This window comes from Ascaphus truei, chromosome 8, assembly GCF_040206685.1.
Source record: "Ascaphus truei isolate aAscTru1 chromosome 8, aAscTru1.hap1, whole genome shotgun sequence".
Classification (NCBI taxonomy): Eukaryota; Metazoa; Chordata; class Amphibia; order Anura; family Ascaphidae; genus Ascaphus; species Ascaphus truei.
The window spans coordinates 39,686,198-39,826,227 of record NC_134490.1 but is presented as its reverse complement, the minus strand read 5'-3'; the positions used below and the strand labels follow the sequence as shown (position 1 = coordinate 39,826,227).

The 140,030-nt window shown below is 45.1% G+C and overlaps 4 protein-coding genes across 7 annotated transcripts; 3 read left to right on the top strand and 1 right to left on the bottom strand.

Annotated features, from left to right (window-relative positions):
* Nucleotides 1-1,362: 1,362 nt before the first annotated feature.
* Nucleotides 1,363-5,752, top strand: LOC142502159 (uncharacterized). Its single transcript, XM_075613034.1, has 7 exons — nt 1,363-1,395; nt 1,531-1,611; nt 1,739-1,967; nt 2,228-2,373; nt 3,070-3,231; nt 4,588-4,815; nt 5,615-5,752. The coding sequence occupies exons 1-7, from the start codon at nt 1,363-1,365 to the stop codon at nt 5,750-5,752; spliced, it is 1,017 nt and encodes a 338-aa protein (XP_075469149.1).
* A 13,683-nt stretch (nt 5,753-19,435) lies between these two features.
* On the top strand, nt 19,436-48,969 carry LINGO3 (leucine rich repeat and Ig domain containing 3). 3 transcript variants are annotated; one of them, XM_075611582.1, is made up of 2 exons: nt 19,436-19,778; nt 44,729-48,969. In XM_075611582.1, the coding sequence occupies exon 2, from the start codon at nt 44,761-44,763 to the stop codon at nt 46,576-46,578; it is 1,818 nt and encodes a 605-aa protein (XP_075467697.1). In that variant the 5' UTR covers nt 19,436-19,778; nt 44,729-44,760; the 3' UTR covers nt 46,579-48,969. The 3 variants fall into 3 exon arrangements, with proteins under 3 accessions (XP_075467697.1, XP_075467696.1, XP_075467698.1); XM_075611581.1 differs by having other exon boundaries at nt 19,437-19,770; XM_075611583.1 differs by lacking the exon at nt 19,436-19,778 and adding an exon at nt 19,799-20,299.
* Nucleotides 48,970-73,897: 24,928 nt separating this feature from the next.
* On the bottom strand, nt 73,898-82,167 carry OAZ1 (ornithine decarboxylase antizyme 1). The gene is given in 6 exon segments (XM_075611580.1): nt 73,898-74,346; nt 74,767-74,852; nt 75,439-75,611; nt 76,872-76,958; nt 76,960-77,017; nt 81,979-82,167. Coding segments are annotated over 6 exon segments (651 nt in total). The 5' UTR covers nt 82,095-82,167; the 3' UTR covers nt 73,898-74,215.
* A 134-nt stretch (nt 82,168-82,301) lies between these two features.
* Nucleotides 82,302-133,710, top strand: JSRP1 (junctional sarcoplasmic reticulum protein 1). 2 transcript variants are annotated; one of them, XM_075611577.1, is made up of 8 exons: nt 82,302-82,501; nt 108,411-108,592; nt 114,392-114,530; nt 124,436-124,482; nt 129,357-129,504; nt 129,955-130,122; nt 131,080-131,174; nt 132,808-133,710. In XM_075611577.1, exons 3-8 carry the CDS (start codon nt 114,413-114,415, stop codon nt 133,531-133,533), a joined length of 1,302 nt encoding a protein of 433 aa, XP_075467692.1. In that variant the 5' UTR covers nt 82,302-82,501; nt 108,411-108,592; nt 114,392-114,412; the 3' UTR covers nt 133,534-133,710. The 2 variants fall into 2 exon arrangements, with proteins under 2 accessions (XP_075467692.1, XP_075467693.1); XM_075611578.1 differs by lacking the exons at nt 82,302-82,501; nt 108,411-108,592; nt 114,392-114,530 and adding an exon at nt 122,653-122,943.
* The last annotated feature ends 6,320 nt before the right edge of the window (nt 133,711-140,030 follow it).

Below are 140,030 nucleotides of genomic sequence, written 5' to 3'. Positions count from 1 at the left end.
TGCTTGTAAAGTAGTGTATACACAAAGGTATTTTCTGAATCTTCCTCATACAATCTGTATATAGTAGTTGCCCCCCCCCCCCCACCCCCCATGTAAGCATAAAATGTTCTTGAATGCTATGGGATCACCTTGTCATAATCCTACACTTCAATTCCCCCATAGATTAATAGGATCATAATTTGGCATCATCCTCTTAAACACAGTTACCCCCATGGCCTTTTAATTGGGTTGCGGTATTGCACACAGCTGCTCCCATAGACTACACTGGACCCCTTTAAATCCAGAACACCCTCTTAACTCGTATGCCTATAATGGGATAAACCTCTTCCATTACAAGCAGGATAGGATTTTTTTCCAGTAAAGGCAGTTTACTATGAATGCAAAGTAATAGCGGATACAAAAGACCTTGAGAAAAGGTTGGACCTCCTTCTTTTAGAAAGGTATACAGGGATATACTTAATAAGCTAAACCTGGGATGGGTGTTGATCCAGGGAGAAGTCTGACTGCCATCACTGGAGTCAGGAAGGAATTTGTTTTCCCTTATACATCATTGACTAAAGCCACTTGTTGTTTTTTGTTTGCCTTCTTCTGCATCCATACAAATCTGGGATTCGTCCTAGTGGACTACATTTTTAAACTGGCTATACCTCCTCAGGTGTGGGGAATGGGTTTGAAGCAGGGAGTCTCCTGGATTGCACAGCATTGAGTTCAGTGCTGGGGACCCCCCTGCTTCCTGAGATACTTGCATCAGAGGGGCTGGGCACAGCAAATGTCTGTTTAAAGGTCTTGCATGCTGGCCAATAGGAAGCTCTGAAGGGTGGATGCCGTGGCTTCCTACGGTGCCGAGGGACCTTCTAAACAGTTCTGAGACACCGGCAGTCCCTTCCCATGGAAGTATCTCAGGGAGCAGTCCAGCTCTGTAGCCTCCCGGCTTCAAACCTAGGGGTAATGTTTATTTTTAGGGCAAGATTCCTTTAACATAGGTTGAACTCGATAGAGCTCTGTGTTTTTTTTTTTTGTTTTGTTTTTTTGGGGAAAAAACAAAATCTCCTTTTTAGAGTGTTCTTATGGCATCACACTCTTCTACAGACTGTTTCCATGTAATGCCCTCTGAGTGACCTGCATTTAAGCGCAGGACCATATTTGCTAAGTGGTGTGGTGCCTTAGCACAGGAGTGCGCAAACTGGGGGGGGGCATGAGATTCTCTGCGGGGGCACAGGGGTTACAGAACCCCTGCGCTCTTCCCAAAGGCATTTAAATTAAATGCCGGGGAAGCGACGAAGGCCTCTGTAAGTCTCTCTGACCTTGGCTCAGACGGCTTCTGATGACGTGTCTCCATGGCAACGCGACATCGGTCGTATGATGTTGCCCTGGCGTCATGACGCCAGAGCCAAGGTGAGTGGGGGGACAGCCGGCAGGGAGCCGAAGGGAAAAAAAAGTGTGCACCTCTGCCTTGGCATTTAATAAAATGCCCCTCCCACCCAGATCAATAAGCAGACAACTGCACTGATCTTTCTGTGTCTCTATCAGAACAAGCATCCTGTGAAGAGTCCAGGATACATCAAGTCCCTTCTCTTACGAGTCACTCGCATCTGGCCTCTGAAATACATGGTGAGTGGGAAGGGGGGGGACAGTATGCAACAGTGTGTGGCAGGTGTATGTATATTCTCTAATACAGGTTGTGTGTGGTCATGCCCCTCCTGGCCCACTAGGGTTGGCACTAACATCATCTGAGCAGTTTCAGGTGCTACAGAAGATTGCGGCCCTGGCTGGTCTCTCAGGAGGTGTGGAGAACATAGGTAGTGCTGAGCAGAGCTCCCCATCTGCCCTGGGCAGGCGCTATCTGTGCGGCAGGAAGAGGATTGGCCGCCTGGCACGGCTTATTCTTTCTATCGTCCCATACAAGCTACAGTATGCCTTGGGGTACCACTCTGCGGAGAGTCTAGGACAGGCTACGGGATCAGATGGTAAGGAGGAAGTAGAACTGGCAGTGGTTGGGGCAAAAGTGCAAGGTAACCCCCCAATGAGGTTGCAGGACTTTTTTTTTTTAGGCTTGGTACCAACCCTGAGGGAGGACAAATATTCTTACACCAGGGCTCCCATTTTAACTAGTTAACTAGCCTGGCCTCTCTGGGGCTGGGTGCAAAGGCTAGCAGCTCTAGGGCTGGACACCTGCATGAATACATAGCCAGTCGCTTCCTAGGTGTCCAGCTTTCTCTCCTCTCAGATGTCAGGAAGTCCCCTCTGAAGCCATGTGGGAAGGGCAGTAAGAGGAAGCAGGATGATGTCGATCTGGAGGAGCAACACAGCTGGGTCGCGTTCCTGAGTGAGGATTTGCCAGATGAGGATCAGGAAGATGACCCCACGTATGAAGTGAGCAGCATCCATTCCTCCCTGTGTGTCATGGAGACGTCAATGGCAATTAAGTTGAAACCTCTTGTATAACACCTATGCGGATCAATATTCTATATTGTATCCTGATCGCTCCTTGATCTGTGTATAGTGTTCCCAAATTCTCCTGAATCAATTCTCTGCCTATAGTCTTGTCCTAATTGAGATTGCTTCCTATGGAATTACTTTGCCTGTTTTATACTGATCAGTTGAATCCCTCCTTGGATCAATATTCTGCACAAATTGTATCCAAATCAATCAGATCATTGCCTAATCAGTACTTTATCTCTGTATCCTGGGTTATCAGAACTCTTCCTGGATCAATGGTGTATTCCCCTTCCCTGTAGAGCCTAGCCTACAGCATAACATATTTTTGTGTTGGACTTTATCCAATCTCAAACATACATTCTGTATCTGCCATTGTCTGCACAGAGGGTATATTTCAGTTAAAAATATATAATTGTCCTAACTGTTCACCTCAATTGGTCAATAGGATGAAGAACCCCCCCCCTCCCCCATTTTTTTTTCCAAATATCCCCTAGATAGTTGTCATCCTATTCCAGCACTGACCCACACACAGTTGTCACTGCACACCAGGTGTCCCCTATGCCTGTATCTCCCTCTGTTATGGACAACTCTGCTGCCGCTGTCCTTGTGATCATGGTTTCCTGTCCCCAGCCCAGTAAATCGGAGACAGACAGTGAAGAAATCCGTTCCAGGAATGAGACGGAGAGTGACATAGAGGTGGAGGAGAAAGATGGAAACCTGATGATCAAGGAATATCCAGTGAACACAGAGGGGGAGTCCCTGTCACTGCAGGGTGACAGTGACACTCAGAAGGTACCTATGACCGGGGTGTCCATAACTGACTAAAGGAGGAAACTTATGGTTGTTTCTCCCATGGGAACTGTATGATCAGTTTTCCTTAATTATTACTAAATGGATATCACACAATTATAAGGCGGTGGTGGTAAGCTCGTAGCACACTTTATTAAGCCATCATAAATACATCCAATCATTGCATAATTATCCCAGCCAGAGAACTACTTAATAAATAAATAACTGGTTCTGCCCTCCCCATAACAAATCAACCATTCCTGAACCGCCAGGTTTTAGGGTTTTTAAATAAACCACATAAAACATATGTGAGCTTAACATGCCTCATACTTCTATTTATGCCCCAAATTCCTGCCTAAACACTACTCCTTCAATCCCACTCCCTCAAGCCAATGATTTTGATTCTGCTCTTTCACCTTGCAACACCTTCAGCCAATACCTAAACACCTTGCCTAACTCTACCTATTCGCTCCCCAAACCTTTTTCCTGCCATAAATCCCTAGCGCTAAACTCTGACCAATCACCACATCCCATCGTACCAAGGGGAACAGTCCCATGTTGCTAATTGCCATTGGGGCTTTCAGGAAAGTGACAAAGACCTAGGAGTCTCATCTTCCCATTTACTAAAGGGAAGGTTGATTTTGTTGGGTGGGGGGGAGAGGAGTTACCTCTAGTAAGGTGGTGACTTATAACCCATTGAATCACTATTCCTAGCACTGTGACAAAGGATCTATGGTAAGTCTTGTCATTCCCAACACTGTGTGACAGTCACTGACAAGGTGTCCGTGTTCATTGAATTGCTCATCCAGGACAGTGCTAGAAGGGACATTGAACTTCTGGGTTAAAGACCAAAGGGGACCTATAGCAAACGTTGCCAAGAGTTCCTAATCTGATTTTAAAAAGTTTTGACATGTAACACCTCAAACAATGAGGCATTTACTGTTTCGCCAGTATTGTGCATGTTAGTTTGTGATTTTCTATTCAGGAATTCTCCCCCTTCAACGTCTTATAAGAGGGAATTCCATAGGGTACATGGCAATTCTTAATAGAGGCTCACTTCATGGCTGAAAACATTGCCCAGTGTCCTTATTCCCAAATGGAAGTTGGGTTAATTGGGAAGCTTTCACGGCAAGTTTAAAACAAGGACAAAAAGAAATGCCTTTGCAAAGTCTCCCCAATGCTATTGAAGTGTAACAGTACATCACGGCATTCCTCATGGTGACAACAATGTTGTGACATCAGTTTTTTGTTTTTGCTATTGACTAGGATTTAGCCTCTTATACCCTGGACTTGTCCCTATGTCCTATAGGATCAATTGCCTGTAAATACATATTTGAGTTTGTCTACATTCTCTTGCAGGAGAGTCCGGCCAATGAGGAACCTGAGCATGAAGATAACCAGCCAATCGGTGATGAGCAGAAACCAGCCTCTGAGCAGCTGCCCATCAACACTGCAGGTGAGAAGGGGGTGGGAATCCAACTTTTGGGTGCAAGGATACAGGGGCTGGCATCTCTAAGGCAGGATAGATCAAGGTCTGAGTGTGGGGATTGTCTAGAACTAAGCAGTCAGGAGCTGGATGCGGAGACTGTACTGCTAAAAGATGGGGGGGAAAGAATTATTATTATTTTTTTATGAACTGTTGCCCATTTGCTGCCAGCAATATATTGCAAAATGTATATGCAGTGATGTGCCACTGGTCTCCATCACTGAAGGGGTTAAATATTGGCATCTTAAACTGGGACTGCACTTTTTTTTTTTTTTTTTCTTCTTTTTTTATATATTTTGCTCCCTGTAGAATGAAACTCGGGGGGGCCTGGAAACTCGATCAAGCTAATGAAGTGTTGGCTCTGTGGTCCAGAATGCTCTCCGCCATGTTTACAAGGCTGACCTGCTCCCTGAGCAGCGACTGCTGTATCCATCCTACAAAAGCCTATCCATTAACATTTTTCTATCAATAAAATATAATTTTCCATTGAACACCTACTCTCATTAAAGTGTCTTGTGTTGAAGTAGTAGTGATACTCTACCAAGTTAACTAAAACATTCCAGCGCCTTGTCTTATGAATCCAAATTTTTTTTTAATTTATTTTTTTTTAATTGCCCCTATAAAAAGCGGTAGGATCTCTTTAGTCAACTGCCATAGATTATTTGTTTGTCCATAATGCTTGAATTCACTACTTGGCAGTGAAGGGGTTGGAGAGGTGAGATCCTGCCTATGGCTTGAGCCTATGGGTAACATTAAGCAAATCTGCTTCTGCGTCTACACACAGGCTTTCCCCATAACTATGCCCTGACTTAGATTGTAAGCTCTTCAGGGCAAATTAAATAAAAGGGGTTCTTCTCTTTCATTTATTTTATCGTGCATTCTTTGCTCTTCACTTGTTAGACATCAAGGAATCGTATCCAGGAAGATCAGGTTAAGCCTGCTTCACCGACAAGTCTCTTTGTCTCCAAGTACAACAGCTCGGTGCTGCCTGCTGACGTGGAGAAAGTGAGAATGCACAGCAGGCTTTGGGCCTTTTGAATTAAATATTAAAATAAAATCCAGCTAAGCAAAAAACGTAATCTGCTTTGAAAGGTGTCACATGGAACTCGCTTCATATGAGCAATTTTTGCAGGGGGAAACTGTGCCCTTTTTGCAACACAATATGCTGTATACAGTATATTCTATCTAGAGCAGTGTCTTTCAACTGGGGTTCTGCAGCATCCCTAAAGGGTTCCTTGCAATTTTCAGGTCATTTGAAAGAATATAACAATATAACTGATCTCAAACTCTATTAGAGAGGGTTGGAGTTCCTTACAATGTATCTGATCTTAGCCATTTGAGAGAATCAGGGTTCTGCAGAATTTCAGTGTAGGTGTAGGGTTCCTTAACCAAAAAGGTTGACAATCCCTGATCTAGATCTTCATTGAAGATGGGATGTGTATGGTACACTGAAGATGGGATGTGTATGGTACACTGCTATTGTCTTGTGTACAAAATACAGTATGATACATTTAGTATGTACAATGACAGATGGAAATGTTTAAATGTACCATCTCTCCCGTCACCTGTATTATCTGCATAAATCTCTCAGCATCACTTTCTTCACCTCTGATCAAAATTCATTCTGCCTCTGTTCTTCCTCTCCTGTCTCTCACTCAGTCTTTCCTCCCTCCCTGTAAATGAGGTTTCCCTGGTATCCTAATGAATGGGAAGCACAGCGGGTCTCTCATGCATATCTGCACAATCTGTCAGTGCGGTTATTGGATGTTCTGAGCGGAAGCAAGTTATTACCTGCGCACGTCCTCATTTGCTGCTCTGATCGCCAGCGTCAAGTGTAGCAGATTTGTAGCTTTTAAATATCGGGAAGAGTTATTCAGAGGCGATATGGAGCAATAGGAGTTGTCTAGATAATCTGCGTCAAAATGGAAGGCACTCAGTTTACCAGCAGACCTCAGGAATGTGAGGGGTTAAATATCTCAGAGATGGGCGCCTCTTCTAATTTAGTTAACTTCTAATTTATCTGCTTCATCTTGGGCGCGTTGCAGAATGACCTGGATTTTAAAAATAAAAACCACTGGGATGGCAGTTTAAGGTGTCAGATCAGAGCATTCCTTAAAACATGGAGAGCGTAATTAGAAGGGAAATGGGGACGAAGAATGAGTAAGCGCACAGCTATCGCCTTACTCTCCCTTCTCTTCCCCCCCCCCCCCCCCCCTCTTTTTCCTCTCTTCAGGCACATGATCATCTCCCTTCTTTCTCCTCCAGGCACATACCTATTCTTTTGCCATCCCCCTTACCCCCCCTCACCGGCATGCAACTCTCTCTGCCCCCGTCTCATTGCACACAGCTATGTTTTTTTCCACCTTCATTCATTTCCCATGCCAGAATATTGCAAATCGGTCATTACATTAGGGAGGCAGGAAACAATGGACCATTTAATTAGCAAAGCGATTACCTCCTAGTCTGCAGCACAGATCCATTCATAAGGACAGAACAGTCATACAGCCTAGCACCTCCCAGGACAAGAGCCTGGCACTACAGGGACGAAAAGACAATCACACAGCCTGGCATCTTTAGCTCAGAAGAGATTAATATCTGGGCACCTTTAAGACAGAATGATCACACTGTCTGCCACCTCTAGGGTAGAAAAGCCACACAACCTGGCACTTTTAGAACAGAAGGGACACACAGCCTGGCTCCTAAGTCTGTAGGGATAGGGTCCTGGAACATCTAGGATAGTTCAGTCACACAGCCTGGCACTTGTAGAGGGAAAGGTGCCTGGCACATTCACACCTGGAATGTCACACAACTTGGCTAGAAGGAAATGACATAGTGTAAATGTCAAGTTTGGCAGAGTATGTGAGGGGGAGGATGACACTCCTGCTTCCCGCTGTGTATACATATAAGGCCTCGGACATGGTGACATTCACAACGCTGGGCAGCGCTGACGCTCATGCTCTCCTGCTCAAGCAGGAGTTTTTTTGTGTCCCTGCATGAGCGTCAGCGAGCGCGCTTGTGAGCCGGGCGGGAGACGGGGCTAGCACACCTCATCACGGCGCCGACGTCACGGACTGCCATTGGCTTTTGGCGGTCACGTGACCGGCCCTGCACTTCCCTCAGCGGGAAAAATTAAATTGTGCGGTCGGCTGCAATTCCACACGCCTCCGCACGCATGCGGAAGCGCCATCTAAAGCTGTGCTCAATAGGGATGATGTTTCCCCTCAGCGCGGGTCTTTTTGACCATGGCCCTGGCCTAATGGTGAAGCTATGTGTGCAAGGGGGTGGCTGGCACTGCTGCTGCCCAAGCTATACCTGTGCGGTCACTGTTTATACATGTCATGGTGTAACAGCAGTGGGGAACAGGTGGCTGGCACTGCCGCTGCCTGATTTTGTACTGTATATAAGTGGCAAGAAAAAGTTTCTGTACCCCAATGATAATTACGGAAATTCCACAGAACTTCCATGATGACCTTTTTTTTTATATATATCCAATAGGATTTATATTAACCAATTCATGTCTTTTAAAACAAAATTATGTATGAATTAGACAAACAATGAGTAATTAAGAGTCAGGGTATGTGCAAAAGTAAAAGCCTGGTTATCAGCTAAATTAAAGGGGATAATTAGAATCAGGTGTTTAAATAATTAGGCAGATATTCAGGGGTGAGTTTGAGAGGCCCCACCCTATATAAAGATCAGAAACTATGAGTTCGGTCTTCGCCATACAGGTGTGTGGAAACACGTCATGTCACGATTAAAACAAATCTCTGAGAACCTCAAAAAAGCCGTTATTGATGTTCAGCGGTCTAAAAAGGGTTACAAAACCATTTCTAAGGATTTGGGGCTCCACCAATCCACTGTCAGACAGTCTACAAATGGAGAAAGTTCAAGACTACAGTCATTCTATGCAGGAGCGGTCGTTCTACCAAAATCTCTAAAAGAGCAAACCGGCAAATCACCCAGGAAGTCACAAAGAACCCCAGAGGAACATCACAGGATCTGCAGGCCACTCTCACCTTGGCTAATGTAAGTGTTCATGACAACTTTCAGAAATAGACTGAACAAGAATAGTGTTCATGGAAGGATAGCCAAGAAGAAACCACTGCTCTCTAAAAACAACATTGCTGCCTGTCTGAAGTTCACCAAAGAGCACATAGATGATCCACAAGATTTCTGGAACAATGTTCTTTTGACAGATGAGTCAAAAGTAGAACTTTTTGGCCTCCATGAGAAACATTATGTAACTATGTAACCTCATCCCAACTGTCAAACATGGTGGTGGGAGTGATTGTTGGGGGCTGTTTTGCTGCCTCAGGACCTGGACGACTTACTATCATTGACACAACCATGAATTCTGCATTGTATCAGAAGATTCTAGAGGAGAATATCAGGCCATCCGTCCGTGAGCTGAAGCTGAAGTGAAAGTGGATCATGCAGCAAGACAATGATCCTAAACATACAAGTATAACTACATAAGAATGACTGCAGAAGAAGAAATTCCGCGTTTTAGATTGACCTAATCAAAGTCCGGACCTAAACCCCATCAAAATGTTGTGGCAGAAATCCTTAATCCCTTAAATGTCACAGTCGGAGAATCCAATTCATGAGATTCCTGCAAAGAAAAAAATTAATGGAATAGACCAGATGTATTTGATGACCAGATAGGCACTACCCCAAACTGATCCCCCCCCCCCCGCCCTCCCCACTTGTATTTTCTGTAATCCTGCCACCACTTCACCACCTGCCCCTACTCATGTTTGTAAAAACAGTCTTGTAACTGTGAAAAGTGGTAAAATCTTTAATTAAAAAAATGAGTATTTAAAAGGAAAAAAATGCTGCGGCAGGACCTGAAGAGAGCTGTCCATGCAAGGAAGCCCTCAAATGGCACTGAGCTGAAGCAGTTCTGTAAGGAGGAATGGGCCAAATTGCCTCAAAACTGATGTGAGAGACTGACCAGCAGTTATAGGAAACGCTTAGTTGAAGCCATTGCTGCTCAAGAGGTACTGACTCTAAAGGTTCACATACTTTTCCACACATGGATATTGAAAGTTGGATCATTTGTGGATACATAAATGTTGAAAAAGTATCATGTTTTTGTGTCATTTGTTTGATCAGGTTATCTTCATCTATTATTAGGCCTTAGATTAAGGTCTATTATAGGCTAAAGCTGTTAAATTCCGGGCATTACTGAAATCCCTGCCGTCTGATTGGATAATGCCCAGAATTTTAACCAATCAGTAATGGACCGGAATTTTTATCACCCTGCCAAGTTTTTCAGCCAATCCGCTTTCAGTTCTCATTCACAAAGAGTGAGATTTGCTCATAGTCAGGGGAGGTGATTGGACAGGAGGCAGCTGCAAGGCACTGACTCCTCCCCCACCCTGCCTGCAGAGAGCACCGCACAGGAGAGTGAGGGGCAAGGTGTGTGTGTGTCTGCTGTGTGTGTTTTGTGGGTGTATAGGGGGCCAGCAGAGTGTTTTATTGGTGTATGTGTCTTCTGTTGGTGGTGTTTTGTGGGTGTAGAGGGGGCAGCAGAGTCTGTTTTGTTGATGTGTGTCTGCTGTGTGTGTTTGTGGTTGTAGAGGGGGGCTGCAGTGTGTGTGTCTTCAGTGTGTGTTTTGTGGGTGGAGGAGGTGTGCAGAGTGTTTTGTGTGTGTGTCTGCAGTGCGTGGGTTTACAGGGGGCTGCAGTGGGTGTAGAGGGGGCTGCTGGTGTGTGTTGAGGATATAGAGGGGCAGCAGTCTGTGTTGTTGGTGTTTGTGTCTGCAGTGTGTGTTGTGGGTGTAGAGGGGGGCTGCAATGTGTGTGTGTGTGTGTGTGTGTGTGTGTGTGTGTGTGTGTGTGTGTGTGTGTGTGTGTGTGTGTGTGTGTGTGTGTGTGTGTGTGTGTGTGTGTGTGTGTGTGTGTGTGATGTGTGTGTGTGTGTGTGTGTGTGTCAGTTGGTGTAGAGGGTGGAGGAGGGCTGCAAAGTGTGTTTTGGTGTGTGTTTGTGGGTGTAGAGGTGGTGATGCTGTGTGTGTTTTGTGAGGGTGGAGAAGGGGGGGGCTGCAGTGTTTTTTGTGTGTAGAGGAGGGAGGGCTGCAGTGTGTAGGGGGACTGCAGAGTGTGTTTGTGTATATAGAGGGGGGGTGCAGCGTGTGGTTGTGTGGGTATATATGTGTGTATATATGGAGGGGGCTGTGTGTACTGTATGTACAATTTCCTTTTAATAAACTTGCAGTAAAAGCATAAGAATGTAGACAATCATGCTGAAAGAAATCAATTACTACAAAAGTGTATCTTTTTTATGAAAAATTAAAAATAAAAAAATGCCCTGGCTGGGTTAAAGTTCCTCGGCTTCGCCTCGGGCCTTCAACTCGCCCTGTTCTTCGGGGATTACTGCTTAAATAACATTTTAGATTTAAAATATGTGAAAATCCTAAGTGGTTCACAAACTTTTCCGCAACACTGTACGTCATGATGTAGCAGTGTAGTGGAAGGCAAGGTCCCCGCTGACTACTGCAGCGCCCGCTGTGGCGGACGCTGCAGGGACAAGAGCCGCCCCATCAATGGGGCCGAGCCCGCTGCGAGGGGGGGGCCGCAGCGCGCCGAGTTTTTCAGGAACACCTGAAAATGGAGATGGCCACTGGCGGCGGAGTGCTAGGCCAAGCCCCCCGGCGGTTCTGCCAATGAGGGCGAACCTGCCGGGTGACGTCATGGCTGCGCCCCCGTCATGCCCCCCCCCCTTGTCTTTCCCCCTGCAGCTCCCTGCAGACCAGGGAATTCAGCTGCACGCTCCACCAGCTTCGCGGGCACGCGTGCAGCGGAGGCACTGGGGCCGCAGCCGAAGCTGCACCTACGCTCTTTATAAATACAGTACACAATGTCACTGATACAATGCAGATGAAGCCCAGGATAAAAGCAATTCATATGTTAATTTCCTGTGAGAGAGCTAAGGTTCTGTACCACAGAGAGGGAGAGGTGAGGTGTGTCTAAATCTCCCTCCCTCTCTCTCTCCATCATTAAGCAAAATAGGTGGCTGCATACAACTGAGGGGGCCCTGGGCAGACTCCCCTACTTTTGGCTGTGTCTGAGTGCTGCAAGAACACCGGGGACACACAGCACACCCCCAGGGCACAGCAAAAGCACCCCTGACGACCATGTGCCTCTCAGCATTTTCCTGCCTTTGTTGTCTGATGTTCTGACTTTATTGCAGTCATGGGTGGAAACTAGAGCACACTCATTCCTACATTAAACATACAGTAAGTCCTCGTTTTACGACGCTTCGCTTTACGACGAATGGCTTATCCGACGCTGTCCAATGCATCCCTTTGGCCGGATTTACGACGCCAAAATGGCTTATCCGACGCTCTTACGACGCTTTGCAAAGTTGCAACATTATGTCAATCAGAAGGCTGCAGTCAGGGAAATCATCCAGATCAGTCTGTGTGAAGGTTTTGTGGTATATTTATGCCTTTAAACATGTCTAACAGTTTTATTATACAGTTCTGGATTCAATCAATAGAATCTTTACATCATAATGTATGTGTGTGCAGCATAATCTTATTGTTTGAGTAAAATATTTTGTGTATTTTTGCATTAAAAATGCCTTCAGGAACGGAACGTTTCATTTAAACAGTGTTCCTATGGGAAAACGGGTTTCGCTTTACAACGTTTCGCTATCCGACGCCATGTTGAGTAACGCATTGCGTCGGATAACCGAGGACTGCCTGTATTGCTACAAAAGGTGTGTGTCTTTGTCTCCCTATGTCTGTGTCTCACTGTCTCACTGTCTCACTGTCTCACTCTCACTGTGTGACTCTCACTGTGTGTCTGACTCTCACGCTTACTGTGTGTGTATGTGTCTCGCTGTGTGTGTATGTGTCACTGTCACTGTCTCACTCTCACTGTGTGTCTCACTGTGTGTGCATCTCCCTGTCACTGTCTGACTCTCACAGTGTGTCTCACTGTCTCACTCTCACTGTGTGTCTCACTGTCTCACTCTCACTGTGTATCAGTGTTTCACTCACTATGTGTGTGTCACTGTCTGACTCTCACTGTGTGTGTGTCACTGTCTCACTCTTAGTGTGTGTGTGTGTGTGTGTGTGTGTGTGTGTGTGTGTGTGTGTGTGTGTGTGTGTGTGTGTGTGTGTGTGTGTGTGTGTGTGTGTGTGTATATCTCACTCTGACTGAGTATGTGTCTGACTGTGTGGGTATGTGTCTCACTGTGTGTATCTGTCTTACTGTCTGACTGTGTGTGTGTGTGTGTGTGTGTGTGTGTGTGTGTGTGTGTGTGTGTGTGTGTCTCACTGCCTGACTGTGTGTGTATGTGTCTCACTGCCTGACTGTGTATGTGTGTGTCTGACTGTGTATCTGTCTTACTGTCTGACTGTGTATGTGTCTTACTGTCTGACTCTGTGAGTATGTGTCTGTGTGTGTATGTGTCTCACTGGCTGTATGTGTATGTTTCTCACTGTCTGACTGTGTGTGTCCGACTGTCTGACTGTGTGTGTATGTGTCTGACTGTGTGTGTATGTGTCTGACTGGGTGTGTGTGTGTGTGTGTGTGTGTGTGTGTGTGTGTGTGTGTGTGTGTGTCTCACTGTCTCACTGTCTCACTGTGTGTGTATGTGTCTCACTGTCTGATTGCCTGACTGTGTGTGTATGTGTCTCACTGTCTGACTCTGTATGTGTGTGTCTGACTGTATGTGTCTGACTGTGTATCTGTCTTACTGTCTGACTGTGTATGTGTCTCACTGTCTGACTCTGTGGGTATGTGTCTGTGTGTGTGTGTGTCTCACTGGCTGTATGTGTATGTTTCTCACTGTCTGACTATGTGTGTACAGTAGAGGCAACGTTTATTCTAACATTTGCCGTAAACTAGCCGGGTTACATTCTGGGTATGTGCTGGGTATGTGCTGGGTATGTCCTGGGCTAGTTTGAGGCACGTTTAAGGCATTTCTGCATTGACTAACGACCCATAGGATTAACACAGCAGGGATCCCTGGCATTCCAATTCAGTTTGAATGGGACTGCCAGGGACCCCCGCTGTTAATCTGATAGGCCATTAATCAATGCAGAAATGCTGGGGCTAGTTTAAGGAAAGTTTAAGGCATGTATTCAGAATGTACCTGGGTGTTTCCTGGGTTTTTTGGGGAATTGCCACTGGTTTTTGTTCGAATAAGAGTTGCCTCTACTGTATGTGTCTGACTGTGTGTATGTGTCTGACTGTCTGGCTGTGTGTGTGTCTGTCTGTCTGTATGTGTGTGTGTGTGTGTATGTGTCTCACTGTCTGACTGTCTGACTATCTGTGTGTGTATGTGTCTCACTGACTGTGTGTATATGTTTCTGACTGTGTGTGTATGTGTCTCACTGTCTGATTGCCTGACTGTGTGTATGTGTCTCACTGTCTGACTGTCTGTGTATGTATGTGTCTCACTGTCTGACTGTCTGGCTGTGTGTATATGTGTCTCACTGTCTGACTGTCTGGCTGTGTGTGTATGTGTCTCGCTGTCTGGCTGTGTGTGTATGTGTCTCACTGTCTGACTGTCTGGCTGTGTGTGTATGTGTCTCACTGTCTGACTGTCTGGCTGTGTGTGTATGTGTCTCACTGTCTGACTATCTGGCTGTGTGTGTATGTGTCTCACTGTCTGACTGTCCGGCTGTGTGTGTATGTGTCTCACTGTCTGACTGTCTGGCTGTGTGTGTATGTGTCTCGCTGTCTGGCTGTGTGTGTATGTGTCTCACTGTCTGACTGTCTGGCTGTGTGTGTATGTGTCTCACTGTCTGACTATCTGGCTGTGTGTGTATGTGTCTCACTGTCTGACTATCTGGCTGTGTGTGTATGTGTCTCACTGTCTGACTGTCCGGCTGTGTGTGTATGTGTCTCACTGTCTGACTGTCCGGCTGTGTGTGTATGTGTCTCACTGTCTGAGGCTGAGTCCATAGACATTTCTCCCGTGCAGAGGCACCCGGAGGCTGAGGGAACGCGGGTGCTTTCCCTGGCCTTACTATGCGCGCCGTCCGAGGGTGTGTCTATGGGCGGGCCAGTGACGTCACAGAGCTGGTTCACCCTCATTGGGTGAACCGCTCACGTGACCGGCCCTCCGCTCCCCTCAGCTCTGAAACGGAAAAAAATTGTCTTCTACGCCTCCGCACACCTGCGGAAGCGTGCGCGAGCCCCTGCTAAAGCCGCTCTCATTGCGGCTGCAGGGGCTCACTGACAAGCGTGAGTGCGACTCAGTGGCTAAGCGCTGACCATGCCCACGGCCTAACTGTGTGTGTATTTTTCTGACTGTGTGACTGTGTGTGTATATGTCTCACTGTCTGACTGTCTGACTGTGTGTGTGTGTGTGTGTGTGTGTCACTGTCTCACTGTGTGTGTGTCTCACTGTCTGTCACTGAGGCTTATTCAATCAGCTGCCATAGCGCCGCACAGAAAGCCCCTTTGACTTCAATAAATGATTATTCATTGAATAATCTCCTCTGTCCTACTCTGTATGTATCTCTCACACTCTCCTCCTCTAATACCATTTATCTGATGCAGAAATCAAAGTAGCCACCTCCGCTATATATCCCTACCCTTCAGTGTATTGCCCTGTAACCTCCCCTGCTCCCCTCTCACCTCTGCCTTCCTTTTCTGTGCTCCCTATTTCAATTGCTCTTCCTACCCTTTATCTCTCTACCTGTGCCTCTGCTTCCTTCGGTTAATCTCTTTCTCTCCTCTTTTCCCCACCCTCCTCCTTTCTCTTATACCTCCTTTTATCTTTCACTCCATCTCTGCCTCTTTTTCTTCTTCCTTTCTACAGAGAAGACATACTGTACATACACACGTACATATCAGCTCACAAACAAACACGCATACAGTACGTGCCTGCGCACATCAGCTCACCGCAAACATATACACACGTTCATAGCTTACATACACATACAGTCACACACACATACATATCAAGTCCTACATACATACAACAGTACAATATAATATATATATACACACACACACACACACACACACACACACACCCTACCCCTCTCCCCCTCTTTGTTCCGCTTTCCCTCTCCCTCAAACCCCTCTCCTCTCCCACTCTCTGCCTCTCCCTCCTCTGTCCCTCCCTACCCCACACTATCACGCCAACATTATATGAAAAAAACAGCTATTTATTTGCTGCGTGTTAATTGCCCTGCTCTCTGTGTTTTCCTGGGATATTCTTCACAACTCCACTTCTCAGCCGGAAAAGAGTGAAGTGGGGGGCACACATATTAACCCCTTCACCGCTGGGATAACATAATGTGTCTTTTATCCTGCCCTCTGACTGTCTTGTTTGATCACATACCGAGTGAGTAGCAACAATGCCAGCCTCATTGGTACCCATGCACACAGATCCTAAGCCTCACACAGCTGGTGGAGCATCCTTAATAAGTATCTGTTATGAGGGTCAGACAGCGATGGGAGGCGTGTGAAGAGAATATGCTCTTGATTATACTGTGTCATGCATTCAATTACAGGCTTAAAACATTAAACAGCATGTTCATTGTAAGTATATAGAGATACTCTGGATCATTATAGAGTACAGCACGTTCATAATCAGTGCATAGAGATACTCATCATCATACAGTGCAGCATGTTCATTATCAGTGTGTAGAGGTACTCAGCATCATTATAAAGTGTAACATGTTCTTTATCAGTATATAGAAATACTCAACATTATAGAATGCAGCATGTCCATTATCAAAGTATAGAGATACTAAACACCATTACACTGTGCAGCATGTTCATTATTAGTGTATATACACTCTGCATCATTTTGTAGAGCGGCATGTTCATTATCAGTGTATAGAGATACTCAATACCATTATACAGTGCATCATGTTCATTATCAGGAGAGATTTTTAATAGCATGAAATGTGGTTTTAAACCCCCTTGTCTGCTCAGGACGCCTGCAGCACCTAGCAGGACTGTGCTCTATCTACGATACTCTACAAGCCCCTCCGGGTTGTCTCTGCAGCTCTCTGCCCAGCCAGAAGGTTAACCAATGTCGCCCAATCTGGCGTGAAGAGAGAGCGGCAGAATCCCTTAACGCTGTCATAACAATGCAGTCACTTGTCTGCAAGAACTCAAACTCCTACCCCCTCGGATAGAGGGTACAGGAGGAAGGGGTTCTGAATCATATTAACCTCTTCACTGCCAAGAAAGCCGCAAAATATTTATTGTCATATTTAAAAATAAAAAGTATCTTTCTAGTCCTGGAGAAGTGTAGATTTGTCATAGGTGGTTAATAGGTCAACGGTGTCTGCAGATGAAGAAGAAACCTGTGAGGCTCTACATACATGGAGAAGAGACCTGTGAGGTTTGGAAAGCTCTGTGCATGCAAAAAAAGAGACCTGTGAGGTTTGGAAAGCTCTGTGCATGCAAAAAGAGACCTGTGAGGTTTGGAAAGCTCTGTGCATGCAAAAAAGAGACCTGTGAGGTTTGGAAAAGTCTGTGAAGAAGAGACCTGTAATGTTGTGAAAGCTCTGTACATAGGAAGTGGAGACCTATGATGTTTGGGAAGCTCTGAACGCATGAAGTAGAAACTTGTGAGGTTTGGAAAGCTCTTTTCACATGAAGAAGGGATCTGTGAGGTTTGGAAATCTATGTATACAGGATGTTAAGAAGAGACGGGGGAAGTTTAGAAAGCTCTGTGAACAAGAACTCGGGGGAATATACTGTAGGTGCCAGTGCCATCCTGCAATGGGAGGGACAGACTCATTGGGAAATGGGTCCATTTGTCCCAATGTCATTCAGGCTATAGTGTGAGGGACAGATCCAGCAAAGACAATTGTATATACTATAACTATCATTGCAGGATCTCCCATCTCTCTAATGATGGGAGTCCCTATAGAGCATGCTGTTCCAGGAGGGGATAATGAGATTGTAACTGATGGTTTATGGAGAGCAATAGATTATCATAAGGAAATGACAATGAAGCTGAGCGGAGAAGACTGAGCCATGAACTTGATGTACAGTTTAATTACCAGGGGAAATGATTCATGAAGGACCTAGAGAGGAGAGGGAATGGTGCAGTGAGCACCCTACAAAGAATACCCCACCTGCTGCGTTTCTCACTACTCTTGGTCCCATTGTTTCAATGGGATCCCACTATAGAAAAAATGATTTGTCCCCATAAACTTTCATGGGATCCATCTCTACAAGAAATTATTAATCCCCATATACATATTATTGGGATCCCCTCTATAAACAATTATATGTCTCCATAGACTTTCATGGGGTCTCATTTACAGGAAATGTTTTGTCCTCATAGACATTTACAGGATCCTCCTCCACATCAAAGTTAAAATCATGCTCGCACATAAAAGTTTTGAATGAGGTAGTTAATGACCCCAGGTATAAAATAGCCCTGCTCTTTTTACCATCTGTTCCTCTAATGACGCCCAGGACTCTGCAGTCAGCCCTTAATTACTAGCCCATGCTCATTAGAAGAGGGCTCATTTCACTGATGCTGAAAGCATACATACAGTACAGTTTAGAAGGTTGCAGAGGTCTTATTATCAACCCAGAATCTCCCCAATATATTACTTTGTGTTCCCACCGCCTTTCCTCTCTTCCCTAGCTCCCAGAATTACACAAATTAATCAGATGCTGTACAATGTGGGGTTACTGAAATGGTGCATGGTCTACATCATAAAAGATTATTAACATGTACAGTACAGTACATCTTCAATGTGAATGATAAAAAGAAGAGGTAGATATGATAGAAACGTTAAAATATATCAAGTGTGTCAAGATTGTGGTGTACGGAAGCATATTTCAGGGAGAAACAAGAGGTCATGTTCTCCAAGTGAAGAGTGGCTGGCTAGATGGTACCACTAAAAAGCTAATGGGTGCATTGACCAGCCTCCCAGCACAGGTGGTAGAGGTTAATACCATAAGGGAATTACAAAATGCTTGATATACACACAGTGGATTATAAATATGAAACAAAGCCAAGGATCTGATATGGTCTGAGGTTTCACAACAGTTTGTGGTCCCCTCAAATGAGCTATGTGCTTAGGAGCTGTCACTGTCTTTTCTTTTCTCTCTGTCTCAGTCTTCCTTTCTCTCTTGCTCCTTCTGCTTCCCTGTATGTTTCTCTCTCCTTTATCCCTCACTCACTAGTTGCTTCTCCCTCTCTGTGGATGTTATTCATTAAACTCTGATAGTGCCAATGGGAGGTCCATGCCAAGGTAGCAAAAACAGCATGATTGACATTTAATGAATATGCACTCACTGTACACATTACACGGCTTGCAAATGTCCAAATGAACTGGCCTTGGTGCTGAAATGTTCAGTGAATGTCTTTACTGCATGTAGATATCCTATTATTGGTGTTTATCTGCAACTGTGAGTGTGACTTCTGTCAGTGTATACTGTGTGTGTGGGATAAGGAGGGAAAGAAAGAGAGGAGAAGAAATAGATTGGGGGAGTAAGAAAGATACATAAGGAAAGTGAGTGGAAGAGAGGGATGTAGAGAAAGTGAGAGTGAGAGAGTGAGTGAGAGAGAATGTCTAAGTGAGGGAAGGAAAGAGGGAGATATGAATGGAAAGAAAGGGATAGAGAGAGAGAGTAGGAAATAGGGGTTAACAGAGACAAGAAGAGAATCAGAGGGCAGATAAAGACAAGGAGAGGGGGAAAGAGAGGATGGGGGGATTAGGATAGATAGAGAAGGAGGGAGAAGACTAGAAAGATAGGGATAGAGAAAAAGAGAGGGGAAGAGGGGTCGAGAAAGACAAGAGGAAGAAGGGAGTGAGGGAAAGGAGGGAAGAGAGACCAGCATAGAGAGTGAGAAAAAAAAGAGAGAAAGGGAATGAGGGAGAGGGAGGGCTAGAGAGGGAGTCACTGACTGAGACGCATGCTGCAGCCCAGTGTTGTGTATCAGCAGTCAGGAAACACAGCAGAGTGACTAGGAGGACAGGAGAGAGTGGAGATACTGGAGAGACTGGGCACAGAGCGGAGAGACTGGGGCACAGACTGAGCCTTCCCTAGACCCCACACATGATGCTGAGGAAGGACAGGAGCAGACCTGAAAAGCACCAACAGTGAGTGTGTGAGTGGAGTGCTGAAATAGTAGTAGTGAGTGCTGGATAGGTTGGAGGTGCAGTGACAGAGCTTGTGTGTGAGGGTTCAGCACTGGAATAGTAGGGGGTGTTGTAGCCACAGAACTGTGTGTGTGAGAGGTGCAAGGACTGGAATAGCAGAGTGTGCCACATGGCAGGATGGAGGTGCAGTGACAGAGCTGTGGATGAGGGGTTATTACTGGAATAGAAGTGTGTGCCACAGGGCAGAATAGAGGTGCAGTGACAGAGCTGTGGATGAGGGGTTATTACTGGAATAGAAGTGTGTGCCACAGGGCAGTATGGTGGTGCAGTGACAGAGCTGTGGGCGAGGGGGTTATTACTGGAATACAAGTGTGTGCCGCAGGGCAGGATTAAGGAACATTGAGATTGTGTTTTTGTTTATGGATGGCGGGTTCGGTACTGGAATAGCAGAGAAACTGAGGTGCAGTGACAGAGCTGTGTGACAGTGACATAGTATACAGCAGCCTATATATTCATAAGAGTGTAGATGGTGAGTACAATTGCTTAATTTGGATGGCATGTTAGTTACCCTAAGCCCCCTCAATACAGCATTCTAACTCTACCCTACAGCAGATACTCTGGAATAGCAGAAGGAGACTTATTTCACTGTTGGCCCCCATGGCAGCAAATATGTTAATACAAGTGTGTCTTGCACTGCATCTATAACTGTGTCAGTATATACTATTTAACTGTCTGTGAAGGTATGTATGTGTGGTATGTGCTGTGTATACATACACATAGATGTACAGGTATGATCATTGTCATGTGTGTGTGCTGTACTCAGAGATGTGTGTGTGTGCTTGTGCATGTGTATGTATGTTATGTATGTGTAATCACTCCTGTGTAAAGTTGTGCACTTGTATATGTGCATGTGTGAAATACCTGTGATTGATTTTATTTGTACTTGTCCAGGGATGTGGTTCTGTGCATGTGTATAATGGTGTACAGGAGGGCCCCACTAATACGTCGGGTTCCGTTCTGAGGACCCGCCGTAAAGTGAAAATCTCCGGAAAGTGGAACCGGCGATTTTCATTAGGTGCGCATGTGCAGACCGGCAATGCGCCGTTCTGCGCATGCGCGACAGAATGAAACCCCTCCATTTCGCACATGCACGACCCCTGGCCGGCCCTATCTGCGCATGTGCGACCCCTGGAGGGCCCGTTCTGGACATGGCGGCGATGGCGATGACATGGCGACCCCCTTCTCGGCACCGCCATATCGGCGGATCACCGAAAAGCGGAGCGCCGAGAAGCGGGGCCCTGCTGTATATACAATACATGTGCAATGTGCATACACAAATACACATGTGTGTTTTTCTTGGTATGTGTATGTTACTATATGTGTGTAATTATTTCTGTGCGCACGTGGTTGAATATATATATGTATATATATATTTACATGTTTGCTAAGGAAATGTTATTAGTATGTTTGTGTGTGTGTTGTTACACTGTTATTAGCAGGCAATGGGTGCGTGTGTATATACAGTGTTATTATCAGGCAATGGGTGTGTGCGTGTGTATACACTGGTATTCGCATTATAAGCATGCAGTGGGTGTGTGTCTGTGTGATGGATACACTGTTATTCGCAGACAGTGTGTGTGTGTTTATGATGCATACAGTGTTATTAACAGATGTTGTGTGTGCCTTGTGTACAATGTTATTAGCAGACACTGTGTGTTTGTCTGTGTGTGTGTACACCATATATACAGTGTTATTAGACGATAGTGTGTGTATCTGTGTGATGGATACACTATTAGTGTGTGTGTGTGTGCACACCATGGATACAATGGTATTAAGTGTGTGTGCGTGTACCATGCCTACCGTGTTATTAGCAGGCAGCATTTGTGTGTGTGCAATGTATACACTGTTATTAACAAATATATACCACCATATACACCATATACACAATTTTATTAGCAGACAGAGTGTGTACATGTGTGTGCGCATGCAGGCCATGAATACAACGATATTAGTAGGCTGTTTGTGTGCCATTGATACAATGTTATTAGCAGGCAGTGTGTGCCCACCAGCCCGCCATTTATACAATGTTCTTAGCACGTGTGTGTGTGTGTTTGTTTGTGCTCCATGGATACAATGTTATTGGCAGGCAGTGTGTGTGTTTGTGTGTGCGTGACATGGACACACTGTTATTAGCAGGCATCTTGATTATGCCTGCCATCAATGCAAGGTTATTAGTACGCAGTGTTTGTGTGGTGTGTGTGTGTATGCGCCATAGATATAATGTTATTAGCAGGCAGTGTGTGTGCATGCCATGGAAACAATGTATCCATGGCATGTACTCTCACAAACCTTCCTGCTAATAATATTGTATCAATGGAGCGCACACACACACACACACACACAGTCTGCTAATAACATTGTATCCATGGTGCACACACACACTACCTGTTAATAACAATGCTTTTGGCAGACAGTGAGTTGTGTGAGTGTGTATGTGTGTGCGAGCACGTGTGCCATAATTACAAAAAATATTTAGCATGCAATGTGTGTGTGTGAGTCCCATGGATACACTGTTAATAGCAGGCAACATTTGTGCCATGAATACACTGTTATTAGAAGTGTGTGCATGTGGGGGAGCCATGGATAGTGTAATTAGTTGGCAGTGTGAGTGTTTATGTGTGCATGCCTGTTTGCTAGGTATAGTGTTATTAGCAGGAAGTGTGTGTATGTGTGTGTGTGTATGTGCATGCTCCACATGGATACAATCTTATTAGCAGGCAGTGTGTGTATGTGCACACAATTCATCAACAGAATGTGTGTATCTGCACCACAGATACAATCTTATTAGCAGGCAGTGTGTGGGTGTACAAGTGTGTGCAAACACCGTGCGCTCAATATAATGTTATTAGCAGTCAGTGTGTTTGTATGTAGGCTGGTCTGCCATGGATAGTGTTATTAGCAGGTAGTGCGTGTGTGTGTGCACACCACATCAATACGATGTTATTAGCAGGCAATGTCCCTGTGTTTGTGCGTGTGTGTGCATGCGTCACATGGATACAATGTTATTAGCAGGCTGTGTGTGTATGCGCCATGGATGTAATGTTATTAGCAGGCAGTGTGAGTGTGTATGTGCATGGGCACAATTCATTGATAGGATGTTGTTAACAGACAGTGTGTGTGTACGCCATCAATACAATGTGTTTAGCAGGCTGTATGTGTATGTGCTTGTATGTCTGTGTGTGTGTGTGCACGCCATAGAAACAATGTATCTATGTCCCACACACACTCATTCAATATAATTAGCAGGGTGTGTGTGCGAGTGTGTGCCATCGATACAATATTATCAGCAGGCAATGTGTGTCTGTGTGTGTGTGTGCGCACCATCAATACAATGTTATTAGCACTTTTAGCAGGCAGTGTGTATGTGTGCATGCGCTCGCATGCCACATGGCTAGAGTGGTATTAGCAGTGCCCGGGGTGCACTGCGGGGGCAGCTCCAGGCAGATATAAGGTTACAGATCTATTCATGTATTACATTGTCTCTGGTTACAGGCTGGCTGCTCACGTAAGGGGACCGACTCTACATGCTTGTCGGAGATGAATACATTTCATTCACGCTTCCATATCCCTCACCAAGGCCTTTGTGAGACAGTCAGGAGTTGGGTAACCATACAGTACCAGATGGCCATAAGCCTCTCAGGTGATGATATAGGTTGATGATAACCCAACTCCTGAGTGTAGCAGAGTATAGAGGTGACAAGTCATTAACCAGAAGTGCAGCCTCTCTCTCCTTCCTTTTTTCTCTCACTCTTTTCATTCTCATATGTTCTTCATCTGTCGATCACACTCTCTTTTTCTCTCCCCCTCTCTCTCCCTCCCTGTCCCTATCTCACCATCTCCATAGCTGCCCTCAAAAGAACCTCAATACATTCTAAATTGTGCACCATCCTCTTCACACGACATTCAATACGAGATTGTATATTTTTGTTCTCTTTTCTTTCATTGTTCATTTGCCTTCTCACTATCCCTCCTGTAGCAGGAGCGCATTACTCAATAATCAAGGGGTTTGACACACAGGGCCTTTTTTTTGTTTTTAATGCTGCCTCGTTCTACAACCAACAAAGCAGCTTCTGCCATAGAGGGATAAAAGCCACAGGCATTAAATAGTAAATCTCACTTGAAAAAAAAAAATAAGAAGTGTTGTGTCGAGAGTTTGCAGCACAAGTACAGTAACCATATCACTATATAGCAAAGCCGGTGAAAAAAAATACATTGCTTTGGATACAGCAGAGTCTGAAGGAGCATCTCAGTGGTAGTGTCCCTGCCTTTGAAATGGGTGGACTTGGTTTAAATTGCAGTTCCTTGTGAGCTTGGGCAAATCATTTTGGGTCCTCCCTACTAAGCGTCGCAAATGGCTTTTTGGCGCATATAAATCTAATGTAAAATTGCGCTTGTGTGCACCTAATATGTCCTAACCTGAATCTACTCTGTCTGCGCCATCAGCGTAAAAAAAATGGTATTTTATTTATTGTTTTGGTGCACAAAAACAAACCGTGCTAAGTGAACAGATATTAAAGGTATGTACTATAAAAAATCATGTCTGTGCCGCAAAATAAACAGGTAGAAAGTGCATCAAAATTGTCTGTTCGTAGTGTTAGCAATGAATTGAGCTGCCATGTACCAATAACATTTAATTCACACAGCAGGCATGTTTCCTTATAATCATTACCAAACTGTATTTTTACAGTTACAGGCTATTATTAATAATAATAATAATAATAATACACTAATAATTGACATTTACTAACACTTGTTATAAACAAACTATACACATAATTTGGTCTTTATTTCAATTGTATCAATCAGGAATTCATCATGACTCGCTGCATCAAAAATAATTTAAAACAATAAATGATGCTTCATATGTATGAAGTCTTCATACATAGGACACGCATTTTATGCAAGTTTGTATTACTTTTTAGCACTGACATTTTTACACACAAAAATATTTTACATATCATTTGGCCCCATTTTTGCACCAGGTTGACTTTAGTGAACGAACCCCTCAGTTTTTATAGGGAGGCAGGAGTGTAGTGTAAATTCCCTTACTCAATATGTTCTCTCTCTCTACCCAGAGTCTCTACCTCCATCGTTGTTAGGTCTCTGTTATACGAGCCCTTGTCTCGGTATTCATTACATGCAAAGATTTCAGGTAAACACATGTAGCCAGATCTCGTTTCTTAGAAAGACTGTTACCATTTAACCCTGTCTGGTGCACTGGCGCCTACGAACACATACCGGGGCTGCCGTAAATAGAATGCGGTCAGCCATGTCGCACCTTCTCTATTAATGATCGGTGGCTTTTCAAAATCCTTTCCCTGAAATAGATCCACCCTATTTGATGCCAGAGCGCCTCTGGCACTGAAGGGGTTAACTGAACAACCTATGTGATAACACTGTCACTGTCCCCTCGCCTTCTTCCCGCTGCCACTCCCCGCTTTTCTCCGTCACAGAAGCTGGGCAGTTAATAATGTTTTTGTTTTGTTTAAGAGATCTCCTTTATCCCTTTGCAAAGTGTTTTTTATCTTTAAGATGTGATGCTTCGTGACGGAGATTTCCGAGTTGTGGGGAGCGCAGGTATATAAGAAAAAATAGGAAGGCCCACAATAGTGCAAATATATCTGTGTAATTGGAGAAATGAGGGCAAACCGCTCACGTGACGTCACCGTCACGCCTCCGCCACGCCTCCCTGTCGCCTCCCGCCTGCAGTGCGTGTTTCGCGCGTGACGTCACGCGGTCGGTCACGCGAGCACGCAGTACAATAGCGGCCTTAGGACATGCCTAACAGAATGGGGAATATGTGAGTAAATCGCCTGCAGGTTTCTCCAACCGAGTCCTCCAATTGTCACAGATATATTTGCACTACAGTATTGTGTGTTTTTCTATTTTTTCTTATATTCCTACGCTCCCCACAACTCGGAAATACTGCAAAAAGAGGTGAGGAAAAAAACCCACAAAGGGTCTGAGCTGCAGTCAACGGTTATCGTTTATTTACTTATTTTTCACCACTAAATGAATTCTGCATATATGGCACTTGTATCTCACCTTTATTTCACTGGAATATCACTATCTCAGTTAAGATTTTACTTATCTGATATAAGAGTCTTTTTAAGATAACACTTTTGTTTGCCATTTGTTGAGGAGATACAAGTGTTTGAAATATTAAAGTGTCCAGGAGGTTAAAATAAAGTTCTCTCCAGAGCTCATTGCAATCTAAAGGTTACCACCGAAGTTTGAGATCAGAAAAATAATGCTTTTTTTTAAAAAACTGTACAAACATTTTTTTTAAAGCAACAATCCTGCTTTCCTCTTTTTTTGTTTTTTTTTGTAGAGTTATAGGTTTGAATTAGGGGGTCTGCGGAGCTAAACCACGTTCATTTCGGCGTTGGGGGTGCCGGTAGCTGCGCTAGCTGGATTAGACCGCACTTATAGTCCCGGCGACGTGACGTCAAAACAAGTGTATTGAATCCATCGCTTGCACCTATAGTAGGAGCGACGCGATAGCGCGACAGAGCGACGGCTTGGTCGCGATCGCTGGAAGTCAATGAAAATTGATTTTTCAGCAACAGCAGCATGACGTCAGCGGGCTCGTGAGCGATTCAGCCAATGAGGGCGAAACGCTCACAGCCACGCCCCCAGGTCGCCATCTCTTGTCTCTAACACTATAAGCAAGCATCGCTGCGGCGATGGATGACGTCACGCCGCCGCCATCGCCGTAGCCAGGACTATAAGCGCTGCCTTATGTAGAGCTATAGAAATGGTGGCCTAAATATCCCACGTCACATGGGCCAATAGGAAGCAGTGATGTCATCCTTTGCAGCTTCCTATTGGCCCGTGTTACCTGGACATTTAAAACTGCGGAGCTGCTACCGGCACCGCCAATGAGGTAAGTATCTCGGGAAGCAGGGGGTACCCAGAGCTGAAATTAACGCGGTTTATCTCCGGAGACCCCCTGCTTCAACCCCAGCTTCATCCTTATTTGTACTGCTGCTTTAAAAAAAGGAGAGTAGGACATGCTCAGGGGCAAGATACTAGCATTATATGAGTTGAAGGCATATAGACACCCAGGGGGATTGCTGATTTTAATAAAGTTACAGTTGTTGTCCAGTCAGGCTTCGGTGCTGTCACTAGGCCTTACAGTCGCTCCTGCCTGTTGCCTAGCAACTGCAATGGCAGTACGGCCTTCAGGGGCTGTCAAGTTTAGTTGGTCCCCCACGACTGTTACTTTATTTACCCTGACAGGCCAGAGAGACCTGCGGCGCTCTGCACAGCCACCACGACATTACTGCGTGTCACACATTGTCTGCGGCCTGACACGTGTCATGCCAGACCCTATGACATTCAACACAGGAATATAGCTACACATTAGGATCAGGAGGGGGCTGCTGAACAAATAAATCATTGTCCCCAAATAACAACACTACATTAGTGAACACTAACTAATTTGTCAGTGGCCCCGTGTTAAAGCAGGAAGCACAGAGGGGAAATCCCTTCCTCTGCAGGTGGGCGGGGCCTGAGTCAGGGGGCGGGGCCCTGAGATACAGCAGGAAGAACAGAAGGGAAATCCCTTCCTCTGCAGGTGGGCGGGGCCTGAGTCAGGGGGCGGGGCCCTGAGATACAGCAGGAAGAACAGAAGGGAAATCCCTGCCTCTGCAGGTGGGCGGGGCCTGAGTCAGGGGGCGGGGCCCTGAGATACAGCAGGAAGAACAGAAGGGAAATCCCTGCCTCTGCAGGTGGGCGGGGCCTGAGTCAGGGGGCGGGGCCCTGAGATAAAGCAGAAAGCACAGAGGGGAAATCCCTTCCTCTGCAGGTGGGCGGGGCCTGAGTCAGGGGGCGGGGCCCTGAGATAAAGCAGGAAGCACAGAGGGAAATCCCTGCCTCTGCAGGTGGGCGGGGCCTGAGTCAGGGGGCGGGGCCCTGAGATACAGCAGGAAGAACAGAAGGGAAATCCCTGCCTCTGCAGGTGGGCGGGGCCTGAGTCAGGGGGCGGGGCCCTGAGATACAGCAGGAAGAACAGAAGGGAAATCCCTTCCTCTGCAGGTGGGCGGGGCCTGAGTCAGGGGGCGGGGCCCTGAGATACAGCAGGAAGAACAGAAGGGAAATCCCTTCCTCTGCAGGTGGGCGGGGCCTGAGTCAGGGGGCGGGGCCCTGAGATACAGCAGGAAGAACAGAAGGGAAATCCCTTCCTCTGCACAGCCTTTATAGGTGGGCGGGCCTAGGTCAGGGGGCGGGTCCTCAAGTAGAGCAGCATGGGGCTGCAACAGGAGCTGCAGCCTGAGGCCGCGCGTATAGTGCCCGCGACGGGTGATGTCATCCGTCGCCACCCGCAAAAGTTATAATTTAACTTTCGGCGACGTTGCTGGCGATAGGGTGATTGATTGGTTCAGAGACAGTCATGTGGCGACAGTCTGAAAAATCAAATTTAACCCGCTACCAAATTTTTTCCGCTCCGTCGCTTCGTCGCCCTTAGTATAAGCGCTGGCGACGGAGTCAATTGTTTTGTTTTCGAGCGACGTCGCATCGCCGTCGCAGGCAGTATAAGCGCAGCCTTAAAGACAGGCTGGGAAAGGTGAGAGGGAGGAAAGGGTTCAATCATGGGGATAAAAACAGACATGAAAGGGAAGACAGAAAAGAAGAGACACAAAGAGAAAATGAAGTACAAGAGAGAAATACATAATAGGGAAAAGAAAGACATGAGGGGGAGAAAAGAGAGAGAGATGTGAGGGGGCAAAGAGAGAGAGACATGAGGGGAAAAAAGAGAGAGAGAGACATGAGGGAAAGAAAAAGAGGGACAGAGACATAAGGGGGAGAAAAGAGACAGAGACATGAGGGAAAGAAAAGAGAGGGATAGAGACATGAGGGGGAGAAAAGAGAGAAAGACATGAGGGGGAGAAAAGAGAGAGAGAGACATGAGGGGGAGAAAAGAGAGAAAGACATGAGGGGAAAAGAGACATTCATGAGGGGGAGAAAAGAGAGAGACCTGAGGGGAGAAAAGAGAGAGACATGACGGGGAGAAAAGAGAGATGACGGAGAGAAAAGAGAGAGACATGAGGGATAAGATATGAGAGCAGGAAAGAGAAAGACATGAGGGGGAAAGAGAGACAGACATGAGGGGGGAAAGAGAGACAGACATAAGGGGGAGAAAAGAGAGAGACAGACATGAGTGGGAGAAAAGAGAGAGAGAGAGACATGAAGGTGAGAAAAGAGAAAGACATGAGGGGCGAAAGAGAGACATGACGGGGAGAAAAGAGAGTAAGAGACATGTGGGGAGAAAAGAGAGAGAGGCATGAGTCAATACATATAAAAAATACCCACCCCTCAATACATATAAAATATACACCCCCACCCCCCCAGTACTTATAAAAAAATACACCCACCCCCAATACATATACAAAAATACATCCCACCCCCCCAATACATGTAAAAAAAAATACACCCCCACACCCCAATACATATAAAAATATACCCACACCTCCCCAATACATATTAAATTCACACTTACCTTGGGGGTGGTCTCAGGTCGGGCCTGGTGGCTGCGGTAGGTGGCAGCAAGGGGGGCCGGTCAGAGCAGTTGTCGCCAGGCACGGCTCTCCCCCAGCAGGATTGTCCCTCACTGTCTTAACCTTAAAATCTCCTGGCAGAGAGCACCGGAACCTGTCACTGCAGCAGTCTCTGGCGCCGGCACCACCGGGGTGTGGGTTCTGCCCCGCCGTCCTCTAACTGCAGTCATCCTCTCCACTCAGCACTCGAGTACCCATCTCTTCACTGCTCCCGGCCACCAAACGCGGCCCGCCCCACTCAGCACTCGCGCTTTCCGCCACCGCCGCCGCCGCACTCACGGTCTAGAGAGAGGTAATACCGGACACATACGTGTCCGGTATTACCTCAATTTTTTTCCCAGGCACAATACAAAATTATCGGCCTGTCCGGTTCAAAACTGGACACCTGGCAACCCTATATTATGTGTGATGCTTAGCAGCAGTGCTACCAACAGAAATCTTGGGCCCATGCCAAATAAAGGGAGCAGGGCTCTGGGTTATGTTCCTGTTGGGGTATTAGTTATGTGCCTGGGGGGGGGGTTTGGGGGATAGTTATGTGCCTGGGGGTGGGGCAGGTATGGCCCTCGAGGTCAGAGGGGGGGCCAAAACAGGGGGACGGGCTGACTGTGCTTACCTGCAGCCTTGGAGGATGGAGGGGGGTCTGCTAGAGGCCTGCTGGAGGGTGCCTTTCGGAGGGGCCTCCCTTCCACCAACCTACTCTGACAGGCACACCTGCAGATCTTCTCCAACGAAGGGGAGCGTGGGATACCGAAAAGAAAAGAAGAAAAAGACCAATGGCCCAATGTTGTGGGATCAGCTCGTGAGATCTAGACTGACAGATGATACAAAATGTCTACTCACAATTGGTAGGATAAAAAAGGCAAAATCCCCAACAGTGTCAAATCCAAACAGAGATACGTCTCCAGGGTGCCGGCATCCTCGAGGAGAAAGATCCGCAGCTACTGCAGATGGTTTAAGCAAAAATGCTTTATTCAGTACGTCCTTTAAAGAGTATAAAAGGCAAAAATTGCCAGTGATTGTGTTCTCCCAGAGTGTGTACGCCCGCCGCATTTGTAAAACCATGGTGACTTAGAAGCATCTCACTTGGATGTCCACACCTCCGGTTGTGCTTTCTATAGCTTGTTTATCACATAAAGCGATTATGCTGATACCATTTGCACTATCTGCGGATCTCTTGTCCTCGAGGATACCAGCACCCTGGAGACGTACCGTGTTTCCTCGATTGTAAGACGCACCATCGATTTGGCACTTACAATCGAGGAACATTACTGTTTCACTGACCATGTTTCAGGAGAGGTTCCATGTCAGCGGAGGATGAAGCGGGCGGCGGCAGGAGAGGTCCCACGTCTGCAGATGGTTTAAGATGGACAGCGGGTGGGTGTGCGGCAGCAGGACAGGTCCAAAGTCTGCAGGTGAATGAAGATAAGAAGACAGCGGGCGTGCGGGCGTGCTGAGCAGGGCGGCATAGGGGAACGGCTTGGGAGGTGCACACTGTAACCGGAAGTCAGACACCGGTCAACTTCCGGTGTTACAGTGTTCACCTCCCAAGCCGTTCCCCTATGCCGCTCTGCTCCTGCTATTATGATCTATTAGCCGCCTCCGCCACCGCACGCCCGCAGTCTTATCTTCATTCACCTGCAGACTTAGGACCTGTCCTGCCACTACCACCACACTCCCGCCCGCTGTCCATCTTCAACCATCTGCAATATATCAATTCTAAGACTCACCCCGATTTCAGACATGTGAAAATCGAAAAAAAGGTGCGTCTTAGAATTGAGGAAATAGGGTATATCTATCCCAATTGGGAGTAGACATTTCGTAGGATTTGTCCTCACTAACTGCTCCCACGATATTGCCCTTGGTCGTTTTTTGTATTTCTTTTCGGCATCCTACGCTCCCCTTCTTTGGAGAAGTTTGCACATGAAAGGGAACCTAGGAGACGGTCCCTGTTTTTGTTGGGTTTCAGTGAAGGATTACTTGTTCCTTAATTTACCCTATTAGTTCTTTTTTATTATATTCACCATTGCATAACGTGCAACTATATTTGTTCACTGTTTTATTTTCACTGATCACATCACTTTTTGATATGTCTTTATCAAGTATGAAATTCATTTTCACAGGTGTAACTGCTTGCACACTTAAAGCACTTTACATAAGCATTCACTGGGTTACCTGGGGAGGGCCTACTAAAACACACTTTAGACCCGTGCAGATCGGTCACATGTTAGGTTCACCAGCAGGGTGCCCGGGGTCCCCTGGCTCACCGGGCCCGGGACAGTAGGCTGCCCCCCCTTGTCGGTGGCCCTGCTTAGCAGAACCCGCCAGCAAGAAAGGGGTTAATTCTGCTTGATGCTCTGCAGGTCCCTCGTGTAATATTAAGCATTATCTCTGATGCATATTTGAAGTCAGTGATTGAAAAGTCTGTTCCCTTAATTAGCTGCCTGTTGGTACACTAGGCAATTAGTTAAATATTACAGATCTAAACAGAACGGAACAAATCAAAGCTCGCTGCTCATTTGCCTCGATGCTCATTAAAACCAGGACAAACATATCCATCCCCCCCCCCCCCTATTGCCCCCAGAGACTTTGTTATAACAAATTCATTATATAAGAAGAATTTGTGTACAAATATCCTGCACTATGGGGTCTGAATTTACCCCTATGACCCCAAATCAGCGACATGCTTGGCAATGCATCATGAAGGGATCAATTTCTTTTGATCACTATTATTATTTATTATTATTTTCCATTCAGTTTTTTATAGTCAATTTGGAAGCGGAGGAAAGGGAGGCGGGTTAGTTTATTTGAGCTCCTCCCTCTCGTGTGATGTCACTGTGTTTATGTGCTGTTCGGGTTTTTTTTTAACCAGGGGCTCTCTGGAGCTAAACCACGTTGGTTTCAACTCTGGGGAGCCCCTGCTTCCCAGTATACATAAATCTGAAGGGTTCACAATATGGCGGTTCACAGTTCACGCCTTTGACGGGCCAATAGGAAGCTGTGACCTCATCCCTTCCGGCTTCCTATAGGCCCGCGTGATGCAGGACCTTTAAACTGAGGAGAGATACCGGCGCCTCCTCCGATGAGTACCTTGGGAATCAGGGGGTCCTTGGAGCTGAGATCATCGTGGTATAGCTCCGGAGAACCCCTGTTTTGACCGTTTGGGTGCCCCAGGACGTAGTCACTATGTCATGGGGTCTGGCACTCTGGAGGACCCATTACGTAGTCACTGTGCCGTGCCAACTGAGGGGTTTTCTGTTGCTTAGATCGCATCCTGCGTTCCCATGGAGCACAGGGCACGATCTGCCCAGTGAGGAAATGGAGGACCTTTCCTGCAAAATGGCCCCCATGGTTATATGTCCACTATTGAAAGCCGTCACATGACCGCACTGTGCTAGAGGGGCCATGGCACTCAGGAACCACGACCACTAGAACTCAAAGGGTTAAACCTAGAGGGTGGGGGGACATTCATTTATATTTTATACCAATGGTGCTTTAAGCAGTACATAGCACAAGCAAAGTGCCAAGTCCTTCTTATTGACAGGGACAGGCGTAAGGCCAGACCTCCTTCTTCAATTGAGAGACCCCACTAAAATGTAACGACAATAGTCAGAAATTACATCAAGAAAGGACTAAATATGAATATAATAATCAAGGTAATTCTCCCCAAGTAATGACCTTCATAGTTTCCCTCTGTGTGCTGCCATGTTCAGTATTCTGCATCTCTCTGCTGTCCAATTGTCACCTCCTGTGATGTCCTTTATAGCTCTGCCTGTGACAGGGACCATTTGGTGACAGCAGGAGGGGGGTTATGAAAGGAGCGGGATTTCAATATAAAGTTCTCATTTCAGAGTACGTTTCTTTAGCAGCGATGTGTCCCCAGTGTTAGGCGACGGCCCCAGTCCTCACTGCTGCACGTGCACAGACTACAGCCACGATCAGCGGTCTGTAGGGGAGCGATGGGATGCATGGGGGGGTGCAGCCATGACAGGGGGAGCAGCCATAGCGGGGCATATCTGCCCTTCCATTGGCTTGCTTGGCGAGCACGTGATCACATCGCGGCATGGGAAGACAAAATTCTTGTCTTCCTTGCCTGCATACACATCACAGCACTTTGCGCACCCACGCACACACGGCCACTGGGGCCTACCCCATAGAGGGCTGTGGTGTGTAGCGCGCGCCGCAGCGGCCACTGAGAACCTGCCCTCAGAAGTATCTCTGCTGCTGGCTCATTTAGTTACATTGTATCTTTCTGTTATATGGGAGAGACCTAAAAGCTCTGGGAAATTACACTGATGTCTGTTATACCTGGAACTTCCTGTAACATATGTGACATAATCAAAGTGGCAACATGCAACTTCTTGTTGTTTTTTTTTTGTCTGTTTTTAACCATCCATAACTCCATAAAAAATATTAATAAAAAGATATATAAACTACACAGGCACTAAATATTTTAGGGTGCAGGTGACCGACCTTTAAGGAAGACTGTTCATTTTTACTGAGCTATGTGGGATTGCTCCTTTAACCTTTTTCCCTGCCAGCAGGCTCCTCTGGCAACGGAGGAGTTCGCCTGTATAGTTTTCATATATATGTATGTATATCTTTATTTATATAGCGCCATTAATGTACATAGCGCTTCACAGCATATGACAATCATATCAATCACAAATAATACAAATAACGCATAATGGGAAGAAGTGCTTCAGACATAAAAGTGACACTTAGGAACGGAGTCCCTGCCCTGAATATGACTCCAGTAACCTTCTCTAGACAATAATATGCAGCGTTGCATCATAATATTATTCACACTAATGCCAGGGAGATAAAGCTCTGAGGCTGTGATGCTCTGTGGGAATTAGATGTGCAGGGAAGGCGCTTAGGGGCTGGGCGGGGATCAAATAAACCGTCACATTATAATCCTCTCCCGAGAAAAGATAGGAGTGATTGGAATGTACAGCACTGCAGAGGGGGGGGGGGGGGGCTCAGTTACTATGGCGGTTGTAATTAATAGTGCAGAGATAAGAGTCACATGCAATATAATAAAGCTGATGGGGCTATGTGTAGTGTGTAGAGTGCTGCACATCATTTATTTAACCTCTTGGCTGCCAGTAAAGCATTGTGTCAAATAATTCCTCTGTTAACTTTTCCTATTATATAAATACACTCAAAATAACTGTTTTCTAATTCCTCCAATTTCTCCATATAACCGCTCCCTATAACTCCTCCAAATTCTCCATATAACCGCTCCCTATAACTCCTCCAATTTCTCCATATAACTGCTCCCTATAACTCCTCCTATTGCCCCATATAACCGCTCCTAATAACTCCTCCTATTGTCCCATATAACCTCTCCCTATAACTGCCTCTATTGCCCCATATAACCACTCCCTATAACGCCTCCTTTTGCCCCATATAACCGCTCCCTATAAGTCCTCCTATTGCCCCATATAACCTCTCCCTATAACTCCTCCTATTGCCCCATATAACCGCTCCCTATAACTCCTCCTATTGCCCCATATAACCTCTCCCTATAACTCCTCCTATTACTCTGCTGGTCTAAGGCAATGAGAGGGTCGAGCAGATTAAGACAGCAGGGACACAAATCTCCAGCATCAGAGAGAGACTCCGACATCAGCCTGATGAAGTTGCTCCTGCAGATTATATCTCTCGGCTTTATATCCCCCATAATATTGCAGCTTTTTGGACATTAGACAGGATTAGGGGGAGCAGCAGATGTCATTTTCTGCAGCTGCAATTTTACTGCATTTTTAGCCTTTCCAAACCACTTAACCTCTTAATCACCTCAGCAAAGAGACATAACCAAGAAAGCTTCAGACACTGGTCACACAAACAGGACATGTTGCTCCTAAGGTTAGGGGGAGCAGATTTTCAAACGTACAAACACATGAAAAAAATATTTATAGCACAAATTACATCACATAAAAATAAATATTGTAATGGTATTTGTCTAATAGTGGCCCCATGTATGCCGTATTATTAATTTATTTCAGTTTCCTAACATATCACAAACTCTCTCCCCCCCCTTTTCCACCCCCCCCCCTTCTTTCACTTCCTCCCTCCATTTTCGCTCCCCCATCCCTCTATTTTCTCTCCCCCTCCCTCTTTATGTCTATTCCAAGCATGTCTGAATTCCCTTACTGTATTAGCCCCTAGCACCTCTGTTGGGAGGCAGTTCCTTTAGCCTATCACCCTCCATATCCCGGAACCAGGGTCACGAATGGTGTATGAATGATTCCAGTAAGCTTAACTCGTGTCTCACCTCTTCCAAAGCACAAACAAGTCCTTTTCTCTTTCTTAATTTTATTGAGGGAAAATCACAGGGAGATAGGTGCTTGTAGATGTAATGTTGGTAGAGAGTGCTTCTCTGTCTGATGTGCAGTGTATCAATGATGAGACAGTGTAAACCAAAAAGGCCTTGCTGGGGTAAATAGCAGGCAGTTACTCACTCAGAGTCCAGGGTGAAAAGGAAGTGAGGAGCAAAGGTCACACTAGATGGGAAGTGAGACTATACTAACTGTCAGCAAGGAAAGGGGGGGAAATGGGAAAAGCCATTACCTAGGAGGACTGGAGAGGCTGCAGTAGCAGTTCACTGATTACATGCCCAGAGGCAAGAAATGCAACATTGTTGCATATGACACAGGCACAGTGTGTGTGCAAACTCCATGCAGCTGAAAATGAGAACTGACAGGCAGAAGCTGCAAAGGAGAGAGGGGGGTGAATCAGAAATGCAGTTCTTGTTCCATGACACTCCCCGTCTGGTATCTGGAGATACCACTATATAATTTGAACATGTGGAACATATGTGCAATGCATAACAAAAATAACATCACATTCTCAAACAATGCAAGTGTCCATGTCCACATAGCGATGTGACACCGGCCGGTATCACTGGTATCAAGGTCCCTTGGCCAAGGTTCTTGGGCAAAGGATGCAGGGTGGATGCACAGCTCCAGGTTTGCTGGTTGCACCACAATGTCTTTGTGTAAAAGTCACTGGCACTGTTTCCTTTTAGCCTTGTGAGAGAACAGTCTTTTTGTCTCTGTAGTTTTACCCACAGAGTGCATCCCCTTGTAGGTATGCCAGTCGTGGTAGCCTGTCGCTCTATCACCTGGCGTTTGGCAGAAGGAGATGGCTTTTGGCTCCTTGCGGAAGCGGAACAACACTCCTGGAAGACTGGTTGTCGTGTCTAGTCCAGTAAAGAGGGCGTCATTCAGGGAGACTCCTGGAGCTGAGCGCTGGGGCTGAACACTATCCGGATTTGATCGGGTTCCTGAGGGTGGTAGGCCCCAGATGATTGGAGGTACCGGCATTCTTCACCTTCCTTCATTAGAGGTGCTGGCTTTGCAAGGCCGGTAAGGAATATCTTCTGAATGAAGGCCACAAAGTTGTTTTTGGTCTCTGGTTCCCTTTGTAGGTCGCAGAGGTGCGAAGTGAACCTAGAGATGGTATGTTCTCCATTGTTTGGGAAGCGCCTTCTTGGTGAACGGAATGGTAGCAGGTTCGCCCAACTGCCAGGTCCGTTTCTGACGAGCTCCTTACCGTTGACATCAGGAATTCTCCATCTCCCATCAATGGTGTTTGCTTGTCGTCGTCCTTTGTGGTCTGGAACGCTGTGCACCCTAAGTCATTGGTGCATTCCTCTTGCAAGAGAACGTTTCCACGTATTTTGGTGATACGCCTTTGTATCTCTTTGTTGACTGCCCTCAAGAGGTTGTTCTCTCCTTGGACATGACGAAAAACAGTCTCTTTTGCCCTAGTAAATCCCTTAATGAGATTTCTCTGAGATTGTCTTTTTTTAGACGTGTGAGAGGACAGTCTTTTTGACACTGTGTCTTCACCTGTAGGGCGCAATCTTTTGCGGTTATGCCAGCCGTGACAGCTGGCTGCTTTATCGCTGGATACTCTGTGGAGAGGAACGACTGTACGTCCTAGCTGTGCCATTGCTCGCGAGAGGATCGTCCGATTGTTTATTGTTTTTTGGATGACCCCTTTGTCGGTCACCTTTGGGAGGTTACTTTCTTCCTTCAGTGGAGTCGACTCGTCATCCTTGGTTATCTGAACCGCTAAGCATCCTAGGCCATTATCACATCCCCCCCGATGCAAGGATGTTTTTATTGACCTCAGGGCTATGACTTTGTCTTTTCTCTTAACTTGGCCCTTCGGTCACTTGGAGATGGTCAAGACATGGTTCAGAGAGAGATGTGTGTCCACATTCTGTTACTACCGTTCTGCGGGCGTCAACATAGTCTTGCCCGTGCTCTTTGTCGGTGCACGCGTTGCCCACTATCACCCATCCTAGGTCAAGTCTTTGGGCGTATGGCGCGTTGTGGGGTCCGTTATGCTGTTTACGGACTTTATGTACCCTCATGATGTCCCTGCCGAGCAGCAGCAAAATCTTGGCGCCTTGTTCTATCGGCAGGATGTAGTTGGCTATTCCCTTGAGGTGCGGGTAATGGCGTGCCATGTCTGGTGTGGGAATCTCGTCCCTGTTTGTGGCCATGTGGCTGCACTTGATGAGTGTGGGAAGGGGCATGTTCGCTTTGCCGTCTATTGAGCATATGGTGTAGCCATTCACTCTTCTCCCTGTGGTCTCTATTTGCCCTGCGCACGTTCTGAGAGTGTAAGGAGAAGCACCGTCTTGTATGTTAAACATGTCGAAGAACTCTGACCTGACCAGCGATCGGTTGCTCTGGTCGTCGAGGATTGCGTACATCCGAATAGCCTACCCAGGTTGTCCCTGGGGGTGCACTGCGACAAGGCATATTTTGGAGCAGGACATTTTGTCACCTTCTTTTCCGCAAACCTCAGTGCGCTGAGATGTGACGGATGTTGACTCTCCTTCTTCTTTCTCCCCGCCATGCTCCACTACGGAGGATGGGTTGTTGAGTTGGTGGAGTGTCAGCGCCTCTGGGTGTAACGATGTCACGTGCTTGTCACTTTCGCACACTGTGCATTTGATCTCTTCTTTACAGTCCCTGGCTAGGTGAGTCGTGGAACCGCAGCACCTGAAGCAAACTCTGAATTCTCCAAGCAACCTCTTGCGTTCCTCTAGGGACTTCATCCTGAACCCAAAGCACTTGTTGAGTGGGTGTGGCTTCTTGTGTATGGGACATTCCCTGTTTGGGTCCCTTGGTTCCTCGCCTCCGGCGACCGACTGATCGGGAGTAGTTTGGGTCATGGAAGGCACGTCCGTCCTGTGGACCGAGATGGGTGTTTGGGTGTTACCATATCTCGTCACTGGTCTCTCGTTCCTCAGGCTGCTTGCACTGTATGTGGTTTGCGCACCCAAGATGAAACTGGGATCATTCCTTGTCCTTGCCACTTCGCGGATGAAGCTCAAGAAGAATGAGAATGGGGGGGAAGGCGACTTGATTCTCCCTTTTGTATCTGGAGCCTTGTGAGATCCATCTTTCTTGGAGGTTGTAGGGTAGCTTCTCCAAGATGGATCTCACTCCACGAGCTGAGTCCAAGACGTTGAGACCTGTTAAGGAGTGGTCTTTCCTTGCAACCTCCAGCTCTTGCAGCAGGTCCCCGAGCTCTCGTAACTTCGAGTAGTCTTTAGTTGTGATCTTGGGAAAGCTGTCGACTCTTTTGAAGAGTGAATCCTCGACTGCTTCGGGGCTACCGTAGCACTCTTCTAGCCTTTCCCACACTAAGTCAAGACCTACTTGGGGTTGGCTCGCTTTTGCCGCCCGAAGTCTCTTCGCGTGCTCCCTGGATTCGTTCCCCAGGAGCTTGAATAGCAGGTTGAGCTCTTCCCTTGCTGAGGAGTCCAAGCTGTGGATTGCATCTTTGAACGTGAACTTCCACGTCCGGTAGTTGTCAGGGCGGTCGTCGAAGCTGATGAGCCCTGCTTGCACCAGGTCACGCCGGATCATGTACTTGGCTATGTCTGTCAGGCCTGAAGCATCGGCGTGTTTGTCCCGTTCTGAGGTAGTTGCTGGGAGGGTCCGTGCGGTCGCCTCCTCCTTGGCATGGACGCGTGGTGACTGCTGGTCAGTGTGAGGGGCTGTGTTCTCCCGTGTGGGTGTACCTGGATTGCGAGCCTGTTGTGGTGCATCCGTGTGCGCGCTGGCGTGTGGATCACTGTTGCGGCTGTAGCTGTCCCAGGCAGCATGTACCATTGAAGGTACAGCGTCTTCTCCTCGTGGACCTAGCAAGTCTTCAGTGTCTGTGGAGTCACTCCCTCCGTGTTGAGATGGTGCGCTGGTGTTTACACTGAAGAGGCTCCTTACGTAGTCTTCAGTGCGTTGGGCTGGATCCTCTGAGGCTATCCGTCTGTACGGTTGCTCCCCGCCGCAGCTGCTTCTAGGACTTCAGCTTGGGCTATGGCGGCGGCGGCTTCCTTCTCTTGATTTAGGGCCTCTAGGTTGACGTCCACCTCTGCCCTTTTCCGTGCAGCGGTGGCAGTGGCTGCAGCGGTAGTGGCTGTCTGCTCCTCCTCTTCTAAGCGGGCCCTTTCTAGTTTCATGACTGCCTCTTTCTGAGCGTATGCGGCCCTGGCGCGTGCGGCCTCTGCGGTGGCTCGCGCCTTGGTGGCGTTTGCACTTGCGCTTGACGCGTGAGATTGCGCTGATCTTGCTGACCTTGATGAGTGTCTGGATGTGCTTGAGCGCTGCTATGCGGTCTCCAGGAGGAGCTCTTTTCTATCGCTTTGGGCGTCTGCGATGGCGGTCTGCACAATGCCATCGCGTCCAGGTCAATCGCCTTTTGCAGGTCGCGTTCCCGCGTGCTGTCTTCTGTGTTAGTTCTTGTCAGATAGGTGAAATATGCTTGTGACAGCGTTACGTAACGTCTATGGCTTGACTTAATCTGAGTAATAGCTTGTTTGATCTGGGTTTCTTGATTGCTAGCACTTGCGACATTACTTATTTCACGATCAGTGTCCTCCCAGGCCTTCTCTAATTTTTCGCGGTGTACGTCAATGTCAGCCTCATATTTTTCGCAGCCCTTTTGTGTCAGTGTGCCTGTCCGTTTGGGCCTTGCGTACGCCTGCGCCTGTTGCGGTTGTGCGGCGGTCTCTGTGTCTGTGTGGTCACTCTCCTGCGTGATATCTGGTGAGGCTCTGAATGGCTCTGCCATGCTGTAGGTGTGTGTAGGCCTTTAGCCAGTGCGTGTGGCGTGCGGTCTTTTACCTGTGTCAGCGATGGGCGACGGTCTCAGATGAAGCCGAGCGGTGTCCTGCAGCGTTCAGCGTAGGGGTAGCTGTACTCACAGGTGTCCGGTGGCTCTGCCGGTGTCCTGGCAGGTGTCCGGTGGCGTGGCCCTTGGTGGCGCTGGCCGTGGGGACGTGCAGGGGGTGGACTCAAAAAGACAGAGAAGGCAATCAAGGCTCTGTGTGTAAGGTGCACTGTCTGTCTGCAAAGCTGCTGCCTTAGGTGCAGGGTAGGTGCTGGCTGTGTCCAGTGTAAATCTGTTTGCTTATCTGTAAGGTGCAGGCTGTGTGCAGTTTGCTGTATAAAGCTTGCTGCCCTTTCTGCCAGAGTAAAGCTGCTGCTTGTCCTGGGGTGCAGAGACTATTCTGTATAGCATAAAGTCTATGAGTAGTAGCTCCTGTGTGATTCCCTAACACACGGTCTTTGTTTTACTATCCCGGAACCAGGGTCACGAATGGTGTATGAATGATTCCAGTTAGCTTAACTCGTGTCTCACCTCTTCCAAAGCACAAACAAGTCCTTTTCTCTTTCTTAATTTTAATGAGGGAAAATCACAGGGAGAAAGGTGCTTGTAGATGTAATGTTGGTAGAGAATGCTTCTCTGTCTGAAGTGCAGTGTATTGATGAGACAGTGTAAAACAAAAAGGCCTTGCTGGGGTAAATAGCAGGCAGTTACTCACTCAGAGTCCAGGGTGAAAATGAAGTGAGGAGCAAGGGTCACACTAGATGGGAAGTGAGACTATACTAACTGTCAGCAAGGACAGGGGGGAAATGGGAACACCCATTACCTAGGAGGACTGGAGAGGCTGCAGTAGCAGCTCACTGATTACATGCCCAGAGGCAAGAAATGCAACATTGTTGCATATGACACAGGCACAGTATGTGTGTGCAGACTCCATGCAGCTGAAAATGAGAACTGGCAGGCAGAAGCTGCAAAGGAGAGAGGGGGGTGAATCAGAAATGCAGTTCTTGTTCCATGACACTCCAGCTCCAGAGAATGACATCTTGTTCTAGCACTTTTCTCTTTGGAATATGTTTCCCTCCTGTACCTTGTCGGATCCCTTTATGTGTTTCAAAGTTTTGATCATATCCCTCCTCCCCCTTCTATCCCCCAAGCTGAACATATAAAGGTCCTGTAGTCTTTTCTGATAGAATTGATGCTGTAGACCAGGGGGGCGCAAACTTTTTTCCCTGCGCCCCCCTACCGGCGGTCCCCTCTCTTCCGCGCCCCCCCTAACCACCAATGACCCGCCCTCCGGCGTCATGACATCACGTTGCCATAGCAACGTGACGTCGCCGCGTTGCCATGGCGACGCAAGAAGGAAGCTGCCGGAGTCACGGGTAAGTATGGTTTACAGAGGCCCTGCAGCTCCCCTGGCACTTAATTTAAGTGCCTTCGGGAAGTGCGCGGGGCCTCTGTAAACCCCGCGCCCCCCACCGGCAGTCTCGCGCCCCCCCTGGGGGTCGCTCCCCACAGTTTGCGCACCGCTGCTGTAGACCACCGGTGCGCAAAAATGGGGGATGCGGGCGCTTGCAGAGGCAGCGCGCTCTTCCCCGAGGCATTAAAATTAAATGCCGGGGGATCGCGTGAGGCCTCTACAAAAAACTTACCGGGGATCAGACGCGTTGGTGTGACGCGTCGCCATGGCAACGTGGCGTCATGCGGAGTGAAGTCACGCAGCCGTCTCCATGGTAACTGGGTCACATCACGTGACTTTGACGCCGCAGAGCGAGGTGAGGGGTGCGCGAAAGTGAGGGGGAGCAGGCAAGGGGGTGCAGCTCCAAAATTTTGCGCTCCCCTGCTGTAGACAGTGGCAGATTTTCAAATCCGCCGCCCCTAAGCACTTAGCTGTTGCGGCCGCCTCCTTGTTGCCGGCCCCCTTCTCTTTCTGAACCACAGCGTCAAATGACGCCGCCGACATTTGCCAACGCAACATTGCACGGCGTAGCGTTGCCATGGTAACGTGACGGCATGACGTAAGTTTATGCTGTGATGTCACGTTGCCATGGCAACGAGACCCCATGTGTCGTCATGTTGGTGATGTCCCCGGCCTCATTTGACACTGCGGATCATTGGGAGGAGGGTGGCAGGTAAGGAGGCAGCCGCAGCTGCTAAGTGACTTCCTAACAGGCCCGATAGGCCCGAGAGCGCAGCAAAGGTATATGGGGGCGGACATTGTTGCCGCCCCAAAATGTTGCCACCCCAGGCCAAATGGGCAATCCACCACTGGCTGTAGATCATGCTCTTAATAGCCCTTTTTTGAGCAATCGTCAATTTATTCATGTGCCTCCGGAGATATTGTCTCCAGAACTGAACACCGTACTCCAGGTCTCACCAATGCTCTATAAACTTACATCAAACCCCCCCCTCCCCCCCCTATCTCTTTCTGCTGCTAACACCAGTCCCTATACATCCTAACACCCAGTGCTGGCTTTCCGCATAGCTTTGTTACATTACTCGCCTGCTGAAATAATGACTCCCAGGTCTCTCTCCTCTGCAGTAGTTGACATTATAGTGCTAGTAATCCTGTTTTCTGCCTTCGGATTATTGTGACCCAAGTGCATTGTTTCTACTTTTTGGCATTAAAATGCAGTTTCTGCACTACTGCCCATTCCTCCAATCTACCTACATCATTAGTCGCTGTGTTTACCCCCCATGGAGTGTCAACCCTGATGCAGATCTGTCACCTGCAAAAAGGCCAACCCTCCCTTCCAAAGCATCTGTAATGTCGCTAATACAGATATTAAAGAGCACCAGTCCCAGGACAGATCGCTGAGCTTCTATCTTGGGTACCTTCCCCTCGTCTGAATGAGCTTTCTTTACCACATCTCTCTGTCTATCCTTTAACCAATGTCATCCATTCTACCACCTTAGGCCGCGCTTATAGTGCTGGCAACGCGACCGATGATGTCAGCCACTAGCGAAAGTTAAACTTTAGTTTTAAACGACGTCGCTGGCGACAAAGTCAGTGATGTCACGAGGGGGGCAGGCAGTGCTCTGATTGGTTTAGAGACAGTCATATGTGGCGACTGTCTCTAAAAATCAAATTTACCCGTCTTCAAAATTTTTGGTTGCTCCGTCGTCATCGCGCTTACTATAAGCGCTTGCGACGGAGTCAATGGATTTGTTTTGGAGAGACGTCGCATCGCCGTCGCCAGGCACTATAAGCGCGGCCTTAGAGTCCAATCCCAAGCATTGCAACTTGTTTATCAGTCTTCTATGTTTATTTATTTATTTATAAAATATTTTACCAGGAAGTAATACATTGAGAGTTACCTCTCGTTTTTCAAGTATGTGGGCAGTTAGGAACAAATTATAAAGAGTGCTTAAAAATAATAGAGAGCTAGGAGCAATAGCACCAAGTCAGCCCAGTTTCTCTTTATTATACAAAATAATTAGCTTCAGTAGATCTAAAGTAATTATTCCTTACTTCCTACCTCCCTATCTTCTGTGTATCTCCACTATTCTCAAACACTCTGACTGTATTTTCTCTACCATCTTTGCTGGGAGTCTGTTCCATGCATCAACTACAGTTTCAGCATGCACCCTCCAAGTCTCCCTCCCTACCAGCTTCAAAACCTGAACCCCCTCCACCCCCCCCCCCTCTCTCCCCCCAACCCCCCCATAATCATAGATTTTCTTTCATTCTGAAAGGTGGCCCTCTCCTGCACCTAACTGACGGGATTCATAACACAAGTCTGTGTTTACGAGTCCATGAGCTCTAGCCTCTATTACTGGCTACAAGCCACTTGCTTATAGAAGACTGCTATATTCTCCAGTGGGAGGTATTGATTCTGGACACTGCGTATTAAGTCAGCTGCTAGCTACAGGAATTAAATTCTAGGATAATTGGTATGGAGACTCTGTCTCACTGTTACTGGGGGGACAGCAATACAATGCAGGCATCTATGGTAAGGAAAAACCCACGATATACAATATTATAGACCTGATTGAAGGTAATCATTGGGAGAAACTCTGAGCTTGCAATAGAATGTGTAATGTGCATAGGTAATAGGTAATAAGTTCAGTGGAGATATCACCAGAGAGGGGTTAACCTGAGTGAGAAACGTGTGTTGATTAGTGTGTTTTATTATAATGAATTTAATTTGGATCAGCGTTCGTTGTATGAAGTTAATGATGGTGTCTCTGCTTCTCACTGCTAGGTGCCTGGGAAGATGGTAGCGCTTCTGTTAGAATGATGCCCAGTATAATGGCATCATGCTGGCCCTACATCTTGGTTCTCCACCTTATACTGCTATATCCAGACCGAACAGCATTGGGATGCCCTGCCCGCTGTGACTGCGTCCCCCAGCTCCGGTCGGTTGTCTGCCACCGCAAACGTCTCTCCTCCATCCCAGAGGGCATCCCCTCCGAGACCAGGCTCCTGGACCTCAGCAAGAACCGCATCCGGTGCCTGAACCCTGGTGACCTATCTCCATACCCGCAGCTGGAGGAGGTGGACCTCAGCGAAAACATAATCTCCATCATTGAGCCAGGGGCTTTCGCCAACCTCTTCTACCTGCAGACCCTTAAGCTGAAGGGGAACCAGTTGAAGCTTCTGCCCACTGGGGCCTTCACCAAACTCAGCAACCTGACTCTCCTGGACATCAGCGAAAACAAGATTGTTATCCTACTGGACTTCATGTTCCAGGACTTGCGGAATTTAAAGAGTCTGGAGGTTGGTGACAATGACCTGCTGTACATTTCACAGAAGGCCTTTTCTGGCCTGGTGGGGCTGGAACAGCTGACAATCGAAAAGTGCAACCTGACCTCAATCTCTGCCGAGTCGCTGTCTTACCTGCATGGCCTGGAGGTCTTGAGGCTCCGTCACTTGGGTATCACCTCCCTGGAGGAGCAGAACTTTCAAAGGCTCTATAACCTCAGGGAGCTGGAGCTGGAAAGCTGGCCGTTCCTGGAAGATGTCTGCCCTACAGCCTTTCAGGGTCTGAACCTCACTTCCCTTTCAGTCACATACACCAATCTCACCTTGGTACCCACGGCAGCCCTCAGGAGCCTGGTGTATCTGGAGTACCTGAATCTTTCCTACAACCCCATCCGTGTCATCCAGCGAGGCTGCTTCAGGGACCTTGTCAGGCTCCGGGAGCTCCACATGGTGGGGGCATCTCTGACATTGATTGATTCCCAGGCATTTTACGGGCTGCGGCAGATCCGCCTCCTCAATGTCTCCAACAATCTCCTGTCCACTCTGGAGGAGGGTGCCTTCCAGTCAGTAAACACTCTGGAGACACTGAGGGTGGACGCGAACCCTCTAGCATGTGACTGCCGTCTACTGTGGATCCTGCAACGCAGGAAGACCCTCAACTTTGATGACCACCAGCCCGTTTGCGCCTCCCCAGTTGAGATACAGGGAAACGCCCTGCGTGACTTCCCGGACTCCATACTCTTTGAGTACTTCACCTGCCAAAAGCCCAAAATAAGGGACAGAAAGCTTCAGCACATCACGGCCCATGAGGGGCAGCCAGTGTCGTTCCACTGCCGGGCTGATGGGGAGCCTGCTCCCATCATTGCCTGGGTCTCCCCTCAGCGAAGGATGATCACCAGCAGAAGCATGGGGAGATCTACGGTCCTACCAGAGGGGACCTTGGAAATCCGATATGCCCAGGTGCAAGACAGCGGCACTTACATCTGCATTGCCAGCAATGCCGGAGGCAATGACACCTACTTTGCTACCTTAACTGTCAAGGGGGATGGTTCCCCTTACTCCAACCGGACTCTGTACCTTGCAGAATACAATGACACCATCCACAATGACACACACGTTTTCCTGAAGTTCACCCTGGACCTCAAGACCATCTTGGTGTCAACAGCCATGGGCTGCATCACTTTCCTGGGGGTTGTTCTTTTCTGCTTCCTCCTCCTCTTCGTCTGGAGCAGAGGGAGGGGGCAGCACAAGAACAACTTCTCAGTGGAGTACTCTTTCCGTAAGGTCGACGGCCCTGCCTCTGCCGCTGGCCAGGGTGGGGCCAGGAAGTTCAACATGAAGATGATATGATAGTGGGTAAAGGGATGAAGTTACAGTGGCTTAAAGACTGTGGTTCCTCACTAAATGTAGTGGGTTGGAGGGAATGCCTCATGTATGGACTATCAAAGCATTCTCAAGACCAGAAACCCTGACATCATTATTCTTCCATTCCTATCAACCACAAGGGCTATGGATGGGCTCTTGTAGAGTGGGTTCCCCTGACCAGCTCTCATCTTAATCCCACCACTTTGACAGGGCCATGTTAGGTAGCTACGGAAAATTCACCATACCAGAAGCCCAGTGCCCCATCCCTACCAGAAGGTGGTCTAAGAAGCTATTAGACAAGGACTAGGTGCTTCAAACTATTTAAATTATTTTTCGTTGGGCATGGTCAAATGAAACACAGACTTTAGCCTTTAGACACGTAATTATTGAAGGTTCCTGGAAGGTGGAGCAGTTTTTCTAGGCACTTTGAGCGATGAAGCTCTAAAGTGATGTCAATAAAAAGAACATTAAGGTGAAAGAGTGTTATAAACATCAGTCACAAAAGCTTGACACAGGGTGCTAAATGTATCTAGGAAATTCTAATATACTAAAGTAATAGTAGTCCATAAGGAAAACACTCAGGGTATATATAGGGACCATCTCTAGCAACAGCTCCTGTTTTATGAAGGGGGATCTTTTCAGTGTCAGCATGGGATATCATGGGAAACAGATTGTAGGATCCCACTATAGGACATAACAGACAAAAACACGTATAATGGGGCTCAAATACATACATACACAGGATCATACATGCACATGTACATACATGTACTTCAGTATATATACATACATACACTGATTGAGACAGTCTGCTATTGTCTGATACACACATACATGCACTGATATTTACACAGTGCAGATGGCCTCAGATACACACATACATATACTGATACACACAAAGCAGACTGCCTCAGAAACATCCACATTCATACACCCATACATACACAGCAGACTTATTGAGATACACACATGCATACACTGATACACACAGAGCAAACTTAGTGAGATACACACAAGGGTCGGCCTTAGGGCAAGGTGAGCAAGGCGTTTGTCTTGAGCCCAAGCCTTCGAGGGTCCCGCGCTCCCTCCTCCTGTCGACATTGAGACCCAACTTCCACCCGAATGGAGGAGGAAGCTGGAGGAAAGAGCTGGGGATTCCCCGGACAGGCGCAGGACCACACCCCACCCAAGGTAAGAGTGTCACGTGTATGGTGTGTGAGGGGGTCTTACCTTCTCCGGAGTGGCTCTCCAGTTCCAGCATTACGTCAAATGGTGAAGCGTTTCCATGACAACGGGATGTCACATGGTGCTGTGGTGTCATGACGCCATAATGCTGCAGGGGGAGGGCCGCTCTTCAGTGTAAGTACCCCCACTACTTCCCCCGGAGGGGCCCCACTGCCAGCGTGCCGCCATGGACCCCGCAAAAACTAAGGCCGACCCTGAGCAGGCGGTCTCTCCCTGCAGCCGCACTCACACACACAGTGCCACTAGAAATTCAGCCAATCTCCCAAGATTACAGTACCTAAGGTTTTCAGGAGTCTCTGGGTCATTCCTGGGAGACTTGGCCAGTCCCAACCTGGACCTGTTCTAAACAGTGATGATTAGAAGTCTAGTTTGTAGCTTGGTGGTAGACAACGAGCAGCAAAAATCTGAAAATACATTCTTGTAGGAATCTCCTAACATATAAGGTACTAACGAAGTATCTCCAGAAAGCACTTTCTATTAAAATACACAGCTTTAGAAAATACTCATTGTATGCAAAGTATAAAAGCACATTACTCCTGAGCCTGAGCATAGGGACCACTTAGTGTAAAAGGTACTCATGGAACCTTGGATAACGTTAGAAAGGGACTATCAACTTTGAGTTGATCGTACTGCATTGTACACTGCCTACAAAAATAATTAAGATACATTTCAAATTCCATTGGGGATTGTGGCCATTTGCCGTGCAATCCGGAGCTTTTAAAGCAATAAGGCACTTGTGAGTTGAGTTATCACCAGGGTGATATACATACAAAAAAAAATCTAATTTTTCCTTCTGCCATGATGCCAACACATCTTAAAAAATGGATCAAGGAGTTGAGATGGATCCACGCAGAAGACATGGGGGGGGGGGCCTCTTTGTGTAAACTTTGGTTTAACTCTGTCACTGCCAGTACTGTTGAGATTAAAACTAGTTAGGGTGAGCTTTTTGTTTGTGACTATGCATTGAAAAATGCAGAGGCATTTTTAACCCTATTACTGCCAGTGGGGTATGCAATGCAACTGCAATGTATACTGCATGCAGAAACAGGATGCATCGCTAGCTTCTCCGGCAGACAATCGGGCAGAGGGCATCATTCCGGTTGTGTGCGTCTTGTCCCAAAATCGTTTGTCTTGGGGGGGGGAGTTTTTGGGGGGGAAGGGGAGTTTTTCATAACGGGTTTTACTTCTTGTCTTCCTGAAATAAAGAGATGTACTTAGTAAATCATTCTGTGAAGTCCATAACTCACCCACACGTGCTGAACATTTCAACTTAAGCAACATATTTAAGAGGGAGCCTCATAAAAGTCTATAAGAACAAATAATTTCTTGTAGAGGGGGACCCCATGAAAGTCTATGGGGACAAATAATTTCTTGCACAGGAGATCCCATGAAAGTCTAGGGGAACAAATCATTTATTGTAGAGGGATTGTATGAACGTTTATGTAAACAAATACATTCATGTAGAGGGAAATCCCATAAAAGTCTATGGTGAACAATGACACTTAGGCCCAGATCCACAATTGGGGTGGTACTCAGCTTCATATGAATAGAAGTAAAAGTGTTCTAAAGTTTAGCACCCTTTTGTGAACCTGGTCCTTAATTGGAACTAAGGAATGTGGCAGATCATTTCCTAATTCTCTCTGTACCACTGGAAGACTGTAACAACTTCCCGAATTCTCTCTGTGCTGGGACAATTATATGTCACTCTATCTGTAAAACTCATGGGTGGGATTCACAGAGCTCCAACAGCAGGTATCAGAGCTTGAGCAGCGCTAACTTCCATTCAAGTCAATAGCAGTTTACGCAGATCGAGCTTCGATAGCCTGCTGTTGAAACTTTGTGAACCCCCCCCCCCGCAACATGGACTTCATTGAAGTATTAACATACAAAACATATTATACTTTGCTGTGTGTGAGCTTCTGAAGACGCGCATGTTTAATACATATTAACACAGCTTTTTTACAAGGACGCCAATGCTAATTATGTACATATCAACAACTGGATCATCTGATTTTTACTGTATGCAAACGTTTGAGATGCAGTCCCTCCTAGGACCAAACTGACATTAACATACAGGTGAATTGTTGATCCACACATACTACTTACCAGGTAAAGTCTAAATTATGCTGACCCCAAAGATAATAGAAACATACTTTTCTTTAAGGGGGATTTCTAAGAAAGCTGATCTTTTTTCCCGGTGTGGGACTGCCGCTTTAAAAACACCGTTTTAATAACAGACACTGTAAAACTGAAATGATTAAATTCCCTATGCATCTCAGAAACAGGATTTCTAGGTCACAAATGTTCTGTGCGCTGGTTAAAACATATTTTGTTTAACACCTAAAAGAGGGGTGGTAAAATCCCGGGCTCCTAAAATTAGCCCCTGGCACCTGTGCTCAGCGGCGCAACCAACAACGGTGCTCTCCAGCTTCCATGCCCGAGGATGGTTTGTGGGCACACTGACCGGAAGCAGCGATGACTGACAGATAAATCATACGCCACGATGCGTAGTGTTCCAGAACAGAGTGGACGGCAGAGGTGCGTGAGGGCGGGAGTGATCCAAGAATCTGCCAGCCCCTGCTCTCATATCACATTGTGGCAGAGGGAGGTAGGTGTGTGTGTGTGTGTGTTTGTGTGTCACTGTTACATACTGATACACACTGACACACACTCCGATGGGTGGGAGCTGGAATGCAACGCCCACCCCATCCCTGCCACTTACGCAGGCTCCTAAAAATTCTGTCTGGCTCCTAAATCATTTATATTTGTGTCCACCCCTGCAATAATATGCTGCATAGCTATGTCCCTTCAATAGCAATAGGGTCAATGTCATTGTTTCAGACATTTCATCTCATGTCCACCCTTCCCTTGTGTCCTGGAACATGATTGTATATTTCATTGTATTTTTTCTACTCTCAGGCTGCCAGCTCTCCCCAGTGAAAGTTGCATGTTTCCCTGTTCTGAAGCAGTCAGTGCTGCTGTGTAGTTGCAACATTGTTGCTATAATACAGCCTTTCCACAAGCCACAAGCCAGTTGCCTTGGCAACCTCTCTGCTCATAGCTTGAGTTGGTTTAGCCCTCTCCCCCTGCCTTTTTCTTTTTATTAGTATGCCCCTTTGGCTAGTTCCTGTCTGGAAAGGAAAGTGTGCTTTATTCTCATCATCAGCAGACACAGTGAGTAGATGCATCTTCCACTGCTCCCTTAGAAAGGGATTCCTTTTTATCATCCCCTCACAAGAGCCACTTCCTACCACAAAAACTGCATGCAAGTGCTTTTATATTTCTGTAGCCCCTTTACCCCCACCCTAAGTGAGATCTGGTCTGCTACTAGTGTCTTTCGTGCGAGATGGTGCATACCTGTGACATAACAGGAGGGCTGAGTTCCTCGATTATCAGAAAAGGTTTACAGGGTAGCTTGTTGGTTGGCAGCGCCTCCAGTCAGCGAGGATCCTGTGGTAGTAGGATGGTCCATGCTGGCACCTTTTCATATCCCAAGACAGTGAATCACACTTGCACATGGTTCCATAGTGTTTATTGCAGTAGTAGTTGTTACAACAGGCACACCCTTTCTTGCTTCCCCTAGAAGGTTACTTTAAAGCTTGAGACCCATAAAAGTTTCCTTCTGTATGGTGCTCCTCCTGCATCCCCTTGTGGGATACAGGGAAGTTGTTGCTCACTCCACAGGGGGAGAAAAGAGACACACCCACTTTTGGGAGAGAGCCAGTATATATACTCTGGGGTTGGGCTTGTAACCCTGCCCCATAACAGAGCAGGTCTGATACTGACAGGTGTCATATCTACACATATGACCCAGTGAGTACCTCCCCCAGGCTGACACTCTGACTGTTGCTAGGCCCGCCCTTAGATACAGTAAGTGTATCCAAGGCTGCAATAGCACACTAGGCCTTCTGGAGGAATTAACCCATCCACTGCCTGTACCTAAAAGGACTTACACCTGTAGGGTCCAGGGAAATAAGTAGCGGAAGGAGGCTAGGCTACATTTCTGTTGACACCATCCAATAAAGTTGAGGAAAATAGAAGGACTTTGTGTGCTTTTAAAGGGGATGAGTTTAAACTACATGGACCTAATCACAGGCTACAGTGGGCTTGGTCCAGAATACCTTGTCTCTGTTGTAACTAAAGACTTTTCTGAAGCATGTGGTATATAAAGAATTATCTCTCTATATAAATATGCGGTTTGTCGACTGAATTATTTTTGTGACAGATGAAACAATGGATTTAATGGGAGGACATACAGTATAACAACGGGGCTGGGTGTAGAGGTCACCTTCAAACACTGGACGAGTTTAATGAAAGGGGCAGGGCACATTTGGGATCAGCACATAGTGCTATACTTACATAAAAGAGCCTAGTAAAAGCAGTATATGTATTGTATAGAAAAATGATTCAAATATATCACTGCCGACATGAGAAACTAAAAATATACAGTACGTTTTAAAAACGTATTAATGTAGCACTAAATTCTAGGCACTTATTCTATAAGGTCAGACCCTCCTAAGACCAAACTGAACTAATGGCAGTGGCAGGTTTAATGAGTTGCATTTAGCTGACTGACACTGTTTTAAACACACCAGACAAGTATAATTATTTTGAAATTACATTTTAAACTTTTAATGTCTCCATAGTAATCAGATGCTTAGAAAAGTTTTTACAATCTTTACCTACTATGTTTCGTGATAAGACTGTTTGGATGCTGTTATATGTACAGGTGAATTTTTCCCTTATGATGTTTTGTTTGCTGCAGTGTAATTACATTTACAGAGATAATGAGGAAGAACAGCGATTTCCAGATAACACCGAATAAGGCGGACAGAGAAACCTACACATTTTACACAATACTGTATACACATAAGTAATAGTTACTTTAGAGAGGATTTCATATTTCCAAGGAAGCTTATTACACGGAGAAGTTGTTAATTATTAATTAAGTATTAATGTGTATATTTATTTTTGCTATGCAACACTGAGCCTTTAACCCTTAACCACAGTTGTAAAAAAATTATGCAATTGCAATAAAAAGCTTCTCTACCAAAACGCCCATAAAAAAATCATTTTAAATCATTACAAAAAACTTGTATTATCATTTAGCACAAATGTACTATTAGGATTAAAGCATGTCATAGTTATTTCTATCAGCACACATTTCATAGGTAATGCACAGTATTTTTATATTCATTTGGAATTATTTATTGTGTAATTTCCATCCTCAGATCAGGAAAATAATGCTATCTAACCACTATATTGTATACAGATGTAGCCATGTTCTACAGTACTTCTGGTGGCATAGTTCTGTGCAATATATTTCCTTTCCCAAGTGATAAATCTGCGCCCTCTTTGCATAACTTCCATCCAGGAACAGGGAGCTACTTGCGTAGTCACGCAGAAGTCTAGAGCACGTATTCACAAATACTGCAGGCTGTAACCAACCTCACACTGAGAGACCCAAAAGCTCGAAACAGCTGTCTTTGAGCAGGTTTACTGGCTATGCACTTCTTTAACCCAGACTGGATATATATATATATATATATATATATATATATATATATATATATAATATATATACAATATATATACAGTGTTCGACAAACCTATACATTTGCTCGCCCCGGGCGAGTGGATTTAACCCCCGGGCGAGTAAATATTGGCCCAAGCAGCACACGTTTGGTACTAGGTGGTGAGTAGATTTTTTTGTGTGGCGAGTAGATTTTTTTGGTGATTTGTCAACCACTGTGTGTGTATATATATATATATATATATATATATATATATATATATATATATATATATATATATATAACAGACACAAAAATGAATACCGCATCAACAGCCAATAGATAAATGCATTGTCTAAACCTATCTTTATCAGAAAAATAACTGAAAAGAAATGACAGAAAAATTAACTGCTAGGCGGTGCTAGAGGAATAAAGTAAATATAGAAACACAGAAAAGGAAACCTCTAAAAAGCACTCAGACAAATTATGCAAAATAATAATAATAATTTATTAAATCAAAATATGATGAAAAACAAAAAACAACTGACTGAAACCCTGCCTGACTGACTAAAATAAATTGAAATAGGACAACCCCAAGGAAAACTAGACTACCATATAAAAATAAACCATAATGTGATCAATACCTCAAATAAGGTGACCACCATGGGGACAAAGTACCCATAGTGATCTACCACCGGCCGGCGTATTGAAGAGATTCTGAGCAAGGAATCAATAAAGGAAAATAAATAATAAACCTTTAAAGAAAATAAATAAACAAAATATGGTAGAAAATAACAGGCAACAACAGTGTGCGGGGCACTTAATAAAGAGGACCTATAGACATGAAACTATACATATAGTACATGATATCAAAACCATTTGTTGGAAGGTACTTCAGTGACCCAAACACAGATGTCAAAAGAGAACATATAAAGGAGAGAGACCCATAAAGTTGAAGGCAGTATAAAACCTGCAGATAGACATTAATATAGGAAGATACTCAGCTCCTGTGAGATGGTAGTGACACGAAAGTCTCAGGTAAGTCTCAGGTAAGCATAGCCACGATCAAGAGGTTGCATCCGTGGGTATGCACAACAAGTATAAAGTATGGACCACCCTAGAAGAAGCCTTAGCGGGCGAAACGCGTTGGTGGGGCTTTCATGCTGCTGGCCCTGTCTGCTGGCACTTTATTTGGACTTTATACTTGGACTTTATGCTTACCTGAGGACAAATCCACCTCTTTTTTAGAGCAGAGAGAAAAGGAGAAAAAATACCCACTTTGGGAGAAACAGTCTCAACAGCAACCCCGAAAAAAACGAGATTCAGGGGAGTCAGAGGAGGAGCAAAGAAGCAAAGACAGAAGAAGATTAAAATGATGGAGGATACACCACAAAACTATGGTATCTATAACCTCTCATCACATACACTCACTTCACATCACTTATCTCTATTAGCAAAAGGATTATCTTATGCACCTACCAGTTTGCCAAATAGATTTAACCTGTTCGTGGACTTGAACAGATACATTCGGAAACTAACACTCATGCGGCATTACTCTCTTAAAGGGGAGCAAGTAACCAATCTGGACCTCAATACACAGGAGATAGAATGTATCAATGCCCTTACCTCCTTTTTGGTCGAATCAGATAATGTTGGAAATACATTTGATAGCTCATTTAAGTCCCATACAACATCGACCTTGATGGATCCTCTATTAAAAAGGACAGCAGTTGAAAACTATACATTTAATGAAAATTCTTTGCTAGACCTAACACTACATGAAGAAGAGGTTGATATATTGACAGATAATAATTCAGGTTCAACTACAACTGATCCTGAAAATGTATTAAAATATAGATCATCCCCATTTGTCCGAAAATCGGTTTACTTTCCGTATCAATCAAAAGGTAATTTCATTGATACGTTCTATACAGTAGTTCTCAGGGACCTTGAGCAGTTGTGTCTTAAAAATGTGGAACTAAAACAGAAAAACTTGACTAAAGAAGAAAATCTAGCATTGATAAATATTAAAAACAATAATGAGTTAATTGTTCGTCAGGCAGATAAAGGTGGGGCAATTGTCCTACAGGACCGTGCAGATTATTTAACTGAGGCATACCGTCTTCTGCACGACTCCATTTCTTATGAGACTCTTAATGGGGACCCATCTGAGAGTTATCAGTTGGAGTTTCGGAATCTCCTCCAGGATGCATTCACCAAAGGAATTATTTCTAAATTAGAACACAAGTTTTTATATATAAAACACCCTAGAACACCTATATTTTATCACATTCCTAAATTGCACAAAGACACCTTTAATCCACCAGGGAGGCCTATAATATCGGGGTGGGGTCGATGACGTCGAACGTGTCCCAATATGTTGACTACTACTTACAACCATATGTCAATAAATTACGCTCACACATACGGGACACGTTGCACGTTATCGATTCCACCTCTGATATTATATGGAAGGATACCTTTCACTGGGTAACGTGTGATGTTTCTTCACTTTACACATGTATAGATCACTTAAAAGGTATCCAGGCAATTAATCACTATTTAGAGTTAGATAAAGAATTGCACTCTTCACAAAGGATTTTTCTTTTAGCATGCATTAAATTTATTTTAAATCACAATTACTTTCTATTTGAAGACACTTTTTATTTACAAATCTGTGGGACGGCTATGGGGACCAGATTTGCCCCCAGTTATGCCAATCTCTACATGGGATTGTGGGAGAATACCCATGTGTGGGAGAACGCCCGACTGGGGGGTGGTCTGGTCTTCTATGGTCGTTTCATAGATGACATTCTTATGATTTGGGATGGTGAGAGGGAAATCCTGGAGGAGATTCTCACATCCTTCAACGATAACCAGATGGGTCTGAAGTTCACTTATCATATACATCCAGACACCATTATCTTTTTGGATTTAGAGCTATTTATAGGGATTGAATAACAAATCCAGACAAAAACTCACTTTAAATCTGTCTCAATGAACAGTTACTTACAATATGGTAGCAACCACTATAAAAAATGGTTAGACAATGTACCTAAAAGTCAGTTTCACAGGATTAGGCGCAACTGCTCATTGGACACTGATTTCTCAATACAGGGCAAAGATCTGTCAGAAAATTTTCACGAGAAAGGTTATGATATGACTATAGTGAACCAAGCATTTGTAGATGCCAGTCTTTTAGATCGAGACAAATTATTAGAAAGTTCTAAAGTGAAATCAAATAAAATGTATAAACCAAGAAATGGAGAAAAAAAGGGGGCATCTACACCAAAGTTCATTACACAATATAACCAATCTGCACATCAAATCAGAAATGTTCTGAATAGTCATTAGAACATTTTGTGTAATGATCCTGTAATTGGTCATTCATTGCCAAAATATGCTCCTGTGATTTTTAGGAAAGCAAGAAGTGTAAAGACACTGATAGCTCCAAGTAAATTAAAAACCAAAACAAATAGGATATCTGATTCGATCAAAGAGGTTGGGAATTTTGGGTGCGGAAGAGGCAGGTGTCTCACTTGTAGACACTTGATAAAAACAAATAAATTTACATCATATTCAAATGGCACCACATATCAAGTAACAGACTATATTAACTGTCTAACTGAATACGTTGTATATCTTATTTCATGTGAGTGCGGCCTGCAATATATTGGCCGCACATCGAGGGCTCTGAGTACACGATTCTTGGAGCATTGAAGAAACGTTATTCATGGGTGCCAAACACACAGCCTCTCCCGCCATTTTTGTAATAAACATCTAAAAAATCCAAAATCCCTATCAGTTATGGGCATTGAGTACATTCCCTCCACGTATAGGGGGGGGGAGATCGCTTCCAAAGACTCTGTATGAGGGAGACGTATTGGATGTATGTTTTGGATACCACTTGCCCAAAGGGACACAATGACCATATTGACATTAGTACCATAGTGTGATCTCTCTTTAGGGAGATCCTTCGAAGGTCTGGTTTGAATGCTTAGGCATTCCCTTCGAACTTTGGTCATATGTCAGGTCCTTAAAAATATACTTAGAACTAATGTACTTTCACGTACATCCAGTAGTGAATTCAATACATGAGTGATTGGATCGATCTTGATAATTTGCCATTTACATCTCATTGCGTGTATATCATGGATTCTGTCCATTAAGAGGTCCATTTGGCATTTATATGTAAGGAAACACATATATTCATTTTATACAATTTTATTTTTTTATATTCATTTTATATACAATTTTATATATACTTTTTTCTTTTTCTTTTTTATTCTTTTTATTATTTCATTTTTTACATCACAACATTAATCTTCATTGCATTCACACATACGTATAATACACTATTTCAGAATTTACCACATAACATTAATAGATATGTCACTACGACGTATATATATACCACATTGTTTCTGCCTGTCTTTGCTTCAATTCAATCTGTTGCTGCTCCTCTGACTCCACATGGAATCTACAAGCTCAACATCCACATTATATGTGACATTGGGTAGGTTTGATATAATCACCTTATGATCTCATAGATCTGAACCAATTAGGTAAATAATTGATATGGGGTTAAATAAATTATAACTAAGATATATTTGATTCACAAGTTATAAGATCAATATAATATATTTATTCCAGTCTCCTGAAGTATTGGGTAATATGGACAACAACAATCTAAGTTGTTTATGTTATAATTTTGTTATAATTTTTGCTACTATATTGATTTCTCATAGTTAATTAATTTATAATCGTTTTACACTATCATGTATAATCCTTCATTTTATCCAATTTATCCAATTGTACCTTGTCTGAATATGATTACACTATTTATTTCTCTTAAAGTTAGTTTGATGACAGTGGGTTAAATAACTTGTGTACAATCAATCATTATCACCAATTCCTGAGCCCTAATGGGCTATATATATATTTTTGTGTCCTGATTTTTATGACATACTTTCAGATGTTGCAATGGGGTCCTTATAAACTATCACTCTGTTTGTATTGAAATGCATGTATGTTGCTAATTTTAGCTAATTGATCAATCAGTGTATGCAAATTGCCTTCCTATAAATATTGCAAGTGGGCACCCAATGGGTATCCCCTGATTAAGTCATCATCGATGACGAAACGCGTAGGGCGTGGTTTGTGAGAAGCCATCACGTGCCCATGTCCATCTGTTGCTGCTGGTGCTAGAATTTTGGTTCCTGGTCCCCCGTGTTGGATTACTAGCACAGAGAACTTGGTGTGGCTATTGCTGGTTCCCGGAGGGACTTCCTGTGCAGAAGCGCCGAATTGGAGAGTCGTCACTTCCGGTATCTGACTGCATGGATGAGACGCAAGCGGACGCCATTACCCTGATCGGACGGCACTTCTGGCACATGAGAGCCAATCTCATATCTGCTATTTTAAACAGTACTTTTGTGAGTGGGCATTTGTTGATTTTAATGTTCTATAAACACTTGTTATTACGTTAATGCACTAGGTGTGCGCCTGTTTTCTTCTTTTTCTTTTCATGTGTGTATGTAAATATACATTTATAAGGGGTCTACAGTGTATTCAGTGCTTTACAAAAGGTGTGTGTGGAGTGGGAGTGTATACCAATGGTGTGGGTAGGTGTAGAAATGTAAGAGGGTGTTGCATTACTACCGTATTAATGTTTAACAATTAATATTAACTATATATATATTCTTCTGAAACCAGGATCACATGTGGGATGTGAGTGAGTCCAGTGGTTTAACTCATCCCCTTTTGAGAGCACACAGAGTCCTTTTATTTTCTTCAACTTTAATGGGGGAGTCAAAAACAAATATAAAGGGTACTTGCAGATGGTAATGTGTGGTGAGAGAGTGCTTATCTATGTGAAGATGCTCTGTTATGGGGGGACGGTAAAAAAGGATGGCCTTGCAGGGGTGAAATGGAGGAAGCATGTACTCACTAAGCCAGCTAGTTAGTTAGATCTAAAGCACATATGTTCCTGTGACAAGCAGGAAGGGTCGAAGGCAGTGATTACCAACCAGGGTTCAGTGGAACCCTGGGGCTCCTTGAAGCAGTCTCAGGGGTTCCTCCTATGGACCACAGACACCCCCCTCCTCCCCCCAGGGGTGTTTTTTTTTTGGTATGTATCTTGTAGGATGGATTGAGAGAGAGTGGGGTAATTGACGGAAGGTAGGGGCGAGTGAGAGGAGAGAGGGGGGGAGGGAGTGAGTGAGGAAAAGAGGGAGTAAGAGTGAGACGCAAGGGATAAATACATGCGAGGCGGGAGGGGGGAGAGTTAGTGAGATGGATGGGAGAGAAATACATGGGTAGAGGGTGGGAAATAGAGGTGGCTCGTGAGGTGGGAAATGTTGTGACTGACCCCTGTCGAACCTAATATGTGTCAGCCAGATAGGGGTTTCCACCGAAATTTTTCAAAATACTTCAAGGGTTCCTCCAAACAAAAAAGGTTGGAAATCACTGGTCTAAGGACCAAAGTATCTGCTATAAAGGCAGGGGAGTAGGATTGAACCAATCTGCTATCTATGAGGATTGGAAGGTTGTCAGGGCAACCAAATAGAACTGTGTGAAGGGCAAATGTAGCAATAATGTTGCTTTACACATGCAGCTAGCTGCTCGAACAGGCAGAATTACAGGCAGCTGAAAACGGAAGACAGGAATAGTCAAAACTGCAAAGGGAGACAGCAAATGTGTAATCCTGTTCCAGGATATATATATACAGTGTATATATATATATATATATATATATATATATATATATATATATATATATATATATTATATATATATAATATATATATATAATATATATATATACAGTGTTCGACAAACCTATACATTTGCTCGCCCCGGGCGAGTGGATTTAACCCCCGGGCGAGTAAATATTGGCCCAAGCAGCACACGTTTGGTACTAGGTGGCGAGTAGATTTTTTTGTGTGGCGAGTAGATTTTTTGGTGATTTGTCAACCACTGTATATATATATATATATATATATATATATATATATATATATATATATATATATATATATATATATAATTTTTTATTTTTTATTTATTTATTTTTAGACGACAGGCATATGCTTGTAGAATGAATAAGAAGTAATAGGTGACTCATTCTGTGCGCTCATTTGCATGTCAGATCCCAGAATCCGTGGCTGCAGTGGAAACACTGTATGCCAAGAGATAATGGGGAAAGGCGGAGTTGCGGACTTGTCTGAGACATGTGAATGTGCTCACAAGTGGTATTTGTATTTGCTGTATGCTATACGGGGTGAGGTTTATGCCACTTTTTTACTCACAATAACTTATTTTGAGTCTGGGTGTATGTTGTATGGAATATATGTAGCAGCATTTCTTTATGCTACACACACACGTTGTGCATTCTGAATAGGGGCTCTGCGCAGCATAGCAACCTACACAAATTACCTATCGAGTTCCTATTCCCTGACTGACTTAACTAAATTGTGCAACATTCGTGGCAAGTTTAATACAAAGACAAAATGCTTTTTCAAAGTTGCACCAATGCTGACGATGCAGCAATGCGTTTCCACTCAGCGCGGCCCAGGCAGTGTGTTTTGTAACATTTGGTGCCTCGCTGTTTTCGGTTAGCCCAGGGCATTTAGAATAGGTATAAAACATACCATGAATCGGGAGACAGGTGCTGAAAGCGGCAGAGCAAATGTGATCTAGGACGACTTGCCGCAGCCCCTCCTCATCCACAGCCAATTTGCAGTCGCCACCAACCATCTCATTGCGAAGGTAACCCCCTAACCTTACCCCTTACGCCAAAAGCCCCTCACGTTATGTCCTTACCCTAACCCATTAGCCCGTTACACTAAAACCCTAACGATTATCTTCACCCTAAAAACCTTAACCCTTACCCAAACACCCCTAGCCTTAACCCCTTACCCTAACACCCCTAGCCTTAACCCCTTACCCTAACACCCCTAGCCTTAACCCCTTACCCTAACACCCCTAGCCTTAACCCCTTACCCTAACACCCCTAGCCTTAACCCCTTACCCTAACACCCCTAGCCTTAACCCTTCCCTTAAAACTGCTAACTCTAAAACTCATCATTGGAGCAATTCCTTTAAAATACCTAACCTTACCCTAAAAAAAGCTTAACCCCTTACCCTAAAACCCCTAAAGTTAACCCCTTAAAAATGTACCTTAGCCGTGAGACGGCCGGTTGCGAGCTGCCTTCTGAGGCTGATCGGAGGCAGCGAGACGGCCGACGTCAAGTTGTCCCATTCTGGGGCAGCTGTTACATGGCTGAGTGTTTGTACTGCAATGTGTGTCGCCCTGGGGCTGCGATCTTACTGTGACCTACAGGCTGTCACATCTTCCAGTATTAATACACTCCTGTGCTGCAGGGACAATGGCTGCGTTCCAGGGTGTGCGAGACAGTGTGGCAGCGCCTCAGTCTGTGCGTGTACAGAACAGCAGGTCAAACGCAACATCTGGTTAAGTTTTTTTCAAAATATTGGTTTGTTTTGCAAACTAACAGGAATTGCAATTTACAATAGAGCCCGGGGATAATCCGCTATGGTGGCAAATGGAAATGTGAATGAACCCTTTGAGGTCAAAAGAGCCGGCCACACATTTGCTGGCCCCCTTGGCAGCGAAACCAACCTCACACTGATGAGGTTGGAACAGCTGTCTGTGAGTAGGTTTACTGGCTATGCACTTCTCTAACCCAGACTGTGCTGAAAAACTGTAATGCCGCAGGCATAAGTTTATGGGGATCCATGTCAAAATGGATTTGAAGCAAAAGATGACTGTGCTCATTTGCATGTCTTTTCCCAGAATCCCTTGCTGCAGTGGAAGCACTGGATGCTAGGAGATAATAGGGAAAAGCAGAGTTGCAGATCTGTCAGAGACACGCGAATGTGCTAACGAGAGATATTTTTACATCTTTTTAACAATTGCCCTGCCAGAGGGGCCAGCAAATGCGTTGCTTGCTCCTCTGGCATCAAAGGGTTAATTCACATTCCCATTTGCCACCATAACAAATTATCTCCTGTAAATTGTAATTCCTGTTAGTTTGCAAAACAAATCAATATTTTGAAAACAACTCCATGTCATTCTCTAAATGTAACTAGACTTAAAGCAAAGATGGGTCTGTTCTGGTTTCTTTAGAAATGAAGATTATTTTTTTCCATCAAGGCCAAGTTTGGGAGGGGGGTGTTAATCAAGTGTTTACTGGGTCTCTAGCCCACTCTGACCCTGTTAGAAGCAATAAAGATAAGGAGGGAGGAGAGGGGGGGGTTGCCTGTGCAAACTCCTGTTTTGCACAAAGTGATATCACACAAAGTGGTTGTTTTCCTTGGCACAGATATAGCAATGCAGGGAAAATAAGTCTTCGTTCAGATCACACCTGTATATTTCTCCGTCCTAATGCATAGAACTAATCAACATTATTATGCAGCACAGCGGGACGCACATGCACAAGGAATTGCTGATCTGGAGAAATTCCCTTCTTTTTGAAGATATGGGACATGTTTAGGGCCCCACATGGCTGGCACTGGGTGATGTCTTACTTAGCCCGTGCTTTGGCTACACTTCATCATGCTGCGGAAAATCACAGTAACATTAGTGTTGCAGTCTTCATAAGCATTGTATAGCATGCTGGGAAATGGTAAGTAAGGGAGACGGCAGAATAAAAATGTTTCTTTTATTAATTTCTAAGCTTTTTTTAATAGTGTCTTTTTAATGCGGGGAAAACAGAAGCACTAGGAGATTAAATACATTTTGTCATAGAGTAAGAATGTCTGGTACTGAACCCGCATCCTGTTTTGTATTTAAATGTTCAGTCCATCCAAGGATGTGTACTAATGGCAGTGATGTGTTTAAGGGGTTACATTTTGGTGGTTGATACCTTTTCTACCCAAATTACCTAGAAGTATTTTAAAGCTGCAGTTCAAGCTGCTGTTTTTAAAAATATATACATATATTTCCCATTCAATATGTGCATCAGTACAATCTGCACACTGACACGTGATTGGCTAAGCTGCAGATCGATCCTTTCTCCTGTAATTGACTGTAATAGATTGCTTGCTCAGGGTTATTTAATTCAGTTCTTGCACAGCATTGTGGGCAATGTAGTCCTGGAATATGATTGACTGGGCAGTTACTAGACACAATTGGTTCACTGCTAGAGAGAGGGCAGGGCTCAAGAGCCAGAGCAGATCAGCAGTGGCAGCAACAAGAGCAGGTAAACCCTAACCGGTGTAAATTGAAATCAAGGTTTATTGCACCTTTCAAAAATTCTAGTGTGAGTGTATTCATGAATCTTATAAAACATGATGTGAAACAACATTTTAAGAAACATCATTACACAAACTATAATTTGACAATTGCACAAAAGGAGGCTTTAAAAACACTCAGGGAGAATAGCAACATCATTTTTAAAAAAGCGGATAAGGGAGGAGCACTTGTAGTGCAGGACTATAGTGTGTACAAAACAGAAGTTTTAAGACAATTGGAGAATCAAGAGTGTTACATTAAATTGGATATGGATCCGACTGTAAGGTATCAAACAGAAATTAGGGGGATACTACAACTTGGATTAAATAATTTATGGATTAGTGAGGAGATAGTTAACTTTCTTACTATGAAAAATCCAAGACGCCCGGTTATTTATCTACTTCCAAAAATCCACAAAAGTTTACAGAATCCCCCCGGCAGACCCATAATTTCTGCTACATGTTCCATCAATCAACCGTTAGCGGTATTTATTGATACCTTTCTTCAACCTTTGGTAATTAAGAACAAATCTTACATACGTGACACATTTGATTTTCTTACAAAAATACGCACAGTGCCATTAACTGGAAAAAATCTTATCATGGTTACTATGGATGTTACTAATTTGTACACCATAATTCCTCATGATGGTGGCTTAGATGTCATTCGAAGGAATCTTACTAGTTCTCACAAATCAAATCCACCTGTGGATTTTATCATGCTCCTCCTACATTTTGTTTTGTACAAAAATTACTTTAAGTTCGAGCAGACCTTTTATTTACAAACTGCAGGGACAGCTATGGGCAGCAATGTGGCCCCGTCCTATGCTAATTTATACATGACTGATTTTGAGGAGCAATTTATCTATCCTACAGAACACTATAAGAGAATGTTGTTTTACTGTAGATATATCGATGATCTGCTGTTTCTGTGGGAGGGTACAGAGGAAGAACTTATCCACTTTTTTGACTATCTGGATGGTCTAAACACCACTGTTAGGTTTACAAAAAACTGGAGCACAAAGCAGATTTCGTATCTAGATGTGCTCCTTACCTATGAAAATGGAGTACTTCATAGTGATCTATACAGAAAACCAACAGATAAGAATAGCACGTTACATGCAACCAGCTTCCACCCAGAACCATTAAAACATATGCTACCATTTTCACAAAAGGTTAGGGCTACACGCATAGTAGACAGGCCGACTAACTTGAAGGAAACTTTAAAGGAGATTGAGGACAGATTTGTTGAGAGGGGACACAACAGATCTGAGATTGTAAAGGCTTTTGATACAACACCCCAATCAAAGATTAAAAGTGACCGTCTGACATTTGTTAGCAAATTTACAACGGCCAGTGGTTTCATTAAAAACACTTTAAAAAAACACTGGAAAGTTTTACAGACAGACGAAACACTCAAAGATGTTTGTAAGGATTTCCCACGTTTTGCTTATAAGCGTGGAGAGAATCTTAAAGACATCCTAATAAAGGCGGATAATGAAAAACATTACATAACACCACACTTCTTGAGTTTGCCTAAAGTAGGCTGTTATAAATGCTATGGCTGTAGCGTGTGTAACAGTCTGAATACAGGGGATAAGTTCTACCACCCCAGAAGTGGCAGACTGTATAAAATAAAGGAGCGTATCACATGCATCACTACGAACATCATTTATATGATTAAATGCCCATGTGGACTATGTTATATTGGCAAGAGCAGTCGCATGCTCAAAACCAGATTTATAGAACACAAAAGCAAAATTAATAATCATGCAGAGGAAACAGCTCTTATCAAACATTGCTCTGACTTCAGTCACCCAATATCCTCATTAAAGTTAATGGGTATTGAGCATATTAAAAAAGCTAGGGCTGGTCTGGATAAGGATACGCTATTATTACAGCGGGAATCCTTTTGGATCCACACATTAAATACTGTATACCCAAATGGACTAAATGACTTTTTGTCATTAGGTTGTTTCATTGAGGAGAGATGATTTTTTTTCCTTAGGTTGCTGCCATTGCCTGCTGCAAGTATACTCGTTCGTTTATACTGTACCTCTGGGGTTAGGCATTTGAATTCATTGACAAAGACAAACCTTTTTTTAGATTTTTATTATCAACACTTAATCACGGTGATATAATATGTCACACAGCCTGTTCTATATGTGGAATGCTGATCTGTTCCTCCCCTTTCTCCTCCACTTATGCATTATGGATCATTGGTGATGAAGACATTCTACAACACTGTCTGACAGATGAAGATGACGCACTAGGATCAAAACACCTGACCGATTTGAAACTGGAGATCAGTTGTTTCCCCCCCCCCCCCCCGAGCCTGCAGGACCGCAGGATGATTGACAATCGCAGGCGCAATGATTCTGCAATGATCTGCGCTTTCTGCGATCGGAAGGGGTATAGGGATGAAGAGGATCGACCGGATTGACACCGCGCATGCGCGGACTTGAAACGCACGATCGGAGATGACGTGCAATGGCAGAATGGGACCAGGATGCGTTCCAAACGCCAGAAACGAGGAGTGATGACGTCATCAAGATGGATGCCGGATTACACAGGAGCAAGGAGGATGTGAACACCAGAATCTAATGTGGAGCACCAACAGCTGGTGTAAAGGAGCACAGATTGGAGATTGGCTAAAGGGACTGTCTCAGCATATGAACTTCATCTACACTAATTGGACAGGCTGCATTGTGGGGATTTGGGGCACTATTTATATGTTACTATTGTGGAATGTATTTATGCCATTGTCACTTGAAAAAGACCACTTAGGTCGAAACGTCGTGTTGGCTCAATAAATGAGTTTATTTTGTTCAAATCCGCAGTGCCCTTTGTTCCTTCATTCACATGTTTAGGGCCCCACATGGCTGGCACTGGGTGATGTCTTACTTAGCCCGTGCTTTGGCTACACTTCATCATGCTGCGGAAAATCACAGTAACATTAGTGTTGCAGTCTTCATAAGCATTGTATAGCATGCTGGGAAATGGTAAGTAAGGGAGACGGCAGAATAAAAATGTTTCTTTTATTAATTTCTAAGCTTTATTTTATAGTGTCTTTTTAATGCGGGGAAAACAGAAGCACTAGGAGATTAAATACATTTTGTCATAGAGTAAGAATGTCTGGTACTGAACCCGCATCCTGTTTTGTATTTAAATGTTCAGTCCATCCAAGGATGTGTACTAATGGCAGTGATGTGTTTAAGGGGTTACATTTTGGTGGTTGATACCTTTTCTACCCAAATTACCTAGAAGTATTTTAAAGCTGCAGTTCAAGCTGCTGTTTTTAAAAATATATACATATATTTCCCATTCAATATGTGCATCAGTACAATCTGCACACTGACACGTGATTGGCTAAGCTGCAGATCGATCCTTTCTCCTGTAATTGACTGTAATAGATTGCTTGCTCAGGGTTATTTAATTCAGTTCTTGCACAGCATTGTGGGCAATGTAGTCCTGGAATATGATTGACTGGGCAGTTACTAGACACAATTGGTTCACTGCTAGAGAGAGGGCAGGGCTCAAGAGCCAGAGCCTATAAAAAAGGGGAAGGGGCTGTCACTTTGGAAATGCTTCCTACATTAGAAACATCAAAAATGTCTTTAAAACATTTTTTCTCATAGTACAGAACTGATTTTTTTTTAACATACGTGTAGGATAGTGCATGAACTGTTGCATTAACCTCATTGTTTAAAGCGTGTTTGTAAACAGGGTTTCCTCTGGCTGCTCCCTTTTGTCTATCACTGTGTTCAACAGTTTGCACTTCTGTCCCCATTCCATTATCTTTATTGGGTCTCTAACAAAGATAGGATAAGGGTAAAGAAAACACATAGACCTTTTGTAAAGAAAAGCATCCTTTTGGTTGCACTCTGTAAATTATCTTCCTTAGCATAAAAAAAATTACTTTTAATATATATTAATAAACCATGAAATTAAAAACTGGCTAAATACACTAAAAAGGGAATTATAATAATAATATAATAATACAATAAGCGCAGCAAAGTCAGACAGGAAAGGAAATCCCCGCCCCGGAGAGTTTACAATCTAAGGGCTGGGACCCGCTGCGCCCGGTGGCGCGGGGGGCCACACGAGAGTTCCCCACCAGCAGGGGAATCCTCCTGAGCCGGTCCCGGTCCCCACTGGCTGCACAGCTCACTACACGCTGTGACGTGTCAGCCGCTAGGGGATTCAAGAGAATTGTAATCCCTAGCGTCGACGCGTCACGTGGTGTGGCTGTGAGCCAATGAGGGGAGGCTTCGGGAGGAGAGGCTTCGGGGAGCGGGGAGGAGTGTGGAGGGAAAGCAGCGTGAGTGTCTGTCTGTGTGTGTGCCTGAGTGCCTGCGTGTGTGCGTGCATGCGTATGAGTGCCTGCGTGTGTGTGTGTTGCTTTTGATTACCTTCCATCAGCAGCTCCAGCCCGAGCCTGTGGAGGGAGGGGGGGGGGGGAGAGTAGCGGGTCCCTCCGCTCAAGCCACGCCCCCCCTCCCGCTCAAGCCTCCCACTCCCGCCCACCTCCCGCTCCCTACAGACCGCATATCGCGGTCTGTGTCTGTCAGCGCCCCGCCTGTCTGCAGTGCGGGCGCGCTGACTGAGGGAGCGGGGCCTTAGCCTAAGGCCTCGGCTAGGGTGATGCTGAGCGAGCGCTCACGCTGGCCGCGATGAAACACATTGCTGCAATGTGTGTGGCCAGCGTGAGCGTCTGTGCAAATTTGAATATGCCGCTCGCTGGTGCGTCACATGTGCAGTTTGCCCAATGAGGGCGAACCAGCTCCGTGACATCATGGCCACGCCCCCGACACGCCCCTCGCACGTGGAACTAGCTGGCCATAAATCACCCAGCCCAGCAGAACATGTGTTGTCACACCGCACAAGCGCCAGCGCGCTCGCTCCCTGTCTGGTCTCAGCCTAACTGTTATGTTGGGAAAATTAAGCAGGTGACAGAATAAGTGCAGTAGATGGCAGTGATGGCCACAATAGTTGGTAGGAACGAGTGTGAGTGTGGAACAGTAACCATGAGTGCAGGCTATTGGGATGCTTTTTTTGCAATGTGAGTTTTAAGGTTGATCTGTATTAAATTAGATGGGTTAACACCATTAGCAGGGAAAGAGGTGGCAGGGAGGTGTGGGTGAGAGCAGGTGTGTATATAGCTAGGTCCAGAATTAGGAGAGATCCCCAACAGCAAGGAGTGGAAATGAAGAGGATTTGTGGGGGTGCTTTTTATTGAGGGGTGTCCAAGTTGTTGGGAAAGAGGTGTGTAGTGCAGCGGTGCGCAAACTGGGGGGCACGCCCCCCGGGGGCCAGGAGATTTGTCTGAGGGGGGGCACGGGCGGTTGCAGAGGCCCCACTCTCTTCCCCCAGGCATTTAATGCCAGGTGATCGCGAGGCCTCTGCAACAAGAAAACTTACCTTGATTCAGCCGGCTGGGTGACGCGTCAAATGACACCACATGACCCGTCGCCATGGCAACGCGGCGTCATTTCATGGCATGTCACATGACCTCCGCAAGCCATGAAGCATGGTGGGGGGGGGGGGGGGCAGGAGCACCAGGGGATCAGGCAGGGGGGGCGCAGCGTGAATAGTTTGCGCACCCCTGGTGTAGTGGATGGGCACATGCATAGATGGAGGTAAGGAGATGAACAAGTGGATAGGAGGGGAGTGTGGAAATTGGAGAGACCAGAAAAGTTTACAAAGAAAACAACTAACAGAAAATGCAAGAGGGATGGCATAATGAGATGCAGGGAGAGAGGTAGGAGGAGAGTTCCCAGGTATTGGGAGGATAAGAAGAGTATCAGCTGAAAGAGGACTGGGAGGGTAGTGTAGTAATGAAGATTAAGCAGCAAATTAGAAACGAAGTCAATAGGTGCACAAATTGTCAGAGCATTTAAAAGGTCAATTTCTCACAGTTGCAGGGTTGTTGTCGAAGTGCTGAGATCAATTCTTGTAGTGTTTACCGCCAATTCAACACCAATATTAACGCAACAGACACTTCATATGTGACACTTAAGTTAGCCCAGCAAAGATACTGTAAACAGATTCTCTTTACTCATTTTTAAGGGAGGGTTGTGCATATTCAACTCTGACACATACCAAGAAAATGTTCATTAGATAAATTGTGTTGCAATATTTTGTAATATTTAAAAATCCCTGTATTATTTATAAAATGTTTTACCAGGAAGTAATACATTGAGTTACCTCTCGTTTTCAAGTATGTCCTGGGCATAGAGTTAAAATGACAAATAGTACATTGTTACAAATAGTTACATAAGTGAACAGGGTTATACATTATATACAAGACATTGCGTGCAGTTAAAGATAGGCTGCCCTGCCCACTGCCTGTCCCCGCGCCGGGGAGGTGAGTGGAGCGGGAGGTGAGTGGAGGCAGCGGCAGGCTGCCCTGCCCACTGCCTGTCCCCGCGCCGGGGAGGTGAGTGGAGCGGGAGGTGAGTGGAGGCAGCGGCAGGCTGCCCTGCCCACTGCCTGTCCCCGCGCCGGGGAGGGAGTTGAACGGGAGGGAGGTGAGTGGAGCGGGAGGTGGAGGGAGTTGAGCGGGAGGGAGGTGAGTGGAGCGGGAGGTGGAGGGAGGTGAGTGGAGAGGGAGGTGAGTGTGATGGGGGGGGGAGAGGACAGAGAGGTGTGTGTGTGTGTCCCTGTGTGTCCTTTGGCCCGTCACTCCGCCTCAGGCCAATGAGGTGTGCGGGGGCGGGCGGGCCAAGGGACCAATGAGATTGCCGCTAGGGACACAGGCCATGCAGACATACAGTGCTTTCAGAAATATATAGTAGATGGGCGTATGCAAGTTACAGACCAGATTAAAATGTGAGACAGCTTTGGTTTTGAAAGAACTTAAACTGGTGGTGGATGTGAGAGTCTCCGGTAGGTTGTTCCAGTTTTGGGGGGCACAGTAAGAGAAGGAGCAGCCGGATACTTTGTTGAGCCTTGGAACTATGAACAGTCTTTTGGAGTCTGATCTCAGATAAGTGCAGCGTGTGGTAGGGGTGAGGAGCTTGTTCAGGTAACTGGGTAGCTTGCCCAGAAAGTATTTGAAGGCAAGACTGGAAAGGTGAACTTTGCGCCTAGACTCGAGTGATGACCAATCTAGTTCTTTGAGCATTTTGCGACTCCAAGACTGTTCATGGCCCCAAGGCTCAACAAAGTATCCACCGCTCCTCCTCTTACCGTGCACCACAAAACTGGAACAACTTACCTGACACTCACATACACCACCAGATTAAGCTCTTTCAAAACCAAAGCAGTCTCACATTTTAATCTGGTCTGTAACTGTTACATACACCCATAATATATATGATCTTTAACTGTGTACGGAATGTCTTGTATATAATCTAGAGCCCGACAAACATGGAATTTTTAACGGGGCAGGCACATCCCTCTTGCAAACCGCTTTGTGAATTATCCAGTGTAAAATCACCAGGGTGTGCGGATAGAAATTGTTACTAAAGCTTCTGTGTACCAACAGTATGGCGTCCAAACACCAGCAGCTCACACTAAGATCGGAGTCGTGTTCATGACATCATTGCTGATGTCAATTAAACCCGACATGCGTTTCACTCTACTCTGAGCTTTTTAAGCTATTTATTGGGATTTCAAAGTCAGCTAGCACTTTAGAACTAAATACTGTAGTTTATTACGTTTTCTTTTTATTTGGGCACTTATTTTAGTAGTGGAGTGTTTGTAGTCACACATAGTCACTTGGTATAGTATATGCATACATCCATTAGGATAGAGAAGTGTATGCATGTTAAAAAAAAATATTCCATTTGTGTATATCACTATAAAAAATTATTACCACACCATGGTGATTTCTTACAGTAAATAATTCACAAAAAGGGATGTTTATGAAATGTTGAAGTAGGGGGTCAAGCTCCAGATTTTTATTTCTTCATATGTATATATCCTCAGTTCTCATTTCATGGTTTATTAATGTATATTTATTAAAATATATACACAGAAGAAACACAATAAGAAACATTGTCTCCCACAAAAAAAATCTGACGGAAGTCAAATGTTTGCTATTGGCAGTTGGAGTTGTTTAAGTCAGATTGTCAAATTAACAAAAAGTCTTTTTTTTGGGCTGGCTACATGGGATTACACCTACAAGAACATCATAGCATAACCATATCTTCACCCAACACAACTGGTGTGCCATTAGGGCTGCATTTGCCAATCTTGCCTCATCACCAATAGCATTTCTGTACAGATGTGTCAAACCACAGTGACCACTTAAAACTTTTCTGTATGACCGTTGCATGTCACTCCCACAGCAGCTCCATGTTTAGAAGCAAAAGGTGTGCAGTACCCCAGACTGGGAACCCAAGCTAATAAAAAACTATATAGATCACAAGAGCCAGTTTTGATAAAATATGGAGATAAGTGTGCAGTTTCCTAAAAAAAATAAGTAGTAATGTGTGATGCCCTTTAATACAGATAATTATTTGCATTTCTTTCTAGTGGCGTTAAATGTAATTTGTATTTAAATAGGCCCAAAGCCTGCAGTAAAGATTCCACATGTCAACCTCGGCTGTTTATTCTAATATACTCCATGCAAAGGCTCTCAGAGAAATCATTGTATCCTTTGCTCCTGTAATGAGGCTCATTAAAGCCCAGTGAGAACACAAAGAAAGTGGAGCTTAGAAGCCATTTTAATTTTGAAGCCGATGTCATTATGAATAAAATATAGCTCAGTGAAAAAAATGTGAGATCAGACGATTCTACAGTGTGGTGATGAAATCTTAATATACTATGTGCAGGGGCAACAGCACCTTGGAGGTCTAATGTTACAATATTGTACTCGTGTTCATTTTACTTTTGTCCATGATTGTGGAGTTATACTTCACAGGACATGACAGCCATTTTTCCACCAATCCTGTCAAAGGACACTGAAGGTGGCCAGGGCTTAGAAAGGCGCTGATTAGAAAACCACTCAAGCCTATTGTACGCATGGATTAATAATGCAAAATTAGCCATTTATAATGGTCTTTGAATTTCCTTACACAAGTCATTACTGGCCTGGCAACTCTTCACTAACAGCACTTGCAGTCAAAGATAGTTGCATAAAACCAGAATTCTGTTGACTTTTGCAAGTTCCCGCTGGCCATTAGTGTTAAATGGTATCCCATCACGTGAATTGATGGGGGGGGGGGGGGGGGGGGGGGGGGAAGAGGGGGAAGAGGGGGAGGGAGAAAAAAAAAAAAAAAAAAAAACTGGAAGCGCGCAAAACATTTCCTTACCACAGCAATGTTAATAATTTGGTGGATAACCACAGAACTTTAAGTAATAGATTTGTAGACTCTGGAATTGCAACTACAGATCAGGTTCCAGCAGCGACACAAAAGGCAGACAGACAGTCCTCTCACTATCGGGACGCAAATGTTTAACTACGATTAGCTGCCAGAGGGGCATACAAAAGCTTGTGTTTTCAAAACCCCTGCTCTGTGTTCCCAGGACACTGAATACTAAAGCTCTACAGGCTCCTGCATTTCACAGAACCAAGTTTTCTATGTAAATGAGCATTAGGAAGAGTTTGAAGTAACATGGAGGTGTAGGTGCTAGGGGAGATGGGACCATTGTACCACCAATGCTTTTTATATATCACAGGTTCTTCAGTTTCGTACAGATGGAAGGTTAGGATTTGAATCTGTAATTCTCATTTAACAGTGGATGTGGATACACCTCAAAAATGGTGAAGTTTGCCACCTGTTAAATCCTTAATCCCACTAAGTATTTTCCTTATTCCCTCTTTATCTGCCTCAGATCCTGCAGTCTGGAGCCCTGCTCTATTTTCCCTCTAAATATCTGCAGAACTGCTCATCCAGGGACCCCCGTTTTACCACTTTTATTTAATGCTGCTTTAAGGCTACCGTTGCAAATTTTTCAAGTGATGCCCAACATCCAAATGCAACTCAAACCTAACCCTTCAAAAGTACATTTGCAATGTGCTATACCGATTTCAGGTGTTGGGCCAGGCGAAAAAAAATAAAATTATATTTAAACTACACCATATTTAGCTTGCCTATTCACATTAAAAAAACAACTATATTTTTCAGTAACGACATACCCTCTGGCAAGCATGGTCTGAAAGGGAAAGTGTTCACCAACAGCACAGGGGTTTAACAAACTACTGCCATGCTACAATAGAAACTGGATTTAAGTGGGGTGGGAGGAGAAAGCCACATTTAAACCGCATCTACTTTATAAGAGCCATGTTCCTAGTATCCAAAAAAAGGTACGAGCTTCGTAATCTTAAAAACAGCAAAAAGTAAAATATAAAGTTTTATTTAGAATTAAAGCAAGTACTTTGATATCACAAAAACACATTAAACCTCAATGGATATATCGATAATCTGGAGTGAGCATTTATTCGAAGTCAGAACATGCAGACAAAAATAATTCAGAAAAGACGATATGGTTGGAAACATTTTCAACATCCCGTACCCTCTTTCTCTGTCCCAGCACCTATGCATAAACAGAACACATACAACACAAATGTAATTAGATGTTGACAAAATTTCCCACAACTCATCTTTACAATGACAAAAAAAAACAGCTCTAAAATGATGCAAACATCGCAATGTGATCTAATCTTCGTCAGACGAATCTCTTTCAAAGGTGTAAGCCATGAAGCAAGCATCTGGTCTCTTCGGGACAAGGGGATGCCCAGGTCTCACAATCTCAAAGCCCAAAAAGCTGAAGGTGCGGAGCAGTGCAGCTGCAAGAGAAGGGGATGGAATAAATGAGTGTTAGGCGGCACCACTTACAATTACAGGATCTAGCCACCCTTTCATTTAGAGTACTAGTGTGGATTGCAGGGTAAATCTGTTGCAGGTCGTGATCACGCAACGACCCAGCGAATGTTGGTGGCAGAAGTAGAGGTGTTACACAAAACTTTCAAAGATTACTTGTATTGCATTTAAAGGGACAGTTAGTCTTCGGGTAAAGATGCACCATGGCAAGCGGCATGTTTTATACGTTAAAGAGTTTCCATCATAATGGAAACTACATAAGAGGTCACTGACAGTTCTGGCGCAACATGCCTCATTCCCAGAAGGGCCAGCAACAGTTTTCCAAAACAGGTTGCACGAGACCACAAGCCGGAAGGGTTATAGCTAAACAGACACAGGACACTCACCTCTGTCATCTCTGTTCTTGTGGAAGCAGATGAAGACGTGATCAACTTGGAGCTGCTCCTCAGCAAATTCCAGCAGAACAGCAAAGCTGAGAGAAAAACCATGGCATTGTGAGAGCAAAGCAGGAGATTAACAAGCCATGACATGTTCTAGAGCCAGGGGGTTGACATAATAAAAAATTCACATGGTCTGTATGCAAACCAAGGGAATCCTGGCACAAACTTTAAACCATGAGATCTCATGAAATTATTATCAGACATTACAATCTTTTACATTCCAACCACCTGAACCAAAAGACCCTTGCAAGAACTGTTTTAAGCAGCGTCACTACATCTTCAGTGTTTAACTTGTTCAGGGAAACAAAAATCTATTTTTTATGCTTGCACCATAAAAACACAATTCTCCAACTGTCGTTACACCAACTAGTACTATTAACGCAGATTAATCATTTGGCAACATCAAAATGGGTAACCACATTAGAGCAAACTGACTGATGCCCATCATATGTATTACTATGCAACTATAATCAACTTTCCGGTCACCTGCTTCCCTCAAATATATTTAAGCAGAAGACAGCAAGTAAAACCTCTGATCAGTGCTGACCATTCCACGGAAGGTTTGATAAGAGCACCACAGCTTTATGGGCCAGGTAAGAACAAGTTTAAGATACATACCTATCTTTGCTCCCATCAGGGAGTGTACCGCTTGGGATTTCGATGTACAGGTTGTTGTTGTTTAACACGGCTCTCCAATTCACTTGCTTGCCATCTGTCAGCCTGGACTGGACATTGAGAATTCTGGTCCTGTTATTAGACGTAACCTCCTCTGTTACGTTCAGCCTATTATCCTGATGGGCCAGAGCAAGAGAAAATGAGACAGTAGGAGAGAGTCAATTCATGTTTCCTTGTTGGAAATGAAGTGGGATGGAACGTAAGGAAACCGTCCCTAATTCATGGTAATTTAGGCAAGTCAGGAATATGAAACTGCAATGACCATTTACGTGGATGACTTAATCATCAATTATGATTAACAAGCAATAATTGCCATCACACTTTAGTTAACATACCACAATGTTTAGGGAAGGAGTGCATAAAAGCCAATTATGTGTATGACTAATGATTTCCTTCAACTTGTGCAAATCCATAACTAAAGACTATTACGTTTGAAAACCATGCAGCCATCCTAGAAGTGGGCAAATCACGAAGTTATAAAGCCTCTGCACACAACACACAGTCAAGGTCCAAGAGGATCAGACTAATATCAGAAGGCTTCATGCTTCAGAACTTCCAAAGATAGGGTGTGCAAGCAGTGACTGCTGCATTAGATCCAGAAATAGTATCTGTAAAACGTGGGATATTTATTTGCTTTGTTAAAGTGGAAGACGTTAGTCACTAAGACCTCAAGTTTATTTTATGCAAAAATGTGTACGTTTGTCCTCCATTACTATACACACACAAGTGTAAGATTTAGTAAATATAGGCCTTTGCACTGAAGTCAGCCATATGTAAAATTACAAGTTTTTTGTATGGTTATTGAGAATGCTCTTAATTACTGTAGAAAAATACTGTTTCTACAAAACCACATACAGTAATTTAACAATTCTTCAGACTATATAGGACCTGCCTGAAGGTCCCAGTCATGCCAACTGTTCAAAAAGACAAAAAAAAATCCTGCATAAAAAAAGTTACCAAAATAATTTACAGTTTGATCCAAAAAGCTGAATGATTAATGTAGAATCATTTAATAAGCCTTTAGATATAGCCAGACGTTTATTTTCTATGAGCAATTTGTGCTGGATTATTAGAACTCTATTGCTGGCGTTACGGGAACATCGTTTACACAAATATTCTATTTTTGCTGACAGCAAAAGGGTTAACCAACGCCCAATTTATATTTTGGTTGAGTGTTATTGCGATCTTTGAAGCTCATCATTCTGGTAGAAGTCCAAAAAGCTCTCGGACATCTTTAACTCTAATTCAAGCATTACATGTTATTAAACTAAGCGTTCATTTTATTGCAAACACTATAAATGCTGCAAAGTAAAACTGGGGGCTTGAAGGTTACATGTTGCAAAAATGACTAAAATGTCAAAAACAGAGATACTTACAGAATAAAATAAATTAGCTGAAAGATTGTGATCCCTTTGACTATTCCCTCGCCCACCTGGGATCTTCAGGGGTGGGTGAGGGACATCAGGAGCACCACCGAGGCCCTGGACCCAGGTTACTACAGCAATTGAAGGATACCCTGGAACTGGGAAAAAAACAAAACAAATTACATATACATACATGTAGCAGAGTCCCCCTCCTTACCTCCAGTGAAGGGGGAACTCTGCTGGTTCGGCCGTAGCTCTGAGCGATCAGGAGTGTGGACGGCCATTTTGTTTATTGCGCTACACTGTACGGCGACGTGCGGTTATGATCAGAGCGGCAGCCATCTTGGATGGCTCCGCAGGCATTGTTTGAGACTACAAGTCCCAGAATGTCTGGCAAAAACAGCCCAGGGGTTTGAGGCGGTAGCGTCGGAAAGGCGGGGCTGGATATTCCCAGCGGCCAGCGGATCAGCCAGCAAGGGAGCAGGTAATGTCCAGGGAGCAGTGTGTCCTGGACTAGGCCTTGCCCCTTAGGCCCGGAGTCAACTTAGTGACGTGTGTAGGGAAGGCCCCAGATAGGGACGCTCCACTTACACTAGATTAGTGCTGTTGAACTGGTGACCGGACGGCCATGCGGTGTTCTGCGGTCCATGACTAGGCCACAGGACAGACATTCAGACGAGACACCCCAGCTGGAGCTCACCCCACGAGGCAGATCAATCCCCTCACTCCTTAGGATCCTGGTGTCAGATGCCCCGCTGTGTGGGACCTGACTGTTCCTTGATCCACCAGCTACACCTGGGTACCAGAGTGCCCAGGAAGGTATACACGTGCACCAACAATTCACACTTGGGTGGGATTTGCTGGGACAGGACACCAGGGGTGTTGGTGCCACCACAGCCTCAATACTTTGGGGGAACCACCACCGGTTGGATCGTTAGGTGTATACTGTGGGTACAGTGTTATGGTATATGGTATGTGCTGCATGTACGGTAAAAGCTTAGTTATATACATTGTATGTATTACTGTGTGTTGGTTCCTGAGGGGTTATCCTGCCCACGCTAGGATCCCTTGTAGGTGGAGGCGCTGCACTGCAAATAGAGCTCACACCAGGCTCCCAACGGCAGAGGCTTAGGCCTCCTGTGAGCAAACCGGTATAGCAGCACGCGTAGTTCCCTTAGGCGCAGGGTAATGGGGCTACAAACATATGATGTAACATGCAACAGATTGCTAAAATTCAGTTGAAGCTATGATTCACTGCCATGATACAACGTGGCAGAATTTCGCTTCTTTATTACGAATTAATTATTGCACAAGCATTTGTCATCGTTTAGCTACATGACCAGCACAATGTACACTGGTGTTTCAAAGCTACAATCTCTGGCTATGCCTGCAGTACAATGCATAATGGGCATTTTTTTTTAAAAGGAAGTTTAAGGAAAGATTCACCAAGTAATTGCAGAGGGATAATCTGGTGCCGACAGTGGGAGAAAGGTAATCGTAGTAGGTGGACCCCAAATTTCATGATCTGTCATCTACTTATTCTACTACAGAGCAGTAACAGATTAAGCTCTGTTGAAGCTACATGATTTAACCTATTATGTGCTGAGGCTCCATCTGTTTAAGGGAAGGGAGATTACTCTGAAAATATAACTCTTGGTAATTTCAAAAAGCCTTCAACTTGATACAGCTGCATGCTTCAAACAAAGCACTACATTTCTTTACATGGCAGGAAAATATTAACTTCTTTGCTGGTAAAGGAGTCCGCAGCATATTACAAGCCCCCCTCCCCCATCCAATAGATTAAAAGGAAAACTTACCAAAGCACTAAAAATGCCATATTTTAAGGATTAACTGTTGCTGGCCTTTTCTGATAAACTGAAAAGTATTACACAAGCTATAAAGTGTCTCATACTACCTCCCCCCCACCCCCCTGCTTTGATTCAATTGCTCCTGTGGACAATGAATAAACAACACCTCATATTACAATCTGTAATGAGATAGCAGCAGCTATACTGTAGGCATCACTGAAAATAAAATTCTATAGATGTACAGCTTTGCTTAATTAAACCTACCCCTCCAGCATCAGTTTGCACAACACTTGCCATCACTACAAACACTAGTACACAAACCAGAACATGAGTCTGCATATATTTTATTAAGACACCGGGGAAGTTACAGTGCCCGATCTTCCGTTCCATAGCGGTGCGATTGTTTGCAAGCAAACTATTTCACGTCACTTCACTGCCTCCTGTACAAAGGAAGCTTTAGCTCCTCCCTATGCACCATCTCTCACCCTGCAGGCTCACTCTTTGGTTGCGTCATCTCAGCAGATGCAGCAAGCAAAAGCCCACAGGGAATTTGTTAGACCTGTGAAAGCAGCCATTTGCAGATAGCTTGGTTTTACATATGCATAGAATAAGACACCATTTTGTAGACAGAAACCTGACCCAAAAGCTTTCCAGAATATAAATTACAACATCTAACTTCAAACGAGACTTAAACTGTTCCATTGCTGCCAAAAGGAACTGCAGCACAATACATGGTCACCGTTACCAGCAAAGCGGATTAAACACACATTTGAATAAGCTTTTATTTTTAAAGACAATTTCAGTATTGCAAATGTTGCTTAGTTTTGTGCCAAATGCTTACATAACATTCTAGGACTACAATACCATTAGGTTCTTACAAGCTTAAGATTTGTCATCTTGCTGCAACCAATTCTGGAATATTTAAGAGCATCTGATATTCCTTCATGCCAATTCTCAGCATCCATACTGACCAGGCAAGGTTATATGGGCAACAAGGTAAAGTACACAAAGGGGGATCAGAATACAGACGAAAACAACCGATTTGCAGCCAGGGACAGCTGCAACACTGCAAAGCCAGTGGTAATTGATTAAAACTGACTTAATAGCCTTCGCATCAAGACAAAAGCCATATTTTTCTGTTGATGAACTGGGCTAGTCTTTACCTACAGCCGTGAATGTCAAGGGAAATTGCAATAAGTTAGTTAGCCCTCAACAGGACAAGGCAATGCGTTGCAGTCACAGCAGCCATTAAAAAGGGATAAGAATTAGGCTGGTTGGTTCTTGTAAATGTGCATAACTACAGAGAGCACTGTGACCTGGGAGGGGATGGGGTAGAAGGCATCTGGGTCTCTTCTGCTACACAAGACTAGGGTGCTACAAGACACTATGCACCATAACCAGCCTGAGCAGCATCTCAGATTCCTTCCACTCAAAGAAAGGCCTTTCAAAAATTGCACACTCATTCTCACAGGCCTCAACCCTGCAACCATTTGCAAAAAAAATACCAGTGCCTGAAGCAGCTAGCATTTACAAACAAACACCCCAGAGTGAAAATGGGGGGAGGGGGGGTTCATTACACCATGCTAGTTTTACACAAAAAGTAACAGATTAGTTAATGGTCATTGTTTACAGATAAACTGATAGCATATCTGCTCCAAAAACTGATAGCATATCTACTCCAATAACTTCAAACACCTCTTGTCACAAACCAGTAATGCGTTGCAGACGCTCTCCCATTTAGGGGAGGGTGTTAACAAACGAACCAACACCACTATGGTGATGCAGCCCCTGCATAAGTTTGTTACATCTCAGAATTTTAGACTTGCACCCCTTAAAATTGAGGATTTTTTTTTCGGGGGGGGGGGGGGGGGGGCGGCGCAGCAAATAATGCAGCCAACAGATTCACCTTGTTATAATTATGCACCACGTAACTCCTCCCACTGACACTGCCCAAGGTGCAACCGTGGGCAGTCTGGACAAAATGTTATTCACAGGTGCAGGGTGAAAATGCCCTGCTATTGCACCGAAATTGGTATGAAATATAAACCCCCAAGCTTCTAACATGTCAAAACTGCTCTAGGAGCCACTGCCAATTGAATGCATAAGTCCCCATATGAGAGAAGAGGGAAAGCTGGGAGATGTACAGCCTCCTCGCCCCCCCCCCCCCCCGCAATGATTCAGAAGGTTCCAGAAAAGATCTGCTGCGAATTAAAATTACGTCAGTCTGCCAGGCGCATAAAAATGGTTCCCTCGCTAACTGTTACAATTAATTCTTCCGAAGTTTCAAGGGTTAAAACCGATATCGTAAATCCTGCTCAAACCTGAGAAATTCACAGCATTTACAAATGGATCCAACAGGGGTTCATATCATTCCCTTTTTAATAGCCAAAATATGAAGTGTATGGGTGCCTTCTTGAGACATCCTAACCCTGTAAAAACAGGATATCTATGATTTTTACCCCTAGCACCAAGTCCTGTATGTATATATAATCTGCTTTTATCACATCACTAAGTGCCAAGTTAATTTGGAGACCATTAGTCTATCATAAAATACACTGAACCACTTATGCTTTAATGTCCTACACTACACACCAAACTATTACATCATAAAAGGAAAATTAAATACATTATGCCCTTGTAACCTAATCCTGTTTAGAGTCACAGGGGTCAAAGAGAAGGGCTTGTTTAAGCAAATAGGGGAGGGTGATGAGTCAGGCTCGCTCCCCCCCCCCCCCCTCTTGTTTACTCTAGCCTGTCCCTATCACCTAGCAAGGCCTAACCGCAATCAAAAAAGGGTAAGGAGAGGGCTTTCGAGGCCTAGAGTACTGGGTCCTTCGAGGCCTACATAAAACACCGTGTGAAATGTGTCTATACACACACAAATTAGATTGTAAATTCTTCGGGACAGGGACTCATTTTCTTACTTTATCTGTAGTGCCTATTCCTATTCTTTTATATTATATTACATGTATTGTAAAGCACCATGTACTTTGATGGTGTTAAATAAAAAAAGATATACATCTTGCTAAACCCATCAGTTAACCCCTTCAATATATACGTCACAGGCTTTAATAACAGCAAAGGCGGAAAAGGATAAGGAGGCCCACACTGATTTACTTATAAATAAAATATACCCACATAGCGCAGCTCAAGCGGGAAGAGAGACGGGTAGGAAAATAACGCAAGAAACTGGAGCGTGACGGTTTATGAAAAGATACGAGGGGTCTGGTGCGAAGAGATCGCGATAGTCTCAAGCCGGCTCCTGCGTCAGACATGTTATGCAGTTATGAAAGACAAATGGAGTCTCCTACCTTTCACTACTATTACTTGGAATACTCATGAGAGGCATGGTGCTTCTTTTGTTTCCTTCTTTTTCTCTGGCAAAGCAATGGCTATTTAGTATCCGCTGGAGGGAGGATTTCACCATCCGGCCTCTCTGGTATAAAACCAGAAGCCGCCCTGTCACGACCGGAGTCTCAAAATGGCGAGCCTTCACTTCGGACACGACCTTTTATACCCGGCGCGCTGACCACGCCCCACTTTATCCGTGCACGTCCTCTCGCCTCGGTCGCGCGCTGGTAACTGAAAAAGCCGATTGGTGGAGAGGTGCGGCGCGCGCCCTCCGTCACCTCAGCCCTCACCTAGCAACAGCGCCTGCACGAGGAGCAGTGCAGGTTGTGACGTCACCCGGGAGCGCGCGTGAGCGCGCGGACACGTCGACGGTGTGGTAAACAAAATAATGCTAATACAAGAGTGCGTTTAGAAATTAAACGGGCGGACTTGGTCACTGACAGGGAAGAAGCCCCACCGCCATATTTCAGACCGCCATATAACGTAAGTGTGTCACAGACCCGCGAGCGAACTGACGTCATAAACACTACGCGGTGGTCTGATATTTAATTGATGTTGACACTTTAAAAGAACCCGGGGCCACACTCGGCCCTTACAGGGTTAAATTAATGGTCCTCTGTGAGGGCCGGGAACGCGCAGTTTTTTAACCGTGTAAAGGGGGGTGGGTCGTAACGTCACGGGCGCCATGGTAACAGGCCGCGCGCCTGCCCTCGTGCTCGTTACAGCGACGCCGGCACGCGATATCACGTGACCGGTTTCCCAACTGCACCCGTAATAGCGCGTACATGGAGAATATGCAAATAAAAGAACATTAGCTTAGCAAACCACAGTTATATTATGCACCAATTTGGATACTTTAAAATAAATACATTGGTAGAAGTAAACATTTTTCAAGCACATAACATCTGTAACATATATATTACATTGCCATAGCTAACAAGTGAGTTTATAGGCACTTATGCCGAATAATACTCCCCCATTCGGTGATTATAAAGCAGGCATATCTGAAGGCCACAATTTAGGACACCTATACATAGGACTGGTTGGGACTTGTTGGTTGATTCGTTGATTCATCTATCTTGTATAGATAAATGCACATACGTCAACTTTGTGTTTACAAGTAGTCACGTGGCCGGTAATGTGAGGGGTGGAGGGAAACAAAATGAGGTCTGTGCCGAGATGTGTGAGCAGGAGGTGACAATCAGCTGTGCAGGGAGGGATACACAGAGATATAGCCAGGAGGCATCAAAGGCAAAGAGGTTCAAGGGCAGTGAATCAAAATCATTTATTGTATTGGAAAAATGCTGCCCTCAATTATTCCATGAAAGTATATGAGACAGCTAAAACAAGTGGTACACTACTGACTGAAAATCAGCGAGGCTGATTTTAATTAAAGATTTTGTGGCCCTGTATTTAAAAAAAATAATTTTAATGGCAAAATTCTGTTCCCTGTAAGTGGGATTCAATTGTTCAAAAGGTGGGAGATTTGGGTGTTCTGAATAAAAACAAATAGCTTATTAAAGTAGTCTTTTAATAAGGGAGATTTCGTGGAAGTAGGCGTAGCATACTTTCCATCGTACTTAACTGATGAGCCTGTTCCCATTGTTTGCAATTTATTTATTTTGCATTGTATATTTGTAAAGCGCTGCATACACTGTTAACACTATAAAAATACAATTATACATGCATGTAAAGCAGAGCGACAGACTGAACTGTCTGGTCTGTAGACTAGCAGACTATTTACAGATCAGTCCAGGGCTGGCTGGGATATTTGCATCATCTCGGAGCAGCGATGTCAAATGGTAACGTGGTGCCAAAGGACGTCCCTTTGTCATAGAAATGTGATGTCACAACATCACGTGACATGGCAACACAACGCCATTTAATGGGAACCTGCAGGAAGGGATGCCGCAGGAGAAAGTAAGAGACAGTTACAGAGGCCCCCGCACTCTCCCTTGGCAACCAGTTTAATTGTTGTGGGGAAGAGCGCGGGCCTCTGTAACCCGTTCAGTGCACAGGCATCCAAGGCACCACATTAAGTCAGCCCTGATTTATTCTGTCAAAAGTGTGACTGCTCAGTAACAGTGAGCCCTGCTCAATTCTAGTAAGTCTGTATCTGTTGTTGCCATGCCTCGCCCCATGCCAACGAGTCTGATCATTACTAGCAAACTATGCTCAGAATAACTTGCCTGTTACCTGTGGATCTTTGCTCATTATAAACAAGTCTCTCACCATAACTCAACAGGACCAGCTCATTCTGTGGCAATTCTACTATTGATACCAGCTATCTCATATACCCATTCCTGCCCCTTTAATAAGGAGCTGATTTCAATAAAGTGTTGAATCGGCACTAATCACTTTTTATTGAATCAGCTCTATAGTCAGGGGCGGATTGGAAGTGAAATATGGCATTTCACTTACCTACCGGCACTCCTCCCGCAGCGTCATGTGATGGCGCATTGTCATGGCAATGCGACACCATGATGTCGATGGAAGAGGGCTGCTCTGTTACAGAGGCCCTCCTCTCCCCTAGCAATCAGTTTAATTGCTGTAGGGAAGAGCGCAGGGACTCTGTAACCACCATGCATAGCACTGTGGCACTAACCCATGGACCCGACGGCCCAATCCACCCCTGCCCATAGTCCCCAGACATGCCTCTTATGCTCAGATCCACAAAAGGGTGAAAAGTTTTGGGAGTAAAGGCACGCTAAAGTTTAGCAACCTTTTATAGATCTTAACCTTGGATTGTAAACTCTTGGGGGCACTTTTTTCCAATGCATACAGCAAGGCCCCGCTTCTCGGTGCCCCGCTTTTCAGTGATCCGGCGGTACCGAGAAGGGGGGGCCGCCATTTCTGCGCATGCGCAGAACGGGCTGGCCCGGGGTCGCGCATGCGCAGAATGTTTTTTTTTGCCGATGTTGCGCATGTGTAGAATGGCGCATTGCCGGTCTGCGCATGCGCACATAACAAACATCGCCGGTTCCGCTTTCTGGCGATTTTCGCTTTGCGGCGGGTCCTAAGAACGGAACCCGATGCATGACTGGGGCCCTTCTGTATTTCTATTACAAAACCTTAAAGCAGCATTCCAGCCTCCACTCCCGCAAAAGCCTTTGAGTTTAACTCAAATAATGTTGGTATCTTGCTTCCTGAGAATGTCCTGCTCTTGTTAAAAAAATATATACACCTTTACCCCCTTATAACGCTGTGCTTGGGGTCCAAAGAATCACATCGCGTTATATGCGGATCGCGTTAGAAATAATGTACAACTGTATGCATTGTACAATAAAGTATTTAAGATACCAATAATCGTGTTGTAAAGTATTCATAAATACGAAAATTGGGAACCACATTTGCATCGCGTTATAAGCGGATTTACGTTGTAACGGATCGCGTTATAACGGGGTAGAGCTGTATATAAATTAAAAGAGAAAATTGTAATGTTAAAGAACATGATTTTCTTCATTTGTAGCCGCTGGGGTTTCCATTGTAACATTTAGGCTGCAATGGGCTCCCCGGTCACATAATATTTCAAACGTAAAATCTCCTGATTGGAGCATCAGATTTTAAAGAAAAACAGAAAGGCCAGCGCAGCATTCAGATTTGAAAGGTTCAGCCAAGCAGCATTTTGTGTTGTTTTTCTGTAATAGGTTTGAAGCAGGGTGCCTGAACCGTGTTGATTTCCGCTCCGGGACCCCCTGTTTCCTGAGATACTTATTTCCGTAGGGGGTGCCGGTATCTCTCTCAAGTTTAAATGTCCTGGTCATGTGGGCCAATCGGAAGCCGCAAGGGATGACATCACGACTTCCTATTGGCCCGCATGACTCGGGACATTTAAGCCGCCATTATGAGAACCCAAAGTAGCCCAGTCGGAGCTGCTAACAGCATCCCCTTCCGAGGTAGGTACCTCGGAAACAGGGTGTCCCTGGAGCTGAAATCAATACGGTTCAGCCCCGGAGACTCCTTGCTTAAAACCTATTACAAAAAAAAAATGCCGCTTCGACTGCTTTAAGAGTGAAAACAGCTTTGGGAAAAAAGGTCAAGAAGTTAAAAATAAAAGGCAGGTAGAGTGTCTAACTGGAACCCGATGACTGGGTTTCCCCCTGAACCTTCAGCATTTCTGCAAATAAATATAATAACAACTTTATTTATATAGCGCTTTTCTCCCAATGGGATTCAAAGCGCTTCACACATTTACAGTCAACAGCTAAAAAAAAAGGAAATAATTTTAAGCTATAAAAGAAACCAAACACAAGATAAGATATAGGATGAAAAAAATATAATATGGACAGATACTGTAAGAAGTTTTCTAATATCTATTAGGTTGTGGTACACTCATCAAATGCTCGGGTAAAGAGGTAAGTTTTGCTCAAAATGTGGCTTTGAGTTCTGTGAAATTGAATTGTACACAGCGGACTCTACCTGTTTAGCAGTCTCCTTGAGGCCATGATAAAAAGAAAAATCTTAATTTCCAAAGAAAATGGCCATTTTAAAAAAAAAAATTCAATTTAAGCCTGGTTACAATTGGTTAAAGAAGATAATTATATTGAGTTGTTTTTCTGTGTGTACAAAAGAACAGTTATTGGACGTGAAATAATCATTCACTGGTTCAACTGAATTACAACATATGTATGGTTACTGGTGTTTAAAGCAGCAATACTACTTTCCCCCTTTTCTTTCTTTTCTTATTTATATATGTAAGACAGTGTATAATTCTACATTCTTACTTAAAATGGCAATTGTTTGGTGCTCCTGCTATAAATCTGTACAAATCCTGATTGTGTGCCTTAGGCTAAGGCCCCGCTCCCTCAGTCAGCGCGCCCGCACTGCAGACCGGCGGGGCGCTGACAGACACAGACCGCGATATGCGGTCTGTAGGAAACTTTTTTAGGAGCGGGGGGGGGGGGGACGGCCGTGACCAAAACGGGTCGGGTGGGCGGGGTGTCATGATGTGGGGGGCGGGGCCATTACACACATGCACACATGGAAACCCCTCTGCCGTGTTGCTTCTCTGCCTTTCCCCCCCCCCCCTCAACCACCAAATATGCTTCTGCCTCTCCTCCCCGGGAAGAAGATGAACTCAGCAGGAGCTGGCCGCAATCTTCCCAGTGAAACGGGCACCGGAGGGAGGGGAGGCGGGGAGTGTTCAAAATGTGGCAGGGGGACGGGGCCATGACAGTGGCGGGCCAAAACGCAAGCTATTTGCAAACACCCAGCAAAAGCAGCAGATATTATATATATATATATATATATATATATATATTTATTTCCCTGACACCGCTTCCGGCAGTGACCATAGCCCTCACACTCCCAGAAATCCCCCCTTCCTCTTCCCGGAGGAGAGTCTCAGCCTGCGAAACGGGCACAAGAGAGGAGGGGGGGCGCTTCACGGCTGCAGAGACACACAGACTTCCCTCCAGCTCCCCTCATTGGCTCACTGCGAGACCACGTGACGCATCGCCGCACGGGAACACAATTCTCTTGTATCCCCTGCTGGCTGACGCGTCACAGTACGTAGTCAGTTGGCAGTGAGGAGGGACTGGGACCTGATCGTGAGGCTACGAGGCAATGGCGAGTAGCGCTCACGCGGCCGCCCGCGCCGCCGGGCGCAGCGGGTCCCAGCCCTAAGGATTCGTCCCCGGTGGCCGCGGCTGCGTGCACACCACACACAAAGTAAGGCCCTCTATAGGCAGGCTCCAGTCGGCGTGTGTGCGCACAAAGCGCGATGCGCGACCTCCTTTGCCAAAAGACAAGATTTTTGTCTTTTAGCGTGGTGGCCAAGCCAATAAGAGCAAACCAGCCGCATGACGTCATGGCCGCGCCCCCCCCTGCTCTACTCAAGACGCGCGTCCCATCGTTACCCCTAGACCACTGATCGCGGCTTAAACTGGGGCACGGCAGTCGCTCCGACGCGTGCAGTGACTGGGGCCATAGCCTAACCTTGTGCTGCAGTCTGTGATATGCTGCAGCTGATATTTAACATGTGTATAGGGTGTTACTCATAATGTGTTCCTAACTGTAACACAGTATTGTTACAGCATTCAGAGTAATAGACAGTCTGCTGTTTGGAACACAGCAACAGATCTGTTTGTGATACGTTGTTGCCAAAGGGCAGAGATCAAACAAGTGTGTGTCAGCCTGTTTCAAAAGAGAAAGTGGATATGACTTTCTAAATGGTTGCTGTAGCAACCAAAGGATGATCAGTAGATTTAAAAAAATCATTACAAATGGATTAAGGAGTTTTAAAAAAAATGCAGATATCTAATACTACAGAATGGATTTATTTAAAAAAACAAACATATAGGATTTTAAATGTTTTGCTGCTTGAATGAGTTGTCCATATTATAATAATATAGGGAAATTAAAGTACCATATCGAAATCCTCCTTAACATCATATTATCAGCAGAAAGGCCCCCGGTGCAGAATGAACTGAACTATTGCATCACCCTAAGGGGCTTATTCTGTATAAGCCCGATCGGCCACTTCGTCTTATATAGAATAAGCCCCTAAGGGTCACAGCCAAAGTAACATGAGCTAATTCTGCCTTGGTTATATAATCGTCAGGTGTTCTTTCACCAGGGGTACAATATCCAAGGAGGTCTTGTAATCTGAGGCAACAGCGTAATGAGGAGAAGGGAATATATTAAATTTGACCAAACAGCGTGAGTGATTTGATAACTGTTAACCCTTTCACTGCCTGAGGAGGCTCTGAAAATGAATGCAGCAAAGTGGCATGTTTAATAAAGAAGAAAAGAAGCTTCGGCGGTCACAGCAAACGAAGGAGCTCAGCCATGAATAAATAAAATCACTATTTAATCAAACTTGGTGCTGGACATTACAGGGATTCACCTTCTCTGACGCGTTTCATTCCGCAAGGAACTTTATCAAAGAGTACCTTGCGGAATGAAACGCGTCAGAGAAGGTGAATCCCTGTAATGTCCAGCACCAAGTTTGATTAAATAGTGATTTTATTTATTCATGGCTGAGCTCCTTCGTTTGCTGTGACCGCCGAAGCTTCTTTTCTTCTTTACCTCTACATCCAACGGCTGGAGCACGCTACAGATCCTCTGCATTGAGCAAACGTCACTACATCTCCTCCCCTGGCTATCGCGGGGATAGCTGGTGATCGTGGTGCGTCTCACTGGAATTTCCCAGACCCACCAGGTTGGCGCCGGCGATGACGTCACACGGAGGCGCCACACACGCGGCTTAGAGCCGGATCCATCACAGAGCTAGCAGTGAAGATACCAGGCGGGTGGAGGGCAGCAGGCACCGGTTGGCGTACGTGAGTACAGGAGAGGAGTTCTTATCCAGCTTCTTATCCTGACTCCTTGCGAATCCCTGCAAAACGGGCCCCCCCCCCCTAGGTTCATAAGTCTGCAACTGTTGCTCCATATATCTACTGATTGCCTCATATATTTATTGCAGTGGGATCTTGTTTTTTGCCTCTTACCAACCAAAGCTCACAAAGTACTTCCAATACTGAGACACCTATTATACTGTACATATGCACTTGTAGAGCACCGAACTCCATGGGGTTCATTCCCCTTATTCTATAGAACTGGCATGTTTAATAGGTTGAATGAAGCTGAATGACACCTTTAAAAATGGATGTACAAGTATTTTTTAAATAGTTTCTTAAATTTGTTAACATTTTCATGGTAAACAAAAGCTTTGGAGGGATTTTACAATCTTTAGCTAATGTCCTTTGATGTTAAGGTAACCTACCAGTCCTCAAAAACTAAAGGTGAAATGTTTTTTTGTTTTTTTTTTCTGTTTTTTGTTTGCAAAGTAATAATGTAATAATGAAACCAGCAATAGATAAACGGAAGTATCTGATATGCTTGAATTCAGTGTTGTCAGAGAGAGGCAAAATATAACCTTGACTCACAAGATATAACCGATATTACTGTACGGGCGAATATATCTTCTTATCATTAGCAGTACATGTTGGTATGTGTTATCCACGCTGTTACATGTCGCACGTTTATTTCGTGTGTGTGTGGTCGCGGCCATTCTGCCATGACCAACTCCCCGCCGGGGTTTAGCCGCAGGGGAACCCTCCACCACTGCCGCTCTACCGCTGGACGTTCCGCCACCAACCGCTGCTATGACAGGGTAAGGTCTCGGACATAGTCCAGGCACGCGTGCGCCTGTACTTGCCAAGGTCTGTGTCCTGCAGAGTTAAGTGACGGGCGTGCCTGAAAGCATGCCGGGGGGGCGTGCCCATGATGTCACGTGAGTGGTTTGCCCTCATTGGCTGAACTACGCACGTGACCCAGCCGTCTCGCCATAAAACAAATTAATTTGTCTTCTGAAGTTTCTGCAGCGCCGTCTCACGTGCACGCGCGCACTATGGCCATGCACATTGACTTTTGCATTTTGTTTACGGCGCGAGCTACGTCGCTCGGTCCGTCGCCTCTACTATGGCCGGAGCCTAAGTTTTAGGGTATTGGGTTTGTTTTAGTGGTATGGTTAAGGAGTTAACTTTAGGGGTTGTAGCAGTTAGGGTAATGGCTTAGAGTAAAGGGTTTTAGGGTAAGGGGTTAAGGTTCTTAGGGTAGACAGTAGCTTTAGTATTAGTGGTTAAGATTAGGGGGGTTTAGGATAAGGGCTAAGGTTAGCGACTTACCTTGGCGGAAAAACGGCTGACGGCAGAGTGTCCCGGTAGCAAGGTGAGCAGCGACAAAATGCTGGCGGTCATTTGGTCACGATGAAACGGCAGCGACCAAATGTCCTAGACCGGTATAGTGTGCTTCAAGTTTATACATCTAAATGCATTAAGAATTGTTTGCGTCTACTCTCATTAGACTGCGTCCATACTGGTTCCGACGGCGCGAGCAATGGCGCTTATGCCAAATCCAGTCCAATGCGTATGTGCATAGTGCGTCCGCACACGTGCACGTGAGAGGCGAGGCGACTGATGTGTGGCGAGACAAACTTGTTTGTCTTTGCAGCGTGACGGCCTGGTCACGTCCGCGGTTCAGCCAATGAGGGCGAACCACTCACGTGACGTCATGGGCACGCCCTCCCCACGCCCCCCATTGCGCAACCCTGCAGGCCACAGATCTTGGCAAGTAGAGGTGCGCGCTCGGTCGCGAGCCAGTACTATCTCCAAGGCCTTAAACTTTGACTCCAAGCAAAGTTGACTGACAACTTTGACGCTTTTGTGGCGCGCGTTTGCAGTTTTTCTTGTACATATCTTTTGCATATACAGCTGCAGCGGCCATTATTCGAAAACTTCACGCGTTGTGTACATCGGAATACCGATGTCATGACGCTGGATGTCTTCCAACCCCTTATGACGCGAGTGCGTTGAGGGCAGAAAATTGCATTTTAGAGTTCTGTTTCTTAAACACCTTAAATTGACACAGTAACACAGTACTGTACACATTGCAATTCATTCATTTCATTGCACCCAAAGAAACAGAATCCATGAAATTCAAACAAAGCAATCGTGATAAGCGCGGGTGCCTGGGGCGATTGGCCGCGTTCATGCCGCGTGGAGTACAGCAGAGCACACCAAATATGGCTAACGAGCCAAACTCAACGCGTTTCGACGTGATGACATTGAGTTTGGTTCGTTAGCCATCTTGGAGGAGAGTGAGAAGCAGAGGGATCCCTGTTGGTGTCCTCCGTTCCGTGTAGCCGTGACGACACAATCCGGAAGTGACGCCACGGGACCAGACGCACGCGAGAGCTGCAGCAGTGTGTACCGAGGTGGTGAAAGTCGCGACACACCGAGGTGCCCAGCTGTTCACTGCTTTTACTTTCTGGACCCATGTAAGCCTCCATTTGTGAGCTCTTCACTGATAAATGTGTTATTTTATCTGCACTATGGTTTTTTTCTCTTTTGTCTGAGATTGCTGACCGCATATACCCCACCATCCAGACTGGGACGTTTATAGTCAAAGACTGGCACACATGCTCCTTTTTCTACTTCACTTGTGAGTAGGAAATTGGAAGCCTTATTTTGTTTATTAATCACGGTTTATACTGTACTACACTATCCACATTTCTTCTTCTTTTTTGGGCATTCGGCGACACTCCCCTGGATCTCGAACTAGCAGTGCATCTTCAAGACTTTTGAAACAGTCTTTTCTACAGGGTCGAGTGATAAGTGGTTTTGCCTTTATTTTCACATTTTATTTATTTTATATGATTCACTGTTTTTCTACACATATTGAATGTTTATTAATTACTATTGATAGATTAATTGCTATCACTTGTTTCTTTGGGATTAGTAGAGCGCCATCTAGCGTTTTTTTGTATACTAACCGGTGAGATTCACCAGCACAAACACATTTGTTCTGTTGTGTCTTGAGTAAGTAGTTTGTTTGCAAAGTTTCTTACATCTGGCGCAGATTGTGATGCAAAGAGCCTTAACACCACCTCAGTTTTAGCAGATTTGGTGCAAATAAGGGTGGAAATTGAACAAATGAGGAGAAGACCATGATTCATAATTTATAATATGGTCAATTGGTAAATCCTAACGACATTCACCAAATCGCAGATTAGGGTGCGTAGATTTGTTAAAAGATATTTAAAAATGCAAAACGTCTGTACATACCCAGAGCCAATGATGATGCTTAAACTGTCAGCTACACCATATTTAATGGGAAAACTTTGTTATACAAGAATATTCTCTTGTGATAGCTACTCCACTATATTCCAGTGCGCTACCCAAACAGCAAAGAACAAGCATGCAGACAATCTTGACCTTTAAATTAGTTGGTGGGTTCTTACCGCATCAAGAACAAGGGTCGGGACAAGGTGTTAGCCAGACAATCCGGAGAGATTGATCAAACCAAAGTCCGATCCTGAGAGAGATGCAGAGTTTAACTCAGTACGAGGGCTTTATGTCCATCGTCTACGCTAGACTCCTCCCGTGCCAGTCACATTGGTCCAGTAAAAAACTGCTCCTTTTCATCTCTTGCCAAAAAAGCAAGCGCTGCTACCGTTCAGTAGTGAGAAACCGCCTCTGTGAACACTGGGTGCTATGCATCCCAGGATTTGATGTAGCTCACATTTATTCAATTAGATTGCAAATAAAAAACATCTTTCTTCTAACAGTTGGGACAGTCACATTGTATAGCCAGAGGGTGAACTCACTGCGTGTAGCAGTAAACAGATAGCATTGTATGAGAAATAAAAGCAGCCCAGGCTGTAGGCTACAGAAAGTATTTGTAGCCCTCCTTGCCCAGCTCTTAAGGAGTTTACATCAAAGAATATATGAACATGGCAATGCTCAGTCTTGGTTACCTTGTCAGGGTGCTGGATTCGTGCTGTCTGGCTGTTGGTAAGCAATGATGGGCACCAGGAACTTTATTTTTTTTATTTTATTATTATTGTTCAAACAGGAGCTTTATTATCCTTTAGACACAGTCTCACATATATTATACTAGCTTTTGTACCCGGCTTCGCCCGGGGAGCTGCCGGCACATCTCTCCTCGCTGCCAGCACATCTCCCTGCCCCCTCTACCCTCCCGCTGGTACGTCTCCCCGTGCTGCTGCCGCATCTCCCCTCGCTGCTGGCACATCACCCCCCCGCTAGCAGGCACATCTCCCCCCACTGCTGGCATATGTCCCCTCACTGCTGGCACATCTCCTCCCCTCCCCCCCTGCTGGAACATCTCCCCCGCACATCTCACATCACAGAGACACACACACAGCCCCGATCCAGACAAGGACATGCCCCCACCCATAGTAGCCACACCCCCCCGCTCATGCTCTAACATTTTTGCAGGACACCCGATGGAAACTTAGAATGTCCATAATTTGGGAGGTGAGTCATATTGGAAGCTCAAAATAGTTGCGTTGACCTACAAATCCGCAGCACAATGTCCAGTAAAAGTTTTGTTGTGCTACGTCGTGCCGTTTGTGAGATTTCGATGCTTCGGACATACAAACAAACAAACAAACGGAATAACAAACTTAGAAATATAGTATAGATGCAGTGCATCCTGTATATCCATTTGAGTGTCCTCTGGCTATGCTGTTTGTGCTGCTTCCCTAGCTGCCCCTATCTCTGGCCCGCTAGAGAGGTGCTGAGGCTTAATACTTCTTATGTTACCTATAGGATCCCTCTGCTCTGTAGCGTCGGTAGTGCTCCATATCCACTGGGCCTGGCACTACTCTCTGTCAGTGATCAGCTTCCCCATCTTGGGTACTGAATGCCACTACGTGGTCTTCTGGGTGAGAGTCCACTATGGACCCTCCGATGGGGCTGATCCAACTATGCTTCAGGGCTGCGGCCTGTGGCACCCCCTCTGGGCATAGGCTGCCTCTCTGTGAACTTTTAAAGTATTGTGGAGCCATCTCTGTAAGACGCTATCTAAACAGGCTAGTGTCCCAAACTAGAAAACAATAAAAAGAGATCCTCTCTTAGACCTATCTATACACTCAACTTCTATACACTATACAGAGTGAGGTCCCACCTCTTTCTCCTTTAGGGACCTGGCCTTCTCGAAGACACTCCTGTTATGACATCACTATCACTGGGCAGAAGAGGGGGGGGCTATTATTCTGTCTAGTCACACAGCACCATGTGATGGAGAGGTGTTACTCTGTGTGGCCCACAAAGTTAACTCCTTAAGACCCTGGTAATCCCAAAGGGGGGTAACACACTATTCAAACTATTCTGTATTTCCTTAGCAATTCTGCCCAACCGGAAGGTCCTAAAACTCCATTGCAGATTCAAATCCAGATACAGAGCTTTTTGGGTGTATACTAGAACAATTACAACCAAGACATGTCCTGTGTAGATCAAAAATGACCTGAAAACGTTTTGATACCTGTTATCTCTTTCAGTGCTGGAGCTGCCTCCAAGGCGTTGATGCAATGACAGATGTTTCAAAAGTACATCTCTTAGCAACAAGGAGTTTTGTTTGTCCCCATTTTAGGTTACTTGCATTAGTATTGTAATGGCAGGAATTATAGTGAGTCCTTATATGGAGCAATAGGAGGAGATAGAAGTTATATGGAGTGGTTATGTGAAGCAAACTGAGTTACGGAGTGGATATGTAGACCAACAGTTAGGAGTTAGGGAGGAGTTATAGGGAATGGATTTGTAGAAATCTAGCCTGATTTACACATCTCTTTTAAATCATACTCATATCCTGCAATACTGCATAACTCTTACCTTTAATTCCCTCTACTATCTGCATTCCAATATGCCCTCCCTATTGCTTTTTCTGTTTGCACTTTCCTCACTCTTTTGTGTAAACTTTTTTTTATTCTCTCCACCTTCCCCCCTCTCCTCTTATTCACATTTCTTCTCCTGTTCTTCCCTCCACCTTTGCCTGTAACTATACAATGCACCACTATTTACATACCTATATCCTAGCTAATTCTGCTCCCCTCAGTAAAAAAGCACCCCCACATATGCTCTTCTCGCCACCCTTCTCACTTCTCCTTGTTGCTGCTTGAGATATCTCTCCTACTCCTAGACCTGGCCCTATACACACCTACTTTCACCCACACCTCCCTGCCTCCCCTTCCCTCCCCACTAAGCGTGTTCACCCATCCAACTTAATACCTATTCCTTGTCCTCTTTCCTCTTCTCTTCTCCTGTGCCTTCTGGAATGCCCGCTCCCTGACTAATAAGGCTCGGGCTGTACGCAACCTCTTCTGCTCGCACTCACACCATCTTTTTTTGCTCTAACAGAAACCTGGTTCTCACAACATAACTCTCCTATGACATATCTGTCTCCTAGGGTGGTCTCTCTCTTACATCCCTATGGCCAGGGGAAGGGGTAGGTTTCCTCCCCTACCGCTGTTGATATTAGCTCTGCCTTATGCCTCCATCTATTTCATTCTCTTCCTTCGAGGTTCATACTGTTCAGATTTTCTACCCTCTCTCTGCATGTGGCAGTCATATACCAAATGGCTACCTCCACATTCTCTACCTCCACCTTCCTCTCAGACTTTGAATCCTGGCTTTCCTTCTTTCTCTCCTGACTCTCCCATTTTTTTACTGTGGGACTATAACTGTTATATTTCTGGGCACCTTGCCTTCTCTCTCTAGCCTCCTCCTTTGGCTTCCACCAATGGACAAATTCCAGGACCCACAAGGATGGTCACTAGTTAGTCCTGGTCTTTACTAGAAACTGTTCCCTTTCTGATTTATCTTTATCCCTTCTATCATTTACCACCAGGGCCGCCGACAGGGGGGACTGCCGGGACTACTGTCCCAGGCCCGGTGAGTCCACGTGTCAGAAAAAAACACTGACAAGCTATCTTAATTGTAGCCTGCTTGGGAGAGCCAATCAGTGCTTTCCTCATAGGCGGGGACCAGCTGATATAAGCAACTGTACAGGCGGGAAAAATACTTCCTGGCTGTGCAGCTGCTTATACTGTGTGTGTGTTTCTGTCTGTCTCTGTGCCAAAACTACCTGCAATTAGCAGCCCATCCAAGGCCCCCCACTGTCTGTCTGAAGGGCTCCTCCATGGCCCCCACGCTCCTTGTGAAGCCATGGGCCGTCAGCAGCTCTTCCAAGACCCCCAACGGGCCTTGTGAAGGTCCCTCCGCTATCTGAAGATCCCTCCTTGAACCTCCAGACTCCAGCCCTCAGGATAATCTCCCCCTGGCTCCTAGTCCTATACACCTTGTATTCCTCAGCCCATACCTTCCCCCCCCATGCCCCCCAGGCACATACCTTTGCCCCCCCTAGACCAATACCTTTCCCCCCCCCCCCAGGCCCATACCTTTCTCCCCCCCAGGCCCATACCTTTCCCCCCCCAGGCCCATACCTTTCCCCCCCCCCAGGCCCATACCTTTCCCCCCCCCAGGCCCATACTTTTCTCCCCCCCAGGCCCATACCTTTCCCCCATCCCCCCACCCCTGGCCCATACCTTTCAAAGTCCCATACCTTCTCCCCCCCCCAGTCCCATACCTTCTCCCCCCCCCCCCCGGCCCATACCTTTCTATTATAACTATACCTGTTATTTAAGACGTTATATCTCGCTAGCACGTAAACCGCCGATGAAGTCCCGTTACCAGCGACAAAACGCGTAGGGACGTCAGCTAATGTAATACGTCATCATGCCGGTTAGAACATTGGTGGATGTGATCCGGCTTTACCGCCACGAGCACTGACATTTGCAGCGACCGCATGGAGTCTACACCAGCAGCAGATTACAAGCTGGAGAGGACCTCCGCCAGCACCATCTATCATCGCGCAGGTGATTATGAGATTGTATCTCACAAATGTGCATATTCACGGTTTGTGAGTGAGCATTTTTTATCAATGATCTAAATAAAATTTGTCTTTTTTACACTAGGGAGGAAGCGCTTATATATATATATATATATATATATATATATATATATATATATATATATATATGCATGCATGCATGCATGCATGCATGCATAGCATAACAAACATTTAGATAAGTGGGAAAAAAAACAGTGATATAACATTTAAAAATCCAGTGAAAGATATAGGGCAAGGGAGACTCATGGCAGCTTTTCAAACAATCACCCAAATCAAAATGAATTTTTTTTTTTATTATATATATATATATATTAACAAGAAAAGAGAGAGAGCGCACGCCCCATAGCATAAAACTGTGTGTTTAATAGTAAAAGGGAAAGGAAAGGGGGGGGGGGGGGAAACGCACTCACAAGATTAAAATGATAATTAGGCAATTTGTGATAATATCACCACCATCCGGTATCTTTGCTGCAAACGTCCGCACGTACAGGCTCCCTCAGGGCTGCGTGAAGGAATCGTAGCTCACCGGGTACCAGGGGTGTTGTTTGCCGGCTAAGTACAGTGACGTAATTGCGCTATCAGAGTCCCTGACACGTTTCGTCACCAACGGGCGACTTTCTCAAAGGGTTGATCAGCCCTTTGAGAAAGTCGCCCGTTGATGACGAAACGCGTCAGGGACTCTGATAGCGCAATTATGTCACTACGACGCTGCGCACGCGCACGAGGCCGCATCAAGCGTGGAATACATTCGGCGGCCATTGAGAGTGGAGAGGCGATTTTCCGATATCCTGTGGACTGTACTTAGCCGGCAAACAACACCCCTGGTATCCGGTGAGCTACGATTCCTTCACGCAGCCCTGAGGGAGCCTGTACGTGCGGACGTTTGCAGCAAAGATACCGGATGGTGGTGATATTATCACAAATTGCCTAATTATCATTTTAATCTTGTGAGTGCGTTTCCTTCCCCCCCCCCCCCCCCCTTTCCTTTCCCTTTTACTATTAAACACACAGTTTTATGCTATGGGGCGTGCGCTCTCTCTCTTTTCTTGTTTCTAGATACCCCTGGATGTGGTTCATCCCATGTGAGAGCAGCCGGAGACCCCTTTACCAGCTATTTCATCTATTATTCATGGACTAATACCAAGGACTGGTTGGACTATTTATATTTACATATCTTCTTCACATTTTTTGCACTAATATATTTATTTTGTTAAGTTTATTGTGATACACATCATTGCTTATGGGCACTTATACTTAGATTAGATTTTATGTAGTATTTTCACACTAATTAGCTTATACACTTTAGTCACTAATTAGGAATATTTCATTTATAGTTATACTCTGGCGCTACTACTTTTGTTCCCATATATATATATATTATGTTAAAAATATATATATATATATATATATATATATCATTAAAACACTCCCGATCCACACAAGAGAACAAATTCTGGACCTGATACCAGCTAACCCAAAACCTGGCACATTCTACATGCTCCCTAAAATTCACAAAGAGGGTAACCCTGGGCGCCCTATTATCTCTGGATCTGGCACACTTACCGAGAATATTTCTGGCTGGGTGGAGGGCATTCTAAAACCACTTGTCAGGAACACACCCAGCTATATCCAGGATACCACCGACCTGCTAAACAAACTGAATGCCATTGGCCCCCTCCCTACAGGAACACTACTAGCAACTATGGATGTAGAGTCACTTTATTCAAACATCCCCCACGAGGATGGGATTTCAGCCTGCAGATACTTTCTGGGATCGCAGGAGCCACTCACAGAGACAGTGACTAAATGCATTGAATTTATTCTGACCCATAACTACTTCACATTTGGAAATGACACATACCTCCAGACAACCGGGACCGCTATGGGTACTCGGATGGCGCCACAGTATGCCAATCTGTTCTGCGCAAAACTGGAAAGTGACTTTCTGTCCACCTGTCACTTGAAACCCCTTACATACCTTCGCTACATCGATGACATCCTCCTGATTTGGACCTCTGGCGAACAGGACCTCCTACAGTTCTATGACAACTTCAATACTTTCCACCCGACCATCAACCTCAAACTCACCCATTCCCCGGATGAAGTACATTTTCTAGACACCACCATTACTATAAAGAACAACCAACTACAGACTTCTGTATACCGCAAACCTACAGACAGAGCCAGCTATTTGAGGGACAACAGCTTCCACCCGACACACACCAAACATGCAACCATCTACAGTCAAGCCATACGATACAACCGGATATGCTCCGACACAGCAGACAGAGACCAGCGGATTAAAGCCTTGAGATCAGACTTTATAAACCGTGGATATAACCACAGAATTGTAGACCAGCAAATTCACAAAGCCACCAGAATACCAAGAAGTGATCTCCTTGAATACAAACAGAAGGAGACAAGCGACAGGGTTCCTTTGGTGGTCACATATAACCCACACCTAGGAGCCCTACGCAAGATCGCCAGGAAACTACAACCCATCCTCCAGGAAGATACAAGACTGCAACAGGTCTTCCCTGAAGCACCCTTATTATCATACAGACAACCCCATAATCTCAAGAATATTATGGTGAGGAGTAAAGTATTCAGCAGTACAACTGAATGCGGGACAAAACCATGCCAGGACCCAAGATGCAAAACCTGCGCAATGCTCTACACAGCGGACACAATACAAATACCACACAAGAATCGGGAATACAAAATCAGAGGAGGGTTCACCTGTTCCTCCAGCAATGTCGTGTACCTCATCATGTGCATGAAATGCCCAGGGGGCTGCTACTACATAGGTGAGACAGGACAGGGGCTAAACAAGAGAATGAACCTGCATCGCCACAGCATCACACGCGGAACAAGAGACAGTCCTGTTGACGAACATTTCTCTGACTCTGGCCATAAGATGAACGATCTGAGGGTTGCCATACTCAAAGGTAATCTTAAAACCCCGAAAGAGAGACGGTTGCATGAATACAAATTTATGCAACTGTTCGGGACACTTAGCAGTGGCCTAAACAGAGATCGAAATTTTATGAGTCATTACTGACACTAGCGAACTCTCTTCCCATGAGCGCTAAAGGCCATGTCTGTACATACTGTGCTATATGTATGCACACACAGCTGTCTCTCACACATACTAATACTCCTTATTTTTCCATCCATATACACCAATAGGGACCACATAGTATCCACACACACTTTTAGTTGTGCTACAAACTCTCACATTTCCACACCCACCCACACCATTTATATCCCTCTCACTCCACACACACCTTGTGTAGAGCACTGTTTATACTGTGGGCTCTCCATTCATTTTTATTCACACTGATACACATACACACTCTTTCTTCACTTGCTTTCAGTTACCCTTTGACACCTCTAGCCATAAAACACATCCACACCGGGGGAAGGACAAGCACAGATAACATTCCAAGAGACACTGTTTTTAAGTTATCCTTGCTTCATTCATTGTAACATCGCCGGAAGAAGAGATCAGTGTATCTCGAAAGCTCGCACAAATAAAAGCATTTCGTTAGCCACAGAACGGTATCATCTATTTATTTTTTGATTATTGAAGCTCGGCTAACACGGTACTGATACCTCTACATATATATATATATATATAAATATATATATAAAAAAAAATTTATAATATAATTTTTTTTTTTTTTTATTTGGGTGATCCTTTGAAAAGCTGCCATGAGTCTCCCTTGCCCTATATCTTTCACTGGAATTTGAAATATTATATCACTGGTTTTTTTTTCACTTATCTAAACGTTTGTTATTCTATGCACCAAGGACCATGTTCCGCTATTTGGACTTTTGAAATTTTCTTCAGAAATTGTTTCTGTATTATTTATGGACAGTGAGATTCATATTAATTATTGGTGGAACCACTTACACCATTTTTCACATGCTTAGGTTAACACTGATTATTGACACTAGTTAGGTGTGTGTGTGTGTGTGTGTGTGTGTTTTCACCCACATTAATGTATTATTCTATGGTGTTGTTTTAAGTATATTTGTTTATTATGCTTAGTATTTAACAGTTTTATCACACATGTATATCTTGATTTTTAAACACATTTAGGAATCTTACACATTTTTTGTATATAAGATATTAGCACTACAGTTTATTTTTATACGTAGCAATAGAGTATTATTCTGGCGCCACATTTTTTTTTTTTTTATATGTATATATGTGTATATATATGTAGTGTGTGTGCTGTATTTTTCATGTGTGGTTTTTGTCTAAAACTCGGCTCATATTTTCTCTTAAATCTGGCCTAATATCCCCTTTTTCCATTACAGTAAACAGCACTGTCATCTATCCTGTCGCCAAAGCACTTTGCCTAGGTGTGACATTTGATTCTTCCCTTTCCTTCTCCATTCACATTCATGCCACGGGTAAAACGTTGTCACTTCCTCCGTAACATTGTCAAGATCTGCCCTTTCCTCTGTCATCAGCCCAGCTAAAACTGTAATGCATGCCCTTATCCTCTCCCGTCTAGATGTTTGTAATATTCTGCTAACAGGTCTCCCTGCCTCACAACTTTCTCCTTTGCAATATATCCAAAATTCTGCTGCTAAAATAATTTAACTTTCTCCCAGAACAGCCCTGCTCATTTCCTCCTTAAATCCCTCTCCTGGCTACCCATCAAGATTCCTTTCTTACCTTCAAGGCTCTCCACTCATCTGTCTCCTTTCCATCCCTTTTCTTCTACTGTTCGCTCTCTCTCCTTGAACCTTTTTCCCTCCCTGCCCCTTACCTGTGGAACTTCCTCACATTTGGTATACACCAAGTACCTGCTCCCCCCACCTTTAAAGCAGCAGTTCAAGCTGCTGTTTTTTTTTAATTGTATTTCCCCCCCCCCTTAATATTTGCATCTATACAAAGAGCACATATATCCACACAATGATAAGTAATTAGCTAAGTTGCCAATCGATTGGTGAAGATTCAGCTCGGAGGTTCACTAAATGGCTGTCAGTGCAGCAGAAGAGGACCAAAGATGCAAAGTTCTCTAGGGAAGATCATGTGACCAGACAATCACTAGATACAATTGGTGCGCTGATAGAGAGAGGGCAGGGCTCAAAAGGGATGTACCAGAGCTTGTTTCAGAAGAGGATGTGACTTTGTAAATGGCTGCTTTACATTATAATACATTAAAAATGTCTTTTAGAGTTGTTTAAAAAAAAATGCTGCAAGTATTTTCTCAAAGTAAAGAACTTATTTATTTTAAAAAAAACACGTAGAATATTGCTTGGTCTGCAGCTGTAAGTCGAACCTTAAAACACACCTTTTAAATAAAGTATTGAAATATTCCAGACTAATGGCTACTGTCCCACACACTCGGTCATTCCTACCAACCATTGTGGCCAAGCACTGCCATCTACCGCACTTATTCCCTCACCTGCTGTCTCTGTAATTCTCCCAACATACCACTTACATTGTAAGCTCTCCGGGGCAGGGATTTCCTTTCCTATTGTCTGATTTTGTTTGTTTGCACTTATTGTATTATAATTACCTGTATTGTATTATCTATTTTGTAGAGCTCCAAGTAAACTGTGGGCACTATAAAGATATACATGCATAAATACAACAATAGTTCTAGGAAATGGTTATATGGGGTAATAGAGTTATAGGCAGAGGTTATATGGAGCAATAGGAGGAATTAATAGAGCGCTCCTTTCTTAGAATATAGCAAATTCTGCATCTGGGGCCATCAGGCCCCATCCCTCCCCCCTCATTATACAGACGTGTATTAAATACAGTATAAGAAACCTAATTAACAAGTTACCAGCCTCAAGTAAAAGAAGATAAAACAAAATATAACATGTTATGTGAATACTTTCAGGATCTCTATACTCGGACACCTCCTACAGTAGATGTTGGAATGGATTTACTGAAGGTGTCCTAGTTTCAGCAATATAATGATGAAACAATTACTCAGAATCCTACATCTGTGAGCCGACTTCATATCACACAGCTTGGCAGAAATGCAGTGCCAGCTTCTGCTTGTCCTGAGTGTAAAGGGGAAGGAAATCTCCCACACAGCTCACTTCCCACTCTTCATCTGCTCAGCCGCTGACAAAGCATAGGAGGGAATTGGTTAGGAGTTCCTTATTTGCGCTACATGTCCTACTATGTAGTTACAATGATATTCTGTTTCGTTATAATGTAGTTATATCTCTGTTGCTATGTAGTTACAATCATTCATGTAGTTACAATGTGGTATCGCTACTGTGTAGTTACAATGCCAACTTGCTACTGTGTAGTTACAATGCCATGTTACTACTGTGTAGTTACAATGCCATGTTGCTACTGTGTAGTTACAATGCCATGTTGCTACTGTGTAGTTACAATGTTGTGTTGCTACTGTGTAGTTACAGTGCTGTGTTGCTACTGTGTAGTTACAGTGCTGTGTCGCTACTGTGTAGTTTTAATGCTGTGTTGCTACTGTGTAGTTACAATGCTGTGTCACTACTGTGTAGTTACAATGCTGTGTCGCGACTGTGTAGTTACAATGCGGTGTCACTACTGTGTCGTTCTGAGGTTTTCTGTGTTATTAGTAGTCAGTTCCTGATGTGTTGGTTACGGTTCAGGTCCAGTCACTGTGCAATTCGTGTGCGGTCAGTTTTTCTACTTTCACTTACAATTCCCATGTATGTTACTTAGTGGGACTGCACCTTTTACTGTCAAGAGTAAAAGTCACCTCTCTCTCCAATAGGAAGCTTACAGCGTGCAGTAGCAGAGTGCATGGATTATTAGCTTTTCCCAGCGGGGAAAAGGAGCCCTTCCTTGCTGATTTTAACAGCACAATCCATGTTAGTAGAACACCAGGTAGACACCCAAACAAAACATTTATAAGAGCAGGTCATTGACCAACAAATGCTGCAGAGTAATGTACCGCAAGCCTCTCTGACAGCTGTGGGGTTTGTACCCTCTTTAATTACATTGTTTGTATCCCTTCCATTGACAGAGAGACCAGAAATACACATGAACTCAATGCCATCAGAACCTGTAACCTCTGGGTTTAACCCCAAGGCAGTCTAACACCATGTAGTTCGCTAGAGATCACATGGCCGCAACCAGCCCCCACTGACGTGGAGGGGACTCTACTTCCATTTCGTTTGGGCTTACACCTATTAAACGAGCATGTTCATGATGACGTACCTAGTACATCAATATAACAGTGAAAAGTCTAAAAAGGCAATCCTAGGACCACAGTGTACTAATGGCAGTTACATAGGGGTTCAGAGCTTGGCTAATTGGATGCCGTTGTTACTCAAGTCTGATACCTGTAAATATTTTTAAACCATTTACTAAAGTTAGTTTGTAAATGTGATGAGACCCCCTGCTAATCATATATGAATACGAAAAAAGAGGACCCAGAGGTAACTGCAGCATCAAGAAAGATAATTACACTGTTAAACTGTGTTCAACATGTCTATAAACACACAGATACCCAACATGTTTTGCAGACTAATAGGAATGGCACCATTTTATAGGGAGTGAGTGAGGATGAAGGATTTAAGAAGATGGGGCAGCAGGTTTTACTGGAAATCTAGTTGGCACTTTGCTGCCAGCGAGGCCTGTGGAGTTAGGTTTTTGAATGTAAGGCTGAGTCCAGGGTCAGCGCCGCGCTGAGGCGCGCTGATGCTTGTCAGTGAGCCCCTGCAGCCACAATGAGGGCTGCTTTAGCAGGGGCTTACGCACGCGTGCGGAGGCGTAGCTGTTAAAAATGTTTAGTTTGAGCGCTCACGGGAGCGCAGGGCCGGTCACATGAGCGGTTCGCCCAATGAGGGCGAACCAGCTCCGTGAAGTCACTGGCCCGCCCCCGACACGCCCCCAGACGGAGCGGGAACTAAGGCCAGGGAAAGCACCCGCTTTCCCTAAGCCTCAGCGCGCCTCCGCACGGCTGCAGTCACCATGGACTCAGCCTAAAGGGGAGCATTTGTCTTGAGCAAAGGACAAGTGATCAGTGTCACTGCCGTCTGTCACACAACTCCCGGCAGCCAAATTTCAGCTGCATAATGGGTTTTATAATATTCAATAATGTTATAGGAACATTGGGAAAGCCAAGTGATTTAATAAAAATGTCCTCGGATGCTCCCTCCCCACAGGGGCTCCCTACCCTCCATATACCTCGACGCCCAGTCCCGATCCACTAACCCCAGCGAGAGCCAGCTAGAAGGAACTGGTTCGCAGGCTGACTTTGTTTTCTCGTTTTGGCAATTAATCCTAAACCGCTTGAACGACACAGACTAATGTAGAAAATCCAGCCAGAGCCGGGATTTCATGTAATACTTTTTCCATGATTAAAAAATAAAACTGCAACAAACAGGATTTCTGTCTAGTGGATTTAAAGGGGCAATTCTGTCCAGGACCAAAGTGAACTAATGGTAGTGGCATAAACTCCATATAACCGCTCCTTATAACTCCTCCTATTGCTCCTTATAATTCCTACTATTGTTCCTTTTGCTTGTCAATACAAGGCATAGAGGAGAGTATGGGTATCCCAGATAGGAGGGTGTCTTAATGTTCTCTTTCATTACCTGATTTCAAAATATAACCCTGAGCTTTATTGCAACAGCATAGGGACATCATGTATACCAAGCATGTTGATCATTTGGATAAACACAATTCTATGAAAATCAGAGGTGTCCTGGATTTAAAAAAAATCATATTTTTGTAACGCTGTGACCATTTCCGCAGAAGAATTAAGTGTGGTGTATAAAGGAATTGTATGTATGTATGTAACTATGTCTGTCTTTATTTATTTACTTAGTGCCATCCAGGTACCTAACGCTTCACAGCAGTAATACATGACATACTGTAAGAATATAGCACATAATAGGAATAACTACTTCAGACCTAAAAATAACAATAGGAAAATTAGTCCCTGCTTCGAAGAGCTTACAATCTAAGTATGACTATTTCTCCAAGAAGCATAGGAGCCGCTAGTATTTGTTTTATATTTAATGTTTCAGATAATCTGCATTCAATGATCTAGAGTACAGTATAGGTGGTGCAAATAAGAGCTAATAAAACTGCATTACTTCATAAAACTGAAGGACCTCACCATATATAACTGGTAGGATAATGGAGAGGGGGGAGGATACAGGGGTGGATTGTACTTACCTGCCGGCCTGGGCGATTCCTTGAGGAGCGGCCCTCTTCTTGTAGCGACGTGTTGCCATGTGACGTCACAACGTCATCTGACATCGGGTCACCGTGACAATGCGAAGCAGGAGGAGGGCCGCTCCGTAGAAGGTAAGACCCTCCCCCCTCTCATCACTCACTTCAACATGCACACTCTCTAACACAATTACCTTGGCGTGAGGAGCGGAGCAGTTCTGTCCGAGTCCGTGGACTCTGCAGCTCCCTCTTCTGGTCGGGCAGAAGTTGGATCCCGGTGCCGATAGGAGGAGGTAGAGTATTGCAAGTGGTCAGGGAGCTGGGGAGCCACAGCACCAGCTCACCAGGACAACCCAAATCGCCCGATAGGGCAAGCCACCCCTGGGGGTATATGATAGACTTTCAAATACATCAAGGGTTTCAACAAGCAGCAGAGAAAGAGAACTGATTGAACAAGAGGTTAAGCCATTGGTGGGCAACAGCAGCCCAGGGACCACATCCAGGCCTCTGGGACTTCACCTACTGCCCCACACCCTGTGCTAATTACTGGAACACATTGTAAGAAGCAGCGGGACAGTATTCATTAGCACGCTGCCATTAAGCAGCTGACTGGAGGGGAAGAGGAGAAGCTATTACTCACAGCTACAGCGTTCCTGCTGAATGTGTACAAGGAGAGAAATTAAAATGTACAACCCCTTCCCATGTCATGCTCTCCCTCTACTGTGTGTAATTTATGTCCCTTTTGAGGGCTTAAGGGTGGCACATGTGGCCCTTGAAGTATATCATGCTGTCTATAACTGGGCTAAGCTCTGAACCTGGAGGGTAGGAGATCTCCTTCACTGAAACGCTGAAAGATTCATGGACCAGCCTCCCAGCTGAGGTTCTAGGGGCTAGTACAGTAAGGGAATTAAAAAAATGTTTGGTATAGACACATGTGAACCATAAATACGGAAAAAAATCCAAAGCTCTAATCTGATCTGAGGTTTTACACCACATAGAAGTGGGACAGACTGGGTGAGGGAAGTGGTATTTATCTGCCATCAATTTCTTTGTTCTATCATGTAAAAAATGCTTATACCTATTTTTTTTACGGCATCAATCACTAAGATTTTTTTTAGCCAAGGTCCTTCAGACCAACCTGAAAGGCCTAACGAGGAAAATAAATTAAGATGAGATGTTTGTGTACTGTTGGGAAAAATGTTGCATTGCATTAACAATATCAGTAAAAAAAAAAAGACATTTGCAATTGTATTTCCAAAATTTGTCATTATGATAACGCCAGGGTTATCTCAGCAACTGGATCATATAAGTAAGAATAATTTGTGGGAAGAAAGGTTCATGTTTTTAGGTCACTTTGGTCCTATGTGGGACTGACCGTTTTACCCATTAAATAGATCACTATCATTAGGTCACTTTGTTTCTACATTGTACTGACCCTTGAAAGAGGCACTCCGGATGCTGAACCACGTTAATTTTAGCTCCGGGGACCCCCTGCTTCTCGAGATTCTTATCTTGGAGGGCGGTTCTTGTAGCAGCTTACATCGGGCTATTGAAACCGTGCCTTTAAATGTCCCACTTTCTATGGGCCAACAGAAAGCCGTGACATCATCCCTTGGGGCTTCTTATTGTCCCATGTGACGCAGGACATTTAAACAGCAAAGAGATAACGGCACCCCCTTCCGAGGTAACTATCTCGGAAAGGAAGGGGTCCCTGTAACTGAAATTAATGTGGTTCAGGTTCGGAGACCCGCTGCTTCAAACCTGTTAAAAAAAAAAAAAAGTGCTTATGAGTGCCTCTTTAAATGGGTCAATGTCACTTTGATCCTATGTGAGACTGACGCTATAGCCCATTAAACATTTCACTTTTGGTGTTAGATGGGACTAAACCTTTAACCCATTAAACATGTCGCTGTCATTAGGTCATTTTGGTCCTACATGGGACTGACCCTTTAGACCATTGAACACGTCACTGTCTCTTGGACCCTTTAAAGATCATAAGAATTTTTTTTCCTCTTTCTGCAGCGAGCCTGTCACTGCTATACCGGGGAGATGAACACTGCATCCACACGGGTCATATTTCTCCCTGATTGGCTGTTATATCACTCGGGCAGAGTCCTGCACCTGTTGCTGTACATTTAGCCACTTGGACAGTCCCCGGGGTAGTGGAAGCCGGGCTTCGGATAAGCAGCAGCTTTAACTCAAAGGTAGGAGACACCCGTATCTTTCTACCTTCATAAACAAGACATTTCAAGAGCTAACAAGTCAGAACCAAAGAGAGAACCTACAGGGGTGTTAAGAGACGTTTAGGGAACAGTTCAGCTGAGTTCTTCTTGAAATCATGCCTGGGAGTGGTAGGAGCTATTTTTGGAAACCTGTTTGGCTGAAGTCAGCATACCTGTCACATTTCAAATGGTTAACGTTAACACTATCTGTACCGAAGACTCTTGAAAACGAAGAGGCAGGTACATTTTTAGATTGTTATTCCTGGTATAAGAGTAAGGCAGGCCTCTCTCACATTGGAAGGCAGTCGCTTGCATTTGGGGTGGGTCTCACTGATGTGAAATGCATCTCCGTGAGAGACATGCTCATGGTTTCACTCGTGGAAGGCAGGTGCTATAATTTAAGGGGTAATTCTATGTAGTCCGAAGTGGACGTTCGGGCTGTTATCGGACAAAAATTCCAATTGACTTCAATAGGGATTTTTGGCCGAAAACAGCCTGAACATCCATTTTGGAATATATAGAATAAGGCCCTAAGACTGAGGCTCACTAACTTGAAGGCAGTCCCATTCATTTAAAGGGAGTCACACTCACTGGAAGGCAGTCCCATTCATTTAAAGGAAGTCACAATCACTGGAAGGCAGTCTCATTTATTTAAAGGAGTCTCGCTCACTGGAAGGCAGTCTCATTTATTTAAAGGAGTCTCATTCACTGGAAGACCATCTTATTCATTCAAGCGGTGTCCCAATTACTGGAATGCCATCTTATTCATTTAAAGGGAGTCCCACTCGCTGGAAAGCAGTCTTATTCATTTAAAGTGAGTCTCACTTACTGCAAGGCAGTCTCATATTTACAGATTCTTACTCACTGGAAGGCCATTACTCATTTAAAGGGAGTCTCACTAACTGGGTGGCTATCTTATTTATTTAATGGGAGTCCCACTTATTTGGAGGCAGTCTTATTGATTTAAACGGAGTCTCACTTATTTGGAGGCAGTTTTATTGATTTAAATGGAGTATCACTTATTTGGAGGCAGTCTTGCTCAGTAGAAGTCAGACTGGGTTTCACTCATTGGAAGGCAGCCTTGCTAATATGTTTTAACACCTGTGATTTAGACCAGGGGTGCGCAAACTGGTGGTTGCACCCCCCAGCGGGGGCGGGAGATTTTTCTGGTGGGCGCCGGCTCATGCAGAGGCCCCGCGCTCTTGCTCCGGGCATTTAATTAAATGCCGGGGGATCGCGTGAGGCTCCTGCAACACTCCACTTACCGGAATTCAGCCGGCTGTGTGACGCGTCGCCATGGCAACGCAACGGCAAATGACGCAGCAGGACCATGTGACGTGACGTCACATGACCCCGCAGCATCATTTGACGCGGATACAAGGTATGGGGGGGGGGGGGGCGTGAGAGCCGGGGAAGGGAAGACATGGGGACGCAGCTTCAAATGTTTGCACTCCCCTGATTTAGACTTTAGTAAGGCTTCTTAAAGATCCCAATATTTCCATTTAAATTTGATTTTCTGGTTCACAGACCTCACTGACTTGGATCCATCGACCCTAAAGTAACAATCTCCCTCAAACGTTTTTTCCGCCTTACCTTTAGTAGAACCGGTGACATTAATCCTGGTGCTCGTTGCTCGGGTGACCCCCGGGCTGCCGGTAAATATAACTTACATTTTGCTATGTTCTGGCAACAGGCAACAAATATAGGGTCACCAATTACAAGTCGCCACATCCTCTCCCAATGGTGTTGCAGCTACTATTGGCCTCCAGATCCATGGCTGTCTAGGCTGCTCCTGTATATTGTTCTCTGGGGCAAGACGTTTTGCCCGGGAGACTTGAGGTTTAGTTTACCAGCAACTGGGGGTGTCCATGGGAGCAGCTGGGGGTGTCCATGGGAGCAGCTTGGTTGAATTCCATGGGATCAGTCAAGCAACTAAAGTACAAACAAATTAGCCCCCCCCCTCCCAAAATATAAAATTGAACAGCGCAGAGTGTGTTGTTTTTACCTCCAATGCACGGGATTAAATGCACTTTGTACACTGAATCTCAAACTCTGTGACATCCAGTACCGTCAATTACACATTTTTTTTTTAAGTCTTAATATTAATTATTCTTATTTTGTTTATGTATAAATTGCTGAGGATGTTAGTCCTGTAAGTGGGACTCCCTATTAATTAGCTATATTATAAACGAGGGTCTCGGTTTAACATTTTGGCCAGGAAGGTGCCTAGCAGGCTACTCGCCAATTTAAAAAAACAAAAACCTGTAATCTGAATGTTTTCATGTCGGATAATAAGTGTGTGTTTAATGTATACGGAATATCAATAAAATAATCTAGATACATTCTAAATTATGACCTTCATGGTTCCCTCTGTGCTGCCATGTTCAGTGTTCTGCATCTCTCTGCTGTGCCACTGTCCCCCCCTGGGATGTCATTTATGGCTCTGCCTGTGACAGGGACCATTTGGTGACAGCAGGAGGGGGGTGTATGAAAGGAGCGGGATTTCAATATAGTTTTCATTTTAGGTGGAGTTTCTTTAGGGGTGATACATCCCCAGTGCTATAATGTTGTAACTAAATGATCTAGCAGCAGAGATACTTCTATCTTCCTGTTATATGTGGAGACAGGGCCACGACAGCTTTCCCAGGATTCAAGACTAGAGTCTCCGTGGAATGCAGGGTTGTTGAGGGGGTGGGGGAGATATGTCCTCTCCACTCCTGTCGGCAACCCAGTGAGTCCCTCTCCCAAACTGTCTCTCTCTCTCTCTCCCCTCCTCTCTCTCTCTCTCTCCCCTCCTCTCTCTCTCTCTCATATTCCATCCTCTCTCTCTCTCTCATATTCCATCCTCTCTCTCTCATTCTTCCTATCTTTCATTTTACCCCTTTCTCTCCATCTCCACCCTCTCCCCCTATCTCTCACCCCATCCCAATCTCTCCCCTCTCCCTCACATTATCTTCCTCTCATTCTCCCCTCTCATTCTCTCATTCCCCCCTCTCTCATTCTCAACCCTATCTCTCATTCACCCCCCCTCTCGCTCTATCATTCTCCCTCCTCTCTCTCGTTCTCTCACTTTCTCCCCTTTTTCCTCTCTCATTCTCCCCCCCTTTCATTCCACCACATTTCTCCCTCTCTCTCTCATTCTTCTCTCTCTCTCTCATTCTCCCACTCATTCCATCCTCTCTCTCCCCTCTCCCCTACCTCTCTCTCACCCCATCTCAATCTCTGCCCTCTCTCATTCCCCCCATCATTCTCACCCCTATCTCTCTCTCATTCTCGTCTGTCTCTCTTTCTCTCATTCTCCACCTGGCTTTCTCATTCTCCACCTCGCTCTCATTCTCCCCCCTCTTTGATTTCACTCTCGCTCTCTTTCTGTCATTCTCCCCCCACTCTCTCATTTTCCCCCACTCTCATTATCCCACTATCTCTCACCCCTCTCAATCTCTCCCCCTCTCTCACTTTCTCTCATTCCCACCCCTCTCTTTTATTCTCTCATTCTCTCTCTCTCTCATTCTCTCTCTCTCTCTCTCATTCCAGCTACCCTCTCATTCCACCACCACCACCTGTCTCTCTCTGTCTCTCTGTCTCTCTGTCTCTCTGTCTCTCTCTCTCTCTCTCTCTCTCTCTCTCTCTCTCTCTCTCTCTCTCTCTCTCTCTCTCTCTCTCTCTCATTCCACCACCACCACCTCTCTCTCTCTCTCATTCCACCACCACCACCCCTCTCTCTCTCTCTCTCTCTCTCTCTCTCTCTCTCTCTCTCTCTCTCTCTCTCTCTCTCTCTCTCTCTCTTCTCTCATTTCACCCCCTCGCTTTCATTCTCTCTCCCCTTTCATTCCACCCTCTTTTTCCCACTAGCGCTCATTTCCCCCATCTCATTTCTCTCTCTCCCTATCATTTCCCTCTCTCTCATGCTCCCCCTCATTCCATCCACACACTCTCATTCCACGCCCTATCTCTCAATCTCTCCCCCCTGTCTATCTCTCATTCTCTCTCTCACTCATTCTCCACCTCGCTTTCATTCGCCCCCCCCCCCTCTCATTTCTCTCTCTCGCTCTTTTTCTCTAATTTTCCCTCTCTCTTATTGTCCCCCCCTTCCCCCTACCTCTCATTCTCCTTCTCTCTCTCTCTTTCTCTCATTTCACCCCCTCGCTTTCATTCTCTCTCCCCCTTTCATTCCACCCTCTTTTTCCCACTAGCTCTCATTTCCCCCAACTCATTTCTCTCTCTCCCTCTCATTTCCCTCTCTCTCATGCTCCCCCTCATTCCATCCACACACTCTCATTCCACCTCCCATCTCTCTCTCGTTCCACGCCCTATCTCTCTCTCTTATTCTCCCTCTCCTATCTCTCAATCTCTCCCCCCTGTCTATCTCTTATTCTCTCTCTCACTCATTCTCCACCTCGCTTTCATTCGCCCCCCCCCTCTCATTTCTCTCTCTCGCTCTTTTTCTCTAATTCTCCCTCTCTCTTATTGTCCCCCCCTTCCCCCTACCTCTCATTCTCCTCTCTCTCTCTCTCTCTCTCTCTCTCTCTCTCTCTCTCTCTCTCTCTCATTTCCCCCTCCCCCTTTTTCTCTCTCTCTCTTATGCTTCCCCTCTCGCTCTCATTCGCCCCCTCTCTCTCATTCCATCCACCCTCTCTCATTCCACCTCCCATCTCTCTTATTTCACCTCTCTCTTTCCACCTCCTCACTCCACCCCCTTTCTTGATCTCTCCACCCCCCTTCTCGATCTCTCCACCCCCCTTCTCGATCTCTCCACACCCTTCTCGATCTCTCCACCCCCCCTTCTCGATCTCTCCACCCCCCCTTCTCGATCTCTCCACCCCCCCTTCTCGATCTCTCCACCCCCCCTTCTCGATCTCTCCACCCCCCCTTCTCGATCTCTCCACCCCCCTTCTCGCGCTCTCCACCCCCCCTCTCGCTCTCTCCACCCCCCCTCTCTCGCTCTCTCCACCCCTTCTCTCGCATTCTCCACCCCCTCTCTCGTTCTCTTCATCCCCTCTTTTGCTCTATCCACCCTCCCTCTCCACCCCCTCTTTTGCTCTATCCACCCTCCCTCTCCACCCCCTCTCTCTCTCTTCCCCCTCCCTTTGCCCTCCCTTTGCCCTCTCTTCCCCCTCCCTTTGCCCTCTCTTCCCCCTCCCTTTGCCCTCTCTTCCCCCTCCCTTTCTCCTCTCTTCCCCCTCCCTTTCTCCTCTCTTCCCCCTCCCTTTCTCCTCTCTTGCCCCTCTCTTTCTCTTGCCCCTCTCTTTCTCTTCCCCCTCTCTTTCTCTCTATTCCTCTTCTCCCCCCTCTCTCTCTTCCTCCCCCTTTCTCTCTCTTCCTCACCCTTTCTCTCCCCCCTCTCTCTCCTCCCCTTCCTTCTCTCTCTCCTCCCCCCTCTTTCTCCTCCCCCCCCCTCTCTCTATCCCTGTGTTTCCCCTCCCACTGCCAGCAGCCCTGTGTGGAGAGCTGAAAGGTGTGTGAAATCACATTGCTGTGTATGATACGTGGAACTTCCTGTGACATTATTAAACTGGCAACATGCAACTTCCCGTTTCACCCTGTGTTTCAATATTCATAACTGCAATATGCTTTAACAAAATAAAAATGATATATATATATATATATATATATATATATATATATATATATATATATACACAATATACACAATATATATATATATATATATATATATATATATATATATATATATATATATATATATATATATATAATTTTATGGAAAAAGAACATCACTTACATGTGTGTAGCAATTAACAATGTTTGGGGTCCCTACAGTGAGACTTTTGCTGCCGTGATATGGAGGTGGATGAGAGCGAGGTGTATGTGAGGGAGGCACAGCGTCCTGCGCCTGTGGAAGACCTCCTCCTCTCTAAAGAGCCAGCCCATAAGGAAGCCAGGGAGGAAAAGAAAAGAGGTACCTAGGACACAAAGTCCCTTTTATCCAGGACAGCCCTGTGTTGTAAAGTAACACACACATCGATCAGGGAAAACTGAATAAAACGTTTGCTAAATTTAGCAGCTATGAGGGTTTTTTCCTTAATGGTGCGCGTTTATTTTGTTATAGGATAAAAGTTGCAATCTCACACAACCGGCCATAAAAACAACTTTTTGTAAACAATTTAACAACCCAATTGCCTTCCTCTGACCTTGGCTTTCTCTGAATTTATTTTTTATTTTTAACAAATTGCATTTCAATGTGTTTGTCAACCAAGAGTTTTCTTTACTTTTAGCCCACACTGTCCTTATGAGAGAGCCAATAAAGATAAGAGGAGGGGATAAGAGGGAGGGTTTGCCTGTGCAAGCTCTTTGTTGAACACACAGTGACATCAGACAAAAGGAGCAGCCAGAGGAAGGCAATGCCTCCCAAATCCCAGCTCAGCATGTTTACAAACTCCCTTTAAAATGATTTGAACAACATCTGACACATAAGTATTTTTAAAAGACATCAATTACCCAGATGTGACCCCTTAAACATGTCTCTGCCAACACCACTGTTTTCTTTAATGAATAGGTAGAGATGTGATTCGATGTGTATCTGTTTGTGCATGTTTGTCCTTATTTCTATATAACTGTTTGTCATTCTGAAATCTCAGTTTCCCCTCCCCCCCCCCCCATTGTACCGCGCAGCGGAATATGTTGGCACTTTTACAAATAAACAATAAGAATAATATTGTATGACACGTCTCCGAGACAAGTATATATTTTTAATAAATGGAACCCCCTATTGGATATCTTATTGCAGGATACTTTGGAAGAGGTGATACTGACCTTTAAATATTATGAATGGGTCTCCACTGCTGAAAGGGTCCTGGGAAAAATTAAAAGAATTATAAGCTAACAGGCAAAGGGCATCATTAATTGGCTGAGAGAACAAGCATCTGCCGTTCTTTCCCATTCCCCCTATTTTGGTTTATATATAAATTGCAATGTTATTTCTTTTATAGTTTGTTAAACTTATAAAATCTGTGAGCTACTTTGTTGATAAATAAGAGAAGCGCAATTATCTTTTTCACTTTGGTCAATCATTAATTCTTCGGAAACATCCCTTAAAGTGACGTCACATCCTTTTGAACTAATGTGACCTATCACATGGTACAGCAACCAATGGGATTGTCTTCAATCCCATTGGCTGTAATACCATGTGATATAGCCATGTGGTTTTAAGGATGTGACGTACCTCCCTTGAAGATGACGTCCCATCCTTAAAAAAAAAAAAGAGGCATGCACTCAGATTGGAGCTGTACCATGTGATCTGAAAATGTGACGTCACAGGCCCTATGTAAGGCCTGGACGCCTCATTTAACTGGAAGAAGATGACGTGAGAACATTCTGTTCTGGATTTATCATTGGGTTTTGGATTGACAGATGAACATAGAAGATTAAAGAAATAATGACAGATGAAGAAAGAAGACGGTGATAGAAGATAAAAGAAGAATTTTGTTACCTGTTCCGGATCTTCAAGGTGGATGGCGTTGTATTGACTTTGATGGCGTTGCAGTACGAGAGCTTGCAGAATCGCTGGGATTCGAAGGGTCAACGCTTCTAAAGGTAAGAAAAATATTGAATGTATGTAATTTTATATTTACAGGTTTTTTTATTTGTATTTTTTTATTTTTATGTTTTTCATTGCCCATTGACTGACTATGTATTAATCTGTGCCGTTTAGGGTACAGATCAATATAGTGACAGACAATTCATTTTTTGGCAAATGCTTTTTTTTCTATTGATTTGTTGTTTTTTAGTTTCTTTTTATTGTTTGCCTTAAATTGTTTGTAATTTGGATGGCTTGTTTTTATTTCATTTTCCGATTTGTTTAATGTTTTTAATTAATTATTTATTTTGTTGGCTACTGGTTTTAATTGATGTGATGGCTAGTGGTTTTATTAATTCATTGATTTGTTTGCTAGTGGTTTAAATTAATTGTTTTGTTGGCTAATGTTTAAAATTAATTGTTTAGTTAGTGCTTTTATTTAATTGGTTGGTCAGTGCTTTTATTTATTAAATTGATTGGTTAGTTAGTGCTTTTATTTATGTATTTAATTGGTTGTCTAGTGCTTTTATTTCTTGAATTGGACTGTTTAGGTGCTTGTGTATATCTTTTATTATTGTGTATTTTTGGCCTTCACGCTTTTTTATTAGTGACCATTGAGTGATATAGTGGCTTATCATGCTCATATTATATGGGTATGATGTACCACTCTGCCAATCAATGGATACAGGGTGGGTATAGTAGTCCCGGGGTGGGTGGTTAGGCCTCCCGGGTGGCGGGGGAGGGTGGGTTAACCCCTTAATTATTATAGCGGTTATTAACTGCTTAGGTGATTAAGGTGTTAGGGGCCATTAGATTGTATTTTTTATGTATTCTTTCTGGCATCGGAGGACATGGAATAAACAAAAAATAAAAAGTGCGCTAGGAAGATATATTCAGTGAAAAAGATATATTAAGGATAAATATCCAAAACCCCACACTAATTCCAATTGACACTAATAGAATCAGTGCAAATCATACATGACCTTTTGTATGGATATATGTGATGAATGTAGCGTCTGCAGCTGTTGACATTAGGGTGGCTCAGCACCCCTTACACCACAAGAAAGTAACGACAAGATAAACAGCGCACAATGCACATAGTGAAGTAAATTCAAAAATAGAAATGTATTAAAAAGGATAATATATCTGTGTACATCAAATCAAAGATAACAAGCATTCCATGTACTAAGACATGGGTTACCAAACGCCGGAACAGAACGGGAATGGCCGCACAAAACGTTGTTTAAAAATCCGTATACAGGAACATGTAAGAAACATTAGGAATGTTTTCATGAAGCATAGTTTATCTCGTCATTACGCTATGTATCATGATAAAAATCCTCCTTCTCTGACCTTTAAAGGTATTAGGCATGTTCCCCGTAATAGAATGGGATGCGATGGGGTTAAAGATCTCTCTGTCCAGGAAACTTTTTGGATTCACAAATTAGACATTCTGGTCCCAAAAGGACTGAATGAAGATATCAATGTCTGGTCATTATACCAAGAATATGTTCTCCCCATTATACTAGGAATTGTTCACACATGAGATGTGTTTTCATTCTTTGTGTCAACTAGATCGCTACTTTTTGCTTTATCTTCTGATTGATCCCTGACAGATCTTATCGTAACATTAGATCTATGTTTTAAAGAAACTAATAGTGGATCGTTGATTCTGATCTAAGGCACTTGATTAGTAGCCGCTGTGAATTTGTGCTAACCAGTGTTGTGTTTTATTTCACAGTTCCACTTGGTGTTATTTGCGCCGTTTTTTACTATCATTTGTATAAAGAATTGTGTTTTTGTGTTTTACCTAGTTAGGGTAATTATGCTATCAGCTGTTGCACTATGTTTTGCTTGTTCAAGATTGGCTGGACGTGAGTTCCATCAGTAAAGGCCAATGGGTATTTAACTTTCTGTTTAACTCAGTGTAAACTATTCCCTGATGAAGTAGCATTGCGCTACGAAATGCGTAGGATTGTCGATTTATTAATCTTTCAAAGATTAGGTCTTGTTTCTATTGCCGGATAACCTCTGAAGCTCTAGCACTGTGTGTTTTGTTTAGTGGGTTAAGTGTTTTTCCCTGTTCCCGATCGTCACTTAGTGGCACCTTGACAGTGATATCACTGACTTGCAGCAGGCTACTGGTGTTTACTTTGAACTCAGCTGGTATATATCGCTGATTCCCGGATTAATCACTCAACTGTTTACGTGACTTTCGTGCATCGTTATACTGTGAGGTTGATACCATCCCGGAGGGAAGTCATCTGACGAGACGCCGGTTCCATGGAGGATTGCTAGTGCTGCTGAGTGAGAGGCCACCTACCTGAGGAACGTCCACATTCTCCAGGGACCACCGAAGAGTACCACCTGAGGGTGCGGAGACGACGGCCATTACCATTCTGTTCCGGCGTTTGGTAACCCATGTCTTAGTACATGGAATGCTTGTTATCTTTGATTTGATGTACGCAGATATATTACCCTTTTTAATACATTTCTATTTTTGAATTTACTTCAGTATGTGCGTTGTGCGCTGTTTTTCTTATCGTTAATTTATCGGAGTGTAATATAAGTGATTAAGGAGGCGCTAACACCCTTGAGTGCTTACTAGTGCAATAAACTGTGATATAAATAATATAATAACAAGTGAATAATCAAGTGATAAAAAACAATAAAGGTGTCACCACCCTGCTTCTACCCTCCGGTGGGGTTGTCTTCACTCTTCCCCAGAAATGTAGATAGTTTTCTCACAATCCAGGGGGAGCATGGGGAATATAAACACACAAAAACAACAATCTAAGTGTAGATGTAATCAATATTAAAGTCCCTAGTGAATCTTGGCCCCTATGAGCAGCCTACTCACAAGAAGGTAGTAGTTTTCAAGCAGAGGTGACTAAGGGCTGGCCGTGGATTTCAGGAAGTATAGAGTTGCCCCTTCACTGGGGGATTGAGACCTCAGCAAGAGAGAAATGAACGCACATAGCACAGATCATATGATTCCAACAATTTATAAAACTCTAAAAAGTGCACACGTACAGTGTTGCAAATATAAAACAGCATGTAAGCTATAATTAGCTTTTGAATGACCACTGGGAGACAAGCGCCGCCTCTCACCGCACCGAACGGGAACTCCGGCTGGACCCCTAGTTGATATGCTGGAGACACTGCTCCGTCGCCGATTCCCGGATGTTGACGTCACTTCCGGTTTCGCTGCTGCGGTGTAGGCTGGGATTCCTCTCTCCACAGTCGCGTCACAAATGGGCGGTACCACTCTACGCGTTTCGCCAACCAATGATTCGGCTTCCTCAGGAGTGTGTCACACTCCTGAGGAAGCCGAATCATTGGTTGGCGAAATGCGTAGAGTAGTACCGCCCATTTGTGACGCGACTTTGGAGAGAGGAATCCCAGCCTACACCGCAGCAGTGAAACCGGAAGTGACGTCAACCTCCGGGAATCGGCAACGGAGCAGTGCCTCCAGCATACCAACGAGGGGTCCAGCCGGAGTTCCTGTCCGGTTCGGTGCGGTGAGAGGCGGCGCTTGTTTCCCAGTGGTCATTCAAAAGCTAATTATAGCTTACATGCTGTTTTATATTTGCAACACTGTAAGTGTGCACTTTTTAGAGTTTTATAAATTGTTGGAATCATATGATCTGTGCTTGTGGCGTTCATTTCTGTCTTGCTGAGGTCTCAATCCCCCAGTGAAGGGGCAACTCTACACTTCCTGAAATCCACGGCCAGCCCTTAGTCACCTCTGCTTGAAAACTACTACCTTCTTGTGAGTAGGCTGCTCATAGGGGCCAAGATTCACTAGGGACTTTAATATTGGTTACATCTACACTTAGATTGTTGTTTTTGTGTGTTTATATTCCCCATGCTCCTCCTGGATCGTGAGAAAGTTAATTTATCGGAGGACATGGACCTGGAGCATGCTGACGTGGACGCCCTTCATGATGGCAGGAGTAAGTAGAAAGGTTTATTTACTTTACTTATGCTGGCTGGCTAATGGTTTTTTTTTTATATATATAATGGGCACATGAGCTATTATCCATATCTGGATAAAAGTAATTTTGCCCATTACTGTATGTATTGGGGGGGGGGGAGGGATGTATTTATTTGAATGTATGCATATATATTTTTTTTTGTATGCACAGGATTGGTACCTCAGGCCAGCGGGAACCCCCGGACACCCGCGGGGACAACACGAGGGCCCCCAGACACCCGCGGGAACCACCCGAGGACCCCCGGACATCCACAGGGATCACCCGAGGACCCGTGGGGACCACCCAAGGGCCCCCAGACACCGGTGGGGACTACCCGAGGGCCCCCAGACATCCACGGGGACCACCCGAGGGCCCCCAGACACCCGTGGGGACCACCCGAGGGCCCCCAGACACCCACAGAGCCCACCAGGAGGCCCACAGACCACCCGGGGACCCCTGCCGGCCTCTGGTATCAATCCTGTGTATAAATTTTTTTTAAATGCTTTTATGTAGGGGCAAGAGGGTGGGTTGTGTATTGGTGGTTAGTACATATTGTAATGTTTATTGGGGGCAGAGGGGGTGAGTGAAAGGCCAAGTACCAACTTCACTCGCCCCCTCTGCCCCCAATAAAGCTGCTATTGTTCCTTAACCCCTTAATTGCCTTAGCGTTTAGCTGCTATGGTAATGAAGTTGCCTGTAAATGCATTTTTAATGCATGGGATTCATGCCGGCGGCCTGCGGTGCTGATATTAATGGATATCAGCTCTGGAGACTCCCGGCATCAATCCGATGCAGGAAAATGTATTTTTTTTTCAAAGTCCCGTCTCACAGCTTCTCATCACCTTCCTGCCAACTTTCCCTGGCGGGTGGATTTTGAGAGGAAATGTCTATTCTAGAGCTGTGATTAGCCTCTAAGCTAATCGGGGCTACTCCAATTGCACGAGTTTGAAAACCTGCCGATAAGTGGCTTCTCGCCGCTTGTTTGGCGATTTTTTAATTTATTTTTTCGGGGGGGAAAAATTGCCGAAAAGGGTTTTTATCAGCGACTTATCGGGGCTTACTGAATAGCAGTAGGCCTTTTTGGCGAAAAGGCCTCGATAAGTGGCTTATCAGCACTTAGTGCATAGGCCCCATAAGGTGGTTGGAGTCTGTCGCCCCTGCGCGCCCCCTTCCACCCTCATTTTTGTATTTAATTTGTTTATTCTTTGTCTTCCCTTGAATGGAGGGGAGGTGGAGTAGAATATTTTCTATAAAACTCTATTATATATACTCCAGTTAGAAAAGTAAGTAAGTTAAAAATATTTAAAAAATGAATATATCAATATGTTTGGCCAAGATATAATTTCCCAATTCTTTTATCAGAGAAGGAATGTTACTATGAAATTCATTCTGTACTTACCATTTGTATGGGCCATATATCGCTTCTTGGGGTGTTCATTTACAACATTGAAGTGATGACACAGTGAACATTTGTCAACATCTGTCTTATATTATGCTTGTGATAAAGACATTATTATAAAACATGTCACTGCCACTAGTATATTTTGGTCCTAGTAGGGACTGACCCTTTTAAAGGTTTCTTCACTGAACAGTAGGGTGTCTTATATAAGCTCTAGTTTGCAGAGCCCTCATGTGAATGAAAAGGGCATCCCACTGAGCTCCTTTTCAAGACCCATTATTTTGGGGCCGGTAATGACACCTTTTAGTAAAGCATCCCAGATAACCATTTTAGAGGAGCTCCCTACTGTCCCCAATATATTGTTGGCTGTCATAAATAGGTCCTGTCTTAGCTCTTCTAGGAATTTAGTAGCTTTACTCTTCAATTTCCATGATCGCGAGGGAACATCAGTGGTTTAAACTTGAGACGGGCACAAGCCCTTCAGAGCGCAAAGGGGTTAAATCATACAGGCACTGGCATTTGCCACAGGCAGTTTTGGCTTCAATGCCCTTTTTGGGGTTAGTCCTGAAACGATATCACGACCGCAGCATTCCACAGGGCAGGGTAATTCAGGTGGCTGCCAGGATATGAGAGACGGGGATTATTTTTTCCTGAGGTAGATCAAAGGATTAACTTTCAGATGTTCTATTAATTGATTGGAAAGGAGCCGTCTGCGAGAATACTAAATCGGTATATTAAAGGGGCAGTCCCACATAGTGGGCAAAACATTGGTAATTATATATATATATATATATATATATATATATATATATATATATACAAATATATATATATATATATATATATATTATTATATTATTATATATTTGTGAAAGCACTGTATGCCTGTCTGCATCTTCCTGTGTCCCTAGGGGAAATCTCATTGGTCCCTTGGGCCGCCCGCCCCCACACCTCTCATTGGCCTGAGGCGGAGTGACAACACACACACACACACACACACTGTTGCTTGGCCTCACTCTCCCCCGTCAGTTGGACCGCAGCTCACCTTCCACACCCCCCCCCCCCCACCTCTCCCGGTGCTCCTCCTCTCCCGGTGCCCCTCACTCTCTCCCCCCTCCCCACCTCACCCAAATCCCCACTCTCCGCAACATCCCCAGCCGCACCATCACCCTCACCGTGCGCCGCTCCCGGAGAGGGGAAGCGCGGCCCTCCTGCTCAGCAGCAAACTCCAGGCTCCTCCCCCCTCGCTCACAACGAGGAACGGAGGGGAAGCGCGGCGCGGCCCGGGCCTCCTGCACTCCTCCTCACGTGCGCCGGCTCTCGGAGAGGGGAAGCGCGGTGCGGGCCTCCTGCCACTCTTGCCCCCTCCTCCAGCTTCCCGAACTCACCTCCTGCCCCAGCCAGATGCCACGGGGTCAAGGTAAGTCACCCACCGTCTCCCACCCACGCACTGTCACTCACACACCCACCCAGTCACTTTCACCCAGTCACCCACTTTCACCCAGTCACACACTCACTCAGTCACCCACTCACTCAGTCACCCACTCACTCAGTCACCCACTCACTCAGTCACCCACTCACTCAGTCACCCACTCACTCAGTCACCCACTCACTCAGTCACCCACCCACTCACTCAGTCACCCACCCACTCACTCAGTCACCCACCCACTCAGTCACCCACCCACTCAGTCACCCACCCACTCAGTCACCCACCCACTCAGTCACCCACCCACTCAGTCACCCACCCACTCAGTCACCCACCCACTCAGTCACCCACCCACTCAGTCACCCACCCACTCAGTCACCCACCCACTCAGTCACCCACCCACTCAGTCACCCACCCACTCAGTCACCCACCCACTCAGTCACCCACCCACTCAGTCACCCACCCATTCAGTCAGTCACCCAGTCACCCACCCATTCAGTCACCCACCCATTCAGTCAGTCACCCAGTCACCCACCCATTCAGTCAGTCACCCAGTCACCCGGGGGAAGCCCAACCCTGTCGTCCGCCCCCCCAAAATTACATCCCGGGCAACGCCGGGTCTCTCAGCTAGTATATAATATATATTACACATATTCATTTCTTATGATTTAGGTATCCTATTGATGAGACTGTATTATTACATAAGAAGCCTATTATCGTACTAGTAACCATATTAATTAGCCATAGTCTAAATGAGGTTAACATTTTTACAAATGTATTTCCTGTGTAAAAATGTCTGCGTTTTCTATTTTCTTTGTGCCTGTGCAATTCCGATCTAATTTGGTAATTATTTTATTAGTGCTTATTCATTGAAAGTAGTTGTGGAGATATATTCTCTGAAGTCTAGTTCCGACTTTGCAGTACTGGTTAGGAACGTCCATGTTCCAATTAATCTAATCTGGAAGTCATTATTGTTCACCAGTGAGTTCCCAAACCCCACGTCTCTTTTTTAAAAATATCTCATTGGTCTTTTATTACGTTTTTCAAACATGTTATTGCTGACATACAATACCCAGATGAAAGGTACATGTCTCTTCTTCACGTGTACAGAGCTTTCCAAACCTCGCAGGTCTCTTTTTCACTTATACAGAGCTTTACAAACCTTGCAGGTCTCTTCTTCATGTATACAGAGCTTTACAAACCTCACAGGTCTCTTCTTCACGTGTACAGAGCTTCCCAGACCTCACGTCTCCTTCAAGTGTACCTGTGCGGTTTCAAATTTTCTATGCACTCAAACACTGAATTGTATAGAATAAAACAATCAAATATTAATCCACGGGGGGAAATGACAAAGAAATATCTTTGCAGTATTACAGCATACAGATGAAAGAATGACAGCAGGCAGTAAAATAAGTGTTGGGCCTTATGCAAGGCTTTAAAAGGGGTTAAAAGGCAAACCCTTTATTTAGTATGTTCTTATTTCCAGGAGGAGAGGAGGTGAAGAGAAGCAAAGAAGAGATTATCATCTCACAGGTGAGTAGATCGAGTCCATTTTCTTACCACACTGACCACTTACCTGTAGGAACGGGGTAGCATATAATAATAAATATGTTTCACTAGGAAATAGCAACCACCCGACAACAAGTCATAAAGCCGATGAGCAGGGGCAAGTGCAATTGGCAATTCCATCTGACATCACCTCCATTGAGAGATGTTCAATAATGAGGCTTGAAGGACACTTTTTCATCCCGGCCTCTTTTTAATCCCGGCAGCAGATTGTATTAACCGCGCTGGTCAGCAGTTCCACTGAAAGTCAGGGTCATGAAAATCCGCAGAGTGAATCTCTCACTGCCACCTGCTCTTTGCGGGTCAAGGACACTGTCACTGCTGTACTTGTTTGGCTGTGTGTGTGTGTGTGTGTGTGCCCATGCTTTGTATTAAATGTCCGGTTTGGCAATGTAGGAGAGTGTAGCAATGCTGCTGCCTGCGCTGGTTATAAATGTCAGGTGTGTGTGTGTGTGTGTCCTGGTTTGGCTGTGTGTGTGAGGGGTAGGCTAGCACGTCCTAAGCTGTATCTATGCTGTTTATAAATGTCTAGTTTGCAGTGTGTGTGAGAGGGGGAGACTGGCACTGCCTACGCTGTACCTGTGCATTTAATAAAGTGATAGGGGAGCCCCTGCTGCTGCCTCAATGAAAAAGAACGGTGAACGGTGCTCTGGGTATACACTGAATAGGTAGAGAAGAACCCAGTGTAGCACTCGAGTTCACCCTCTGGTGATGAGTGTATGATTTAAAACATAAACTTTATTCAATACAACACATATATAAAATAATGGGTATTAAAACGACGTACGAGAGGTCAATAGATTATGATACTGACAGCCGTATAGGCTCAGGATCAAGGTAGTTTGTGTGTCTTATATGTGTCAAGTATCACACAGGAAACTGAACAGAGATCCTAGTATGGACCTCTGTTAAAGGTTGAATATAGTAGTAGGGTGTGCTCGCTTTGGTACTATATCTACAGGTCACATAAGGCAATATTTGCATAACCCATTAATAAAAGGTGGTGTGACTGGTAGTAACTGATGCACATGTAAAACAAATGTAATGTGCATCAGTAGATCTCAGTATGTAGTCAGCTAAATCCTCCTCTGTGTAGTTGGCTATGTGCTCTGTGCTGTATAGAGCTGACCTCAGGTAACCTACTGAGGTCCACAGTATAGGGGTGTAATGTCCTATAGTAACCTCAGTGGCAATGTCAGAGATAATGCTCGTAAACACTGTGCTGTCAATAATGGTAGTAGGCACCCTTATCAGGTAAACATAGCACATGGACGAACACTGCATATGAAGAGGAGGTGGCTGCGTAATATAGAGAAGTAGCCTATGGTAGCTGTTAACAATATACTCCAGCGCATAACACAAGGAACTTCACTAGGTACTTCAGTAAAGAGCACTATCCCTATCAATATTCAGTAGAACGAGGCTCTGAGTGTCCATCGGGGCACTTGAAGCCTATATATCAGTGCGGGCAGGATACCGCATCAACTCGCGGTGTGAGGCATGATAGGATCTCTGTTCAGTTTCCTGTGTGATACTTGACACATATAGGACACACAAACTACCTTGATCCTGAGCCTATACGGCTGTCAGTATCATGATCTATTGACCTCTAGTACGTCGTTTTAATACCCATTATTTTATATATGTGTTGTATTGAATAAAGTTTATGTTTTAAATCATACACTCATCACCAGAGGGTGAACTCGAGTGCTACACTGGGTTCTTCTCTACCTTCTCTATGCATTTAATAAAGGCCTGGTTTGGCAGTGTGTGTGTGTGTGTGAGGGGGAGGCAAGCACAGCCTATGCTGTACCTGTACTTTTAATAAAGGCCTGGTTTGCAGTGTGTGTGTGAGGGGGAGGTTGGCACTGCCTACGCTGTACCTGTGCTGTTTATAAATGACTGATTTGCAGTATGTGTGTGAGGGGGAGGCTGGCACTGCCTACGCTGTAGCTGTGCTGTTTATAAATGTCTGGTTTGCAGTGTGTGTGTGAGGGGGAGGCTGGCACTGCCTACGATGTACCTGTGCTTTTAATAAATGCCTGGTTTGGCAGTTTGCATGCGGTAGAGGAAGACTGGCACTGCCACTGCCTGCGCTGTACTTGTGCTGTGTATACATGTCAGGTTTGCAGTGTGTGTGCAAGGGGAGGCTGGCACTGCCACTGCCTGTGCTGTTTATAAATGTGATGTGTGTGTGTCTGGCACTGCTGCTTTATATGGGCTGTGTATAATTGTCTAGTTTGACCGTTCTGTACCTATGCTGTGTATTGTGAGGTTTGAAATGTGTGTGTAAAGGGGAGGCTGGCACTGCCACTGCCTGTGATGTACTTGTGTGGTTTATAAATGTCACGTTTTGCTGTGTGTGAGGGGGAGGCTGTCATTGGTCCTGCCTATAAATTGTGTAGAAGAGGCACCCCTAACCAACATAAAACAGCTTGGGTGCACTGTCATGAGGCAATACTGGTAGAGCACAGGCAGAGGAAAGAAAGAGAGGCTTAAAGGGCCTGGCAGGGCTGTGTGTGTGAGGGCAGCTTACATCCCTGCTGTCTGCACTGTATATACTGTACCTAAAGGGCCTGGCAGGGCTGCGTGTGTGAGGGCAGCTTACATCCCTGCGGTCCGCACTGTATATACTGTACCTAAAGGGCCTGGCAGGGCTGTGTGTGTAAGGGCAGCTTACATCCCTGCTGTCTGCACTGTATATACTGTACCTAAAGGGCCTGGCAGGGCTGTGTGCGTGAGGGCAGCTTACATCCCTGCTGTCTGCACTATATATACTGTACCTAAAGGGCCTGGCAGGGCTGTGTGTGAGGGCAGCTTACATCCCTGCGGTCCGCACTGTATATACTGTACCTAAAGGGCCTGGCCGGGCTGTGTGTGTGAGGGCAGCTTACATCCCTGCTGTCTGCACTGTATATACTGTACCTAAAGGGCCTGGCAGGGCTGTGTGTGAGGGCAGCTTACATCCCTGCTGTCTGCACTGTATATACTGTACCTAAAGGGCCTGGCAGGGCTGTGTGTGAGGCAGCTTACATCCCTGCTGTCTGCACTGTATATACTGTACCTAAAGGGCCTGGCAGGGCTGTGTGTGAGGGCAGCTTACATCCCTGCGGTCCGCACTGTATATACTGTACCTAAAGGGCCTGGCAGGGCTGTGTGTGTGAGGGCAGCTTACATCCCTGCTGTCTGCACTGTATATACTGTACCTAAAGGGCCTGGCCGGGCTGTGTGTGTGAGGGCAGCTTACATCCCTGCTGTCTGCACTGTATATACTGTACCTAAAGGGCCTGGCAGGGCTGTGTGTGTGAGGGCAGCTTACATCCCTGCTGTCTGCACTGTATATACTGTACCTAGAGGGCCTGGCAGGGCTGTGTGTGTGAGGGCAGCTTACATCCCTGCGGTCCGCACTGTATATACTGTACCTAAAGGGCCTGGCAGGGCTGTGTGTGTGAAGGCAGCTTACATCCCTGCGGTCCGCACTGTATATACTGTACCTAAAGGGCCTGGCAGGGCTGTGTGTGTGAGGGCAGCTTACATCCCTGCGGTCCACACTCTATATACTGTACCTAAAGGGCCTGGCAGGGCTGTGTGTGTGAGGGCAGCTTACATCCCTGCTGTCTGCACTGTATATACTGTACCTAAAGGGCCTGGCAGGGCTGTGTGTGTGAGGGCAGCTTACATCCCTGCTGTCTGCACTGTATATACTGTACCTAAAGGGCCTGGCAGGGCTGTGTGTGTGAGGGCAGCTTACATCCCTGCGGTCCGCACTGTATATACTGTACCTAAAGGGCCTGGCAGGGCTGTGTGTGAGGGCAGCTTACATCCCTGCAGTCTGCACTGTATATACTGTACCTAAAGGGCCTGGCAGGGCTGTGTGTGTGAGGGCAGCTTACATCCCTGCGGTCCGCACTGTATATACTGTACCTAAAGGGCCTGGCAGGGCTGTGTGTGTGAGGGCAGCTTACATCCCTGCTGTCTGCACTGTATATACTGTACCTAAAGGGCCTGGCAGGGCTGTGTGTGTGAGGGCAGCTTACATCCCTGCTGTCTGCACTGTATATACTGTACCTAAAGGGCCTGGCAGGGCTGTGTGTGTGAGGGCAGCTTACATCCCTGCTGTCTGCACTGTATATACTGTACCTAAAGGGCCTGGCCGGGCTGTGTGTGTGAGGGCAGCTTACATCCCTGCGGTCCGCACTGTATATACTGTACCTAAAGGGCCTGGCAGGGCTGTGTGTGTGAGGGCAGCTTACATCCCTGCTGTCTGCACTGTATATACTGTACCTAAAGGGCCTGGCAGAGCTGTGTGTGAGGGCAGCTTACATCCCTGCTGTCTGCACTGTATATACTGTACCTAAAGGGCCTGGCAGGGCTGTGTGTGTGAGGGCAGCTTACATCCCTGCTGTCTGCACTGTATATACTGTACCTAGAGGGCCTGGCAGAGCTGTGTGTGAGGGCAGCTTACATCCCAGCTGTCTGCACTGTATATACTGTACCTAAAGGGCCTGGCAGGGCTGTGTGTGTGAGGGCAGCTTACATCCCTGCTGTCTGCACTGTATATACTGTACCTAAAGGGCCTGGCAGGGCTGTGTGTGTGAGGGCAGCTTACATCCCTGCTGTCTGCACTGTATATACTGTACCTAAAGGGCCTGGCAGGGCTGTGTGTGTGAAGGGGAGGCTGGCATTCCTACTGCCTCTTCTGCATGTAGTGACACACTTTTGGCTTATCATGGCTGTCACCCCAGCCCCTTCAAACCCCTCTAGAAGGCTATCTGAGAAATGTGAAGTTTCCCACAGGCACCTTTTTCCTTCTGACCCCCCCCGACTATCGCATACTGCAGGCGGCAGAGACAGAACCAAGTAAGAAATACGACCTGCAGATCACAGAGGAGCTGGAAGAGTTTGTGGAAAGCGCCAGTGAGCCAAGCGAGGAAGCCCCTAGTCCCGTATCCATACCAAGCAAACGGAGCGCCATCGAGGCTAAACCAGGTAGGGACAGCATGAAAGATCAAGCTGATTTGGGGCTGGCAGGGGATGACACAGATTTAGGGACAGAAGGTGCTGCATTTCACAGAGTGCAAAGGAAGAGGTAGAGATCTCCTATTCTATATCCTGCAAAGTCGCCTTGTAAGGATATATTTAAGCCCCATAATTTGAATGGGGCTTAAATCTTCCATGATAAGAGGACGGCTTCACAGCATGTTCAAGAGAACCACATTTAAAAAAAAAAAAAGGTAACAGAGCTATTTAGGAGAATCCCTCTCTGCACCACAGTGTACTAATGGTAATGACATTTTTAAACAAATATATATTTCTTTATTGCCTGTGAGCATAGTTTCAGGATACACAAACATTTCAGCAAAGAAAGAGAGTACCAGTTTGCAGAACCATTTTTAAGGGGTTACATCTGGGTAATTGATGCAATCCCCATTATTTCAGAAAGCACAGTTCCCACGGGTGCAGCAGCGAGGAGGAGGCCAGAGCCCAAAAGCCTGGGGCCGGTTAGAGAGGAGGATGCCGCCCCCTGGGAGTGCATCACACTCAATAAGTGTCTGGTCGTAGCCGCCTTCGTGGCCCTGCTGAGCGTGGGATTCCAGGTTTTGCAAGGTCAGATTGATGCAGGGCAGGAGGGAGGTGTAGTGACAGCGCTGTGTGTGTTGGGGGGGGGGGGGAGGTAGTACTGGAGTATTAGTGAAACTGCAGGGCAGGATGGAGGTCTAGTGACAGAGCTGTGTGTGTGTGGGGGGGTTAGTACTGGAGTAGCAGTGAAACTGCAGGGCAGGATGGAGGTCTAGTGACAGAGCTGTGTGTGTCAGGGGTTAATACTGTAGTAGTAGGAATACTGCATGGCAGGATGGAGGTGTAGGGACAGAGCTGTGTGTGTGTGGGGGGGTTAGTACTGGAGTAGCAGTGAAACTGCAGGGCAGGATGGAGGTCTAGTGACAGAGCTGTGTGTGTCAGGGGTTAATACTGTAGTAGTAGGAATACTGCATGGCAGGATGGAGGTGTAGGGACAGAGCTGTGTGTGTGTGAGGGGTTAATACTGGAGTAGTAGGAATACTGTATGGCGGGATGGAGGTGTAGGGACAGAGCTGTGTGTGTGTGTGAGGGGTTAGTACTGGTGTAGCAGATATACTGCAGGGCAGGATGGAGGTGCAGAAATAGAGCTGTGTGTGTGAGGGGATCGTACTGGGGTAGCAGATAGACTGCAGGGCAGGATGGAGGTGCAGAGACAGAGGTGTGTGTGTGGGGGGGGTGTTGTACTGGAGTAGCAGAGATACTACACGGCAGGATGGAGGTGAAGAGAAAGCTGTGTGTGAGGGGTTAGTACTGGTGTAGTAGTGATCTGCAGGGCAGGATGGAGGTGCAGTGACAGCTGTGTATGTATGAAGGGTTTGTACTGGAGTAGAAAGATACAGCAGGGCAGGATTGAGGTGCAGTGACGTGTGTGTGTGTGTATAGTACTGGTGTAGCAGAGATACTGCAGGGCAGGATGGATGTGGAGGGACAAAGCTGTGTGTATGTGGGGTCAACACTAAGCTGCTCCTGTATTTCACCTCTCAGATGGTGTGGACACAGAAGACGAGGTGTCTAAAGTGGATGCTGTTAGCTGGACACAGCATTACAGCAGCCTACCCCCTGACATCAATGACCAGCTGGTAAGGAGAGGTGTGGGGAGACTGTACTGGCTCTGGAACCTGCATAACTGAGTCATTGCCCTTCTCTGCAGTGAGCAAACAACCCAGTTTCTTTATCATTATCAGGCAAATACTACTCCTGCTGGCCATTTCCCTGCACTGCATCCTGAATCATGGCTAACATACAAAAGCATTATGGAGGTCTGTTTATTAAAGTCTCCTAGCTGCTAATTGCTTTAATCTGGTGCTTTTTTTTGTACACTGGTTTTGCCTCCATTTTCCAGTGAGGAGACTTTAGTAAATAGCCCCCCGTGTTTCTCACAACTGCCAAACCAGTTTCCAAAATAACAGCCCCAGATTTATCATAAAGACACAATTCCACTGAAAGCCACTGACTTTGTGCTTCAATAATCCCTGTGCTTTTATTTTTTTACCAGTTTTGACTGGAGACCCAGATAAATCCCCCTAGTGAGGAAGATTTGTCACTGCTGGCGCTGTCACACTATTCTATATATACTCTCCTTAATTGTCTTTTTAACCCAGCAACACGTCACTGCCAAACCTCCCAGCATGTTTCAGTCGCAGGGAAATAGTGCTGTCGAGTCATTTTTCGCAGGGCTTGTTAAATATAACCAACGTTGTGAATTGATGAGAGATGCCTTGTAACTCAACCCACACAACTGTTATCATTGCAAGACTCTGCGTTTAGATGGACTTGTAAGGTGTCTTCCGGCTTTGCACTGCTTAATGAACATGGACCATAATCCCTTTACCTGACATCTAAATCGATCAGTAAACATTATGTATCCCATGGAATGTGTCACTTTGTTTTGGGGAATTAACCCCAAAACCCGAGACCCGTTTATGAAGTAACTATTATATATGTAAACTAATATGATCTGGAAAGCATTAAAACAGGCGCAGCATAAAAGATCAGCTACAGCACCACCCTTCTTTGAAGCCAAAACTAAGGTTTGTTAACCCTTTCGCTGCGTGAGAGGCCTCAATACATTGCTTTTGCGTTTCTGGCCTCCCTGACAGCAAAAGGGTTAAATATATTTTGCTGACGTTTCAAATTGCCTTTCCTATGGCATTTTTAGCGCCGAGTGCCTGTGACGTGTTTACTTTTACTGAAAGAGAAATGGATGGATAGAGCAACCTTCTCACAGAATTTGTTGGGACAAATGGCTCATTAATTCAAGTATTAATATGCTATGAAGCCAATCTTATGGCAGTGAAGCTTTGAGCTCTGAGCTTCCCTAGCATAGAGAAGACGACTTCATAGCATATTGAATAGCAATGTAGAAACTGATGGCAGATAAGAACCAGTTGCCCCCCAGTCTGTCCGTTCTCCTATCTGCTGTGCAACCTCAGACCCCATTAGATTCTTTGTTGTCTTTCTTATTTAAGATCTCCTTGCTGTATTGACTTCTACCCATCTCTGCTGGGGGGGCTATCCCACTAATCTACTACTTTTTTTGTGAAGGACAGCATCACATTTCCTCTAAACGCCCTACCATCCAGTTTCAGAGCATGACCTAGATCTTGTAGGGTCCAGGCAGCCTATGTGGGCCTAATTGGGACACCAGGACATTTCTGTAGTTTGCTCCACAAGTCGGCTAATAACGGCCTTATTCTCTCTCTCCGATTGTAGCCAGAGCCGTGGTTTTTTGAAGGCTGGTTTAGCTCATCAGAATCAAAGGAGTCAGAATTAGCCAAGGTGAAGGAAAAACAGCCGGCAAAGGAAGAACAGCCAGCAAAGGCGAAAGAGGAACAGCCAGCGAAAGAAGAACCGCCGGCAAAGGCGAAGGAAGAACAGCCAGCAAAGGCGAAGGAAGAACAGCCAGCAAAGGCGAAGGAAGAACAGCCAGCAAAGGCGAAGGAAGAACAGCCGGCAGAGGCTCCAGCAGCCCCCGTTACCCAGAAACCACCAGAGTCTGAGAGAGAAGAGAGCCATGCCAAGCAGAAGCAAAGTGAGCAGTGGGGTTTAAAGGCCAAAAGCAAATACATGGAAGCCAAGGCCAGCAAAATCCGCAGGTCTTCCGGAGAAGGTTCCCAGAGAAGAGAGGTGTTCCCCTTCATGAAGAAACCCAAGGAGTCACCCAAGCCACTGGGAGAGGTCCAGGAGAAGGCTTACAAAGAGAGAGGCCATCAGCATAAGAGCGAGTTGGGAGGGAGGAGATCCGACTATCCCAGGAAGCAGAGAGCGGAAGGTGGAAAGCAGCACAGGAAGGGGAGAGAGGAGCCAAAGAAATACTTCAAGCAAGAGGAAAAGGAAAAGTACAAGGGGTGGAGAGAGGAGAAGCAACACAAAGGTGCCAGGCAGCATCAGAAGGAGAGGGACTACAGCAAGCATCAAGATAGCAGACGTCACGGCTGAGAGATCGCTTGGTTTTACATCTGTAGAGCACTGCAGGAGATGGGATGCCTTCACATAATGGCTCCTTAACCATTACTTGATGGTACCCCATCTCCTGCAGTGCCTTATTGCCTTAAAGGTACAGTCCATAATAAAAAAAAAACCTTTGTGGTTTACTGCTTTTCAACCTTTTAACAATCCTTCTCTTTTTCTTTGCTTTACAATTCTGCAGGCACCTGCTTGTATTTTGTAGGTTTTTTTTAGGGTGTTGCTGATGTTTCCTTCTAGGGTTTAATGGTTTTCTGCCTGTGATTACATTATAAATATATGTGTATATATAAGTTATTATGAATATTTTAAAATGTTCTTTGCCAGTCTGTTTTTTTTTCTCTCTCTCAAATAAAAATGTTCTCTGCAGAATTGCACCTTTTTAAGGCTTCATGTAGAAAATGTAACAACTGGATGTTAGTAAATGAGATGCACTTAACAGACCAATCTTATTGGCACCATACAACGTGACTTACGTTTCTGCTCTGTGCCTGCATTAAGTGAAGGACTCGTGTTTATCAGATAGCTCACATTTGACACAGATTTGCTAACTCAGTTTGTGAAGCTAAAATTGATGCCCCACGTTATACATTAAGCACATTTAATACATCCTTGTATAACTCCTCCTATTGCTCCATATAACCTTTCCTATGGCCAGTGGCATAGCTAGAAATGGGTGGGCCCCCGGGCAAAACAAATTCAGGACACCGTTAATATTAATAGACTGTAATTTTTTTTCTCCCTTCCCCATTCTCTCTCTGATCCTCTCTCTCATCATCCCTCCTCATCATCTCTCCCCCTCATCCCCCCTCTTCATCTCTCTCCCTCTCAACATCACCATCATCAGCTCTCCCCCACATCATCATCAGCTCCCTCTCATCATTCGCGCTCTCTCTCGGAGCTCTCTCTCTCAGCTCTCTCTTTCTCTCTCTCGCAGCTCTCTTTCTCTCTTTCTCGCAGCTCTCTCTTGTTCTCTTTGTCTCTCAGCTCTTTCTCTCTCAGCTCTCTCTCTTTCTCTCTCAGCTCTCTCTCTCAGCTCTCTTTCTCTGCTCGCTCGCTCTCTCTCTCCCTCAGCTCTCTCTCCCTCAGCTCTCTCTCTCCCTCAGCTCTCTCAGCTCTCTCTCTCCCTCAGCTCTCTCTCCCTCAGCTCTCTCTCTCTCCCTCAGCTCTCTTTCTCTCCCTCAGCTCTCTTTCTCTCCCTCAGCTCTCTTTCTCTCCCTCAGCTCTCTCTCGCTCTCTCCTCAGCTCTCTCTCTCTCCCTCAGCTCTCTCTTGCTCTCTCTCTCCTTCAGCTCTCTCTCCCTCAGCTCTCTCTCGCTCTCACTCCCTTAGATCGCTCTCCCCCTCAGCTCTCGCTCTCTCTCGCTCTCTCCCTCAGCTCTCGCTCTCTCTCTCTCCCTCAGCTCTCTCTCCCTCAGCTCTCTCTCCCTCAGCTCTCTCTCGCTCTCACTCCCTTAGCTCGCTCTCTCCCTCAGCTCGCTCTCGCTCTCTCCCTCAGCTGTCTCTCGCTCTCAGCTCTCTCTCGCTCTCTCTGATATCTCGCTCTCTCTCTCAGCTCTCTCAGTTCTCAGCTCTCTCTCTTTAAGCGCTCTCTCTCTAAGCGCTCTCTGCTCTCAGCTCTCTCGCTCTCAGCTCTCTCGGCTCTCTCTACCATGCCTACCTTTGGCGGGAAGAGATGATGATCAGAGGAGCAGCCAGGAAAGGAGTTGGGAGTTATGCTGTGGCAGCAGACACCAGAAGTAAGAAAGATTTCCGTGTCAGACTTCTAGAGGGCGCTCCTCCCCTGCCGTCCTGCTCTCCCAGTGTAAAGTGCTGATGCCTCTACTGTCTTATCTTCTGTTTAACGCCACCGCATACCTTCTCCCCGCGGGGCCCCCGGGCTATAGCTACGCCCCGGCCTATGGCGCCGTATAACCCCTCCCTATAACTCCTCTAGTGCTCCATACAACTTCCTATTGCGCCCTTGAAGTTCCCCAAAATCTTCCACATGGCTTTCAGCGATCCCGTCACTTCTCAGGGCCAGTGGGGTTAATATGAATTAGGAAGTATAGCCATGTGCTATATTCTTCCCCTCCCACCAGCACCTGTTCTCTCCCTGCTTCTTCACACAGGGAGCTGGGATTGTTGTGGAAGATTTAGCGTGGGATCCAGATGCTAACTCATAGTACTGTGTTAAAATGAAAATTTTGGTCCACGCTCACTAAATGGCGCTACATAAGACACCTCACAGCCCATCCAAGGTTTGCCTCACAGGCACCAAATTGTTTATTGCCCACTTTATATTTGGGGACCTATGTATTGTGGTTTTATTTCATGTATGGTTTACTTGATGTTGACTTATATTTTACATTATTACTTGTCCAATGCAGTAGCCCCACAGCAATGAAAAACTGATTGCCGGGGGGGGGGGGGGAGAGCGGGGCCTCTGATCAGCCCTCCTCCATCAACGTTACACTGGACCAGGCGACGCGTTGCCATGACAACGTGCGGTCACTTGATGCAGCGACGTCCATGTCAGCATTGCACCCCCAATATGAATTTGGTTGCGCTCCTGGTTCAATGGCATAAAGCCATGTGGGCCATCTTGGACTAACTGGGCTGTAAGCCATTCCGATAGAGGGGGGGCTGTTATTTGTGGGTACACCTTGATGGCGTACAATGTGTAGTTATTTAGGAGTAATAACCCATTAGGTACCATAGCTGACATGAAAGGTTGCATGCCTTCATGGCCGCTAAGAGGTTAATACAATAGTGTTGTGAAATGTGGAGATTTATAAAAAAAATTTTTACTATTTAAGGTTTTACAATTAGGTTTTCTATATGGGGAAGGCCATATAGATTGCTGAATTAAGTCACTTCAGCACCCTGGACTAGATGAAAAATCCTGTTAATTTCTCTGGGGAAAAAACCCAGTTAAGAGTACAGATAATACAGGGTGAAGGGGTCATTTCACAAAGCCAGCCACTTTCAATAGAGATTTGGTCTTTCACCTTAAAATCCATAGAAATGTGTTTTTGGGACTTTCGGATATCTACACCCTATATAGAATTAGGAGGAGAGGGCTGCCACTTAAGAGTATATAACATGTGTCTCTTTGCCTCCGAGCGGTGAATATTGTCACTGTGACAGTGTCACTTCTCACAGGTACCTCTGGTATCCAAACCACTTTAATAATCCCTTTAGTGCCAGAGCGGCACTTAATGGGTTAAAGGCGCCTCATTTTGGGGGCGGGTGGGGGGTTTGAAATCCCTGCATTTCCCACACTAATGAATAGTCAAGGAGTAGTTCAGTGATAATGTCTCCTCCTTTGAAGTGAGCAAAGTCTCTGCCTCCGGTCTCCTCCTGACTTTGGGCATATAATGTTATCCCCCCCCAAATTAGATTGTTAGCTGGGGACTCACGTTCTCTGCGTGGTGCTGCACACACTGTCAGTGCTATACACCCGCTCTAAATACTTTGTAACCAGTTTGCTTTGTTCTGACAGCACAATGAAGGGAGGTTTTACACGCATTTCCAAAACTAGCAAACTTGGAATATTCAGATTCAGCATATCCCACCAAAAATGGGGATTTTTTGCACAACGCCCCCAAAACTCAATAGCAATAAACACCAGAAAGCTATCGCAAAAAAGAGGTGTTTATTCACTGGTAGAAAACGGAAAGCATTTGTAACAGTATAAAGAATCATGTTTACAGACCTTATTTTTACAAACACAGATTAAATTCCACATAAATGTATTTTAAAAAAAAACATCAAACAAAAGCAGGTTTATAGAAATATTTGGGGCAAGGTTGAATATACAAGTGACTGTCGCAAGCATTTTTAACCCCGTATGTTCCAGCAGGATACTGAAAGGGGTTAACACAGTCTTTGCTGGAATCTGTTATAACTGGCCTCGGACTTCTAATCACTACCTTGCGCTAAATTAGGTTGTAAGCTTCAAAGTCAAGGGCCTATACTATGTATTCGTCAGCACTGTGTACACAGTGTTTCTGCTACTTTGAACAGCTGCTATTTAAATGCAAAGCTATAGCAAAAAGTATAATAGCGCAACGTACTATTAAAATATTGAACACTTTTATTTTTAATGGTGGTATTGTTAAGCAAAATTCTCTTAATACATTTAACACTGTATTCTTATTTCTTTTTAGATGTCATAGAATGGTGCATTTATTATAAGACACCTTAACCACAATTTCCTGTAAGAGGAAGCAATTAAAATTAAGCTTAAGGTAAGCGGGTAGCTCCGGTGTAAAGAAAGGTAAAAATCAGGCCAGATAACATTGCATCAGGCGGGCTCAACTCCAGTCTTCAAGCCCCCCGCCAACAGGTCAGGTTTTCAGGATATCCCAGCTTCACAACAGATGGCTCAATCAGTACCTGCTTCAGCACAGGTGGCTTAATCTGAGCCTCTGATTGAGCCACCTGTGCTGATGCTGGGATATCCTGAAAACCTGACCTGTTGGCAGGGGGCTTGAGGACTGGAGTTGAGCCCGTCTGCATTACATGACTTGTTAAAAGGTTACATTATTTTAAATACAACAAACTGCTATATCATGGGATCCCGCGGGTCCCAAGGTACTCACCGGTTTAATTACCGGTGTTCCCTCATGAACATATATTCGGCCGTCCGATATGAAGCGGCAACCTCAATCCCCCGATGACTGCTCCCTATTGGCCAAAGTTACCAGCACAGATTTGGCAGCCATTTTTATTACCCTAAAAGGGAGGAAGCCACTGGCAACTAAACCAGGTAAATGTATCTGGGGCCAAGGCGTCACTGAAGCTAAATATAGCGCAGTTCAGCTTCATTGGTGTGAAATTTGTAATAAACACAGCTAGGCGGGATGGCTGCTTTAAAGTGACTATTACTTTTTTTGTATCCTCTGAAAAAATTGTATATTTTTCTTTTCTCAATAAGCTGAATTCCTGCTCATCTGTTAATCTATTTGAATAACATTGCTTCATGATTACTTTCCAAACAAAGAACAATTTCCCTGTGGTTTTGAGGACTGACAAACAGTCTTATCACGTTAAGAAATTCCATACAGATGGTAAAAACCCTCCAACACTTTAAAAAAAATTATTATTACTAAGGAATTGTTACAAGTTTTAAAATTGTATTTTAAAATACTAATACTCGTCAAAGGTGCATTAACTCTTTGACACGCTAAACACGCTAGAAAAAAAAAATCACAATCACTTAACATTGTACATTAAAATGTTTATACTGTATAATATTCAACGCATTATAAAATGTAGATGGGCCGCAATGTCCTAACTGTGGCACCTACTTCAGAGGCTGTCCCAAAATGTACGTCTTTGTTCCTTTAAACATGCCACGCACGAACAGAACTAGTGATGTTTGTGTATATGAATGAAAGTAAACCATCTTTAAAGAGAGGTCCACATCTTCACTATTGAGGGGAACTAAACTTCCAGGTTCAGTTCCCCCGAAAAATGACCTAGAAAGTTAGCTCAACGTGATGACCTTTAAGGCAGAGATTACCAACCATGTTTGTATATTTTTTTCCTAACTGTTTTTCATTTAACATTTTCTTTAAATAGGCCCAAAGCCGTAAAGTATCCACATGGCAACCTCTGCTGTTTATTCTCACTTGCTCAACCCCAGCAAGCAGCACAGAGCTGTTTTCCATGCGGATGTCAAAGAGACTAATCAGAGAAACTATCTTATCTTGGACTCCTCTGATAAAGCTCTTTGAAGTCCCGAGAGGTCACCATGTAAGAGGAGCTCTGGGCCATTTGGGACTAATTTATAAGGAATAAAATAATACAATTTCAATATAACAGGTGGAAACCAATCATTGTATGATATGGTGAATAAATATTTTTTTAAATACATGTGCCTGGGGGAAAAGCACCTTTTATTAAAAGGTCTGTCCCTTGCAGCAGATAAAATAGATATTCAAACAGTTTAACAATGTCATTGGCTCCCTCTAATAGATTTCATTACCTTGGAAAAAAACAAGTGTGTTTTGGGAAAAATTAATGTTTTCTTTTCAGTAAACTTATATTTTCTTTTTCAGTCACAGTCTGGGGCGGCTTCCTTGGCTGTTTGGCTAATGATGGCATCTTAATTAAGTCCCACAAAGAATAATAGGAGATGAAAGGGGGTGGCACTTCAGTTGTGTAAGAGGAAGCTAAACAAACATTCTTTACAGATTAGATAACAATTGTAAAACCCTCTCAAAGTAAAACAAAACGAAAATAGTTATACTTGTCAATAAAAAAAAAAAAAGATTTCACATACAACTGGTATTAGGTTACTCCCCACGCCAAAGGAATGGAAGGGGCACATTCAGTGGCTTAAATGTAGCCAAATTTGACCTTTTTTTTTTTTATAGACAATTGTATTATCATTTCTTCTTTTTTGTTTTTTTTTTTCCAACAAGTATTAAGTTAAATACAATGAACTATGTTGTTTTTTCCATGCCTCTTCTGATTTGTATT

What these genes read in the sequence shown, in the direction of transcription:
- LOC142502159 (XM_075613034.1), top strand. Translation starts at nt 1,363, where the DNA reads ATGTTGCCCTGGCGTCATGACGCCAGAGCCAAG. An exon ending in GTCATGACGCCAGAGCCAAG is followed by an intron (nt 1,396 to 1,530) that starts GTGAGTGGGGGG and finishes TGTCTCTATCAG; the next exon opens with AACAAGCATCCTGTGAAGAG. An exon ending in GTGACAGTGACACTCAGAAG is followed by an intron (nt 3,232 to 4,587) that starts GTACCTATGACC and finishes ATTCTCTTGCAG; the next exon opens with GAGAGTCCGGCCAATGAGGA.
- LINGO3 (XM_075611582.1), top strand. Translation starts at nt 44,761, where the DNA reads ATGATGCCCAGTATAATGGCATCATGCTGGCCCTACATCTTGGTTCTC.
- JSRP1 (XM_075611577.1), top strand. Translation starts at nt 114,413, where the DNA reads ATGGAGGTGGATGAGAGCGAGGTGTATGTGAGGGAGGCACAGCGTCCT. An exon ending in CAGGGAGGAAAAGAAAAGAG is followed by an intron (nt 114,531 to 124,435) that starts GTACCTAGGACA and finishes TCTTATTTCCAG; the next exon opens with GAGGAGAGGAGGTGAAGAGA. An exon ending in CTGACATCAATGACCAGCTG is followed by an intron (nt 131,175 to 132,807) that starts GTAAGGAGAGGT and finishes CTCCGATTGTAG; the next exon opens with CCAGAGCCGTGGTTTTTTGA.